This window comes from Ambystoma mexicanum, chromosome 1p (genome assembly GCF_040938575.1).
Source record: "Ambystoma mexicanum isolate Mex_15411 chromosome 1p, UKY_AmexF1_1, whole genome shotgun sequence".
Taxonomy (NCBI): Eukaryota; Metazoa; Chordata; class Amphibia; order Caudata; family Ambystomatidae; genus Ambystoma; species Ambystoma mexicanum.
This window is the reverse complement of record NC_090921.1, coordinates 1,292,781,828-1,292,926,006: the sequence shown is the minus strand read 5'-3', so window position 1 is coordinate 1,292,926,006 and position 144,179 is coordinate 1,292,781,828.

Genomic DNA, 144,179 nt, shown 5'->3' with positions numbered 1-144,179 from the left:
TACTGTACCTGATATGCCCAAATGTACTCCTGCACTGCCTGCTCTGCCTACTGTACCCGATATGCCCAAATGTACCCCTGCACTGCCTGCTCTGCCTACTGTACTAGATATGCCCAAATGTACCCCTGTACAGTCTGCTCTGCCTACTGTACCTGATATGCCCAAATGTACTCGTGCACTGCCTGCTCTGCCTACTGTACCTGATATGCCCAAATGTACTCCTGCACAGCCTGCTCTGCCTATTATACCTGATATGCCCAAATGTATTCCTGCACAACCAAGCTCTTCCTACTGTACCTGATATGCCCAAATGTACTCCTGCACTGCCTGCTCTGCCTACTGTACCTGATATGCCCAAATGTACCCCTGCACAGCCTGTTCTGCCTACTGTACCTGATATGCCCAAATCGACTCCTGCACTGCCTGCTCTCCCTACTGTACCTGATATGCCCAGTATGCCCAAATGTACTCCTGCACAGCCTGCTCTGCCTACTGTACCTGATATGCCCAAATGTATTCCTGCACAGCCTGCTCTGCCTATTGTACCTGATATGCCCAAATGTATTCCTGCACAACCTGCTCTTCCTTCTGTACCTGATATGCCCAAATGTACTCCTGCACTGCCTGCTCTGCCTACTGTACCTGAAATGCCCAAATGTACCCCTGCACAGCCTGTTCTGCCTACTGTACCTGATATGCTCAAATGTACTCCTGCACTGCCTGCTCTGCCTACTGTACCTGATATGCCCAATATGCCCAAATGTACTCCTGCACAGCCTGCTCTGCCTACTGTACCTGATATGCCCAAATGTACCCCTGCACTGCCTGCTCTGCCTACTGTACCAGATATGCTCAAATGTACCCCTGCACAGCCTGCTCTGCCTACTGTACCTGATATGCCCAAATGTACTCCTGCACTGCCTGCTCTGCCTACTGTACCTGATATGCCCAAATGTATTCCTGCACAGCCTGCTCTGCCTACTGTACCTGATGCGCCGAAATGTACCCCTGCACTGCCTGATCTGCCTACTGTACCTGATATGCCCAAATGTACTCCTGCACAGCCTGCTCTGCCTACTGTACCTGATATGGCCAAATGTACTCCTGCACTGCCTACTCTGCCGACTGTACCAGATATGCCCAAATGTACCCCTGCACTGCCTGCTCTGCCTACTGTACCTGATTTGCCCAAATGTACTCCTGCACAGCCTGCTCTGCCTACTGTACCTGATATAGCCAAATGTACTCCTGCACAGCCTGCTCTGCCTACTGTACCTGATATGCCCAAATGTACTCCTGCACAGCCTGCTCTTCCTACTGTACCTGATATGCCCAAATGTACTCCTGCACAGCCTGCTCTGCCTACTGTACCTGATATGCCCAAATGTACTCCTGCACTGCCTGCTCTGCCTACTGTACCTGATATGCCCAAATGTACTCCTGCACTGCCTGCTGTGCCTACTGTACCTGATATGCCCAAATGTACTCCTGCACAGCCTGCTCTTCCTACTGTACCTGATATACCCAAATGTACTCCTGCACAGCCTGCTCTGCCTACTGTACCTGATATGCCCAAATGTACTCCTGCACTGCCTGCTCTGCCTACTGTACCTGATATGCCCAAATGTACTCCTGCACTGCCTGCTCTGCCTACTGTACCTGATATGCCCAAATGTACTCCTGCACAGCCTGCTCTGCCTACTGTACCTGATATGCCCAAATGTACTCCTGCACTGCCTGCTCTGCCTACTGTACCCGATATGCCCAAATGTACCCCTGGTCTGCCTGCTCTGCCTACTGTACCAGATATGCCCAAATGTACCCCTCCACAGCCTTCTCTGCCTACTGTACCTGATATGCCCAAACGTACTCCTGCACTGCCAGCTCTGCCTACTGTACCAGATATGCCCAAATGTACCCCTGCACAGCCTGCTCTGCCTACTGTACCTGATATGCCCAAATGTACTCCTGCACAGCCGGCTCTGCCTACTGTACCTGATATGCCCAAATGTACTCATGCACAGCCTGCTCTGCCTACTCTACCTGATATGTCCAAATGTACCCCTGCACAGCCTGCTCTGCCTACTGTACCTGATATGCCCAAATGTACCCCTGCACTGCCTGCTCTGCCTACTGTACCTGATATGCCCAAATGTACTCCTGCACTGCCTGCTCTGCCTACTGTACCTGCTATGCCCAGATGTACTCCTGCACTGCCCGCTCTGCCTACTGTACCTGATATGCCCAGATGTACTCCTGCACAGCCCGCTCTGCCTACTGTACCCGACGTGCCCAAATGTACTCCTGCTCTGCCCGCTCTGTCGACTGTACCCGATATGCCCAAATGTACCCCTGCACTGCCTACTGTACCCGATATGCCCAAATGTACTCCTGCACTGCCCGCTCTGCCTACTGTACCCGATATGCCCAAATGTACCCCTGCACTGCCTGCTCTGCCTACTGTACCCGATATGCCCAAATGTACTCCTGCACTGCCTGCTTTGCCTACTGTACCCGATATGCCCAAATGTACTCCTGCACTGCCTGCTCTGCCTACTGTACCCGATATGCCCAAATGTACCCCTGCACAGCCTGCTCTGCCTACTGTACCTGATATGCCCAAATGTACTCCTGCACTGCCTGCTTTGCCTACTGTACCTGATATGCCCAAATGTACCCCTGCACAGCCTGCTCTGCTTACTGTACCTGATATGCCCAGATGTACTCCTGCACTGCCTGCTCTGCCTACTGTACCTGATATGCCCAAATGTACCCCTGCACAGCCTGCTCTGCTTACTGTACCTGATATGCCCAGATGTACTCCTGCACTGCCTGCTCTGCCTACTGTACCTGATATGCCCAGATGTACCCCTGCACAGCCTGCTCTGCTTACTGTACCTGATATGCCCAGATGTACTCCTGCACTGCCTGCTCTGCCTACTGTACCTGATATGCCCAAATGTACCCCTGCACAGCCTGCTCTGCCTACTGTACCTGATATGCCCAGATGTACTCCTGCACTGCCTGCTCTGCCTACTGTACCTGATATGCCCAAATGTACTCCTGCACAGCCTGCTCTGCCTACTGTACCTGATATGCCAAAATGTACTCCTGCACTGCCTGCTCTGCCTACTGTACCTGATATGCCCAAATGTACCCCTGCACTACCTGCCCTGCCTACTGTACCTGATATGCCCAGATGTACCCCTGCACTGCCTGCTCTGCCTACTGTACCTGATATGCCCAAATGTACCCCTGCACAGCCTGCTCTGCTTACTGTACCTGATATGCCCAGATGTACTCCTGCACTGCCTGCTCTGCCTACTGTACCTGATATGCCCAAATGTACTCCTGCACTGCCTGCTCTGCCTACTGTGCCTGATATGCCCAAATGTACCCCTGCACAGCCTGCTCTGCCTACTGTACCTGATATGCCCAAATGTACTCCTGCACTGCCTGCTCTGCCTACTGTACCTGATATGCCCAAATGTACCCCTGCACAGCCTGCTCTGCTTACTGTACCTGATATGCCCAGATGTACTCCTGCACTGCCTGCTCTGCCTACTGTACCTGATATGCCCAAATGTACCCCTGCACAGCCTGCTCTGCTTACTGTACCTGATATGCCCAGATGTACTCCTGCACTGCCTGCTCTGCCTACTGTACCTGATATGCCCAAATGTACCCCTGCACAGCCTGCTCTGCTTACTGTACCTGATATGCCCAGATGTACTCCTGCACTGCCTGCTCTGCCTACTGTACCTGATATGCCCAAATGTACCCCTGCACAGCCTGCTCTGCCTACTGTACCTGATATGCCCAGATGTACTCCTGCACTGCCTGCTCTGCCTACTGTACCTGATATGCCCAAATGTACTCCTGCACAGCCTGCTCTGCCTACTGTACCTGATATGCCAAAATGTACTCCTGCACTGCCTGCTCTGCCTACTGTACCTGATATGCCCAAATGTACCCCTGCACTGCCTGCTCTGCCTACTGTACCTGATATGCCCAGATGTACCCCTGCACTGCCTGCTCTGCCTACTGTACCTGATATGCCCAGATGTACACCTGCACTGCCTGCTCTGGCTACTGTACCTGATATGCCCAGATGTATTCCTGCACTGCCTGCTCTGCCTACTGTACCCGATATGCCCAGATGTACACCTGCACTGCCTGCTCTGGCTACTGTACCTGATATGCCCAGATGTATTCCTGCACTGCCTGCTCTGCCTACTGTACCCGATATACCCAGATGTACTCCTGCACTGCCTGCTCTGCCTACTGTACCCGATATGCCCAGATGTACTCCTGCACTGCCTGCTCTGCCTATTGTACCCGAGATGCCCATATGTACCCCTGCACTGCCTGCTCTGCCCAAATGTACCCCTGCACAGCCTGCTCTGCCTACTGTACCTCATATGCCCAAATGTACTCCTGCACTGCCTGCTCTGCCTACTGTACCTGATATGCCCAAATATACCCCTGCACAGCCTGCTCTGCCTACTGTACCTCATATGCCCAAATGTACCCCTGCACTGCCTGCTCTGCCTACTGTACCTGATATGCCCAAATGTACTCCTGCACTGCCTGCTCTGCCTACTGTACCTGATATGCCCAAATGTACTCCTGCACTGCCTGCTCTGCCTACTGTACCTGATATGCCCAAATGTACTCCTTCACTGCCTGCTCTGCCTACTGTACCTGATATGCCCAAATGTACCCCTGCACAGCCTGCTCTGCCTACTGTACCTGATATGCTCAAATGTACCCCTGCACTGCCTTCTCTGCCTACTGTACCTGATATGCCCAAATGTACCCCTGCACAGCCTGCTCTGTCTACTGTACCTGATATGCCCAAATGTACCCCTGCACTGCCTGCTCTGCCTACTGTACCTGATATGCCCACATGTACCCCAGCACAGCCTGCTCTGCCTACTGTACCTGATATGCCCAAATGTACTCCTGCACTGCCTGCTCTGCCTACTGTACCTGATATGCCCAGATGTACTCCTGCACTGCCTGCTCTGCCTACTGTACCTGATATGCCCAGATGTACTCCTGCACAGCCTGCTCTGCCTACTGTACCTGATATGCCAAAATGTACTCCTGCACTGCCTGCTCTGCCTACTGTACCTGATATGCCCAGATGTACCCCTGCACTGCCTGCTCTGCCTACTGTACCTGTTATGCCCAGATGTACCCCTGCACTGCCTGCTCTGCCTACTGTACCTGATATGCCCAGATGTACCCCTGCACTGCCTGCTCTGCCTACTGTACCTGATATGCCCAGATGTACCCCTGCACTGCCTGCTCTGCCTACTGTACCTGATATGCCCAGATGTACCCCTGCACTGCCTGCTCTGCCTACTGTACCTGATATGCCCAGATGTACTCCTGCACTGCCTGCTCTGCCTACTGTACCCGATATGCCCAGATGTACTCCTGCACTGCCTGCTCTGCCTATTGTACCCGAGATGCCCAGATGTACCCCTGCACAGCCTGCTCTGCCTACTGTACCCGATACGCCCAAATGTACCCCTGCACAGCCTGCTCTGCCTACTGTACCCGATATGCCCAAATGTACTCCTGCACTTCCTGCTCTGCCTACTGTACCTGATATGCCCAAATGTACTCCTGCACAGCCTTCTCTGCCTACTGTACCTGATATGCCCAAATGTACTCCTGCACTGCCTTCTCTGCCTACTGTACCTGATATGCCCAAATGTACCCCTGCACAGCCTGCTCTGCCTACTGTACCTGATATGCCCAAATGTACTCCTGCACTGCCTGCTCTGCCTACTGTACCTGATATGCCCAAATGTACCCCTGCACAGCCTGCTCTGCCTACTGTACCTGATATGCCCAAATGTACTCCTGCACTGCCTTCTCTGCCTACTGTACCTGATATGCCCAAATGTACCCCAGCACAGCCTGCTCTGCCTACTGTACCTGATATGCCCACATGTACTCCTGCACAGCCTGCTCTGCTTACTGTACCTGATATGCCCAAATGTGCTCCTGCACTGCCTGCTCTGCCTACTGTACCTGATATGCCCAAATGTACTTCTGCACAGCCTGCTCTGCCTACTGTACCTGGAATGCCCAAATGTACTCCTGCACTGCCTGCTCTGCCTACTGTACCTGATATGCCCAAATGTACCCCTGCACTGCCTGCTCTGCCTACTGTACCCGATATGCCCAGATGTACTCCTGCACTGCCTGCTCTGCCTATTGTACCCGAGATGCACAGATGTACCCCTGCACTGCCTGCTCTGCCTACTGTACCTGATATGCCCAAATGTACCCCTGCACAGCCTGCTCTGCCCACTGTACCTGATATGCCCAAATGTACTCCTGCACTTCCTGCTCTGCCTACTGTACCTGATATGCCCAGATGTACTCCTGCACAGCCTTCTCTGCCTACTGTACCTGATATGCCCAAATGTACTCCTGCACTGCCTGCTCTGCCTACTGTACCTGATATGCCCAAATGTACCCCTGCACAGCCTGCTCTGCCTACTGTACCTGTTATGCCCAAATGTACTCCTGCACTGCCTGCTCTGCCTACTGTACCTGATATGCCCAGATGTACTCCTGCACTGCCTTCTCTGCCTACTGTACCTGATATGCCCAAATGTACCCCAGCACAGCCTGCTCTGCCTACTGTACCTGATATGCCCAGATGTACCCCTGCACTGCCTGCTCTGCCTACTGTACCTGATATGCCCAGATGTACCCCTGCACTGCCTGCTCTGCCTACTGTACCTGATATGCCCAGATGTATTCCTGCACTGCCTGCTCTGCCTACTGTACCCGATATGCCCAGATGTACTCCTGCACTGCCTGCTCTGCCTATTGTACCCGAGATGCCCAGATGTACCCCTGCACTGCCTGCTCTGCCTACTGTACCCGATACGCCCACATGTACCCCTGCACAGCCTGCTCTGCCTACTGTACCCGATATGCCCAAATGTACTCCTGCACTTCCTGCTCTGCCTACTGTACCTGATATGCCCAGATGTACTCCTGCACTGCCTGCTCTGCCTATTGTACCCGAGATGCCCAAATGTACCCCTGCACTGCCTGCTCTGCCTACTGTACCTGATATGCCCAAATGTACCCCTGCACAGCCTGCTCTGCCCACTGTACCTGATATGCCCAAATGTACTCCTGCACTTCCTGCTCTGCCTACTGTACCTGATATGCCCAAATGTACTCCTGCACAGCCTTCTCTGCCTACTGTACCTGATATGCCCAAATGTACTCCTGCACTGCCTGCTCTGCCTACTGTACCTGATATGCCCAAATGTACCCCTGCACAGCCTGCCCTGCCTACTGTACCTGATATGCCCAAATGTACTCCTGCACTGCCTGCTCTGCCTACTGTACCTGATATGCCCAAATGTACCCCTGCACAGCCTGCTCTGCCTACTGTACCTGATATGCCCAAATGTACTCCTGCACTGCCTTCTCTGCCTACTGTACCTGATATGCCCAAATGTACCCCAGCACAGCCTGCTCTGCCTACTGTACCTGATATGCCCACATGTACTCCTGCACAGCCTGCTCTGCTTACTGTACCTGATATGCCCAAATGTACTCCTGCACTGCCTGCTCTGCCTACTGTACCTGATATGCCCAAATGTACTCCTGCACAGCCTGCTCTGCCTACTGTACCTGGTATGCCCAAATGTACTCCTGCACTGCCTCCTCTGCCTACTGTACCTGATATGCCCAAATGTACCCCTGCACTGCCTGCTCTGCCTACTGTACCTGATATGCCCAAATGTACCCCTGCACTGCCTGCTCTGCCTACTGTACCTGATATGCCCAAATGTACTCCTGCACTGCCTGCTCTGCCTACTGTACCTGATATGCCCAAATGTACTCCCGCACTGCCTGCTCTGCCTACTGTACCTGCTATGCCCAAATGTACCTGCTATGCCCTAATGTACTCCTGCACAGCCTGTAGTGCCCTCGGCACCCAAAGGGAGTAGCCCTAGGCCAAGCCCCTCTCTAAAAGCCACACTAGCTGCTCCCCTCAGATGTGCCCTCATCAATGCATGTTCCCTCCTGGCACATGCTCTTGATGTTCATGATCTCATCTTCTGCTGTGACATGGACCTTTTAGTGATTACTGAAACGTGGCTCTCTGGCCCATTCGGCCTAGCCCTCAGCCTTGCCATCCCACCTAGCTACAATGGGGGTCATTCCGAGGTTGGAGGTAAGGGATTACCGGCGCCTGTAAGGGCACCGATGGCGGTAATCCCTTACCTCCGTATTCCGAGTTCCCTTTGCGGGTCCCTCTTTACCTCCTGCTTTTAGCAGGAGTAAATTACAGGACCCGCAAAGTGACCTTGGAGTAAATTACGGCACCGTAATTTACGGTGCCGTAATTACCTCCTTCCCCATTCCCATTGAGCCCTATGGGGGCAGAAATGGGGATGGGGAAGGGCTATGGTGAATGGGGAATTACCGGTCCATCCAACCTTGGAATGGACCGGAAATTACTCCATTCACCATGCCGGTATTCCATGGAGTAAATAGCTCCATGGTTGCCAACCATGGAGCTATTTACTCCATGGTGTAGTCCTAACTCGGAATGAGGGCCAATATCTTTAGACAGGTCCACCTACTCCATAAAGGAGGAGACGTAGCCCTGATTGCCAAAAATCATATTGCCATTGGACAGATGGAAGGTGTTCTCGGCCCCACCTGTGACTACCTCCCCCTCAAAGTCAGAGTCTCCGCCAACTGTGCCATTGCACTCCATATCATCTATAGACCACCAGGCCCAGTGTTAGACTTTAAAGAGACATTATTACATGCCCTCTCAGACAATCTGAAGAAAACCTCCCAATCCATTCTCCTAGTAGACCTGAACCTGGGCCTCAACAACCCTAACGATACCCAGGCAGCCTCCCTCAGCAAAGCACTATCCACAGTAGGTTTCACTCAGGCCATCGAAGTACCCACCCCTAGCAAAAGTCGCCCCCTAGACTGGGTTGCCCACCATAACTGCTCAATCAATGTCACTGATGTCTCTTCCATCCCCTGGTCAGACCACCACTCTATCTTGTTTGAAATCAAGGGCGCTAGGAAGCAACTCAAACAAACCCCCCTGCCTGCAGCTATGGCCAGAAGTACCCAGCAACTAACTAAAGATATGCTCACGCCCAACCTATTAGTGCCGGCTCTCCAGGCCCCCAGCTCTAACGACCCAGAAACTCTGGCTGAAGCATTTACTTCAATCATCTCTCAGGCAGTGGAAGCTATTGCACCTCTTGCCCTGAAAAAGGCCAAATGAACCAAGCACTCTAATGCCTGGTTCTCCAAAGATCTATATGACCTTAGAGCAAAGAAAAGGGCAGCGCTTTCCCACTGGGAAGCAGTCCCCAATGACGTCACCAAATCTACCCTCAAAACCATATCTAAAGAATACAAAACAGCAATCATTACAGCAAAAGCCTCTTCGTTCAACTCAAGAATAGCAAATGCTAAATCTGATACGAAGGACATTTTTGCCATCTTTAGGGAATTGGAACCCCACCACCAACACTTCACAAGGATGAAAAGTGGTGCAACCAAATCCAAACAGCCATGCTGGGCAAACTTACCTTGCTCGAGAACAAAATTCTAGCCCATCAACAAGCCCTTAGTCACCAGATAACCCTGGCACAGACTATGACCAGCAATAACACCCCATCCTTCGAGTTTAAGGACATGAGCGAACAAGAGGTCATCACTCTCCTGAATTCAATTAAACCATCCGCCTGCAAGGGGGATGCCTGCCCAGTTCAACTTATTAAAGATTGCGCCTGCCCCCATGCCCCATTTCTCACTGCATTCATCAATGCATCATTCCAAACAGGCCGCATCCCCACTAGTCTCAAGGAAGCATGGGTATGCCCTCTTCTTAAAAAAAACGACATTAGGCCCAACCGCCCCAGGGAATTATAGACCTATCACGACAGTCCCTTTTCTCCTAAAAAATCTGGACAAAGCAGCTTACCTGCAAATCCAGACGTTTTTGGAAACCAACAAGGTGCTTGGTCTCAGGCAGTCAGGATTCCGCCCAGGGCACGGCACTGAAACTGCTCTCATAGACTTAAAAAATCAAATGGACGACCTGAGAGACGCGGGAAAACTTGAGCTCCTTCTGCTGCTGGATTTATCAGCAGCTTTCGACCTGGTGTATCACAATACACTCTTTCACCACCTCTCCACTGCCGCTAACTTCTCCCCTACAGCCATAGCTTGGATCACCTCGTTTCTACAGGAAAGGGTTATGAAAGTCTTTTCCGACTCAGCCTGTGCACATCCAAGCCTCATCAAATGTGGAGTCCCTCAGGGATCCTGCATTTCCCCCACTCTCTATAACCTGTTAACTGATGTCCAGGGCGTCCAGGCCACTGTTCCAGATCCTGGATGCCTTGGGCATCATGTATACCAACTATGTTGATGACACACAGGTCCTCATTCCCCTTACAGGTGACTACGAAGTCGATAAGGCTACCCTCGAGTCAATCTACTCCACAATTCAAACGTGGATGGCATAAAACTGGTTATGCCTCAATGGGGATAAAACCGAGCTTCTGATAATTGGTTCACCAGCCACACTTAAGAAGTTGTATAAACAGTACAGCTCCTTTACTATTGACCATTTGTCAATCCCAGTACTGCAAACTGTAAAAGCCCTGGGAGTCTACCTCGACTCGGACCTCTCAATGAACTGGCAGGTCAATGCCATTGCCTCGACCTCTGCATATCATTCCAAACTCATCAAAGCTGTAAGAGCTTATCTCTCGAAGCCTAACTATCTTACCATTGCAAGAGCAATAATCGGATCAAGATTAGACTACTGTAATGCCCTCTTCCTAGGGACTTCCAATAAAAACCTCTCCAAACTACAGACAGTCCAGAATAATGCCCTTAGGGCAGCCACTGGCATCTCCAAAAGGCAACACATCTCTGACACAAGAAAACAAGTCCATTGGCTCCCCATCAAAGAGAGGATAGCCTTTAATGCCCTGGCCATAACACACAGATGCTTCCACAACCAGGCACCCCAATAGCTGATGCAAAGGGTTGTTAAGCAAGAACCCACAAGACCCAGCAGAACAGCCTATGCTAACAGGATATCCATTCCTAAAACAAGGAGAGCGCGAGCAGGACGATCCAGCTTTTCAGTTCTTGCAGCAACACACTGGAATGCCCTCCCTCCACAGGCTAGGAACACTGTTTCTCACCTGGCATTCAGGAAACTAATCAAAACCCTGCTGTTCACCTGAGCCCTCCTTCAGCTCACCTGACTGATGCACTCTATAACCACAAGATAGTACATTCCCCTGTGCCAATTTCTCCATTTGTAACTAATGCAAAATTGTTTCTTAAGCTCAATGTAACCAAGAGCTAATGATTTCTGTGTAACTAAGTTAAATATGTGCATATAAGACAATCTTTGCAACAGCGCCTCGATGCCTGCGGGCTGCTCGTGCACTTTACAAATACAAATAAATAAATAAACAGACCCACAATAGGCAGTATAGGTTTGATAGAACCCAACATCAGGCATTCTAGGATTGATACAGACCCACATGAATCTATGTATAATACAGACGCACATCAGGTGGTCTAGGTATAATATAGACCCACATGAGGCAGTCTAGGCATGACACAGAGACGTATTAGGCATTATGGGTATGATACAGACCCACATCAGGCAGTCGAGATATAATCTATTGTCAGGCAGTCTGGGTATGATACCCCATCAGGCAGTCTGGTTATAATACAGAGCCATTACAGGCAGTATATGTTTGATACAAACCTACATCAGGTATTCTAGGTATGATACAGACCAACATACAGAAGTCTGTGTATGACACACATGCATATAAGGCAGTCTAGGTGTGATAGACTGCCCACACCAGGCATTCTAGGTATGAAAGGGACTCAGTAGTCTAGGTTTGATACAGGTCCACATCAGGCATCATTGGTATGATACAGACCCACATTAGGCTGTCCGGGTATGATACATCATAAGGCGCTCATAAGGCAGTCTAGGTGTTATACAGACCCACATCAGGCAGTGTAGGTATGATCCCTCATCAGGAAGTCTGGGTATGACTCACCCCTCCATCAGGCAGTCATGGTATGGTCCCGCATTTAGCAGTATTTGCATATGAATTTTTTCATTACATTTATTGATTGAGCGTGCAATGGGGATCATTACAAGTGAGACGGTCCGGAATCAAGGTGCCAGTAACACTGGCATCTTTTCCAGACCGTCTCACTCCGTGTTTGCCGGTAGGGGCTGTGAACTACCAGCACGCCTGACCTGGTGGTAGTTCAGGCCCCCACTGGCAGATAATTCACTCAACACCGGCACCATTGCTATCAGTGGTTCCCATCCCATGGAGTCCTATATGAATGCATGGGGATGGGAATTTACTGTTCCGCCGCCGCCCATAATATGCCGGTAATACCATGATATCGAGCGGTCGAAACAGTAATCCAAGGTTGCCGGTAGACCGCCGGTACTAGCGGCGGCCTACCGCCAACCTTGTAATGACCCCCAACGTGTTGTGTCCAGAAGCACTAATAAAATACAACTGAGGAGAGGGCGATCCTGTGACAGGTGTCATACAATAGAGGGAAAGCCTATATCTTAAATGTTTTTATTTATTTATTTGCATTTTTAAAGTGTTCACACAGCCCAGGGGCATCGAGGCACTGTTACAAAAATATGTCTTAGTTGCGTATTTATAATACCCAGAGGTTTCCAAGTGCAAATCCGGGGATCAAACCTGTGTTTCTTCATGTCGTCTTGTTTCCAAGGCGAGCACGTTACTGCTGAGCTATCCTCTCGGGAACCTATATGCACCTGACCAGTTAGTTGAGGGCGACGGGAATTCTTCAATGACAGACAGTGGTCAGAGTCGATTGGAAAAGTGCAGATTCCTATTTGACAAGCTGTTAAGAAGATGGTAGTTAGGGTGGGGGAGTAATGTGCGAGTAGGTTGAGGGTTCGCCTTCCAGGCCTAGCAAGTGGAATCTAAGCGTAAACTTGAAGGAGTGGGTGATAGTGGGGTTTTTGACACTGCCGGTAGGGAGTTCCCGTGGCCCTGGGCAAATAGTGAGGATCAAAAGCCGGAGGATGCACAGAGTGGTCGGGGTTCAGATTATTTAAGGAAAAGGCTGCCCTAAGCTATCTGTTCCCTAAAGGAGCGGGTGCGTGCGGTAGAGTAGTGGGAGGTAGTGTTCGCCACATATGGTGGTGCCAGCCCATGCAAGTATTTGAATACCGGCAGTATACATTTCATGAGAGACCAGTTTTTCATGGAGAGCCAGCCAGCTTGGAGGCAGTTCTGTGACAGGGTGGTTTGTAGAGAGGATGGGTGACAAAGGTATTTTGTCAAGAGGGGAGGAGTAGAGGTGGCAGTCAGAAGGAGCCTGGCACAGCAGACAATGTGACTGCGAACCAGCGCTATGAACGTTTTTGTGGCACGATAGGTGAGGAGACAGTAGATTCTCCTTATGTTGAGAAGGTTAATCTTGTCTTCAGTAGAGGTTGCAGTAATAAAGTGGTGGAGGTCTACATCTCTAGCAAAAAGGACCCCAAGTGTGCATGCCTTAGGGGAAGGAGAGAGCGTGTCCCGGAGGGAATGAGATTGGAATGAGCAGGGGAGGGTACATCTGAGGCAGGGAGACAGATAACTTTGGTCTTAGAAGTAGGCAACATACGACAGCAAAGTTCCATTGTGATTGTAATTGGTTCTTTATAAACACACTTAATACCCAGAGGTTTCTAAGGGTGGACCTGGGGATCAAACCTGTGTTGCTCCACATCGTCTTGCTTCCAAGGCGAGTACGTTGCCTCTGAGCTATCCTCCCGAGACAATGATTGGCGGATAGTAGAGAAACAAGCAGTAATGTGAACCGATATGATATGGCATTTATAATGCGCCTATACACAAGTGTTTCAAGGCGTGACAAGGCAAGGGAGGGGGAACAGAGGGAAGACAGACAACGATCCTACTAGGCCAAGTATCATTCAGATCGCGCAAGTGCATGGGAAGGGGAGGGAGCAGATGTGCGCGGGGGAATGGGGAGAGGACAGTGCAGTACAAGAGATAAGAAAATAAATAAATAAACAATAAGTAAAAGTACGGCCAGCCGGTGGCAAGTGCAGGATAAGTGCAGACAACAGGTGTCAAGTGCTGGTAGCGGGACTGTAGGGATACAGAAAACATTCCCCAAGTGCGGGGGTTGCCAGGAAGCCAGTGCAGGATGCGACCGGTGGGGGAGGGGACCTGGGCTCGAGAGATTAGAAGTAAGAGTAGGGAATGAGTAGAAGATGTACATGTAATCTGTGAAGTGGTGACAAGAGAAAACAAAGGAGGAGATGTGTTGACCATGGTAGCAGGTGCAGAGGGTGAAAAGTAAGGAGCTGAGGACGTATTGTTAGGGGACACCAAGTGGCAGGGAGGTGAGGTCAGAGGTGTCTCAGATCCAGGAGATAGAGAAGGTATTATTAGATGTTGGATGACATCTAGTTGAGTGAAGTGTCCTGGATTCCGATGGCCATAACATCTAGATGGAAAGAGGGGCGGTCTCCGTGTGTAAAGCAGCTGACATGGCGAGCAGGATTAGAAGACAGGGGAGTTTAGGATGGTGTGCAGAGGTCAGAAAATGGAAGACATGGGTGAAGGCTATTTCTGTAGAATGAAAACTTGGGAATTCAGACTGGGGAGGGTTGCAGAGGTGGTTAGAGTCCAGGTAGGACCAGATTCCAATAAATACATGTCGTTTAAGGATTTTAGAATGGCAGAGAAGGGGGAAAACAGGCCAATATTGTGCATGGTTACTGTTGTCTGCCGATGGCTTACTTGTGATCAGCAGGACAGAAGCTACCTTGAAGCTGGGTAGAAAGGTGCCAAGACAAAGAGAGGAGTTGAAGAGGGAGGAGTGGATGGAGCGGATGTTCCTTGACCTTCTGTGGGGAGTGCAAGCCAGTGATGGTGTAGGAGGGGGTTGGCTGATCTAAGGATGGGTGCAAATTCAGCAGGAGAAGTTGATAAGAAGGAGCACAGATGGGAAGTACAGTGGATGGGGCAGGGGAAAGAAGGAAGGCCTGGGAGGGAGAGGAGAGTGGTGAGTGTGTCAAATATTTTAGTGATTTTAGATAAGTAGAGAGTAAAGTTGTTCAAGTAGAGAGTAAAGTTGTTCAGCAATGGGGAAGAGGAGTATAATGAGGGCGTGAAGGGGGAAGCATGGGTTGTAGTGTTGAAGAATGTTTGGGTGGATAAGAGTGAAGAGTAGTAATAAGTAAAGTAGGAGGGTTAATGCCTTAGAGGAGGAGAGGAGGGCATGCTCATTTGGAAGGAGAAGAGGGAGTAGGGTCCTTGCGCCACCTGCAAAGGTGACGTTGGATGTTTCTGTCCTGAGGAGGCAGACTTGAGGAATGATCCAGGATGAGAGCGAGGGGTAGAGGAAGTGACATCACAAGATAAATGGTGGTGTTCAGAAGCAGAGCAGAGGGCCAGGTTGGGCTCAGAGAAGACCTGCTGAGAAGAGGAGGTGTGAGGAGAAGTTAGAGAGGGAAGGGGGGCACACTTTAGCAAGGTTGGGGCCAGGCAGTCAGGTTGGAGCTTACATTTTGAGATGGGGAGATGGGAGTGGGAGTGAGTGGGGGAGGGACCACACTAATAAGATGGCGGCTAGAGTGGTGAAAAGAGGAGTGGCCAATTGTGAGATTGGATTCAGAGAAACAGGCAAAGAGGAAGATACGTTTTAGAGAGTTCAGATGGGAATGAGACAGCTGTTTGGGAAGCAGAAGCCACTTGCCCATAAGCACTACTGGGGCTATGGTGGGGTGGGCTCTAGGGGCAGGCATAGGCCAGAGAGAAGGGAGCTGAGATCGCTTGGAGGCGTGTGGATTTGGAGGCCAGTGAAAGGGGTGCGTGAGAGGATTTGGCCAGCAGGGAATTCAAAGGTGAGTGGTAGGAGGTGGGGAAAGTGCAAGAGGGACAGTGGGAGGAGTATTATTGCCCAAAAGGCTGATGGGCAAAAGGCCTCCTCTTTTGGATGTGCGGGTGGAGTGTGCAAAGGTTGCAGGAGCCCGTGTGCAAGGTGGCAGGGGTAGCGGCGCCCTCAGATATGTTTCTCTCACGCCCATGACCACAAGAAGGGCGCTGTGAGAATGAAAGTGGTCATCAGGAAATAATGGTTTTGCTTGCAGGTTTGTCATATCAGAGTCCAATGGAAGTGGGGATAGAGGGGGGAGATGGGATGCCAGAGTGGGAGAGCCCGAGGATTACATGAGATTAGAGTCAACCAGGGGGCGGGTTCAGGGTGTGGTAGACCCGATATGAGATAGGTAGGAGCTGCACAGGGATTGGGGGAAAGGTAGGGGCATAGGGTGAGAGCAGCAGCAGGAGTGGTGGATGCATTATTGACAGAGAAAGAGGGATAGGAGGAGAAAGGGCTTGAAGAGACTGGTTGGGCAACAGGCAGTGAGCAATAGGGCGAAGGGTTGGCATAAACAGCGTGCAGCTACATAATAACTAAGTAGATGCACTATCACTGTACAAAGCAGGCCCCCAGGGGACACACATGTGATATCAGTCTGGGTAGAATACATCCCTCCAGCAGGTAGTCTGGGAATGCTGCTTCCATGACAGGTGCCTTGCCACAGAACCCAAGCACTGCCCAAAATTCACTCGGTGACTAAAGCAGTTCCACCATGCCAGCGGCTGAAAAGGGGACACCTGGTTCGTCCTCATCCCTAAGCCTTTGAGCTACAAACAAAACTAGACGGGGTAGCACCCCATGATATGTGACTTTCAGGTCTTGACCTATACAATCAAATCAAAGGGGCGCCCTTTTCCCACTAAGCAGCGTGGGTCCTGTTCGAGGTCGGCTTGTTGTGCATAAGGACTATTGAGTCCAGGCTTGAATCGTGAAAGAATTTAGAGCTGGATAGATCATAGACAGGTAGATACATTTGCCCAGAGCAATTACTTGTTGTTAATCGCTTTGTGAATGACACATTTATTTCCCTTTTATTAGCACTCTGGCAAGGCTCAGGAAGAGGCTGGCGCCTGTTGGTGGCCGCAGGGAACTCATTGCTCAGTATCACATCATCAAAGCATCGAGAAAGAGACATAGAGGGGGCAGTGCTAACAGTGCCTGCAACAAATGTGGGTGCCAAGAGGATTTATAAAAGAACTCACAAAATGTACCCATTCTCCGAACGGGTTCTGCAGACAGACATGACAACACTCTCATCAATTGTTGAAAATCAATGATCCTTTTGGTTGCTGTTCCAATTCGCTTATCGCTTGATGTGCTTTGCTCTCTGAAGTAAACTGCACTGAGAACGGGCGCGTGTGGCTGGCTGACATACCCCGGAGCAGACATGGGGGGAGGCAGGAGTTGGTGTGCTGCTGCGTTCTGTGCTCTCTCCCCACCTGTCACTTGGCGTGGTGCAATTCGCTGCAGTGCATTGCGGTGCAAATATCTCGGAAACCATTCATCCTAGGGTCTGAAACGTTGCTGAGTTTTGTTCTTTTTGTCGAGACCGGCCCTTCTATTACCACATTGTTGTTGTGCCGATTTCAGGCAACCATCTCATGTGTGAAGGTGCTGAAATCTGGGGAAAAGGGTCGGGTGTCCAAATGTCATGTAGCCAGTAATGTCTGGAGGGTCCTAACAGGTAACTATGCAAAATCTGATGCAGATTGGTGAAACAGTGCAGAGTTGTATAAGGAGCAATTCATTGCCAAGCCACAAACCCACACATGTTCACTTTTAGAAACATAGATATTTGTTTGAGGATGGGGGATAGTTGTAACTAAAGAGATGAGGCCTTTATGAGGAAGTAGCCTAATAGACAAAGAGAAGACTACTATGTGTTGGGCATATGCTAAAGAGATGAATTCTCTTCTTGAAAGAACTAGAAACTACCCTTGGGGGCTTTGCGCTGGCTCTCAGGAGTGTCATGAGCAGTGGTGGGCTGGTCTACAGGGAAGCATGCTCTTGTAGGGACTCTGAACAATGGCCTCCTTTTTATGGTAACTCTGCCTTTTTTTTACTCTTCCGTTGGTGGCCGGCGGCCGAGAGTAGTGGGCCTTTTAGGAGCTCTAATATCTGCAGCCCTGCAAGGAAGGATGTTTTCTTGTGAAGGGTGCTGACTTGCTAAGATAAGTGGTCTGTACTGCAGCTTCCCTGTGAGAGAGGAGTGCCCAGAAAGATGTTTCTGTGAGGTTAGAGAGCATGATTTGATGTTTTATGATATCTAGAGCTTGCAGGGGAAATACATTGCAGTATTAGCACGGAACATAATCCTTTGGCCTAATGCACTGACTAGTAGCATACGATTTGAGAAGTGGTTTGTACTCTGCTAATTTAGTTTATGTAAGTACATGAGAAGACTCCATGCCTAAGGAATACATGAATATGTTGCTTAGCTAGCCCATTGTTGCTAAATGTTACTTTTGAATGTAATGATTAGGGACCCTCTAGACACAATAAAAGCTGTCCATAAGAAATGATCAGTAAAACTAGCTTGTTTATCAAGTAGTGGGCAGACATTTAAAGCGTTCACACACTTGTCACTGAAATATCTGAGCTGGGATGTACAATGTGATAGTGTGTGAGCATGTATTGAAGAATTGTGAGGTTGACCTACACCAGCATCTTGTGGACAAGACAATCACAGACCCTAGAGAGTTTGCAAAGGCTGCAGACAGGTTTGTGAGTACTGAAGTCCAGAAAAATGCTCAGGAGAGCACACTCAAACCGGAAGAGAAATTGGCAGACAATAAAGTAAACAACGGTGGGAAGGACAAAGTTCCAACCCAATCCTATTCGAAGTCAGGTCCCAAAAAGACTGAAGGGAAATCGCAAAACATTAGTCCAGCCGTACACGCCGAAAAGAAGAAAGCAGGCACCCCTAACACTAAGACACCTACATTCTCACCACCCAAAGGTTGTATTGTGTGTAAGGAGCTGTGCCATAGGAAAGCACATCCTGCTTGCAAGGGCTTACCCAAGCAAGCCATAGTGAATGTTGGACTCGTGGAAGAGGCCATCATTAGTGTGTGCGTCCTGGAGGAGGACTGCCCACTAGGCCAAGGACTGGCCGAATGTGGATTGGTTACACTGAGTGGGAACAGTACAGGGTCTCCAGAAGAGATCCCAGTTCCCAATAATTCTCAACTCTATTTAGAACATGTGTATATCAATGGACACAAAACTCCTGTGGTCCGAGACACTGCGGCTAGCCTCACTGCGTTCACCCGGCAGTGGGTACAGCCAGGCCAGTATATTGATGGGCCTGATTGTAGCGTCAGTGGGTTTGACGGAAAGAGTAAGTGCCCCTTGGCGAAAGTAGAGTTCATCTGGTGGGATGAAATGACCCAGCGCTGTGTAGCGGTGAAAGACTCATCCGATGTCTGTTCGGTAATGATCTTCCTTATCCCGAAATAGTAGAAGCGGCTACCCTATCGAGGGCATAAGAGATCCCCAGATTGAATACTTTCAGAGCATTAGGGCCTGGACTGCTTCCAGAGGACTTGGTGGAGGGACCGGCGTGGTCGGTAGCCCCTAGTCCAGTTCCAGAGAATGCTGAGTCGTCTACTCCTGTGGAAGAGGGGCCAGTAGCCATTGAGGACCCTCTTTTGGTAGCAGGGGACTCAGTGACTTCTAGGTTGCCTGGTGCAGTGAAAGACCAAGTGAGCTCAGATCTGAAAGGCCGGCCCAAGCTAGATGAGTTTGCATCCACTTGGGGCCCAGATCAGACTGACTTCTTTAAAGCCCAGAGAGAATATCCCACTCTGGTGGGCCTGCAGAAACAGGTGGAGCAGCAGGCTAAGGGTGTGGCCCCTGGCCTGTTCAAAGTGTACTGGGGGATGGACTCCTGTACAGTGAGCCAAAAAACTCTGAAGGGGAGGGCACCAGAAGGTTGGTGATTCCGCAGTGCCACATAAAGTTCCTTTTGGATTTGGCTCACCAAATTCCTTTAGCAGGTCACTTGGGAGTGACTAAGACATGGGACCGGTTGTCTGCACACTTTTACTGGCTGCAGTTCGGCGTGAAGGTTAAGGAATTCGTCCAGTCGTGCCTGACTTGTCAAGCTTCTGGCAAGGCAGCTGCCACCACAAAGGTCACCTTAATTCCACTACCTGTGGTTGGGCCATATTTCGAGAAAATAGGCATGGTCATTGCGCATCCTTTGGATCCTCAAACCAGATCAGGGAACAGATAAATCTTGGTGGTGGTAGACCACACCACAAGGTACCATGAAGCTGTCCCTCCGGGCAGCATCAAAGCCCGCGTGGTTGCAAAGGCTCTGATTGGGATATTCTCACGTGTTGTATTCCCCAAGGAAGTCGTTTCTGACACGGGATCAAACTTCATATCAGCATATATGAAGGCTATGTGGAAAGAGTGTCGAGCCACCTACTAGTTCTCTACATCTTTCATCCACAAACAAGCGGGCTTGTTGAGTGGTTCAACAAGACCCTGAAAGGCATGATAGTTGGTTTCGAAGAGAACCTGAGGAGAAAATGGGTTATTATCCTGCCATATGTTATGTTATGTCATGTTATGTTACCAAAGCTTATAAAGCACACACTCACCCGAAGGTATCTTGGCACTGGGAAAACAAAGGGCAGCCTAAACAGAGCACTCTAAAAGATAAGGGTCTTCAGGGATTTCCTGAATTGCAGATAGATCATGCCACAATTGAGCCGCTGCCAACGAGAAGGCCCGCTGTAACGCTCACCTGATTCCCGAAGAGGCGCCGGTCTTGACTGGGCGTATACCGTATCTTCAAAGGTGATGTGTAACACACGGCTGGCTCTTTGGGCTGGACCTCTGTGCACTGTATGTCTGACTCGAAGGGTAAGATGTCTGCAGATAGAAAATATGGGATTAATGAACTGGGTTATTGAATGTCTCTCTCTTCTTCCCTTTCTCTTCTCCTGTAGAACCCCAAAGGTTAACGCTCTCACCTTAGGTAAGTGAACGCCGTGCTCTCCATCTGCCTCGGGGCAGGGTGCTGTAACCAGTTTCTTCACTGGATAAGGGGAGCAGGCCTCTTGACTTCAGAGGACTGCTGTCCGTCGTTTACTGCACGAACGGTAAGTTTCGAGTAATTCTAATGTCTTTAAAAGTCTTTAGTAATGATGTCTCTTGTTTTGCAGGGTTCCGGCGATGGCGGATGACGGGCTGAAGTGAGTTGAAGATGGAGCCCGTGTGCTGAATAGAAGCGCCTGGAAGCACGTAAGTAAGCGCTTGTTGCCTGCTTCACGATGCGCTCTAACTGTCTTTTTATTTTGCAGGTACAAGTTCGGAGCGGCTGCAGGGTGCCGGAATACCCACTGGGTTAGATGTGGAAAGGAGTGATGGCACGTGAGTATTAAAGTTCCCCAATGTCTTTAAACGCACCTTGTTTTGTCTTTCAGATGCGGGATGCAGCGCCAAAGGCCTCCGGAGCGTGCGAAGAGTTGGTAAGCTTTTGTCTTTCAGATGCCGGAATGCAGTGCGAAGACCTCCGGAGCGCACGAAGAGTAGGTAAGCCTTTGTCTTTCAGATGCCGGAATGCAGCGCGAGGCGTTGGTGACAGCCGATGGACCAGGTAAGTGAAGCGCTGTCACTGAAGACCGTAATGCTAACCTGTTCTTTCTTGTCTTTATAGGTGTTGCTGAAGACTGGATTCAGGATGATAAGCCTTTTTCCTTAGGCCCAGGATCAGATGCAGAAGACACGATGAGCGTTCTGCTGCAGAGGATGCAGAATAACGCAAAGCAAGATTCATCCATCGGGTGTGGTTTAAATAGCCTCCTGTAGTGCTTAGGTGTCTCCTTCCACAGCCACGCCTAGGTAAGAAAAGAGTTCCTGCTTTCCAGAAGAGTTCCAGTGTTCTGAACCTAGGGAGTGGCTCCTGCCCCACCCAACAGGAAAAGTAGTTCCAAACAGAAGAGGATCAGAGGCTCAACTGGCAGGCAAGTAAGCAGCATGGTCTGCTGCAGGTAAGTCCACCCAAGCATTATGAGCCTGGCGCTTCCAGCGCTGGGACTGGGCATATTTATGAGCCTGGTGCCACTGGCGCCAGGACTGGGTCCAAAAGGTCCCAATTGGGACTGGTTGGCACTCGGAACCTGGATTATGGATCTGCTTCCAAGGGAGTTGGGAAAACCCTGACCTTTTGGAAGCAGAGATCATGACAGTACCCCCCGTCAAGGCCCCTCCCAAACCGGGCTTCTCCGGGGGTTTTGGCTTGTCAGGAAATGTTCGGTGAAATCTTTTGATTAGGCGAGGAGCGTGGACATATTCAGCAGGTTCCCAGGATCTCTCTTGGGGGCCGTAGCCTTTCCAGTCAATTAGGTAAAATAGTTTAGATTTGGAGATCTTGGAGTCCAGAATGCTTTTGACTTCAAACTCGAGTTCTCCATCAACTAGGATGGGTTTTGGAGATTTAGTTAGTCGGGTTTGAGGTTGCACGGGTTTTAATAGAGAGACGTGGAAGACCGGATGTATCTTCATGTGCGGGGGCAAGTCCAACTTGACCGCTACTGGGTTTACTATGGTAGTGATGGAATAGGGACCAAGGTATCTTGGGTTGAATGTGCGTGGCCCTTTTAGAGGTAGATATTTGGTGGATAACCAGACTTGATCCCCTACTTGATATTGAGGGGCTTCCTTCCGATGTTGATCTGCTCCTTTCTTGTATTGTTCTTTAGCCCTTTGAAGGTGAGAAACAGCTTCCTTAAAGGCTTGGGTGATTGTAGAATGCAGGTAGTCTACTGCTGGTGTTTCAAGATCTTGGTGGGGATCCAACTCCGAGGTTCGAGGGTGACTGCCGTATAAAAGAAAAAACGGGGTTTTCCCAGTTCCCGAATGGACAGAGTTATTGTAGGCATATTCGGCTATCCAAAGGATGTCTTTCCAAGTTTTTTCAGTTTGTTGCAGCATGCAGCGTAAATACTGTTCCAGAGTTTGATTGGTCCTCTCGGTTTGTCCGTCGGTCTGAGGGTGGTGACTGGTCGATAGTCTCACATCAATTTAAGCCGACCGACAGCAACTTCGCCAAAAATGAGAAATAAATTGACTACTTCGATCCGAAATTAGAACCGAAGGAAAACCGTGCAGTCGGACGATGTTTTCGAGAAATTCTCGGGCCAGAGTTGCTGCTGTTGGCAAGCCTTTGAGCGGAATGAAACGCGCCATCTTGAAGAATAAGTCCACGATTACTAGAATCGTATTGTATCCGGAGCATGGAGGTAGATCTGTGATGAAGTCCATAGAAAGCGTATGCCAAGGGCGAGGTGGGATGTCAATAGGGCGTAAGAGGCCTTCTGGTCTTTCCTTTTGACTCTTGTTTTGGGCGCATACTCCACAGGACATTATAAAGTCTCTGATATCTTTTTTCCAAGACGGCCACCAGAAGTAGCGCTTGATCTTTTCTGAGGTCTTGGCCATACCGGGATGTCCTTCCATTAAAGAATCGTGATAACAAGAGATTACTTTTTTCTGTAAATCTGTGCTGGGCAGGTATAATCGTTCTTGGAAATACAATAAGTTGTCCTTTACTGCAAAGTCCTTTCCCTGCATATGCCAATTCTGTATGTCTGCTGGAGTTACAAGTTGCCTAGCTTTATCCTTAACTTCCTCTATGGATTGTGTGGCGATTACACCCAGAATTCTTTGTTCGGGAATGATTGGTACAGGTTTAGGGTTGATCAAGTGTTCTTCCACTCCCATCCGAGAAAGGGCATCAGCTTTACCGTTTTTTGTACCAGGTCGATAGGTAATTATGAAGTCAAACTCGGCAAAGAATAATGCCCAACGGAGTCGTCTAGAGGATTGGGCTTTTGCGGTTTTCAAATATTGCAGGTTTCGGTGATCCGTAATCACAGTAACGGTGTGTCGGGCCCCCAGCAGATAATGCCGCCAAGCCTTAAAGGCAGACTTGATAGCCAGAAGTTCCTTGTCAGTAATCGTGTAATTGATTTCAGGAGGCGAGAATTTGCGGGACCAAAATGCCACGGGATGCAACTGATTGGTTACCGGGTCCTTTTGTGATAGAACTGCCCCCATGGCAAGGCTTGAAGCATCAGTTTCCACGATGTAGGGGAGTTTGGGGCGAGGGTGTTTTAAGATTGGTGCAGAGATAAATTTAGTCTTCAAATCCTGGAAAGCTTGTTCCGCCTCGGTAGACCATTCAAAACGTTTGTTTTTCTTTAACAAGGCAGTGATGGGCTGGACTATTCGAGAAAATTCGGGGATAAACCTGCGGTAAAAGTTAGCGAAGCCTAACATGCTTTGCACACCTTTTACGGAGGATGGTGATGGCCATTTGAGAACTGCATCAACCTTCTTTGAATCCATACGCACTCCGCTAGGTGATAATATGAATCCCAAGAATTCAACTTCAGTCACGTTGAAAACACATTTTTCCAATTTAGCGAAAAGTTTGTGTTGACGCAATCTTTCGAGGACCATTTTCACGTGTTTCCGATGTTCAGATTCCGATGAAGAATAAACGAGGATGTCGTCAATGTAAACAACAACACACACATCTATGAGCTCTCTGAGGACATCGTTCATAAAATATTGAAAGGCGGCCGGGGCATTGCAAAGTCCGAAGGGCATGACCTGATATTCAAATAGCCCATATTTTGTGCGGAAGGCCGTCTTCCATTCATCGCCCTCTTTTACTCGTACCAAGTGGTAGGCTCCTCTAAGATCCAGCTTTGTATATATGCATGCTTTTCTGACTTGGTCCAGGAGTTCAGGGATCAAAGGTAACGGATATCTATTCTTGACGGTGATCTGGTTCAGGGAGCGATAATCTATACAAGTTCTAAGGTCTCCTTCCTTTTTTGGAACGAAGAACAAAGCTGAAGAAGCAGGGGACTTGGAAGGACGAATAAACCCATTTGCCAGGTATTGATCCAGGTATTGTCGAAGGTGAAGGTTCTCAGGCTCGGTGAGGGCATAAATTCTACTACAAGGAGGAGTAGATCCAGGTATCAGGTCTATCTGGCAGTCATAAGACCTATGAGGAGGTAGAGAGTTAGCCTGATCCTTCTAGGAAAACATCTTGGTATTCTAGGTATTCGGGAGGTAACTGGGGAGTCTCTGAAGAAATTGCTGCCAGTGCAACACCAGGTGGAGGGTGACAAGTAGAGACACATTCTGGAAACTGGACCGTTCTTGCTCGCCAATCGATCAGAGGATTGTGTTTCTCTAACCAAGGTATTCCTAGAATAATCTGAAACTGAGGAGCCTTGATCACATCGAACACGATCTTCTCATGGTGTCCATCTTGACTTACTAGAGTCACTTCTTGAGTGGTATGCGTTACTGGTCCGGAGGCTATCTCCGTTCCATCTACCGTAGTAATGACGTCCTTTACAGCCTTGGGACAAAGAGTTAGATTCATCCTCAAAACCATTTTATGATCCACATAATTGCCGATGGCACCGCTGTAGACGTAAGCTTCAATTGCATGTAATCTATCCGGATTATCAGGGCTAATGAGGACCATAGGTATCACGAAATGCGAGGTCACGGAACTGGTTTTCACGCTCGGCAAGAGGACCTCTATTCTTGTCGGGCGAGGTTGTTTCCCTGCTCAGAGTTTGTAACTTTGGTAACTGCAGCTCCTACTGCCTTCTTGGCAGGTTTCACCGGACAGTCTCGAAGAAAGTGCCCTGAGTTTCCGCAATAGAGGCATAATTGCAACTGTTTTCTCCTTTCCTGCTCCTTTTGTGTTAGAGGACCTTTCAGGCCCCCTATTTGCATGGGTTCCCCGGAGTCTACTCCTTTGGAAGGAGTTGGCGGATTGGAAAATACTCGAGCATCAAACTTGGAACGATCGGCCTTCCTGTTCTGCAGTCTGTGATCTATTTGAACGACTAAGTCTATATAGTCCGAACAATCTTGTGGGGGATTCACTACTTGGGCTAACACATCTTTGAGCTCTCCACGTAGACCTCTATAAAACAGCGTAATCCTTTTGTCCTCAGGCCATTGAGTTTCCACTATCAGTCTGTTGAAAGACGCAATATAAGCCAAAAGGTCTTGATTACCTTGTCGCAACGAAAGAAGCTCATTGTCCAAGGCCTGCCCCTGTGAATGTCTTGCGAACAGTTTTTCCATACTGAGCTGAAAAGCTTGAAAATCATGGAGGACCGGATCATCTTGATTTACTAGAGGGATCGACCAGTCTGCCGCATTGCCACTAAGGTACGAAAGCACGAAAGCTACTTTAGCTTGATCAGTTGGAAAGGCTGCTGGCCGGCATAAGAAATGCAACCGGCACTGATTGATAAATACTGCAAACCTCTTTGGGTCACAAGAAAATCGTTCGGGCGGAGCCAGAGGTACATTCCCAGGTAGGTTGATCTGCACTGGATTCATAAAGGATGTAGAAGGAAGATTTCCCCCAGATGCGGGTAACGGGGTCTGTCCGGCTTGTGACTGTAGCAATTGTCTAGCGAGATCATCTGTTCGCTCCTTGGAAATAATCAGTTCCCTTCTTAGAGCGTTCGTTTCCTGACGGGCTGCATGCACTTCTGCCCTTAGTTCCCCAAGAAACTGGGCTAGCTGGTCGGTATCCGAGGTTTCCATAGCGCCTGGACGGGAGTTTTGCGGTAGGCTTTGCGTTCTGTAACGCTCACCTGATTCCCGAAGAGGCGCCGGTCTTGACTGGGCGTATACCGTATCTTCAAAGGTGATGTGTAACACACGGCTGGCTCTTTGGGCTGGACCTCTGTGCACTGTTTGTCTGACTCGAAGGGTAAGATGTCTGCAGATAGAAAATATGGGATTAATGAACTGGGTTATTGAATGTCTCTCTCTTCTTCCCTTTCTCTTCTCCTGTAGAACCCCAAAGGTTAACGCTCTCACCTTAGGTAAGTGAACGCCGTCCTCTCCATCTGCCTCGGGGCAGGGTGCTGTAACCAGTTTCTTCAATGGATAAGGGGAGCAGGCCTCTTGACTTCAGAGGACTGCTGTCCGTCGTTTACTGCACGAACGGTAAGTTTCGAGTAATTCTAATGTCTTTAAAAGTCTTTAGTAATGATGTCTCTTGTTTTGCAGGGTTCCGGCGATGGCGGATGACGGGCTGAAGTGAGTTGAAGATGGAGCCCGTGTGCTGAATAGAAGCACCTGGAAGCACGTAAGTAAGCGCTTGTTGCCTGCTTCACGATGCGCTCTAACTGTCTTTTTATTTTGCAGGTACAAGTTCGGAGCGGCTGCAGGGTGCCGGAATACCCACTGGGTTAGATGTGGAAAGGAGTAATGGCACGTGAGTATTAAAGTTCCCCAATGTCTTTAAACGCACCTTGTTTTGTCTTTCAGATGCGGGATGCAGCGCCAAAGGCCTCCGGAGCGTGCGAAGAGTTGGTAAGCTTTTGTCTTTCAGATGCCGGAATGCAGTGCGAAGACCTCCGGAGCGCACGAAGAGTAGGTAAGCCTTTGTCTTTCAGATGCCGGAATGCAGCGCGAGGCGTTGGTGACAGCCGATGGACCAGGTAAGTGAAGCGCTGTCACTGAAGACCGTAATGCTAACCTGTTCTTTCTTGTCTTTATGGGTGTTGCTGAAGACTGGATTCAGGATGGTAAGCCTTTTTCCTTAGGCCCAGGATCAGATGAAGAAGACACAATGAGCGTTCTGCTGCAGAGGATGCAGAATAACACAAAGCAAGATTCATCCATCGGGTGTGGTTTAAATAGCCTCCTGTAGTGCTTAGGTGTCTCCTTCCACAGCCACGCCTAGGTAAGAAAAGAGTTCCTGCTTTCCAGAAGAGTTCCAGTGTTCTGAACCTAGGGAGTGGCTCCTGCCCCACCCAACAGGAAAAGTAGTTCCAAACAGAAGAGGATCAGAGGCTCAACTGGCAGGCAAGTAAGCAGCATGGTCTGCTGCAGGTAAGTCCACCCAAGCATTATGAGCCCGGCGCTTCCAGCGCTGGGACTGGGCATATTTATGAGCCTGGTGCCACTGGCGCCAGGACTGGGTCCAAAAGGTCCCAATTGGGACTGGTTGGCACTCGGAACCTGGGTTATGGATTTGCTTCCAAGGGAGTTGGGAAAACCCTGACCTTTTGGAAGCAGAGATCATGACACCCGCCCACCCACTCATGCGGCGGAAAGAAGGCACACATACCTTCTGCTTACCTATAGGAGATCTAACAGAATGGAGCTGGGTTTAGCCACTTTAAGCTTTTGTTTGGACACTCTCTGCGAGGTCCCCTCTGTCTAGTGAAAGAGAGATGGGAGGGCAACCACTCAGCCACTACGCGAGATGTGGTGGACTGTGTACTTGGCCTTCAGTCTAGAATGGCAAAGTACATGGAACAGTCTACAAAAAAAAGGCCAGTTAGGAGTGGAGGATGCACTGGCACAACCAGAAGGCCACAGTGACAGTCTATTCTTCAGGTCAGTGGGTGTGAATTATGGAGCCTGTCTAACCCAGTGCCCTTCAGGACAAGTGGACTGGGCTTTACTGTTTGCTGGAAAAGGTCAGTGAGGTGAATTATCTCATTGACGTGAAAGGACCTAAACCGATGCACATCGTCTTTCACGTCAACCAGTTAAAACCACATTATAACCCGGGGTGACTTGGTCAAGGCATTAGTGACTGACGGAGAGGCGGAGGAGGAGACCAATACCTCCCAGACCTCCTGCACACTGAAGCCACAGATGCGTCAGTTGAAGGTGTCAACCTTGCAACAGACCTGTCAGAACAGCAACTGACGGACTGTCGCCGTTTACTGGGACAGTTTTCCGGTCTGTTTTCGCTGACTCCAGGTCATGCAGATTGGTGCACCCATGATGTGGACACTGGAGACAGTAAGCCGGTGAAGAGTAGGATTCATCGGGTGTCCGATAAGGTCCGGGACACCATCAAGGAAGATGTTTCCAAAATGTTATCCCTCAGAGTGATAGAGCCATCCCACGGCCCCTGGGCTAGCCCAGTGGTACTGGTCCCAAAAAAGACCAGTGGTGGGAAGATTAAAGTCTGCTTTTGGGTGGACTACAAGGGGTTAAATTATGTCACGAAGACAGATGCTCACCCTATTCCTTGGGCAGATGAGCTAATTGACAAACTCGGTGCTGCCAAGTACATGAGTACCTTTGACATCAAGGCAGTGTACTGGCAGGTCGGCTTGACAGATGGAGCGAGAGAGAGGTCAGCAATCTCAAACCTAGAAGGATATTTTCAGTTCACTGTAATGCCCTTCAGAATGAAGAATGCCCCTGTCACATTTCAGCGGATGTTTGACCAATTTTTGTCTGGTCTAGAAAACATCAGTGTCGCCTATTTAGACGACATTGCTGTGTTCATCCACACCTGGGAGGATCACTTAACCCACCTGAAATAAGTGCTTCAGGTGCTGCAGAGTGCAGGTCTGACTATCAAGGCCACAAAGTGCCAGATAGCACAGGGCAAGGTGGCTTACCTAGGCCACCTGGTCGGTGGAGGTAGAAAACAACCTCTCGAAGCGAAGGTATAGGCTGTGAAGGATTGGGACATCCCCACCATACAGACACAAGTGAGTGCCTTTCTAGTGTAGAGGACTCGGTACATGCCTCTGCAGGAAATCCCGCCTCCCTACCTCCTGTATGCTGGAAGCCAGAGATTGTTCCATGCTTGACACCAGCATTGTGACCATAAGACGTTGAATATTCAAAAGAAGGTACCCTCTGAGAAAACCCTATCATATGTATTCCCGAAGAGCCAACAATCTGAGGGAGGAACTCCCTGAAGGAATATGAAAAGAGCGAAAGAGGAGCTGGTGACGTCACAAGATATGAACGTGACGCCCTGAGAAAACTGGCTGAAGAAAATGCATGGACCTTATAGAAACTGATGACGAATTAAAGAATCGAGTTAACTTTGATATGCGAAAAGAAGATTGCACGTTTGTGACGCACTGCAGAAAATGCAAGCCATTCAATAACTGTACAGATGCTGTAACGCAAGAAAACTGGGGATCATAGAAGCTGGCTATACGTCGTGAATAGACTGCAGACGGAGCCACCATTGTATAGAAGCTTGACATTGGTGCCATAAATTCAATAAGCACGGACCCATTGTGAGAAAATGAAGAGAACTGTGTCACAGCAAGAATTAGCTGAGATCGAGGATACGAATGGCGCAGCTGTTTGGCCTGGTATCAAACATGAAGCAGCCAAGACTGGTTATCTATTCTTGAAGGCAGTGAACGCAAGGAGCTGAATCATCCCTTGGTAAGGTACAAAGAAAGAACACCTAGCGTGACAAGTTTTATTCATTTAAAACATTTAATTGCTGCAAAATGGACCAATTCATGGTATCCTGTCACATGAGCCAAGGATGGAAATAAAGTTGAACTCGGAGTTCTAGAACAACAATAGTGTGTGCTTGCACTCCCTTGCATTCCCAGATACAAGAATGCTCTGCAAGGCCAAGTTCAAAGACAATCTTTATGGCAGTAGGCATGGGGGTGGTGAGAGAAGTTGGGCTAATTGGGTGGGGGCTAAAGTCAAGTCCACCTCCTGGCACCTGGGTCTGAGCTTACGTGTTACTAAGTGAACCGAATGTTCCAGACATGGCACAAGCATGCCAACCAACTGTAGAAGGCCATATAAGGAAGGGCCTTATAGTTTGTGAGCCAGTGATGTGCTGGGCCTCATTACAAGTGTGCCGGCCCAGTAACAACCGTGCCGGTAAACCTACCGGTACCATTGTTACCAGACCGGCACACTATGGGTTTGCTTGCGGAGCAGCTGTACCCGAAAGGGCAGACCCTGCCAGACACAGCAGCCACGGTAAGCAATCTGTAAGGGAAGCACTGGCACGGTTATTAATGATGTTGGTGCATTTGTGTTCCCCATTCCAATTGAGTCCTATGGGACTAAAATGGGAATGGGGATTAACATTTACCGGCGCCTGACTTCCTGGAACGCCAGGGTCGTAATCCCCAAGTGTTTCCGTCAAGCAGGAAGCCGGTAAATATTGCAAGTCCAGCCGCAACCACCGGTAGCACTGGCAGGGTTAGTGCCAGGCTTGTAATGAGGCCCGCTGTGTACTCATAAGTGTTGAAGATGACTTGCACTAGATGTAGGCATGAGTTGTCCATCTAACAGTAGACATCCAATCACAAACCCATCCCTTATAGAAAGTATACTTAGATGTTCCCCTTGAGCCTATTACAACGAGGGTTTTCTCATTTGCCACTTAGTATGATGTCACTTATGACACATTTTTACTATAAAAATTAGATTTTTTTGTAAAATGTACTGATAGATCGTGCAAACGTCCATTGCGGTCCATTGTAACTCCCTGTTTTAGACAATTGATATTAAAACAGTGAACTTTGCCATCTTCCTCAGTTGGTACGATTATTTGGTGTCAGAGTTATTCTACATCCCCATCCATTGTATGCAGGTTATCCAAAGGGCTCTAAGTTCACTCGGTCTCACTGAGTACTACCGGTCGTTCATCAAGGGGTATGGGACCATTGCCATGCCCCTTAAAGATGTAACTTCCAAGAAAATGCCAAAGAAGGTAACGTGGACACCTGCCTGTCAAACCTCCTTTCAGGATTTAAAGGATGGATTGTGCAGGGCCCCAGTTCTGAAAGTGCCAGATTATAGACATGAATTCATTATCCAGACAGACGCTTGTGATTTTGGGATTGGAGCGGTGTTAGCTCAGCTGAACTCTCAAGGGGTAGAGCAACTTGTCGCCTATATTAGCAGGTGATTGACAAAACGGGAAAGGAACTGGGCTGTCATTGAAAATGAAGCTTATGCGGTTCTGTGAGCTGTAAAGAAGTTGAAACCCTACATCTTTGGGTCACACTTTTCGATCCAGACCGACAACTTCTTCGATGGTTAATGGCCATGCAAGGGGAAAACCCTAAGCTTTCGCGTTGGACCATATCCCTATAGTGATTAGGTATGCACATCCAGCACAAGCCAGGCTCCCAGCATGGAAATATAGATGGCCTAAGCCGGCACTTTCACTTTGATGATGAACCAGACCCTCAGTAGGGAGGTGATTCACATGTGGAGGCTTGGGAGCATGTGAGGAATTCGACCATGCGCCCCGATAGCAGCATCGACACTTATTGTACAACGTAGTGGGGAGGCAAAGAAGGGTAACAGTTGCCCCTCCCCCACAGGGCCACACGGTGGGTGTGCGCTCGCCTGGGCTTTTTTGAACTTTTAAAAGAAATTGAATGAACCTCTGGAAAATGTGTGGGGCTAATCTGCAGACATTTTCCCATGCTCACTCCACGAACTACACATAGACCTGTGTACTATGGGTGAACAGTTTACAGGCACTGTCCCCTCTGTCATATTTAGTTGGGATATGACAGCCAAGAGTACATCAAAGCATATCAGAAGGGGGAGGGCAAAACCTTCCTCCTGCCATTGCCAGCCTAATTAACTAACAAAGGCTCCATGGATCGCCCTGCCCTTGTGTTAGCTATGATGTGATGTGGCAGCTTTGCATACTAATCCAACCCATGTGGGGCCTGTCTGTAGGACTAATAAAGGAGACAGGAAAACCCCATCAACCTTTGATATGCATCTGTGTCAACCTGAAGCCAGCTCCCGCCTCTTAGTATCAAGGGCAGTGAGCTGTCATGTCTGGGGCAACTGTTTACAGTCGTCATGCCCACAGGTCGACCCCATTCAGAAGGTATGAGAATGTGGTTTGCAGAAGTCAGAAAGTCTGGTCTCGCCACAGCTCCAAGGGAGACCTGCCGCTTTAATCAGGAACCACAGAAAGCTCCATTAACCAGAGAGACCCTTTGATCCAAAGCAGACAGGAAGATGGGCGGGACTTAGTATTACATGTTTTCACCCATTTACCTTTTCTGTTGCAAAGCACTCTGGTTTTGAGCTCATGCATACAGAAGATTGTTAAGGTAGGCTTAGCGTACACCAAACACTGTGGCCCATTTGGCTTTGAAAGAGGGCTGAGCCCGTCTTTTGAGCAGATCATCTCAAGACTTTGCAAGGAGTAGCAAGAAGAACTCGGCATTGGACCATGGCTGAAGGTACAGTCTGCCTTACATTTCCCGCCAGTGAAGGAAGGCCAGAACATCCAAGAGGGAAGCAAGATACCTCCCCTAAACATCTCCCAGTGAACAGAGGGAAATACTGAATGCAGAAGACCCTCCAGCAGCTCCAGAACCGGTACCCAGCCACCACACAGCATGCTCTACTAGGCTCTGAAGCAAGCTTCCTAGGTGGGAAATGCCACAGAGTCTCGGAACCAAACTAAGGTCAAGACAGATGCATGCAACACTCTCCTCAGCTTTGGCCTGTCTGCCTTAAAGGACGATATGATCCCAGTGAAGAAGCTAGGAGAAGTGCATCGGCAAGCTTTTTCCGATGTCCGCCTTCAAGGACATTTTTTAGCCTGTCGAGTCCCTCAAGATGCAACAGAGTGCACTGCTGACTGTTATTATGCCACAGTCACTCACGCCATCTGAGACGCCTCAACCAGTGCTTCAAAACCGCCGACCAACACTGAGACAACGATTAATGACCCTGAGCCTCCGTGTAGGCCAGCCTGCAGCTGTCTGCATAGCCTCACTCGTCGAACTGCCTGCCAACTGATACCTGCAGCTGTCTCCCACCTTGACCTCTTTCGCAGAAGCTGCAAAGTGCCCTGAAACTGACTCAACCCTGTCGAGCATCAATAACTTCTACAAACACAAGGTACATTGTGGTTCCGTCCCCGAGGTCCTTCTCCAAAGGCCCCTAGTGACATTTTATGACCCATTGCTCCATTTGTGTTGAAACCAACTATCCTTGAACTATTGGAATTAATTACTTTACCGACTACCCTCCTGTCAGTACCCAGAGTGCATCCCTTTTCCTTCTTTGAAACTGTCTGTCCGCTGCATTCCTTTAAATGGTGGGTTGTATTTTGCAGTGTGCTAGAACTGTCGGTTGTGATAGATATTTTTATACAACCTTGACTGGACAGTCCCTTTTATCATTGGGTAATAATTGCATTTTCGATCCATAACCTTTCAGAGATAAGCCTGCCATTCCGTCCACATTACCAAAATTGGATAAGAAGGTTTATAATTGACTTATGTTTCCAATCTGTTTGGGTCCCTTCTGGTGTACTAGAGGTGCAGGGCTGATTGATGGTTTAGAATCTGAAATTCATCCCTGGACCACTGGTTTCCTGGAAGTTTATTCGTCACACAGGTCAGAGCAGTGCAGGTGAGTTCCAAAAAGTTCTGTGCATTGCAGTGTAGCATTATAATTACTACCACTGTCAGAAACCTCAGACTCGAAATGGGCACTGACTTTACACTGGAACCACAGGCCAAAGCCATCGTAAGGAATTACTTCTTCTAGTGCCAAATGATTCATCGCATCATGCCCAAGCACAACTGGCCATAAAACCTACCACACTTAAACATTTCCAATGTTCTTTGTGCTTAATCTATGTATGCCTACTTATGTATTGTCCCCAGTGACTTTTCCATTAACTCCCCTCCACAACCTGGTCAGTATATCAATCAAACTCACCCGATTGTAAGAAGCTTGCAGCACCCCGTTAAATCAGATTTTTCATCTAGTGTATGTTCTTTTGTGATCAAAGGAGAATTGTTCCTCCTGCACATAGATCAATATATAAATTAACTAGCTTCACGCACAGGAGCATGGCAGTGATTACACTAGTACTCTCAAGACTGAACTACGCCAACAACCTCTAACATGGGCTCCTGGAATACCTATGAACAGGCTGCCAGCAGTCCCAATTGCGGCAGCAGATCTTATTCTGAGATTTAAAAGATGAAAACATCACCCTAGCTCGCCAAACACTCCTCTGGCTCACAATCAAACAGAGGATTTGCTTCAAAACTCTATGCTTCACTCACTATGCCATCCATGCCAGTGGTTGCCGAATATATGATATATGATATGATAAGGCATTTATAACACGTCTGTACACAAGTGTTTATAGATGCCACAAGGGATGGAAGACATAGAGAGAACAAGACAAACAATCCTACTAGGCCTTGTGCCATTTGGATCATGCAAGTGCAACAATAGAAGTGCAGGGTGAAGGAGAGGAGGAGGAGCAATGGAGAGGAAGGCGGGGGGTGCGATCAGGGCAGCAAGGCTCTGATCACAAGAAAACTCATCTGCTATCAACCATCACGTGCGCTCTGATCCCGCCACACACCCTAGAAAGACTGCCAAGCTTTAACTGGAAACTCCCTGGAGGATCTTCCTTCTCTTTTTTGTGACCAAACTCTGGAACTCTTTGCCCAAACACATTTGCACAGAAGAAGACCACTTGACCCTCAGGAAACAGCTAGAAACCTGGCCTTTCAACTAACACCAGCATTAGGCCAGCTCCAAAACTGTAACCAACAGAATCCATCTTGCTGTAACCTCGACCTAATTGAAGCATTGCCTCTTACTTTATATAAATATACTGCAAGCCAAAAACCAACTTGCCAGCGTAGGACTAGTGGAGCACAGACTCCATCAGGTGGGGCTGATTGTGGCCTTAATGGAATAATCCCAGCATATTAAATATACCATGAACCCACATACAACTCCTCAGCAAAGGACTATCGGAAAACAGACTAATTTGGGTTGGACTCAATACAACCTAAATGGGAATGAACCAAAGGTACTCAAACATGCAAAGAATGGATGTCATCTAGTCCCAGGCTGATACCCAGCTATTTGCCTCCCAGATGGTCCCAATGCATTTATGCTCCCCTTTACATGTGTCCCTCATTTCTCTACTCCCCCACTAACCGACTCACCATAAAATGTCCTATCCCCTTACACCACACAAACAAATCCCATTTGCCCATGGAAACCTCATGACTATTAGCTGCCACATCAACATTACTGGAGCTGTAACAGAGCTCACTTCCTTAGCTCTACCTCCACACACGTCATCAGCGAAGCCAGACTCCCAGCTCTGTGTTTGAATGCATCTTGTGCTATCTCCTCCGTATAGAATCCGCATCGCCTCAAAGCCCCTGGGCTGCTTGCGCGCTGTATAAATATAAATAAATAAATAAATAAATAGTCACATACCCAAGTGTCTCTGCAAACCCATACAACCTGCGCAGGGCTCAGCATTCGGGCACTTCCATCTTGCATCCATCAACACAACAGCTTTTGCATCTGCCTATCCCTCGATCCCACTCACAAACCTCGCCTTCCTCTTTCTTTACTGGACCATGCACAGCACAGCCACCAAAATGGCTGAAGGGCTCTGTACAGACACTTTATATTGCATTAGCTCAGTCTTTGCTCCTGGAGACAAAACATGCTAGTGTGACCGTGAAACCTCTCAGTATTTGAAGACTTTCAGGCAACTGCTCGTAGTGCTGGGTCTCTTCGAAAGAATATGTGGGTCAGTAACAGAGGCAAATTTAAATAAACATACAAATACACACCAAAGAATAATAAGATATCTATAGGGCCTTTGCCTTGTTATAGAGAGGACAAGCAGTGCAGGCATGATCTTGGATTCTCAGAAATGAGTACTGATGCTATTGCAGGCACCTTTGATGTGGGGTGGGATGGGGTATTTCTATGCATGACAACAATGGCAGTATTCAATCTGGATTGACCCAGATTTGGTGTTAGGTCCGGATTTGGTAAACAATCAAATCTTGGCCTTGTGGGATGTTTTTACCGATGCATCCAAGCCCTACCATAAAACTGTGCAGTACTGGCATGGAAAACATCATGATGGCCAGAACTCCCCAGAGAGTGCACAGGGAAAAGATGAAGAATAGGCTGCCACCCATTTTTGCCTATGTTGTGAGCGCAGGAGGGCACCGCCTAAAACCACCATTGGGCTACACACACAGTAGCCTGAAACCATTGGGAATGGCAATGCTGATTGCCAAAAGCAACCCAGAATTGTGGGGAATTCATTTTCTTAATCACAAAAATGGATGCAGTACCGGTGCTCACCATATCAGAAAGCCGGCGTTTTAAAACCACCAGACCTTTGTGTAAAACTGGACAAATGAACCGAAACCAGGCCAAGGAAAGACTTGCTAAGAGGTGGATACAATGTAAAACTATATTCTGAAATGACTTGAAGGAAGTAATTATTTAATGTATATATAAAAAATAGCTGCATATAAGTTGGATTTGAATGTAGAAAACTGGGAACAAAAACTGACATTTAGCTGAAACCTAGCTTAATGAAACTGAATTCTGCCTGACAAATACCCCCGACAGGAGTTGAAACTGGATCAACAGCTGTGTTCCCAGGCCTGGCTGCATTCTGCTGCCCCACAAAAAGGAGGTCACATGGCCCTGTTGATTGAAAGGGGAGTGGCAGCTGGGGACTACAGAAAGTTGAACAGAGGCCTGTCCTGGACTCAGGCAAATGTTATATTGGGGGGGCCGTAAAGTGGCTTCCTCTCAGGGGAAACTGGGAGGGGCAGTGCCTCTGCAAGCCAGCTGAGCTTGGGGGAAGTGGATAAACCAGTTATTCCACCCTGTGATGTGGGAAGCCACACCCCTTTTTGACCAGGGCATAATTTTAAAAAGATAGATAACTTATAGTGCGGACTGGTCAAAATTATATAAATAATACCTTTATTCTTGTGATTTTCCGGTGCACATTTTAAGAGGTGTTAGGACCCTGTGGTATGTTCCTGGGGATAGTAGCGGAAAAAAGGTTGTTACTCCAAATGTCTGCATGTTAAAAATCTGACACTTTATCATCTGAAACCCATCTCCCTGGTGCACATTTGTGTAAAATCTGGAAAGGTTTAGAGGTCGTTATCTGGATGAAAAGGGGAGAATTCTGTCATTAGTGGACACGACATCGTACAAAGACAGGGATCGGATGGTTTGGTGCTACATATTACAGAAAATATGTAAACTGGACCTATAATATGAGAAAAATGGTACATAGATAAATATGTATTTGGATCAGAAATAGATTTGTGTGCAATTTGACAAGGGGAGGTTCCTCTGACCATAAAACCTACAGCATCACTCTGACACTTAATTTCCTCCCCCAATCAAGGGAGAGAGGAAAGCTGGGCCAATGACAAGTAGAGAGGGGCAGGCTTAGCTAGGCCCAGGCACACACCCATTTTCAAAATACATAAAAAGAGACTGCTGGGACAGGTAGAGACATTCAATTCCATTTGCTGCGGAGCATGCTGACCGACGACTTCACATCCAGAGATCCAGACTTCAAATCCATCAATCTCCAGAACCTGTAGCAGAAATTAACTCCAGGATTTGTAGCAGAGAGGCCTGAATCCACCAGCTGAATCCTCTTCAGCAGGCCTCAAACCAACCAAACTATTCAACAGCCGGGCGAGCTGTTTGAATTTTTGCCAAGAATTTTTGCAAGAACCTGTAGCAGTATCCAGAAAGCAGTGCTGTATCCGGAACCCGAGAAAACCACAAACCAGACCGTTGTGAGCAGATCCAGTGCTTGACAGACCCAGAGAGCAGAGCTGACCCAGATCGCTGTGAAGTGCCGAGACCGGAACCGGAGTCCAGTCCAAAACCTGACCAGATCCGTGGCCAGGCCCATTCCTGCCCAAAATATATTGTGAATACCGCCAGAACTGGGCAGAACCCAATCTCTTAGTTAAAATAATCTAATCCAAACTATTTTAACCTAAGTAGAACTGCCTCCTAGAAATCGTGTCATCTGTCATTTTTAAAGCTGCAAGCTGTCACCTGTCATTTTGAGTTTACTTTAAATCCGAAAAACTACCTTTATTAAATCGTCCGTATCTCTGGAACCATTTGGGCTTAGAATCTAGGCTTTCCAAAGAACCTAGAACCGACTTCCTACTCCCTATACTTCTTCCGTAATCGCGAGACACGCATTCGCGAAATTTACCGCGATTTGCGATTTGGTCCGATTTCTTCATCTGCAGAAATCAGCAGCTTTTTGCTTCTCTTTGCTAAAATTCGTTTGCAATCTGCTAATCATTCATATAGTATTGTTAAAGTGAGCCTGAACTAATATAATGTAGCCATCACCTACCCTGAACCTCTAGAGGGAATTAAAAGCAATTTTAGCACCTTTTCACTTCCTTGCAAACCACATTAATTCGCCTGTGTTTAAAACTCATCCCTGTTTTCCCTAAGCTTGGTGGGAGAACTGAAACTGTGTATTGCATTATAAAGTGTGATTTGTTGGGATTCTTGAAGACTGTGTGCTCTCCTTCCATTACTTGTATTGCATAGGGGGGGAGTGAATTGTCAAAAGAAAAAGTGATCATATTACCTTTTGCTAAAATCATAACAAGTTATTTCTGTACTGCATTTTATTCCATGTTGCGTTTCCTTGAACCATATAAAGCATTCTTTCCCACCTTATTCTTCTGTTCCTATTCATAAGTTACCTCTTGCTGAATACTGCTCATACTCACAAGTGTAATATCCATTTTCAATTTATGTATAGAAGCGTGATATATATATATATTGTTTAAATTTTCAAATAAACATTTTCATTTGCAAAACAAACCTACTTCTTGGCTCAGTGGGGTCAGGGGGATTCTAAGAGGGGGGGTGTTATACAAGGGTTGTCATCCAGAGTACTGGACTGGATATAAAAATACATCAATAAGGGTTTTCCTCAGCATCCCAGACTAGGCATTGACTTAGCTGTAGTGTTGATTGAATATCGCTTAGAAAAGTGGGGGCTCGGAGCCGGGATATTCTGGGTTAGATTTACCCCTTGTGCAGATTAATACAGTGTGCCAACTGACCAGATACACATATCCGGTTAGATCACCACGCTGTTTTACACTGTGAAAGCATCCCTCAAAGGAACGCTCTAAGGAAACGGTCTGTTTTGCAAAATAAAATACAAACTTCTGTAAGTCAGGAAGGAACTCAAATTCCATAATGACGACCTTGGTAGATATGAAAATAGCCAGAGAACACTTATTACATAAGCTATTTGTGAGAGGTGAGTGGACTCATCAGGACCAAACGGTCTGGTTGCAGGCAATCGCGCAACAGGTCACTGAAACAGGGTCAGATACATGGAGAGATCAGGGTCCATTACATGTGGCCCTGAGTGAATTATACATGGCCCCTAAAGCCAAAGATGAACATAACAAGATTGCCAGGATAGCGACATATTTTTTTTTTTTATTGTAACAATTAGTTATTTTACACAACTTTAATTACAAAATTAGAGACAACCTCTTCATCTTATTACTATTTCATCTATCCACAATCATATGAGTTCATCAATCCATTTTTTTTTTGTTTTTGCAGTTCTCTCAAGTGAAAGGCCTGTTTTTAACATTAGTCTTCCTCCAAAATGTTATCAAGAAAATCTACCAGGGCACAAATTAATCTGGCATTGTTTCCAGCTACCAGCGAATACCACAAATGTTCAGTTAGTTGAAAGGTTGATGTTACATGTTGGAGGAAGAATGAGCGCTGGGTCGCTACCTGGTCACATTCAGAGACTAGATGTTTGAGTGATTCTACTTCAATTTTGCAGAACCTACATTTATTATCAGCTATTTCTTTGTAGTGTCTCAGATACATCATCTCTTTGGTTTTATATATGTTAGGCCGAAATCTTAGGAACATGTTGCGATGGTGTCTTGATGGAAATTTTGTTAGGTATTTGGGTAACCTATCTAGGCTGTTGCAAGTCATGCCTAGATTAAGTGATGATGGCAACGCCTCATGCAATTCTCCATTTTTTATCCAATACCAAGATCTCAGTTTTTTTTGGCAATCTGTGGGGTATTGCAGACAGTATCCCAGGAAATATCGATGACTGCCAATGACTTTCTGATTTTCATAGCCCAGATATGTAGCATTCCTGCATAATGTGTGGTGTCCATTTCTTTTAGGATTTCATATGCTGGAGCTACTGTGTTTAAGTTCATTTTGCGTAACAAGGCAATGGACTTCCATAGAATCATGCCGTCTAATGGATCAAGGCCAAGTTTGTGTCTTATTGCCACAATGGGAACAAAAATTGGAAAAGCCAAGACTCCTCTCCAGAATTGGCCTTCTAACACTGCCCAGATACGGTTATCAATATTGAGTCCAGCCTCTGCCCCGTAAGTCAAGGCAGGAATAACTTTTTGACGATAGAAGGTCATGACCGGAATCAGGGTGAATTTGCCAAATTCATTGTGTAAGCGTTTACCCTGAAGAGTAAAAGCTGTCATGCGATGCTTCAGGTCTAAGATCCAGGCTTGTTCTCTGATTGAATTATTTATTTGTATCACTAGATATCGTATGGTTTGCACAGATTCACAGGGTAATTCATAGAATTTCGCAGAAAAGTGTCGCAAGCGGCTGGCGCAGAGTGTCCGCGTGCGATTGTGTGCGCCAGGCACGTGCGCTAAAACCGATTTCCGCGCACAGCGTATTCATGGATTTCATGCTCCCAAACCAGCCGTGGCGCAGAGTATCGCTGCGAGCCTGCAGCAGCGCCAGTAACGCCCCCAAGAACGCCCTCGCGCAAGGAAAAGCCATCAAAATCGCTAAATCATCGCAAAGGGCTGCGCTAACCCTGGACCAGTGTACAGGGCTGCCAAACAAGGAACGCAAAGCGGGCAACCTTCATATCAGGAGTACGCGGGAAGTTTTACACGCGATTAGCCAGGGTACGTGTATTACAGGGGTACGCGGGAAGTTCAACACGCGATTGTCCAGGGAACATGTATTACAGGGGTACGTGTGAAGTCTTACATGCGATTAGCCAGGGCACGTGTAATACAGGGGTACGCGGGAATTATCACACGCGATTTGGCAGGGTACGTGAATTACAGGGGTGCGTGGGAATTATCACACGCCATTTTGCTGGGTACGTGTATTACAGGGGTGCGTGGGAATTATCGCACGCGATTAGGCTGGGTGGGTCCTCACAGGTGTTCCCTGTACACCCTCCACGGCCCCTGCAGGCAGCCCACAAAACAGGGGACTACCCTGCACACCTGCTCATGTCCCCCTGCACCCCCACCCCCCAGCCACCAGGGGCAGCCTCCACCAGGCCCCCACCCATGTCTCCCACCACCCCCACCCCCCAGCAGTGCAGGGGCAGCCTCCACCAGGCCCCCACTCATGTCTCCCACCACCCCCCAGCCACCAGGGGCAGCCTCCACCAGGCCCCCACTCATGCCCAACTCATGTCTCCCACCTCCCCCACCCACCAGCCACCAGGGGCACCCTCCACCAGGCCCCCACCCATGTCTCCCACCACCCCCACCCACCAGCAGTGCAGGGGCAGCCTCCACCAGGCCCCCACTCATGTCTCCCACCACCCCCACCCCCCAGCAGTGCAGGGGCAGCCTCCACCAGGCCCCCACTCATGTCCCCCTGCACCCCCAACCCCCAGCAGTGCAGGGGCAGCCTCCACCAGGCCCCCACCCATGTCTACCACCACCCCCACCCCCCAGCCACCAGGGGCAGCCTCCACCAGGCCCACACCCATGTCTCCCACCACCCCCACCCACCAGCCACCAGGGGCAGCCTCCACCAGGCCCCCACTCATGTCTCCCACCACCCCCACCCCCCAGCCACCAGGGGCACCCTCCACCAGGCCCCCACTCATGTCTCCCACCACCCCCACCCCCCAGCCACCAGGGGTACCCTCCACCAGGCCCCCACTCATGCCCAACTCATGTCTCCCACCACCCCCACCCCCCAGCCACCAGGGGCAGCCTCCACCAGGCCCCCACCCATGTCTCCCACCACCCCCACCCACCAGCCACCAGGGGCACCCTCCACCAGGCCCCCACCCATGTCTGCCACCACCCCCACCCCCCAGCCACCAGGGGCACCCTCCACCAGGCCCCCACCCATGTCTCCCACCACCCCCACCCCCCAGCCACCAGGGGCACCCTCCATCAGTCCCCCACCCATGTCTCCCACCACCCCACCCACCAGCAGTGCAGGGGCAGCCTCCACCAGGCCCCCAATCATGTCTCCCACCACCCCCACCCCCCAGCAGTGCAGGGGCAGCCTCCACCAGGACCCACTCATGTCTCCCACCACCCCCACCCCCCAGCCACCAGGGGCACCCTCCACCAGGCCCCCACTCATGCCCAACTCATGTCTCCCACCACCCCCACCCCCCAGCCACCAGGGGCAGCCTCCACCAGGCCCCCACCCATGTCTCCCACCACCCCCACCCACCAGCAGTGCAGGGGCAGCCTCCACCAGGCCCCCACTCATGTCTCCCACCACCCCCACCCCCCAGCAGTGCAGGGGCAGCCTCCACCAGGCCCCCACTCATGTCCCCCTGCCCCCCACCCCCCAGCAGTGCAGGGGCAGCCTCCACCAGGCCCCCACCCATGTCTACCACCACCCCCACCCCCCAGCCACCAGGGGCAGCCTCCACCAGGCCCACACCCATGTCTCCCACCACCCCCACCAACCAGCCACCAGGGGCAGCCTCCACCAGGCCCCCACTCATGTCTCCCACCACCCCCACCCCCCAGCCACCAGGGGCACCCTCCACCAGGCCCCCACTCATGTCTCCCACCACCCCCACCCCCCAGCCACCAGGGGCACCCTCCACCAGGCCCCCACTCATGCCCAACTCATGTCTCCCACCACCCCCACCCCCCAGCCACCAGGGGCAGCCTCCACCAGGCCCCCACCCATGTCTCCCACCACCCCCACCCACCAGCCACCAGGGGCACCCTCCACCAGGCCCCCACCCATGTCTCCCACCACCCCCACCCCACAGCCACCAGGGGCACCCTCCACCAGGCCCCCACCCATGTCTCCCACCACCCCCACCCCCCAGCCACCAGGGGCACCCTCCACCAGGCCCCCACCCATGTCTCCCACCACCCCCACCCACCAGCAGTGCAGGGGCAGCCTCCACCAGGCCCCCCACTCATGTCTCCCACCACCCCCACCCCCCAGCAGTGCACGGGCAGCCTCCACCAGGCCCCCACTCATGTCTCCCACCACCCCCACCCCCCAGCCACCAGGGGCACCCTCCACCAGGCCCCCACCCATGTCTCCCACCACCCCCACCCCCCAGCCACCAGGGGCACCCTCCACCAGGCCCCCACCCATGTCTCCCACCACCCCCACCCACCAGCAGTGCAGGAGCAGCCTCCACCAGGCCCCCACTCATGTCTCCCACCACCCCCACCCCCCAGCAGTGCAGGGGCAGCCTCCACCAGGCCCCCACCCATGTCTCCCACCACCCCCACCCCCCAGCCACCAGGGGCACCCTCCACCAGGCCCCCACTCATGTCTCCCACCACCCCCCCCAGCAGTGCAGGGGCAGCCTCCACCAGGCCCCCACTCATGTCTCCCACCACCCCACCCCCCAGCCACCAGGGGCACCCTCCACCAGGCCCCCACTCATGCCCAACTCATGTCTCCCACCACCCCCACCCCCCAGCCACCAGGGGCAGCCTCCACCAGGCCCCCACCCATGTCTCCCACCACCCCCACCCACCAGCCACCAGGGGCAGCCTCCACCAGGCCCCCACTCATGTCTCCCACCACCCCCACCCCCCAGCCACCAGGGGCACCCTCCACCAGGCCCCCACTCATGTCTCCCACCACCCCCACCCCCCAGCCACCAGGGGCACCCTCCACCAGGCCCCCACTCATGCCCAACTCATGTCTCCCACCACCCCCACCCCTCAGCCACCAGGGGCAGCCTCCACCAGGCCCCCACCCATGTCTCCCACCACCCCCACCCCCCAGCCACCAGGGGCACCCTCCACCAGGCCCCCACCCATGTCTCCCACCACCCCCACCCACCAGCCACCAGGGGCAGCCTCCACCAGGCCCCCAGCCATGTCTCCCACCACCCCCACCCCCCAGCCACCAGGGGCACCCTCCACAAGGCCCCCACCCATGTCTCCCACCACCCCCACCCACCATCAGTGCAGGGGCAGCCTCCACCAGGCCCCCACTCATGTCTCCCACCACCCCCACCCCCCAGCAGTGCAGGAGCACCCTCCACCAGGCCCCCACCAACCTGGATGACTCCGTGCCATCTTCCCCCGTTGGGCCCTGTAGGGTCCCAGCTGCCCCTTCTGCTGCCGAGGAGTCCAACTCCGACCTCCGCCTCTTGGACCTCCCCTCGCCAGCTGCGGCCTGGGAGGTGGCACCAGACTCCTCACTCCCCGACGAGATCACAACTTGGGAGGGGATCCGGGCCTTGCGTCTCCGGCTGGTGGTGCGACCCCTGCCGCTGTGCTCCACAGCACCTTCTCCGCCCTCTTCATCAGTTGACGCTGCAGACAGGGAGAAAGAAAACACAGGCATCAGGGCACTGTAAAATGGACTCATACACACATGACAGTTATACATGAGTGGCATTGGTAAACCTCACACATGGCATCACAATCCCCAACACACATGTCATTTCAACTTGCACACATGAGCCATACCACAGCCATAATGCAACAGCCAGCACCATCCATTCACATACAACAGCATGGGCAGCCAAAGGTCATCCACACATCACATGCAACATAGGGAGTACACTACACATGCACACACAACACCAAACCTGCATGCATGTGTACACCTCCGCCAACTGTCGCAGTGTCTCGATTGACATCCATGTCACACCTGACAATCATACCTTCACATCCTGTGCCATGCAAGGCCACACACACAAGCACCATCCATGTGTCACACATGAGACCCCTCGCATGTGTCACCCTCACAGCCCTGTACACACCCCCTACTTGGCCACATAAAAATACATGTTCAACCTGCACACTCCTGGCACACCACCACACGCACAGCTTACAATCAGAATGCATGTACACTTACCGCTCGACTCCAGACGAGTCTGCTTCTCAAGGACCTGGATGTGGAGCGCTGGGGATATGCGTTCCAGGACACTCATCTGATCTTCCGACAAGTGGCCCCGCCCGCCCCTTAGCATCTGCTGCCATCATGAGGCGCCGGGCCTTGTTGAGGGTCCTGGACCTGAAGTCCTCCCAGTGCTTCCTGACACGTTCGTAGTCGCGGACTGCCACCTCCTCCGCGTTGATGGCAGTCACGATGTCCATCCAGATCCGAGTCCGTCCTTCCTTGTCGGCGCGCAACCTTCCGAAGAGGGCATCATACTGCCCCAGGACATGCTCCACCAGGACACCAACTTCCCTGGCACTGAAGCTGGTGCCCCTCTGCCTCCTTGGCCGGGGGTTGCCACTGGTGCCAGATGTTGTAGTGCCCGACATGGCAACCCCAGAGGCAGGAGTGGGTGGGCAACTGGGTCCTGGGGCTGGGCTGTGGGGCGACGGAAAAGCAGTCGGGAGCCTTTGGTTCCAGCAGGGGTGGTCACAGCAACAGCACCCCTGGCTGATGTGCAGGCAGCAAATGGCAGGGCACGTGGGCAGCAGGCAGTCAGGCAGCAGCAGATGGCAGGTGGGAGCGTGCTCAGGGCTCTGGGGGGCAGTAATTTGGCCTCCTGGGCAGGAGCGTGATCTTTCGTGTGTGTACGCGTGGACAGCTTGATACGGAGTGATTTTGCACGTGAAAATCCCACACGTCTGCGTGTAAATCGATGAAAGGCCCTTAGCGCGTAAACGCGTCACCAGCGTATGCGCGTCTATGAAGTCACGTGCACGCGTAGGAATAAGTTGCGTGACACGTCCGAGTCTCAAAGCGTGTTATTGGTGGAAATAGCCCTACACGCAGAAGTTACAAAGCGTGTAATTGGTGAAAATGGACCTACACGCAGAAGTGTCAAAGCGTGTAATTGGTGAAAATGGACCTACACGCAGAAGTGTCAAAGCGTGTAATTGGTGAAAATGGACCTACACGCAGAAGTGTCAAAGCGTGTAATTGGTGAAAATGGACCTACACGCAGAAGTGTCAAAGCGTGTAATTGGTGGGAATGGGCCTAGCACGTACACGCCGCGTAAGTGACGCTGTACGTGTGGGCCTGCATATAAGGTACGTGTAGAACACCAATTCCTTGTACGTGCTTTTCGTGGAGAGCGAGTGGGTGAATTCTGTACTTCTTGTCGTTTCACACGCGATTTACTTCACAGCGTTTCCAGTTCGTACTCCCTGTTACCTCTGACAGCTTTTTCTCTTTTTTCTCTTGTACTGGTTTACCTGGGCCTGTTCCCTCAAACAGTGTTCCCTTCTACTGTTGTCCTGTCTCCTCAGACAGCGTACATATCTTCTTTTGGCGGGGGTGTTGCCAACCAAACGCGCTCATTTTTCATGCTCTTTTACCTGGCAGATGGTGAGTCACACACGTATCTAACATCTGTGCTTGCCCCGTGTGTAGCCTACCCCTTCAGAGGTCATTCTAGGCTGCGTGTGACACGCATACGTTCATTCTTGTGTTACTGGGTGCCACAGCGTAGTGCAGGTTTTTCTTTCTGCACACGTGGTCTAGGAGGGGTTGCGTGCACGTCATCTCCCTTTTTTGGGCCTCCTGTGCGTTGCGTGACCCGTCATCTTTCCCCAGGGGTTACATTCAGCCTTGCTAGAGCACTAGGGTACAATTACCATCTGGTACCCAACCCCTTTGACCCCCAATTGCCCAGGACAATAGTCTACAGCCACTCCCATACGCACATTAATATCAGTGCCATGGCTGGGAGGCGAGGATTCCGTAAGGGTGGCAAAGGTGGAAGAGCCACAAGTGGTGGCCGTGGTGGATCCGGTAGGGGACGTGGTTGTAACTTTCAGGGTGAGCCTGTCCCCCCATGTGTGGAGGACCAGTCAAGGGCACCCATAATCCCCCCCCTCCCCCCTTCCGTTGAGGCTGATGTGGCTGACACCATCCATGCTCAGCTTGTTGGACCAGCCCATTGTGGCACCAGACCTGGCTGACTCCATGGCTGACTTCCAGGTCAGCAGGGCTACGACACGTGCGCTGGTGCACGTTGATGCCATCATGCCACGTGGATCTGGGGCAGCAAGGTCATCTGCTGCCCCAAGTAGGCAGGGCGGAGAGGCTGCAGGAGCAGCTGCGGCTCCATCCACCCCAGCTCTCACACACCCAGCCAGGACAGTGTCGGTCCTAGTCCATCCTGCTGACATTCCCCCTGACACCATTACACTTGAGCCAATGCCTGCACCAACTCCCATGCTGAGTGTGCAATCCCACACACCTGATACAGAGCCCACCAGGGCTCCTGCCCCTAGTGTCCAGAGCGGCGCAGGACACTCAGGATCACCACCACCTTCCAAGCAGAAGAGGAAGAGTGCTCGTCCGGCACAGGCTGATGCCCCAGACACGGCTACACAGTCCGGCCCGTCGAGGAAGCCCAGCTTCACGGATGACGAACTGAATGCACTTGTCGAGTATGTGTCCGGACATGATAACGAGATGGTCATTGTTGCAGGATCCAAGACCACACCTGCACAACGCCAGGCACACTGCAGACCGTTGCGGACATCGTAAGTGCCCTTGGAATCGTGAGGCGCACGGCCAATGATTGCTATAAGCGCTGGAATGACCTAAAGCGCAGGGCAAAGAAGAAGCTGGCCTCAAGTCATGCCGCAACTCTAGTGACTGGAGGTGGGTCTCCAGTATTAGACATGGAACTCACTCCACATGAGTCAGTCGCTGGGACCTACGTCACGGAGGAACAGATCCAAGGCGTGGGAGATCTGCCTGATTACGAGGCATTGTCCGGTGAGTGCACATGCATGTGTGTGTCATCCATGTGCATGGTGTGTGTGTGAGGGCATCTGTTTGTGTGCCAGGTGAGAGTGTGTGCGCCTGAGTCGTATGGGTCAGCCATGTGCTTCATGCAATACATCCTGCGCAGCTGCATATGGCCATTGCAGTATCCCTTCTGCCAACAGTAGACATCTAGCCCAACAGCACCCCAGTTGCCCTTGAAGTGTCACCTTGCCACAAAATTGTTGCTTATTTTTCTATGTTCATTCAGACAGATTGTTTGCATTCCACCACTTATACTAGGCATTCCTCAGTCCTCTAGTCACATGTCTGGCATGGCTATGGTAAAGTGGAGTGACTTTGTTACCTGGATATCATATGTTCACACATGTCCCTGTGCAATTGGACCATATTGGACTGGCAGCTCCAGGTGAAAAATCAGACCTGTTTGAATTAGAAAAGCTATTGCATGCGGGAACTGGACTGAATGAATAAGTGCTGCCCTCCTCTCCATCTTCACTCAATAGCAATGGTACATGCCATCTGTGTGATGGCATATGTGTGTCACCTGGCAATCACAGGCCAATGTGTGATGCCACTGCCAGGCAGCATGCAGAAAATGTGTTCTTCTTCCATCTTTGTGTCATCAGTGTGTGCCATTTGCCTGCCCTTCATACGCAGTGAGGGTGCATGCATGAGAGGGTCTTAGTCATGTGGGACATGTGTCAATCAAGTACTGGTTCTCTTGCTTCTCAGCCCTCATTGTGTGCCATGGTGCTAATGGCTGTTTCCATTTCTTTGTTATTATGTCTTTGCAGGGGAAGACGCACCTGATACTGCTGGGGTTGTGGAGATGGTGCAGACCCAGGAGGGGTCCGAGGGCCGACCATCCACCAGTGAGGGACGTGGTGTGCTGGTGGGTGAGAACCCACAAGTGCTGCAGGTCGTGCTCTCAAGGGGTGTCTCTGGCTGCACCTCCCCCGAGCTGTACTCAGCTGTTGATTCGGATGATGAGACCTACGTGCCGTCGCAGGTGAGTGTTCCAGGGAGGGATTCTGTTCTGTCCCACCCACCTGCACCAGGGTCAGTACCCTCAATGGGGATGTCAGTGTTGGCAGCTAGGCCTTTGGTGGTTACGGATGCAGGGTCACACTCCGCGACATCTGATCCTGTTCCTGGGCCAGCAGATCAGAGGGGGAATGCAGTCCTGCAGCCTCAGGCAGTGCCGGCACAGCAAGGCGCAGTCCGCCTTGCCCCAGACAGGTGTGGTGTCCGCCGACGTGGTGGCCGTACGCCACCTGGCAATACCGCATGGGAGCAATCCATTTACGGTATGGCTACCCAACAGGCAGCATCATCCAAGATGATGGCTCAGGCCATGGATAGGGTGGCCACTTCCATTGTCCCCCCTGAAAGGCTGATGGAGCGACTAGAGCAGGCAACCAACTCCATCTGCCAGTCACACAGGGAGGACATGTTGGCGTCCAACAGGGACAGGCGGGCGGCACTGGCGACTCTGCAGGAGGCCATCTCCATAGAGTCCCAGGGCCACAGGGAAGCCCTGAGGCAGGAGCTACATCAACTCAGGACGACTCTTGTTGAGCTTGAGGCTTCAACACACCAAAGGACAGAACAGCAGCTGGAGCGTCTCACCCGTACGCTCTCAGCTGAGATGCAAGCAACGAGGGCGGAGGTCCGGGCATCCCGTGAGTTGTTGCATGGGGACCTTCGCACCCTCATCCTCCAGAACGAGACCTACCACACCCGCATGCTTGCAGCCATGGAGGAACAGAGTAGGGCCTTGCGTGGGCTGCCTCCCATAGTGCAACCACCTCCGGATGCAGCTGCACAGGGTGATAATAGCGACAGCAGTGATACTCCCACAATAGGGTAGCCTTGTGGGCCATGAGCCCATGGAGGTGTTTTTATTTCCCAGGATCCACACAGGTGGGTTTTGGTGTGCACCTTGTCCTCGGACCTCCTGGGTGGCCTCCCCAATCCCCCCGGGCCCATTAATGGCCATTTTTGATTTTTTTATTTTTTTATTTTTATTTTTATTTTTATATTTTTCCCAATTCTTTTGGGACAATTTGTTGGCTTCCGTGGTTCCTGTGGGCATACGCTGCATTGTGGCTGGGCACATGCAGGCTTGTCATGTATTAGGTTCAGATGCCTGGGTTTGAGTCACACACACCCCTCCTGCTTCCCGTTTCCATGGGCTTGCAAAGGGTGTGCCCAAGTGACATTGAAGTACATGGTGACATTGGACTCCCACTACATGTGTGGGTAGTCTAGTCAATACTGTGTATACATTCCTAGTGCATATTGCTGTTGTGTTGTACACTGCATGTTGTATTGATGTGTAACTCATCATCTGTGTCTGCCTCCCAATTTGCAGGTCCCTTCCTCATGTCTACACAAGGCCCTCTAGTCTGGAGATGGGGTCCTTGTTGGCAGCAGTGCACCTACAACTCTACATGGCGCCAACACTGTACAGTTGGAAGTGGTGGGAGTGCAGGCATTTCCAGGTGGTGAGACTACTGATTTATTACATTAGTGAAGCATGTCAATGGTAGTACCTGCTCAAGTTTGTTGTTGGTCCTGCATTACAGTGAGCATTTCAGGTGTAGCAAGTTTCAATTGGGGACACTGTACATCGCGACACTTGTCATGTTGTGGGGATTACTTTGTTTACCTGCACATAGCATGACATGGCACGGTGTGTTGTGTGGCGGTGCTGGGGATGGGTTGGGTGACACGGCACTGTCCTCTTGTTGCATTTAGCAAGTGGGTATTCATTTTAGCTGCTTGAATGTGTTTCTTCACAAAACTGCATTGGTGGTGTGTGTGGGTAGGGATGCACACATTGTAACACTTCCAGGTGAACAATCTCAGGCTGATATGCTTTTCACGGTTGAATCTCCAGACATTCAGGATCAGTGTCAGGTTGAGTCATCATTGATTGTCAGATGGAATGTGCCAGGCCAGTGTGCAGTCCACAGGGGTGTGATTACTATGTGAAGTAATTAGCCACTAGCTGTGTACGGGCTGCCTCCCCCCGTGCCCTTTCCCCTCCCATGCGCAGCGGCTGTGCATGTGGTTGGGGATGTGGGGCCACCACCATGTCCACGGCCAGGCCCCGGCGTGTTGCAACGTTGTGCAGGACACATGCTGCCACTATGATCCTGCACACTACTGGGGGAGCGTATAACAGCTGCCCGCCAGAACGGTCAAGGGAGCGAAAGCGTGACTTTAGCACTCCGAATGTGCGCTCCACTATGCCCTGGGTTGTAATGTGGGCTGTGTTATATCTTACCTCGGGTGGCGTGGTGGGGTTCCGAATTAGCGTCATCATGTGGGGGCTGAGAGGGTAGGCACTGTCCCCTGTGGAGGTGGTGATTGGTATCATTGGTGGGGTTGTGACCTTGCTCAGTATCCAACATGCATGCATGTGCAGTGGCATACATACTCACCAAGCAGCCATGTATCGCCATGCCGCCCAGCTTCTAGGTCCCGGCATAGGGTGGACATTCGGTAAATGAAGCTGTCGTGGGTGGACCCGGGATAGTTGGCATATACTGAGGTGATGATTCCCTTGGCATTACATACTACCTGCACGTTGATGGAATGCCAGTGCTTGCGGTTCCTATAGATGTGCTCAGATGCCCTGGGGGGACGTAGAGCCACATGGGTGCAGTCGATGGCACCTAGCACTTTGGGGAATCGTGCCACACCGTAAAAATCCAGGGCGGCAGCATGCCTTTCTGCAGGTGTTCTGGGCAGGTATATGTGCCTGCGGACTGATGGGCGTGCAGTGATGATGTTCAAGACCTGGTGTAGGCAGCGTGACTGGGTGGCCTGTGACACCCCACCCACTATGGCACTTGTCCGCTGAAATGATCCAGTGGCTAAGAAGTGCAGTACATTGAGGACCTTCTCCAGGGGGCTGAGTGCTTGGGAGCACAGGGTGGGTGATGTGAGGTCATCCTCCCACTCACTCACCAGGTCCAGTATTATGTGTGGTGGAAACCTGTACCTTCCATACACCTGGTCATCAGGCATCCCGAAAAGGCTGGTTCTGGGTGTGAATATTCTGGCCCTGACTATCCTCCTCCTCCTCCTTTGGTAGCCCACTGCCACTGCTGCTAGGAACGGTATGTTCATCCTGGCGTCTGAGCTTGTTATTGTTAAAGTGCGCAAATTCATGCTTTACGCGTGTTCTAGGCGAGCGTGTGACCCGCGCACACCTGGTTCCCAGTCCAATAGCGTGTGAAATTCCCACGCACCACGGGATACAGGTGCGCTGACGTACTTGCGTGTGTAAGTGCCCGCGCACCCCTGAAATACACGTACATAGGCCAATCGCGTGTACGCGCACTTTTGTCCAATTACACGCGATGACACTCTGACGTGCAGTATTTACACGTGTGCTCCGTCATCACGTGCTGAGTGGGGAACACCCGTGCGGGTCACGTCACATACGCGCTTACGCGCTGAGGGACTCTGGACCAATAGAATCGCGTATGCGTGCTGACGCGCTTACGCGCTAAGGGCCTTTCCTCGGATTTCACGCTGACGTGCCGGATTTTCACGTGCCAAATCACTCCGTATCAAGCTGGCCACGCGAAAACACACGGAAGACCACGCTCCTGCCCAGAAGGCCGAGTTACTGCCCCCCAGTGCCCCGAGGAGCCTCCCACGTGCCATCTGCTGCTGCCTGCCTGCCTGCTGCCACCGTGCCCTGCCATTTGGTGCCTGCACATCAGCCATCTGCAGGGGTCCAGTTGCTGTGTCCACCCCTGCTGGAACTGAAGACTCCCGACTGGGATTACATCGCTCCACAGCCCATCCCCAGGACCCAGTTGCCCACCCACACCTGCCTCTGGGGTTGCCATGTCGGGCACTTCCACATCTGGCACCAGTGGCAACCCCAGGCCAGAGGGGCAGAGGGGCACCAGCTTCACTGCCACCGAAGTTGGTGTCCTGGTGGAGCATGTCCTGGGGCAGTATGATGCCCTCTTTGGATCGTCCCGCGCCAGCAAGGAAGGACGGGAGAGGATCTGGGCCGACTGTGCGGTTGCCATCAACGCGGAGGGGGTGGCAACCCGCAACATCCAGAAGATCAAGAAGCGCTGGGAGGACTTGAGGTCCAGGACCCTTGTGAAGGCCCGGCGCCTCGTGGAGGGGGGCCGGGGCCGCATGAGTTCCATCCAGATGAGGGTCCTGGAACGCGTACGCCCAGCGCTCCACGCCCAGATCCTTGAGAGGGAGGCCCGTCTGGAGTTGAGCGGTAAGTGTCCAAGCATTACTGTGTGAGACAGGGCATGTTGCTGTGTGCTGGGTCTATGATACTTGCCTGTATGTGTGCCATAGGCCATGTATGCATGTATGTGTGCAGGGACATCATGGTAATGCATGTGCAACCAGTGATGTGTGACCCACATGGTTGTTGCATGTGTTCAAATGCCGCATGGGGAGCCCTATGCAGATTTTGAACATGAGAGCATGCCAGTCTCTGTGCCTGGACATGGGTGGGGGTGAGGGATGGGTGCTGATGCCAGGTACATATGTGGTAGCCATGTCTGTGTGCCTGACCTGCGTGTCTGTGACTTGTGCATGCCATGGATGCATGACACATGTGTGTGACAATGCACAGATTCAGTGGAGCAGCCAAATGACCCTTGTATCCGCTGTGTTTGTTGTGTTTGGGGCCAGATGGATGTGACTGAGGTGAAGTGTGTGCATGTGATAGGCATGAGCCATGATGCATGTGAGTTACATATCATTGAATGTTTCAAGAGTCCATTGGACATGCATGGAAATGTCCATGGCATGCACCATGCCTGTTACTGTGTGTGTTTTGCCTGGACTGACCCATGTGTTGTGGAGGGACATGATGGAAGTGTACTTTGACAGTGGTGCTCATCTGCTATTGCTTCCTGTCTAGGGGACCATTGTACAGTACCCTGATGCTTGTGTTCTTTGTCTCCCTCTACGCAGCGGCTAGTGAAGAAGAGGGCGGAGACGGCGCTGTGGAGCAAGGCGGCGGGGATGCCCCCACGGCTGCAGCGGAAGGGGTGGGTGAGCCCCCACAGGGGCCTGCTACGGTGGGAGACGGTGAGGAGCCATCCAGGTTGGTGGTTTGCACAGAGGAGGAGGAGGCCGCCACTGGGGCACACATGGGGCCTGGTGGGGGCATCCCTGCTGGTGCAAGTGGTGCAGTCCAGGGCCAGGGGCAGGAGGCAGCACAGGTCACCGTGGAGGGGCCTGTGCATGTCGCTGTGCCTGACCCTGTGAGTGCACCACCATGCACCAGCAGGGATGCCCCGTCCCAGGCCCGTCCGCAGGTAGAGGGGATGTCCATGTCACCTGACTCCCCTCCACCTGCGGACGTGGTAACCCCTGGCCGTGTGGAGAAGGTCCTGATTGGGGTCGCGATGCGCACGGCTGTGATTCGTGATGCCGTGCGTGCTTCCCGGGAGGAGCACGCACGTCATCACGAAGTGCACCGTGCCGACGTGGCCCAATTGGGATCGGCCATGTTCGGCGGTTTCCTGCATGTGTTGGCCAATCTGGCGGCCCTCTCCTCCTCTGTGCAGGCTATACACCAGTCGTTCTCCTTGCCGTCTTCCGGCCCAGATGCTACCAGGGCCCCCTGTGGACCTGCCCCGACCAATGCAGCCAGCTCGGTAGGGATCGCATCCCTGCCACAGTTGGAAGTCGGAGGTCCAGCAGGGGTGGACAACACAGCAACTGGACCCCAGCAGATGGAAGATGTGACAGCATCATCGGGCAGGGCACGTGCACGACGGCGTCGGTGGTTTCCATCAGCCTGGATGCCGTCGTGCTGGCAGAGGCAGTGGCGTCGGAGGCAGCAGCGGGCTCGACGTGGGAGGCATCATGGCTCGGGGCCATCAAGATCAGAGGGGCAGGCATCGGCCGGAGGGCAGGGCAACCCTGGGATGGTGGTGTCTTCCGTGTGTGAGCAGTTGGTCCAGCGGATAGGTGCGGAGCGGCAGCGGGCGGAAGAGGAGCGGCTCGCCATGGTCAGGGCGGAGTTCTCCATGCGTCGGGCGTTGAGGCGGGCTGAGTGCCTCGCGGAAGCTCGCAGGGAGTTTGAGCTGAACATGGGGTTATCCCTGCGAGACCTCGGGGCCAGTCCCGCCTCCAGGACATCGACATGGAGTTCGATGATGCCCTGGCCAGCAACATCACCAAGTGAGCCGCAGGACTTGCCCGCTGCCTTTGTATATAGTTATTTAGTTAGTTAGTGTTAGGTTTCCTTTATTTATTTTTATTATTTTGGACCGCTTGGACAATGGCCACTTTTTTGTATATATTTTTTTCATTAGGTAGTAGTAGGTTTCATTTATGGTGTTGGGCTCATGGACCCTTGAACATTCCTGTATATAGTTTGCTTTTTGAAGAAACATTTTTTTTTATTTGTTATTGTGTTCACCATGAGGAAATGGTTTTTCATTATTTTCCTTCTACATGATATTGCTTTGGACAACATTTGTTTTTGTATTCCTTTGTTTTTTTGATTTTTACTTTTGTTCTCGGACATGGACCATTTATTTTGTTATCCACATTGTTGTATGTTTGATTTGTTTACTTATTTTTCATCTTTAATACATTTTTTATTTTTACTTTCACTTGTGTTATTTTCTCATTGGTTTCATACATGTCATGATATGGGTTTTGACATTCACTTGCACCCATTGTGTATGTGTGTGTGACGGACATGTGTTCATTTACATACTTGCCATTGGGGTTGTATCATGTAATTGCATTCACTATGTGGGTGGATGCAATCCTTGCCTGGGTGTTTGTGCTGGGTATGCTGCCCATTACTGCCATGATTGAGTATCGTCAGGACCTGGGGGCAGGGGGACATGTGTGGGTACCTGGTGGAGGCTGCCCCTGGTGGCTGGGGGGTGGGGGTGCTGGGAGACATGGGTGGGGGCCTGGTGGAGGCTGCCCCTGGTGGCTGGGGGGTGGGGGTGGTGGGAGACATGGGTGGGGGCCTGGTGGAGGCTGCCCCTGCACTGCTGGGGGGTGGGGGTGGTGGGAGACATGGGTGGGGGCCTGGTGGAGGGTGCCCCTGCACTGCTGGGGGGTGGGGGTGGTGGGAGACATGGGTTGGACATGGGTGGGGGCCTGCTGGCAGGTGCCCCACAGTGCTGGGGGGTGGGGGTGGTGGGAGACATGGGTGGGGGCCTGGTAGAGGGTGCCCCTGCACTGCTGGGGGGTGGGGGTGGTGGGAGACATGTGTGGGGGCCTGGTGGAGGGTGCCCCTGGTGGCTGGTGGGTGGGGGTGGTAGGAGTCATGGGTGGGGGCCTGGTGGAGGCTGCCCCTGGTGGCTGGGGGGTGGGGGTGGTGGGAGACATGGGTGGGGGCCTGGTGGAGGGTGCCCCTGCACTGCTGGGGGGTGGGGGTGGTGGGAGACATGTGTGGGGGCCTGGTGGAGGCTGCCCCTGCACTGCTGGTGGGTGGGGGTGGTGGGAGTCATGGGTGGGGGCCTGGTGGAGGGTTCCCCACAGTGCTGGGGGGTGGGGGTGGTGGGTGACATGGGTGGGGGCCTGGTGGAGGCTGCCCATGGTGGCTGGGGGGTGGGGGTGGGGGTAGACATGAGTGGGTGACTGGTGGAGGCTGCCCCTGGTGGCTGGGGGGTGGGGGTGGTGGGAGACATGGGTGGGGGCCTGGTGGAGGCTGCCCCTGGTGGCTGGGGGGTGGGGGTGGTGGGAGACATGGGTGGGGGCCTGGTGGAGGCTGCCCCTGCACTGCTGGGGGGTGGGGGTGGTGGGAGACATGGGTGGGGGCCTGGTGGAGGGTGCCCCTGGTGGCTGGTGGGTGGGGGTGGTAGGAGTCATGGGTGGGGGCCTGGTGGAGGGTGCCCCACAGTGCTGGGGGGTGGGGGTGGTGGGTGACATGGGTGGGGGCCTGGTGGAGGCTGCCCCTGGTGGCTGGGGGGTGGGGGTGGTGGGAGACGTGGGTGGGGGCCTGGTGGGGGCGGCCCCTGCACTGCTGGGGGGTGGGGGTGGTGGGTGACATGGGTGGGGACCTGGTGGAGGGTGCCCCACAGTGCTGGGGGGTGGGGGTGGTGGGTGACATGGGTGGGGGCCTGGTGGAGGGTGCCCCTGCACTGCTGGGGGGTGGGGGTGGTGGGAGACATGTGTGGGGGCCTGGTGGAGGGTGCCCCTGGTGGCTGGTGGGTGGGGGTGGTGGGAGTCATGGGTGGGGGCCTGGTGGAGGGTGCCCCACAGTGCTGGGGGGTGGGGGTGGTGGGAGACATGGGTGGGGGCCTGGTGGAGGGTGCCCCTGCACTGCTGGGGGGTGGGGGTGGTGGGAGACATGGGTTGGACATGGGTGGGGGCCTGCTGGCAGGTGCCCCACAGTGCTGGGGGGTGGGGGTGGTGGGAGACATGGGTGGGGGCCTGGTGGAGGGTGCCCATGGTGGCTGGGGGGTGGGGGTGGGGGTAGACATGAGTGGGTGCCTGGTGGAGGCTGCCCCTGGTGGCTGGGGGGTGGGGGTGGTGGGAGACATGGGTGGGGGCCTGGTGGAGGCTGCCCCTGGTGGCTGGGGGGTGGGGGTGGTGGGAGACATGGGTGGGGGCCTGGTGGAGGCTGCCCCTGCACTGCTGGGGGGTGGGGGTGGTGGGAGACATTGGTGGGGGCCTGGTGGAGGGTGCCCCTGGTGGCTGGTGGGTGGGGGTGGTGGGAGTCATGGGTGGGGGCCTGGTGGAGGGTGCCCCACAGTGCTGGGGGGTGGGGGTGGTGGGTGACATGGGTTGGGGCCTGGTGGAGGCTGCCCCTGGTGGCTGGGGGGTGGGGGTGGTGGGAGTCATGGGTGGGGGCCTGGTGGAGGGTGCCCCTGGTGGCTGGTGGGTGGGGGTGGTGGGAGTCATGGGTGGGGGCCTGGTGGAGGGTGCCCCACAGTGCTGGGGGGTGGGGGTGGTGGGTGACATGGGTGGGGGCCTGGTGGAGGGTGCCCCTGCACTGCTGGGGGGTGGGGGTGGTGGGAGACATGTGTGGGGGCCTGGTGGAGGGTGCCCCTGCACTGCTGGTGGGTGGGGGTGGTGGGAGTCATGGGTGGGGGCCTGGTGGAGGCTGCCCCTGGTGGCTGGGGGGTGGGGGTGGTGGGAGACATGGGTGGGGGCCTGGTGGAGGCTGCCCCTGGTGGCTGGGGGGTGGGGGTGGTGGGAGACATGGGTGGGGGCCTGGTGGAGGCTGCCCCTGCACTGCTGGGGGGTGGGGGTGGTGGGAGACATGGGTGGGGGCCTGGTGGAGGGTGCCCCTGGTGGCTGGTGGGTGGGGGTGGTGGGAGTCATGGGTGGGGGCCTGGTGGAGGGTGCCCCACAGTGCTGGGGGGTGGGGGTGGTGGGTGACATGGGTGGGGGCCTGGTGGAGGCTGCCCCTGGTGGCTGGGGGGTGGGGGTGGTGGGAGTCATGGGTGGGGGCCTGGTGGAGGGTGCCCCTGGTGGCTGGTGGGTGGGGGTGGTGGAAGTCATGGGTGGGGGCCTGGTGGAGGGTGCCCCACAGTGCTGGGGGGTGGGGGTGGTGGGTGACATGGGTGGGGGCCTGGTGGAGGGTGCCCCTGCACTGCTGGGGGGTGGGGGTGGTGGGAGACATGTGTGGGGGCCTGGTGGAGGGTGCCCCTGCACTGCTGGTGGGTGGGGGTGGTGGGTGTCATGGGTGGGGGCCTGGTGGAGGGTGCCCCACAGTGCTGGGGGGTGGGGGTGGTGGGTGATATGGGTGGGGGCCTGGTGGAGGCTGCCCCTGGTGGCTGGTGGGTGGGGGTGGTGGGAGTCATGGGTGGGGGCCTGGTGGAGGGTGCCCCACAGTGCTGGGGGGTGGGGGTGGTGGGTGACATGGGTGGGGGCCTGGTGGAGGCTGCCCCTGGTGGCTGGGGGGTGGGGGTGGTGGGAGACATGAGCAGGTGTGCAGGGTAGTCCCCTGTGGTGTGTGCTGCCTGCAGGGGCCGTGGAGGGTGTACAGGTAATGCCTGGGAGCACACAGCCAAATCGCGTGTGGAACTTCCCGCGCACCCCTGCAATCCACGTACCCGGCCAAATCGCGTGTGGAACTTCCCGCGCACCCCTGCAATCCACGTACCCGGCCAAATCGCGTGTGGAACTTCCCGCGCACCCCTGCAATCCACGTACCCTGACTAATCGCGTGTGGAACTTCACGCGCACCCCTGCAATCCACGTACCCGGCCAAATCGCGTGTGGTACTTCCCGCGCACCCCTGCAATCCACGTAACCTGACTAATCGCGTGTGGAACTTCACGCGCACCCCTGCAATCCACGTACACGGCCAAATCGCGTGTGGAACTTCCCGCGCACCCCTGCAATCCACGTACCCTGACTAATCGCGTGTGGAACTTCCCGCGCACCCCTGAAATCCACGTACCCGGCCAAATCACGTGTGGAACTTCCCGCGCACCCCTGCAATCCACGTACCCTGACTAATCGCGTGTGGAACTTCCCGCGCACCCCTGCAATCCACGTACCCTGACTAATCGCGTGTGGAACTTCCCGCGCACCCCTGAAATCCACGTACCAGGCCAAATCCCGTGTGGAACTTCCCGCGCACCCCTGAAATCAACGTACCCTGACTAATAGCGTGTGGAACTTCCTGCGCACCCCTGCAATCCACGTACCCTGACTAATCGCGTGTGGTACTTCCCGCGCACCCCTGAAATCCACGTACCCGGCCAAATCGCGTGTGGAACTTCCCGCGCACCCCTGAAATCCACGTACCCTGCCTAATCGCGTGTGGAACTTCCCGCGCACCCCTGAAATCCACGTACCCGGCCATATCGCGTGTGGAACTTCCCGCGCACCCCTGAAATCCACGTACCTTGCCTAATCGCGTGTGGAACTTCCCGCGCACCCCTGAAATCAACGTACCCGGCCATATCGCGTGTGGAACTTCCCGCGCACCCCTGAAATCCACGTACCCTGACAAATCGCGTGTGGTACTTCCCGCGCACCCCTGTAATCCACCCGGCCAATTCGCGTGTGAGACTTCCCGCGCACCCCGGTATACACGCACACGTTTTTTTTCTGTCAGCGCGTGTCTGTGTTTGTGGGTACCCCTTTGCACGTCATTTGTCCTGGAGGGCCACAGTATTGGCCATTCATCATGGCTGTATATAGGTGCTATTTGTTGGCGCACCTTTTGGCGCACATTTCTTCCAGGCGCAGAGACGCTACCGCCTGCTTTCTTGTGGCGGTCGTGTTTGTGCCTGTGCGCTGGTTTGAGCGTGCGCTTTTTTGGCCTATTCTATTCCATGAATACGTGTTGTAGGCGAGCGTGTGGGCGTTCCGCGCACTTGTACCCTGTGCTTCCCCCGTGACGCCCACATTTTGGCAAGTTGTTCCCCATTCCGAGTGTTACGCCCCGTGTTACGCCTACTTTTGTTGCGAGCGCCGCGCTATGTGCGATTTTCGCTGTGGCCTGTGCGATTTTCGCTGTAACCTGGCGCACGCCGTTAGATGGCCTGTGCGCCAACGTGCGCCGCGCACTTTCATATCGCACATCCGATGGTCTTCTCGCGCACAGCCTTCCATGAATCGATGTGCGCTGCTTTTCGTGCGATTTTCGCACTTGCACTGCGATTTTCGCTATTCCACTGCGATTCGCACGTTTTTGGCCACTTGCGCCGCGCTAATAATTCCATGAATCGGCTTGTCAATCTTTTCTCCTGATGCGAACCAGCTAAAATTCTCGGCTGATCTTTTATGTGTTGACCCAAAAGACATTATCTTCGATTTTCCGGCATTAATTTCAAGACCATTGGCTTGTAAATACAAAACCAACGCTTGGAGAAGCCGTTGTAGTCCAATTTCCGTTTGATCGAATAATACGATATCATCGGCATATGTTGCATAGCTGATTGGTTGGTTGTTTACTTTCGGTGGAAAGCAGCGAACGTTCACAAAAGCCTCCGGCAAGTCAGCAATATATAACTTAAACAATAACGCTGCCAAAGGGCAGCCCTGCTTCACTCCCAGGGAGGTTGGAATCTCTTTCGTCACAGAGCCTTTGTTATCAGTACGTACTTTTATTGAGGTTCCTGTATGCAGCGCCATGAGTGGATGAAGGATGTTCGCGGGGCATGACCATGATGTTAGTTTCTTCCATAAAATTGTGCGATTAATTTGGTCAAAGGCCTGCCGCATATCTATGAAAGCTACAAAAATGTTCCCCTTGTTTTTCATTATGTCAAGCTTGAGTATATTTACTATGGGAAGGTTAATTTCTGTTCCAACATCTTTTGTAAAGCCTGTTTGTCGCTTATCCATTAGATTGTTAGAGAAGGCCCATTTGGTGAGTTTTTGTTGTAAGCATGTTGCAAAGATTTTGCCTATAATATCCAAGAGGGCAATAGGGCGATAGTTGGCAGGATTATCTCTATTGCCCTTCTTGAATATTGGCACAATAATCGCAGTCCTCCATGAGCTCGGAATCAACTTAGCTACTGAAATTACTCCAAACAGATCCACAATGAAGTTGGCCCAAAGTTCCTTTTTCTCTTTTAAGTGAACGTTTGTTAACCCATCAGGGCCTGCTGCACGGGAGTTCTTCAGTTGTGTTATGATAGCGATGATTTTGGCTCTAGATTCACAAACATCCCATGGGGCCGATGAAAGCTCGGTCTCCAAGGAGCCTTGAGCTGAAGTATTTTCAAAGACCTTCTTAAAATGCTGTTCCCAGGTTAACATAGATATTCCATTAGTTAAACTTAATTCTTGAGTACAATTGTTATTTAAAATCTTCCAAATGTCTCTTGAATTTCGTTGGATAATTAGGCCTAGCATTGTTCCAGCCCGTTCTTGATCTCTAATTATTTGGAAAGATTTTAACCAGTTTCGATATTTCATTTTGCAGTTTTTAATTTCCTTTATTTCTTCAGGAATATTTTTACATTTCTTTTTGATTTGTCTGATGTTTTTATGCATTTGTTTCTTTTGCTGATTTACCTGGGCACTGTATACATATTTTTTCTGAATTTGGAAAGGATTGTATGTTCTTTTTTTTACGGTGCCAAATTGGATTAGCAGAGGTGCGTAATTTACTCTGTCAGAAATGGTTGTTATATCATCATTGAGGCCATCTCTCAACTGACAGATATGATGATCTTTAATTCGCAGCCTGTTCAATCCCTCATTCACCTCCAAAGGACAGCTATACTGTGGTGATATTAGACACCGTTCTAGTAAACAGAGTAACTCCAGTATGCTGAGATCACTTAAAGATGTTTTGATTATGGACAGTCTTTCTACTTTTGACCAGAAAGAAACAGAAATCCAAAAATAATCTAATGTTTTTAGACTTTTATCTCTATGCCAAGTAGAGCTTGGGGGAATATCTCAATGGATATGATCATTGACCATCTCACAGTTTCTTGATTTCATGGCTTCCAACCATTTGTCTCCTCTAGTTGATACTACAGTAGATGAGGTCCTTTTTTTAGATGATTTTTCAAACCATGAGAAGTTGAAATTGCCACATATTATAATTATAGTCTCCAAACTTGATGTTAGACATGGATCGATAATTGCCATCACTGATTTAATGAAACTTGCCGAAGAAATCATAGCTGGATTCCAATATAAGTTAATGATCAATAATTGTGGTGAACGATTGTTCTTCCTCGGGCTTAGCTGCAGTAGTATTCCAAGTACGAAAAGATTTGGCATAAATGTTTGTCTTATCTCCCAGCCATATGCATTGTTGACCATTGTAATTAGACCAGAAAAGGGTCTCCCACGTTGATTCTTTCCTGCTTTATTTAGAACGATGGTATAACCATCTTTTGACGGAGGCTCACAAAGCCACGTCTCTTGAAGGCAGATGATAAAATTGTTTGCTAAAGCCGTGGGAAAGTCATTAAATAGATGGAGAAATCCTCTGGTATTCCAAGAGATGATCCCACAATTCTCTATGCCTATATTTACTGATGGTTATGCTTTTTGGTTTTTCTGTGATACAATTTGTCTTGTGTGTTCATCGGAGTTCTCCCAAGTGGATTTTGTTCCAATTCCACGCTCTCGCGAAGATAGGTGACTTCTTAATTCTTCACGTCGATGATCAATTCTTGATTTTACAGCATCACTTTTTGCAGAGTTATGTATGCTCCGCTCCGATTGTATTTCAAATCCATATGATAATAGTTCATCTCGTGCAGCTAAAAGAGTTTTTTGTACTGCAAATGATCTTATATGTAAGAAGACCTTATTGACGGATTTCTCTGAGATATATTCAACAATTAAGATATCTTCAGTAGTGATGGTACGAAGTGAAGGGATGTTATGGAGTAATTTCATCACGTTTCTTCTGTTTAAGTTGACATCTTTGTCGTCAGAAAACACATTTTCCACTCTGATTTTCCAGGTTTGCTGTTTTGAACCAAGTTGACGTCTATCGCTTGCTTTTGTTTTTATTGGAGTGTGCTTATTCCGCTGAGCAGCAGTCATTTTAGGATTGAAGTTTTGAGGCGATTCAACGCCATTCTTTAAGCTTGAAATCTGCCTTGCATTAACCCGATTGAATTCCAAAGAATTCCTATGAGATACTGAGGGACACGTGGTGACTTGTTTACACCCTTTTGCTACTTCGCCTAATTGTTCTCCACGATGGGGTTCTTTCGGGCCATTAGGCTTTCTTTGACTTACTGACTCACCAGGCACGATCGAAGAAGAGCTGGTAGAATCTAGCGAGTATGTCGAAAGATCACATAGGTCCACTGATTCCTCGTCTGGTACTGTTTGTTCAGGGTCTGAGTCTAGACGGGCCCGCTTATTTGGATTTTGCTTTTGCTTTAAGGGGGGCTTGGCATCATTACGCTGGCTCTGAGACTCTTTTGAGTGCGCAGTAATGGCATTAACTAAAGGACCCCCATTTATTGGGCGTTCAAAGAGCGCAAGCTTTTGGGGAATCACTATGTTTCTGACGAATTGTTTAACATTAGTGGAGCGTTTTTTTGGTAGATTGCTCGCTACCTTTTTTGGAGCCGATCGAACATTTTTTGCAGACAGCATTGGTACCTTTATTTTACCAACTGAAAAGTTTTTAGCTGAGCCTTTAAATATGTCAAACGAATTTGTGCTCATAGAGGCCGGTGGTAAGGTTAAATTTCGACTGCACTAATAACCTCTGGCATCTGTTGGAATTCAGTGCGCACTGTATCGGAGTTGATCAAATCTAGAGTTTGTACGACACTGGTAGAATTCTGAGTATCTTGTATTTGTGCTATTAAGCTATCAACAAGCATCTCACTAGTACTTGTGATTGGACAGGGCGACATGACTGTAGGGTTTATCTGCGTTTTTTGTGTTTGTACCAAAGCTCCTTGACATCTTGCATTTTCCACACTGATTTTAGGGGATCCATCATGGAAAGTAGTCATTGGAGGATGTGCCAAAGCTGGTACAAAATTAGCACTTTTCGATGAAAGGTACATTTGGTTTGTAGTGACTGAACCACTAAGGTGCTCATGAATTTGTTCTGCATTTACCTGGGTATTATGCCTTACCCATTTCATACATTCAAGTGTCGCAGCCATCAAAGTGGAATTATCTACATGGGTGCTTGACAAGAGATCTCCAAGGCGATATTGCCATTGCGAGGACGTCTCCGCCTCTCCGTCCATTCTTTGCAACAGTGCATTATTCAGATGTTCCATCGTGTCCATTTTAGAAATAAGCTGGTTAATTTGCGTGTCCTGATCTTTTATGGCGTCGTTTAAACTCTCATAGAGTTTTACGAAAGGAATGAGAGCCAAAGAGGAGCGGCTAATACATTATTATGAATTTAGATGCCAGCTGCAACTGACAGGTTCGATTTGTTCATTTGTTCCTGTGCAGAATTTGCAGATAAAGAGTTTGTTTCGTGTATTAGTTTAGCTGGAATCCCTCGTTGCTGTAGAGACTCATCTTCCACATCTTCTTCGATCATACGATTTTGGCTCTCAAAATCAGAGGCAAGTGCAACATTGTTATCACTAAAGGTAGGACAGTCAGTTACTGAGCTGCGGTGGGAGGAATTGAGCTCAGAAAATCCAAATTTGGATTGACAGAATATGTTGTTTGAAATACATCCCCTCGGGGCAGTGTTAACAGGATTAATATTTGGCTTCTCGCCAAAGCTCTGTATCAGCTTTTCTTTGATAGAGTTGTAATCAGCCGTTAGCCTCTCAGTTAACCGAGCCTCACGCTCTGCCAGATCAAGACCTTTGGGTGATGTACCTAGAGCTGTTTTTAATTTTTTTCCTGTATTTGTCAAGTTAGGTTCAGGCGCTGTAGCAATTACCGATTGATGTAGCGTTCCCGACCCGTGTGCACCTCCACCGCTGTTTACAGCTGTACTTAGGCGAGGGCGTGACAGATTCGGATTTATTAAACTATGTTTAGAGCTTTCCACATCAGTTTTAGAGAGACCTGACGTGCCTTGCAATGGTATTGTCAAGTGAGAATGGGCGCCCTGGTGCTTAACTGGTACCCTCGCCATAGGTGACAACGCTCCTTCACTTGTTTGTATTCCACCCGGTAAGATGTTTTTAGCTGCTTGCACATTCAGTAAGTTTGGAGGTGGCAAAAATATAAAGTTTGTCTCATTTGAGGTGTTCACGGGCACTTGAATTAGCATAAGCTCAGAGTCTGTTACATCAAAAGGAGACTGAAACGATGAGGTATTTACCTCAATCGTGTTTACCGGCACTGACAAGACCTTTGTCATCATATAAGTAGCGAGGGCCAAGGACCGGATTAGTAAGGTTTCACAGTTACTACATTTTTCAACTAAAGGTGTTTTTTCTAAAACATCCGATCTTTCGTAGGCGTAAGCATATTTGCAGTATGCAGCACAATGTGAGATCTCTTCCAGTTGCATCGTTAGACAAGGCGCACAAGGAGATGCAATTGTTAGTTGCCAGGCTACATCTGGAATCGGTTTGAGCCGGCAACGAGTAAGGAGATTTTCATTAATGATGATGTTTTCTGTTAATGTAAGCAAAGAACTGACAATATATATCGGCGGTTTGTGACACAAAGTTTCAGAACGTATCGTTTGGGGCAACAATGGCATATTTCGTATAGCAGTTCTTACCTCGTTTTCTTCACCCACCACAGAGGTGTGTCGCTCCAGGGTACTCGACAATGACTGTAGGGGAGAGTATGACCGCTCAGAGTCGAGCCTAGTTTTCTGCTTTTGACGTGTTTGCGGGCTCATCATGCAAGTTGATCTCGACGGACAGCACTGACTGGGGCAGGGGTAGGCTGAGAATCTCCTTGGTTCTCTGCGGTATAGGTTGTACACACAATGATATTACTGTTGCTGCAGCTCCTCTAAGGAGATTATTACGATGGAAATATATTTAAAGCCACCATCCGCCAAACAGCCGCACAACAGCTGCTGGGCTTTACTCCTTCGGGCTTAACGCCACGAGGGTGGCCCACGGCTGCTAAAGAGGTCTCGGCGAGGTCATGTGATCCGTCACGTGCTTTCCGAAGACTCCGCCTCCTCCAGGAAGTAGAGTAGAACGCTGAATAGCCAGCAAGAGCTTCTCAGGGCTCGCAGTGCTGGCAAGAACAAGCAAGGTTCCCAGCAATGGATTCCGAAATATAGCAGCACAGTTCGGCACTGAACCATATAAAGCATTCTTTCCCACCTTATTCTTCTGTTCCTATTCATGTTACCTCTTGCTGAATACTGCTCATACTCACAAGTGTAATATCCATTTTCAATTTATGTATAGAAGCGTGATATATATATATATTGTTTAAATTTTCAAATAAACATTTTCATTTGCAAAACAAACCTACTTCTTGGCTCAATGGGGTCAGGGGGATTCTAAGAGGGGGGTGTTATACAAGGGTTGTCATCCAGAGTACTGAACTGGATATAAAAATACATCAATAAGGGTTTTCCTCAGCATCCCAGACTAGGCATTGACTTAGCTGTAGTGTTGATTGAATATCGCTTAGAAAAGTGGGAGCTCGGAGCCGGGATATTCTGGGTTAGATTTACCCCTTGTGCAGATTAATACAGTGTGCCAACTGACCAGATACACATATCCGGTTAGATCACCACGCTGTTTTACACTGTGAAAGCATCCCTCAAAGGAACGCTCTAAGGAAACGGTCTGTTTTGCAAAATAAAATACAAACTTCTGTAAGTAAGGAAGGAACTCAAATTCCAGAATGACGACCTTGGTAGATATGAAAATAGCCAGAGAACACTTCTTACATAAGCTATTTGTGAGAGGTGAGTGGACTCATCAGGACCAAACGGTCTGGTTGCAGGCAATCGCGCAACAGGTCACTGAAACAGGGTCAGATACATGGAGAGATCAGGGTCCATTACATGTGGCCCTGAGTGAATTATACATGGCCCCTAAAGCCAAAGATGAACATAACAAGATTGCCAGGATAGCGACATATTTGTATATATATATGGGAGCCATGCAGGACAAATGTGCTGAAGGCCAAGATCTGGCAAATAGGCAACAGATGGTGTTAGAAAAGGCCCAATCTGACCTGGTCTCTTCTGAGCAGAGGCCGCAGAGGAGCCAGGAGTCAGAAAATGATAGTAGGCAGTATATCATTAAAATAAAAGAGGACATGGATATACTGCAACAGGAAAAGACAGACCAGGATACCAGAATTCTGGCTTTGCAGAAGGAGCACCAAGACAGTTTGGACTCCTTACTGCAGAGCCAGAAAAAGCTGGAGCAACAGATCAATTTCAACAGGGCATGCACAGAGCAGGTAGCCACCCTGCAAATCCAAATAGACAGAGAGAAAGAGGAAAACAATATATTGATTTTGTAAGACCTGGATACCCAGGCAGAGTTTGATGAAGAACGCCAGAAAGCTGGTGCCTTTCAAAGGCAGAGGGACGACCTGGCATCACAAATGCAGGCTCTTGGTCAGGAAAGGGATACCTTAGGCCAGGAAGTCTGCCATTTAAAAAGAAAAATTGAACAAAATCACTTGGCCCTCCAGGGGCTGGGTGACCTCCAAAAAGAGCATCAGGGCTTGCTAGATTACACCAGGAGGGTGGAGGAGGCTCTGGCAAGAAAGGAGCAGGCCAGTAGGGATGGGACTGAGGAGGTAACCCTCCTGCAGCAGAGACTGGCCCAGTACTCCAGGACCAATCAGGAGGCACAGAGAGAAAATGAGGCTCTCTGTCAGCACAATGATAGGCTCCAGCAACAGGTAGCCATGCAAGAGAGACTGATAGAGTCTAGTAAGGCCTTAACTGAGGAACTGAAAGCGCAGGCTCTTGCATTGCAACAGGAGGTAGGGGTGGATAGAGATGAGGTTTGCTGGGAAAGAGAAACTCCTGAGCATAACCTCAGGAGCCCTAGTACCAGAGGCCTTCATCTCTCCCAGTCCCTTGACTCTGCCACCCCCATGTCCCCTCACGCACATGAGCCCAGGGCCATGGGGATGGCAGATTACTATCCAGCTAGAAGTATGGGGCTCATAGGCCAGTACCTCCCAGGAATGGATGGGCGGGCATCCGGGTATAGGCACCCAAGCACAGTGCAATTTAGTGGGGAACCCCAGGAGAGTAGGCCCACTAAGGGCATCCTGAAAACCTCTGCCCAGTTAGGTCAGTGGGGGGATACCCAGCAAATCCTGGTAGCAAGGAGGGATCTGAAGACTCCTCTGAGCGTCACAGGACACAGGAGACCAGGTCCCCACATTCTATCAGCCATTCCCAGGCTTGCACAATCCGGGAAAACCTGGAAGATCAGACGGGCACCTCTGGGAGCAGTGCTTCTGAGTCAGAGGATGAATGGACCAGGGTTACCCGAACCAAAAAGGCCAATAAGGCAAAAAGGGCCTTGCTTAAGGACCCATTGAAACAAATAAAGGCAATCAGGAGTGTCATCACTCCTTATCATAAGAACGCCAAGTATTCCGTTTGGGAACACTTGGAGCTCTATGAGCAAATGATGGAGACTTTCCATTTGAAGGACAGCAGTAGCTGCATCCAGTACGTCAAATGGACATTCTCCCCAGAATACTCCAGTTTCTTTGTGGGGCTGGAGGACCAAAATCATTTAAGATGGTCCACCTATAAGGCGGCCATCTTCAAACATTTTTCTGTTCACAGAAATCCTCAAGAGGCTCGCAAGGCAGCCTACAATTTGCAATGTGGGCAGGATCAGGCCCCACAAGAGTTTGTGCAAGAATTAAAGCGTGCTTTTGCGCAGACCACCAGAAGGGTGCGCACGGATAGCAGAGAATTTATCAATACGTTTTTCCATGCCTTACCCAAATACATAATGACCCAGCTCGGGAGAGATTTTCATGAGAAAAGATCTTTAGACTGGGTCATTGAACAGGCTACCCGGATCTATGAGGTGCAGAAGCCCATAGAAAATAAAAATAATGCACAGAAAAACCCCAAAACCAACAGCACTCCTGCTGCTGCCAAGGTGGCAGAGGTAAAGGTTGCCCCCGTTTTAGATTTGGAGATGGGGGGGCCTAAAAACCTGCCTGCACCAAATAATTCACAGCCCAGAAGGCCCTCGGGCCAGTCACAGACAGGGAGTCGAGGAGGTAGTCCCACAAATGGGGTCCCCCGCTCCCCTGACTATGTAAGTCCCCGCTACAAGGGAAACCGACCCATCCTGGGTTATGTGTGGACTCCTCCAGCCCAAGGTGGGGGGGGATCCAGCCAAGCGCCTAACCCAGGGAACTTCCCTCCCAACTTCCCACAGGAGGGCAGAAATTCTCCAAATCCTGGGCAGAACTTTTTCCCCAGGTATCCACCCAATTTCAAGCCCCAAAATCATCCATCCTTCTTTCCCCAATTCCCTGAGCCCAGACAACCTAACCCAGGAGAGGGGAGGCCAAGGATGGAGGGGTACCAAAATCTTCCCAACCAAGGGTACTACCAGAGAAGGGATAGCTACCCTTCCCAGGATCAGCCCAGGGGAGAAAATAGAGTCCCGTATCAACCTGAGCGGGTTTCACAACTTGAGCACCAAGTCCAAAATATGGCACGGGATCTGGGTCACATACTGAGGGCTCAACAGAACCCTCAGATGAGCATGCCACTGCAGAATGCCCCGAAATCTGGACCTGGTGCTCCAGAACAATGACGGGGGTAGCACCCCGATAACCCACCGGTTCCCAGGGAGGAGGCACAAGGGGAAGGGGGGGTGTAAAGCCTTGGAGGAAGCTTCCTTCCCAACTTGTAAACAGCCCCTGGAAAACCAGGAACCGGAAACAAAATCTCCTGCCCCTGAAAGCCTGCCTCCCAAGGAGCAGAGGGGGGGTAGGAGAAACAAAGGATCCAAACAGGAAGTACAGGTCTTCCAATTTGAGGGAGAGGGATCCTCAGAAGATCCTGGGAAAAGGATCTTCTCATTCAGAGATGGGGGAACTCCTCCCAAGGAAAAATGGGTCCCAAGGGATTCCAATCCAGACTGGGGAGATATGGAGACTGAGCTACCGCCGCCCTCTAATCTCATCCCAGAACCGAAACAATACCGAAATCCCCTGGTTCAAACCCATCCTGGTGACTGCCTCCAAAAAGGGGGGGGCGGCCCAGAACCGGAACCAGGGGAACCCACAATGGCTCTGATCTCCAGTTGCCAACTTTTTCTTTCAGATTCCCAAGACTCTCCACAGAATTCTGCCCAAATCTCTTCTCTCGCCATGTCCAAAACCAGAAAGTTAGCCCACCAGTTGTCCAATAATGTGCATTATCTGTGCCCCCTTGAGGAGAAGGAGGGAAGATATTATGCCCCGGTACAAGTACAGGGGCAGGGTACAGTTTTGGCACTGGTGGACACTGGATCCCAAGCTACCCTTCTGTCCAAAAGGGCCTTTGAGGAACTAAATGCAGGAAGGGGGGAGAATTACCGTATTCCTCTCACCTCTATTCCTGGACAACTCCAGAACTTTGATGGGAAGGAAATTCCTGTCGAGGGGACTGCAGATTTGGACATCAAAATTGGGCGACACAAGGTGAAACACCCGGTCATAGTAGTGACTCCAGAGGGCGCCCCTTGTTTATAGGGAATTAGCTCCTGAGAAGGTTGTCATCCCTAATAGATTGCATAAACAAGGTCCTCTGGACCCAGACTAGCCGACCAATAAAATTAAAACAGAGTGTCAACCATGTTAGTTTAAACGGCACCTGCCACATGGTTGAACAAAAATCTGATCAAGTAGAATTTCACTTCCAGAACAACCAAATTCCAGACGTGACAGTAATAGCAGTAGGACAACAGACTGGTGGTGGGGGGTCCTCTCTATTTCTGAAAATCAACCTTCCTTCCAGTTTAAGGTGGTATTCCACACTGGAAGGAAATACTCTGAAATTCTTTACCAATCCACAATCCCACTCCTATAGTCCAGAAAGAGGTGAAATCAGCTCAGAGCCTGGATGATATTCAGCAAATTGGAGAGCAGTTGTTCATACCTGTTCAGATAAATGATGGGAAGGACTCTGTTCTCGCCCGAGTGTGTAAGAACAACGGTAAGAGCTTCATCAGCAAAGCCATGTTCCGCCAACTCCCAAAAGATCCAGCCATTCCCACATTCAAACTGATGGACAAATGGGAAATGGACCTGGAAGCACCTAATTCCAAACATCTCCTGCCAAGCAGGTGCAGGCTCAAAAATCTCCATTGGCAACAAGAGCATAGTCCATAATTGTTGGGTCGTGCGAGACGTCACTGCTGCCTTTTACTTAGGCAGTGACATTCTCAATCGCTTTGCCATTAGTTTGGACCTAATAAACTTCAAAGCTTGGTCCCGATTAGCGGATAATCCCATGGGCTTTGATGATCCGGAAAAAGCATTTAGGTCAGCTCAATTGCTACCTTATGCAGTTGAAATTCAGATTAAAGAGGAAGTCACCATCCCAGAAAGGACCCGACAATTCTCTCTGGAAGTGAAAGTTAAAAGAGGACGAAAATTGAAAAACCCTGATGCTAATATTCATCTAAATGCTTCTCTCCAACAACAATGGTTAGGGGTAAACCCAACACCATTAGTCAACATAGAACATGACACCATTCCAATAGAGGTGGATAACAGCGACTTAAAGAGTATTACTCTAACCGCAGGCACCATTATTGGAATGGCGGTTGATGACCGACATTTCTTCATTGATTTAGGAAATGAACTGTTAGGACCGATCCCCAAGGGCTGTTTTAACAGTGACAGTGAGGACAATACAACACCAGACAGGATTTTCACCCGGCATGGGGGGAACTTCCTGGTGTACACTTCTTGCCCTTATGGTAAGGAAGATGTGACTTGTGACTTCAGGAGGGATGAGGTGATTTTCCAGGTCCATGAGGGCTGCCTTTCCCACCTGAAGCCTCCAGTCCAAATCAGCACTCTGACCAGGGACTTCTCCACCCAGCTGGAGGAGGCCGCTGAGATAGCCAAACCAGAAGTCTTTCCAGGCTTCAGGCAGATGGTGGAAGAGAGAGTCAACCTAGCTGATGCCTGTGTGACTCTGGAACAGAAGCAAAAGTTGAAACAAGTTTTCTTGGATTTTCAAGATCTCTTTGCGGTAGACTCATATGACTGTGGTCGCACCGACATCCACACCACAACCATTCCCACGGACCCTGGAATGACTCCAGTGTTTGTGAAGCAATATCGTTTGCCTCTCGCATCCATGGAGTCCCTTACTGAAATAATTAAGAACCTTGAGTCCCGGGGAATAATCCGTCCAGTACACAGCACCTTCAATAATCCGGTGCTGGGAATATTGAAGCCAAACGGCCAGTGGAGACCTTGCGCCGACCTTAGGGAGCTCAACAAACGGGTCCATACTTCCCGATGGCCTCTGCCCTACATTGACCAAGGGCTGGCCCAGATTCAGGGGTCACAGGTATTCACAGCAATAGACCTGACCAATGGATACTGGACCGTGCCTGTCAGTAGGGAGGACCAATACAAACTGGCTTTTACCTTTGGGGGCCAGCAGTACACATGGACCCGGACTCCCTTCGGATACCTCAACTCCGGCAATGAATTCAAAATTTTCCTACATAAAGCCATGCCCGACCTGGGTGCGAGGGGTAACCTGGCTTATGTAGATGATGTCCTCATCAAAAGTTCATCTGTGGAAGAACACATAGCGGAGATCCGTTATGTTCTGACGCAGTTGAGGGCCACCGGAGCAAAACATTCCTTTCAGAAAGCACAGTGGTGTAGAACCCGTGTTAATTTCTTGGGGCATGAGATTACTCCTCAGGGTCTCTGTCCCCAAGAAAAGAAAGTGGAAGCACTTCAGAAACTGAAGGATCCCACAACTCTGCGGGAACTAAGGAACCTCCTTGGAGTGACTAATTACAGCAGAAAGTTCATTGAGGGCTATGCAGAGATCACTAGACCCCTGATTCATCTCCTGAAGGGGGGGGTCAAGTGGGAATGGGGTCCAGAACAATCCGAGGCAGTAAGACAACTCAAAAGAAGCCTCTCACGAGCGCCTTGCCTAGCTTACCCTGTCAGAAACAAGGAGTTCTTCCTGGAGACAGGGTTCTCTAATACGTGCTTGACGGCAGTATTATACCAAAAGCATGACAAGGTCAATAAAGTAATCTCCTATGCGAGCAAAACTTTATCCTCTGTGGAGGAAAAATTCAACGATTGTGAGAAGGCACTCCTGGCAACGGTGTGGGCATTGAAGAATTACCGCCCGTTTATCCAGGGGGAACACATCATAGTGGAGACTCCACACCAGCCTCTGCAATACCTCCAAAGGGACAGAATCCGGGTAGGAAATGTGAGTAATTCCCGAATTACTTCCTGGATTCTGTCAATGCAAGGCTTTCCCGTAGAGGTCAGATATGGCCAAAACAAGAAGAGTCCCCTCGCGCAAGGTCTGGCTGACTTGCATGATTGTGCCAGAGAAAACTGTCTCGAGGACGAAAGTCTAAAAATCAAGGACAACATGGAGGCATACCTTAATTCCCCCCACAAAGTCTTTGAAGAAGACAAGTGTGAGGGAATGCCCACTGTCTATGTGGATGGATGCTCTTACCATGTTGACAACAACGGGGAGAAAGAACTGGTGGCCGGCGTAGGGAATGCATGGGTGAAGGAGTTTCCTGAACCCTCCGCTGGGTACAAAATTGGTCCCCGAAGTAGTCAGGTGGCAGAATTGATGGCTGTGCATCAGGCCATCCTCACTGCTGTCCAACATCAACTCCACGAACTGGTCATAATCACAGATTCGGATTATGTACGGAACGGGTTCGTGGAGCACCTGGTTAACTGGAAAACCAGAGGAATGTTATGTGCTAATAACAAACCCTTGAAACATGGGAAGTTAATTCAAAACATTGATGATCTGGTCACATCGAATGGGATGACCATCTACTGGAAAAAGATCAAGGGTCATTCCAAATTAGAGGGACCAGACAAAACTGGAAATGACTTAGCTGATCAGCTGGCTAAAACTGGGGCCATCCAAGGGGATCTAATAGAGATAGAGCCCCTGTTGGGGGAAATCCAGGTCACTGCCATCACTAGGTCCCAGACCAATGCTCACAATGATCTTTCAACTGCACAATGGAGTAAGGAGACCCCTGATGCTGATTTGATTACAGCTCAGAAGGGGGATCCAATAATTGGTAAGTTTTACCAACACATTGAGGACCCTGAGAACTTTCCCCTGACGGATACCGATTACATTGGGAAAGAGGACCTAAGAGTGTTGATGAAATGTCCAAAAAGGTTCCGAATCCAAGACGGTTTGTTGGTAAGGAAATCCCAAGCTGGCCATGATCAGTGGGTGGTCACTACCTCATTCCGAAGCCTGATGTTAAGTCACGCCCATGATGCGGCCACCGCCGGTCATAGGGGGTTTCACACAACACTGGAAATCTTAAGAGAGGTTGCATACTGGCCACACATGGGGCAGGACCTCGACCAATACTTGAAGGGGTGTCTTGTGTGTGCACAATTTCAGCCATCATCCCTCACACACTGTGCGCCTCTCCAAAAGAGGGGGAGGACACTGCCATGGTCAGATTTACAAATCGACTTTATAGGCCCTGTAATTCGCTCATCTAGAGGAAACAAGTACATGTTGACCGTTACATGCTTGTTTACCAAGTGGGTGGAATGTCTCCCAGCCCCAAACTGCAAGGCAGAAACAGCAGCTGCCCTGATGATTAACCACATCTTTTCCCGTTTTGGTCTACCTCAAAGGATTGAGTCAGACAGAGGTAGGCACTTTACCAGTGAAGCAATGACAAAGATGTGGGAGATACTGGGGGTTAAAAGGAAGCTACACATTGCTTACAGGCCAGCTTCTTCTGGAGCAGTGGAGAGATACAACCGAACCATTGTCAGCATATTAAAAAAGTTTGTGGCAGATTCTGGGCCAAGTTGGGATATCCGATTACCTCTGGTCCTAATGGCTATCAGATCTACCCTTCATCTGCAACTAAAATGTCACCATTTGAGTTGATGACTGGACGCAAGATGGTGCTTCCCCAGCATTTGCTCTACAGAACCCAAGAGCAAACGTTGATAAATGCCTCCACGACTCATGAGTATGTGGAGAATTTAAGGAAACACCTTCAGCATGCTTTTGCCTATGCTCAGCGGAATCTAGAAAGTTCAGCCGAGAGCATGAAGACCCACTATGATTTAAAAACTATCCGAAAGGAATATAAGGTGGGTGATCGGGTCTATCTATACAATTTCCAAAGGAACCAGGCCAAACAGCGAAAATTCTTGCCTACATGGAAGGGACCGTTTCAAATTATAGACAAGATCTCCCCTGTTGCCTATAAGATCTGCATCCCCAAAGGCAGTTTGGCAGAGGGGGAAGATAAGTGGGTCCATATAAATCAGCTAAAGTGTTGCCATCCCAGGCACACTCTGCAACAACTGGAGGAGTCCTCTGCAATACCAGAGGGGACTGCTCCAGAGTAATTCAATTCCAACCCTAAAATATCCCACATATAGTCTCTAAAATATTATGATTTGGAAAAAAAATTGTCTTATAATTGTATCTTGTTTTGGTTAAAATAAGAACGCAAATGTTTTGACTATAAAATGTATATGCCACCCCACAATATCAATGGTGGGGAAGAAACGTCTAGGAATGTGTATTGCCGCTTTGCTTTATCATCCTAGGAGAGATGAAACCATGGAGACTGACCAAGGAGGACGACCGGGGAACGGGAGCAGAGACCCGAGGGGTACCGCCCAATCCTCCCATCACGACCAGCAAGGAGAACTGATTGATCGACTGGAGGGAGTAAAAGATGCTGAACTGTGCCATCTATGGAATTGGAAGAAGAGGAGGCGAACATCCCAGATCTTGCGAGTTCCATCAGTGAAAGGACAGAATGGCCATCGCAAGAGGGGGGGCTTGTGGGATGTTTTTACCCATGCATCCAAGCCCTACCATTAAACTGTGCAGTACTGGCATGGAAAACATCATGATGGCCAGAACTCCCCAGAGAGTGCACAGGGAAAACATGAAGAATAGGCTACCACCCATTTTTGCCTATGTTGTGAGCGCAGGAGGGCACCGCCTAAAACCACCATTGGGCTACACTCACCTGATTCCCGTAGAGGCGCCGGTCTTGACTGGGCGTATACCGTATCTTCAAAGGTGATGTGTAACACACGGCTGGCTCTTTGGGCTGGACCTCTGTGCACTGTATGTCTGGCTCGAAGGGTAAGATGTCTTAGGTAAGTGAACGCCGTGCTCTCCATCTGCCTCGAGGCAGGGTGCTGTAACCAGTTTCTTCACTGGATAAGGGGAGCAGGCCTCTTGACTTCAGAGGACTGCTGTCCGTCGTTTACTGCACGAACGGTAAGTTTCGAGTAATTCTAATGTCTTTAAAGTCTTTAGTAATGATGTCTCTTGTTTTGCAGGGTTCCGGCGATGGCGGATGGCGGGCTGAAGTGAGTTTAAGATGGAGCCCGTGTGATGAATAGAAGCGCCTGGAAGCACATAAGTAAGCGCTTGTTGCCTGCTTCACGATGCGCTCTAACTGTCTTTTTATTTTTCAGGTACAAGTTCGGGGCGGCTGCGGGGTGCCGGAATACCCACTGGGTTAGATGTGGAAAGGAGTAATGGCACGTGAGTATTAAAGTTCCCCAATGTCTTTAAACGCACCTTGTTTTGTCTTTCAGATGCGGGATGCAGCGCCGAAGGCCTCCGGAGTGTGCGAAGAGTTGGTAAGCTTTTGTCTTTCAGATGCCGGAATGCAGTGTGAAGACTTCCGGAGCGCACGAAGAGTAGGTAAGCCTTTGTCTTTCAGATGCCGGAATGCAGCGCGAGGCGTTGGTGACAGCCGATGGACCAGGTAAGTGAAGAGCTGTCACTGAAGACCGTAATGCTAACCTGTTCTTTCTTGTCTTTATAGGTGTTGCTGAAGACTGGATTCAGAATGGTAAGCCTTTTTCCTTAGGCCCAGGATCAGATGCAGAAGACACGATGAGCGTTCTGCTGCTGAGGATGCAGAATAACGCAAAGCTAGATTCATCCATCGGGTGTGGTTTAAATAACCTCCTGTAGTGCTTAGGTGTCTCCTTCCACAGCCACGCCTAGGTAAGAAAAGAGTTCCTGCTTTCCAGAAGAGTTCCAGTGTTCTGAATCTAGGGAGTGGCTCCTGCCCCACCCAACAGGAAAAGTAGTTCCAAACAGAAGAGGATCAGAGACTCAACTGGCAGGCAAGTAAGCAGCATGGTCTGCTGCAGGTAAGTCCACCCAAGCATTATGAGCCCGGCGCTTCCAGCGCTGGGACTGGGCATATTTATGAGCCTGGTGCCACTGGCGCCAGGACTGGGTCCAAAAGGTCCCAATTGGGACTGGTTGGCACTCGGAACCTGGGTTATGGATCTGCTTCCAAGGGAGTTGGGAAAACCCTGACCTTTTGGAAGCAGAGATCATGACAGTACCCCCCCCTCAAGGCCCCTCCCAAACCGGGCTTCTCCGGGGGTTTTGGCTTGTCAGGAAATGTTCGGTGAAATCTTTTGATTAGGCGAGGAGCGTGGACATATTCAGCAGGTTCCCAGGATCTCTCTTGGGGGCCGTAGCCTTTCCAGTCAATTAGGTAGAATAGTTTAGATTTGGAGATCTTGGAGTCCAGAATGCTTTTGACTTCAAACTCGAGTTCTCCATCAACTAGGATAGGTTTTGGAGATTTGGTTAGTCGGGTTTGAGGTTGCACGGGTTTTAATAGAGAGACGTGGAAGACCGGATGTATCTTCATGTGCGGGGGCAAGTCCAACTTGACCGCTACTGGGTTTACTATGGTAGTGATGGAATAGGGACCAAGGTATCTTGGGTTGAATGTGCGTGGCCCTTTTAGAGGTAGATATTTGGTGGATAACCAGACTTGATCCCCTACTTGATATTGAGGGGCTTCCTTCCGATGTTGATCTGCTCCTTTCTTGTATTGTTCTTTAGCCCTTTGAAGGTGAGAAACAGCTTCCTTAAAGGCTTGGGTGATTGTAGAATACAGGTAGTCTACTGCTGGTGTTTCAAGATCTTGGAGGGGATCCAACTCCGAGGTTCGAGGGTGACTGCCGTACAAAAGAAAAAACGGGGTTTTCCCAGTTCCCGAATGGACAGAGTTATTGTAGGCATATTCGGCTATCCAAAGGATGTCTTTCCAAGTTTTTTCAGTTTGTTGCAGCATGCAGCGTAAATACTGTTCCAGAGTTTGATTGGTCCTCTCGGTTTGTCCGTCGGTCTGAGGGTGGTGACTGGTCGATAGTCTCACATCAATTTGAGCCGACCGACAGCAACTTCGCCAAAAATGAGAAATAAATTGACTACCTCGATCCGAAATTAGAACCGAAGGAAAACCGTGCAGTCGGACGATGTTTTCGAGAAATTCTCGGGCCAGAGTTGCTGCTGTTGGCAAGCCTTTGAGCGGAATGAAATGCGCCATCTTGGAGAATAAGTCCACGATTACTAGAATCGTATTGTATCCGGAGCATGGAGGTAGATCGGTGATGAAGTCCATAGAAAGCGTATGCCAAGGGCGAGGTGGAATGTCAATAGGGCGTAAGAGGCCTGCTGGTCTTTCCTTTTGACTCTTGTTTTGGGCGCATACTCCACAGGACATTATAAAGTCTCTGATATCTTTTTTCCAAGACGGCCACCAGAAGTAGCGCTTGATCTTTTCTGAGGTCTTGGCCATACCGGGATGTCCTTCCATTAAAGAATCGTGATAACAAGAGATTACTTTTTTCTGTAAATCTGTGCTGGGTAGGTATAATCGTTCTTGGAAATACAATACGTTGTCCTTTACTGCAAAGTCCTTTCCCTGCAGATGCCAATTCTGTATGTCTGCTGGAGTTACAAGTTGCCTGGCTTTATCCTTAACTTCCTCTATGGATTCTGTGGCGATTACACCCAGAATTCTTTGTTCGGGAATGATTGGTACAGGTTTAGGGTTGATCAAGTGTTCTTCCACTCCCATCCGAGAAAGGGCATCAGCTTTACCATTTTTTGTACCAGGTCGATAGGTAATTATGAAGTCAAACTTGGCAAAGAATAATGCCCAACGGAGTTGTCTAGAGGATTGGGCTTTTGCGGTTTTCAAATATTGCAGGTTTCGGTGATCCGTAATCACAGTAACGGTGTGTCGGGCCCCCAGCAGATAATGCCGCCAAGCCTTAAAGGCAGACTTGATAGCCAGAAGTTCCTTGTCAGTAATCGTGTAATTGATTTCAGGAGGCGAGAATTTGCGGGACCAAAATGCCACGGGATGCAACTGATTGGTTACCGGGTCCTTTTGTGATAGAACTGCCCCCATGGCAAGGCTTGAAGCATCAGTTTCCACGATGTAGGGGAGTTCGGGGCGAGGGTGTTTTAAGATTGGTGCAGAGATAAACTTAGTCTTCAAATCCTGGAAAGCTTGTTCCGCCTCGGTAGACCATTCAAAACGTTTGTTTTTCTTTAACAAGGCAGTGATGGGCTGGACTATTCGAGAGAATTCGGGGATAAACCTGCGGTAAAAGTTAGCGAAGCCTAACATGCTTTGCACACCTTTTACGGAGGATGGTGATGGCCATTTGAGAACTGCATGGACCTTCTTTGAATCCATACGCACTCCGCCAGGTGATAATATGAATCCCAAGAATTCAACTTCAGTCACGTTGAAAACACATTTTTCCAACTTAGCGAAAAGTTTGTGTTGACGCAATCTTTCGAGGACCATTTTCACGTGTTTCCGATGTTCAGATTCCGATGAAGAATAAACGAGGATGTCGTCAATGTAAACAACAACACACACATCTATGAGCTCTCTGAGGACATCGTTCATAAAATATTGAAAGGCGGCCGGGGCATTACAAAGTCCGAAGGGCATGACCTGATATTCAAATAGCCCATACTTGGTGCGGAAGGCCGTCTTCCATTCATCGCCCTCTTTTACTCGTACCAAGTGGTAAGCTCCTCTAAGATCCAGCTTTGTATAGATGCATGCTTTTCTGACTTGGTCCAGGAGTTCAGGGATCAAAGGTAACGGATATCTATTCTTAACGGTGATCTGGCTCAGGGAGCGATAATCTATACAAGTTCTAAGGTCTCCTTCCTTTTTTGGAACGAAGAACAAAGCTGAAGAAGCAGGGGACTTGGAAGGACGAATAAACCCATTTGCCAGGTATTGATCCAGGTATTGTCGAAGGTGAAGGTTCTCAGGCTCGGTGAGGGCATAAATTCTACTACAAGGAGGAGTAGATCCAGGTATCTGGTCGATCTGGCAGTCATAAAACCTATGAGGAGGTAGAGAGTTAGCCTGATCCTTCCGGAAAACATCTTGGTATTCTAGGTATTCGGGAGGTAACTGGGGAGTCTCTGAAGAAATTGCTGACAGTGCAACACCAGGTGGAGGGTGACAAGTAGAGACACATTCTGGAAACTGGACCGTTCTTGCTCGCCAATCGATCAGAGGATTGTGTTTCTCTAACCAAGGTATTCCTAGAATAATCTGAAACTGAGGGGCCTTGATCACATCGAACACGATCTTCTCATGGTGTCCATCTTGACTTACTAGCGTCACTTCTTGAGTGGTATGCGTTACTGGCCCGGAGGCTATCTCCGTACCATCCACCGTAGTAATGACGTCCTTTACAGCCTTGGGACAAAGAGTTAGATTCATCCTCAAAACCATTTCATGATCCACATAATTGCCGATGGCACCGCTGTCGACGTAAGCTTCAATTGCATGTAATCGATCCGGATTATCAGGGCTAATAAGGACCATAGGTATCACGAAATGCGAGGTCACAGAACTGGTTTTCACGCTTGGCAAGAGGACCTCTATTCTTGTCGGGCGAGGTCGTTTCCCTGCTCAGAGTTTGTAACTTTGGTAACTGCAGCTCCTACTGCCTTCTTGGCAGGTTTCACCGGACAGTCTCGAAGAAAGTGCCCTGAGTTTCTGCAATAGAGGCATAATTGCAACTGTTTTCTCCTTTCCCGCTCCTTTTGTGTTAGAGGACCTTTCAGACCCCCTATTTGCATGGGTTCCCCGGAGTCTACTCCTTTGGAAGGAGTTGGCGGTTTGGAAAATACTCGAGCATCAAACTTGGAACGATCGGCCTTCCTGTTCTGCAGTCTGTGATCTATTTGAATTACTAAGTCTATATAGTCCGAACAATCTTGTGGGGGATTCACTACTTGGGCTAACACATCTTTGAGCTCTCCGCGTAGACTTCTATAAAACAGCGTAATCCTTTTGTCCTCAGGCCAGTGAGTTTCCACTATCAGTCTGTTGAAAGACGCAATATAAGCCAAAAGGTCTTGATTAACTTGTCGCAACGAAAGAAGCTCATTGTCCAAGGCCTGCCCATGTGAATGTCTTGCGAACAGTTTTTCCATACTGAGCTGAAAAGCTTGAAAATCATGGAGGACCGGATCATCTTGATTTACTAGAGGGATCGACCAGTCTGCCGCATTGCCACTAAGGTACGAAAGCACGAAAGCTACTTTAGCTTGATCAGTTGGAAAGGCTGCTGGCCGGCATAAGACATGCAACCGGCACTGATTGATAAATACTGCAAACCTCTTTGGGTCACCAGAAAATCGTTCGGGCGGAGCCAGAGGTACATTCCCAGGTAGGTTGATCTGCACTGGATTCATAGAGGATGTAGAAGGAAGATTTCCCCCAGATGCGGGTAACGGGATCTGTCCGGCTTGTGACTGTAGCAATTGTCTAGCGAGATCATCTGTTCGCTCCTTGGAAATAATCAGTTCCCTTCTTAGAGCGTTCGTTTCCTGACGGGCGGCATTCACTTCTGCCCTTAGTTCCCCAAGTAACTGGGCTAGCTGGTCGGTATCAGAGGTTTCCATAGCGCCTGGACGGGAGTTTTGTGGTAGGCTTTGCGTTCTGTAACGCTCACCTGATTCCCGTAGAGGCGCCGGTCTTGACTGGGCGTATACCGTATCTTCAAAGGTGATGTGTAACACACGGCTGGCTCTTTGGGCTGGACCTCTGTGCACTGTATGTCTGGCTCGAAGGGTAAGATGTCTTAGGTAAGTGAACGCCGTGCTCTCCATCTGCCTCTAGGCAGGGTGCTGTAACCAGTTTCTTCACTGGATAAGGGGAGCAGGCCTCTTGACTTCAGAGGACTGCTGTCCGTCGTTTACTGCACGAACGGTAAGTTTCGAGTAATTCTAATGTCTTTAAAGTCTTTAGTAATGATGTCTCTTGTTTTGCAGGGTTCCGGCGATGGCGGAGGGCTGAAGTGAGTTGAAGATGGAGCCCGTGTGATGAATAGAAGCGCCTGGAAGCACGTAAGTAAGCGCTTGTTGCCTGCTTCACGATGCGCTCTAACTGTCTTTTTATTTTGCAGGTAAAAGTTCGGGGCGGCTGCAGGGTGCCGGAATACCCACTGGGTTAGATGTGGAAAGGAGTAATGGCACGTGAGTATTAAAGTTTCCCAATGTCTTTAAATGCACCTTGTTTTGTCTTTCAGATGCGGGATGCAGCGCCGAAGGCCTCCGGAGCGTGCGAAGAGTTGGTAAGCTTTTGACTTTCAGATGCCGGAATGCAGTGTGAAGACTTCCGGAGCGCACAAAGAGTAGGTAAGCCTTTGTCTTTCAGATGCCGGAATGCAGCGCGAGGCGTTGGTGACAGCCGATGGACCAGGTAAGTGAAGAGCTGTCACTGAAGACCGTAATGCTAACCTGTTCTTTCTTGTCTTTATAGGTGTTGCTGAAGACTGGATTCAGAATGGTAAGCCTTTTTCCTTAGGCCCAGGATCAGATGCAGAAGACACGATGAGCGTTCTGCTGCTGAGGATGCAGAATAACGCAAAGCAAGATTCATCCATCGGGTGTGGTTTAAATAGCCTCCTGTAGTGCTTAGGTGTCTCCTTCCACAGCCACGCCTAGGTAAGAAAAGAGTTCCTGCTTTCCAGAAGAGTTCCAGTGTTCTGAATCTAGGGAGTGGCTCCTGCCCCACCCAACAGGAAAAGTAGTTCCAAACAGAAGAGGATCAGAGACTCAACTGGCAGGCAAGTAAGCAGCATGGTCTGCTGCAGGTAAGTCCACCCAAGCATTATGAGCCCGGCGCTTCCAGCGCTGGGGTTGGGCATATTTATGAGCCTGGTGCCACTGGCGCCAGGACTGGGTCCAAAAGGTCCCAATTGGGACTGGCTGGCACTCGGAACCTGGGTTATGGATCTGCTTCCAAGGGAGTTGGGAAAACCCTGACCTTTTGGAAGCAGAGATCATGACATACACACACAGTAGCCTGAAACCATTGGCAATGGCAATGCTGATTGCCAAAAGCAACCCAGAATTGTGGGGAATTCATTTTCTTAATCACAAAAATGGATGCAGTACCAGTGCTCACCATATCAGAAAGCCGGCGTTTTAAAACCACCAGACTTTTGTGTAAAACTGAACAAATGAACCGAAACCAGGCCAAGGAAAGACTTGCTAAGAGGTTGATACAATGTAAAACTATATTCTGAAATGACTTGAAGGAAGTAATTATTTAATGTATATATAACAAATAGCTGCATGTAAGTTGGATTTGAATATAGAAAATTGGGAACAAAAAGTGACATTTAGCTGAAACCTGGCTTAATGAAACTGAATTCTGCCTGACAACTACCCCCGACAGGAGTTGAAACTGGATCAACAGCTGTGTTCCCAGGCCTGGCTGCATTCTGCTGCCCCACAAAAAGGAGGTCACATGGCCCTGTTGATTGAAAGGGGAGTGGCAGCTGGGGACTACAGAAAGTTGAACAAAGGCCTGTCCTGGACTCAGGCAAATGTTTTATTGGGGGGGCCGTAAAGTGGCTTCCTCTTAGGAGAAACTGGGAGGGGCTGTGCCTCTGCAAGCCGGCTGAGCTTGGGGGAAGCGGATAAACCAGTTATTCCACCCAGTGATGTGGGAAGCCACACCCCTTTTTGACCAGGGCATAATTTTAAAAAGATAGATAACTCATAGTGCGGACTGGTCAAAATTATATAAATAATACCTTTATTCTTGTGATTTTTCGGTGCACATTTTAAGAGCTGTTAGGACTGTGGTATGTTCCTGGGGATAGTAGCGGAAAAAAGGTTGTTACTCCAAATGTCTGCATGTTAAAAATCTGACACTTTATCATCTGAAACCCATCTCCCTGGTGCACATTTGTGTAAAATCTGGAAAGGTTTAGAGGTCGTTATCTGGATGAAAAGGGGAGAATTCTGTCATCAGTGGACACGACATCGTACAAAGACAGGGATCGGATGGTTTGGTGCTACAGAAAATATGTAAACTGGACCTATAATATGAGAAAAATGGTTCATAGATAAATATGTATTTGGATCAGAAATAGATTTGTGTGCAATTTGACAAGGGGAGGTTCCTCTGACCATAAAACCTACAGCATCACTCTGACACTCCATTTCCTCCCCCAATCAAGGGAGAGAGGAAAGCTGGGCCAATGACAAGTAGAGAGGGGCAGGTTTAGCTAGGCCCAGGCACACACCCATTTTCAAAACACATAAAAAGAGACTGCTGGGATAGGTAGAGACATTCAATTCCATTTGCTGCAGAGCATGCTGACCGACGACTTCACATCCAGAGATCCAGACTTCAAATCCATCAATCTCCAGAACCTGTAGCAGAAATTAACTCCAGAATTTGTAGCAGAGAGGCCTGAATCCACCAGCTGAATCCTCTTCAGCAGGCCTCAAAACCAATCAAACTATTCAACAGCCGGGCGAGCTGTTTGAATTTTTGGCAAGAATTTTTGCAAGAACCTGTAGCAGTATCCAGAAAGCAGTGCTGTATCCAGAACCCGAGAGAACCACAAACCAGACCGTTGTGAGCAGATCCAGTGCTTGACAGACCCAGAGAGCAGAGCTGACCCAGATCGCTGTGAAGTGCCGAGACCGGAACCGGAGTCCAGTCCAAAACCTGACCAGATCCGTGGCGAGGCCCATTCCTGCCCAAAATATATTGTGGGTACCGCCAGAACTGGGCAGAACCCAATCTCTTAGTTAAAATAATCTAATCCAAACTATTTTAACCTAAGTAGAACTGCCTCCTAGAAATCGTGTCATCTGTCATTTTTAAAGCTGCAAGCTGTCACCTGTCATTTTGAGTTTACTTTAAATCCGAAAAACTACCTTTTTTAAATCGTCCGTATCTCTGGAACCGTTTGGGCTTAGAATCTAGGCTTTCCAAAGAACCTAGAACCGACTTCCTACTCCCTATACTTCTTCCGTTATCGCGAGACACGCATTCGCGAAATTTACCGCGATTTGCGATTTGGCCCGATTTCTTCATCTGTAGAAATCAGCAGCTTTTTGCTTCTCTTTGCTAAAATTAGTTTGCAATCTGCTAATCATTCATAGAGTATTGTTAAAGTGAGCCTTAACTAATATAAAGTAGCCATCACCTACCCTGAACCTCTAGGGGGAATTAAAAGCAATTTTAGCACCTTTTCACTTCCTTGCAAACCACATTAATTCGCCTGTGTTTAAAACTCATCTCTGTTTTCCCTAAGCTTGCTGAGAGAACTGGAACTGTGTATTGCATTATAAAGTGTGATTTGTTGGGATTCTTGAAGACTGTGTGCTCTCCTTCCATTTCTTGTATTGCATAGGGGGGAGTGAATTGTCAAAAGAAAAAGTGATCCTATTACCTTTTGCTAAAATCATAACAAGTTATTTCTGTACTGCATTTTATTCCATCTTGCGTTTCCTTGAACCATATAAAGCATTCTTTCCCACCTTATTCTTCTGTTCCTATTCATAAGTTACCTCTTGCTGAATACTGCTCATACTCACAAGTGTAATATCCATTTTCAATTTATATATAGAAGCATGATATATATATATATATATTGTTTAAATGTTCAAATAAACATTTTCATTTGCAAAACAAACCTACTTCTTGGCTCAGTGGGGTCAGGGGGATTCTAAGAGGGGGGTGTTATACAAGGGTTGTCATCCAGAGTACTGAACTGGATATAAAAATACATCAATAAGGGTTTTCCTCAGCATCCCAGACTAGGCATTGACTTATCTGTAGTGTTGATTGAATATCGCTTACAGCCTCCAGTGGCAAATTCCTGGTTATGGGCACCTGTGACCAAAAGTAGAAGCCCTGCTCCGGAATCCCCTGCATACAGGGAGAATCTGTGCAGTTCCCCAAAATGTAAGGTGGGCTGGGACCAATTATGGGACAGGAACCCCTTAGATGCCAAGACCAAGCACCTGGTCTCTTCTTAGCTTACACATCGATGCAGGACCTGAAACCTGTGACCCTACACCTACAGTAGTCCTCGTAGGTTGCATCAGGAGAGCGCCTGACCCCCACCCAAGGAGAAGTATCTCTCCGAGCTCATTCTGCTGCTTTGCATTCACAGGTCTGGCATGTTGGACATTTTCTGCTTGTCCGGAAAAACACACTGTTCAACTGTCATTGTTTTCTCAGGGATTGGCTCTTAATCATGTCACCGTTACTCAAACACATCATCATCATCTTTTTTCTGTGGTCAGCCTTTGCAAATTTAGGCAGAGTTTACCTAGGCTAGGGTCTCTCTAAGCATACTTTAAAAGTTAGGCCCAGGGCTTGTCCATTTAGTAATGTCCATTTAGAATTACTAGAATCTGCCATCCCACTTCCATTAATAGGCAGCACATGCGAATGCTCCTTCACCATAATCCAATTAAGCAATATGCCCGGGCGGCGGGGGCATTACTGAGTCAGTTAATACCCTGGGGCCCATAGTTATAGGGCTGAGCGAAGCATTTTTTTCTGCCCTGAAACGCTTCAGCGTTTCTGGACAGAAAAAGAAATGGCCAAGACAATGGCCGCCGGGAAAGGGAAAACTGAGTCCATTTTCAATTTCCATGGCGGCCATCGGGAGCAGACGCGCTGGGAACAGAAGTGTTCCCAGCACGTCCGCTCCCATAAAAAATAACAGAAGAAGGAGAGTGGGGTTGGGAGGGCGGAAGGGAGGGAGGAAAAGGAAAAAAAACGTACCTGGGTCCCCAGCAGGGGACGAAGGAAGCCTCCAGCCGTGTAGAGGCTCGGGCGGGGATGGCTCAGAGTCTCCACACGGCTGGAGGCTGCCATCACCCCCCACCAGGGACAAAGCAGGCAGAAGGTAAGTGGGGTTTGGAGGGCGGAGGGAGGACAAACAAAACAAAAAAAACATACCTGAATCCCCGGCGACGGACGAAAGCGGTCTCCAGCCGTGTGGAGGCTCGGAACCCGGATGGCCCCGCTTCCAGCCTCCTCATTGGCTGAGGGGCTGCCACATCTCCGCCGGGGTCAGAGTTGTGGTATCCGAGAGATTCCCGGCCGGGTAATGCCCCAGCCAGGGCCAATCAGAATGGTGCTGATTCTCCCTCGCTGGGTACTAATAATCAGGATTGTACTCAGGCACCCAGTCAAACTCCCCTCATCTTCCCCTTTCCATAAAGTACTTTGAACCATCCTTGAACATCCCCTTTCTGCACTAATGCCACACACATTCAAACTATCACAAACTCCATTTCTTCCTTTCAGCCCCTGTGGATGTTACACATCTCTCTTTTGTATAACATCTGCTCCCTCGTCACCCTCAGTCTACTTCTCTTCCCTTTTCTACTCCTCAACAGACTACTGTTGGGTGTGCCACGGACTGGGGCCCAATTCTCCCCGCTTCAGGCAAGTCTCTACACTGTAAGACCACTATGCTGGTTTGTGACATAGTATAAAAGCTCAGTAACATAACATCACATCACAGACACAAGATTCAATTCTAATAACACCGCTCAGCAGAGCAATTTTAAAGGTATTTGGGGGCCCATGGCCCAGTGAAATATGGGACCTTCCTAAACCAAAGAAATGAAGGAATGCAAGAATATCTCTTTGACAGGCCCCTTCACCCTGGTCACAAACCATTGCCTCAGTGATCAAGATAAGTTTGACAACTCTCTTTAAGTCCCTTAACCCCCGGTCATCCGTCTTGGAATAAGGATAATAAACAGGTAGCCTTCCAAGGGCAACAACAGCAGTGCTCAAAGATGGCACTTGTTTTCTAGCATAGGCACGAGACCCTTTTTAAACAAAAGTAAATCTGAGGGAGGTATGAGGGCTGTAAAACAAATGTCCGACACAGATCAGCAGCCGCATAGAAAAGGCATAGATACAGAACTCAGGTTAAACAGCAAGAGAAAGGTACATACATCAGAGCAGGTGCTACGAGTTGTGTGAGTTCAGAAGCCACCTGGAAGGTACATGTTCCAAAGAGTGGATACAGAACACATATTCGGGGGCGGGGGGGGGGGCGGCATGCTGAAGATGCAAGGGATCCAGGGCAAATACAGGGCAGGGATTGGAAGCTACGAGGAACGTGCATAGAGACCTGTCATAGATTCCTGTCACAGATTAGCATCTGTACAGAATGTACACCTGCTTGGGCATGGATGCAGGAGACGCAAGAAAGGTTCACATACAATGGCATCAATAGACAGAGCTCGCAAGTGTCCAGGTTCCATGTGTGAGACAGCCACCGAGGCCTGTATTTTTCTTGGAAATGTGTGATTTGTAGTCCTAAATTTAAATTGGAAAAGACAAAACTACAAGTGCCAGAATTCCAAGAATAAAACGGGACTGGATGGCTTTCGGGTGCCTGCAACTGAGAAACGTCAGAGCTCTGTCAATAGATGATACAGATCAGAGGTTATCAGGGAGATGCAGGTATCCGAACAGAGACTGAGATTAGAAATGGGACATGGTTTCCAAGTGATGTTGTATGAGTGAGCCAAGAATCACATGGTTTTGTGTGTTCAATGGATGAATGGTCACTGGTATTTTATATGAAGCAAGACTCTAGACATTTAAATGACGGATAAGGCTTTTTGAAGAGAAATCTCTCTTAGTTGCTATAACAATTTTGAAAAATGTAGGCACTGGACACGTTGATACATTAGGTGCTGTGAGATTAAATGAGTTGCCCAGTGTAACACAATTTGATTAAGAGTGAAGCTGGGATTTGAACCCAGTCATCAATTTTGCCACGTAAACACAATGGGCCTCATTACGAGGTTGGAGGCAGCCATGGCGCTATTAGTGCCATGGCTGCCTCCAAACTCGTTCCGGCTCCGCCCTGGTGAATGGAGCAATTACCGGCACATTCCAAGGTTGGCGGAACCGGTAATTCCCCATTCCCCACGGCCCTTCCCCATTCCCATTTGCGCCCCCATAGGGCTCAATCGGAATGGGGAAGGCGCTAATAACGGTACCGCAAATTGTGGTACCGTTATTAGCTCCAGAGTCCCTTTGCGGGTCCCGTCCCTAACGTCTGGAAAAACCAGGCGTTAAGGGAGGACCCGCAAAGGGAACTCGTAGTAAGCCGGTAAGGGATTACCGGCACCGGTGCCCTTACCGGTACCGGTAATCCCTTACTACCCACTTCGTAATGAGGCCCAATGTTTCTCGGTTCTGGCTGTACAGCGAGGTACACTTATGGTTAACGCTTCACTTTCCAGAACTAAAATATAACACTGTTTTGTCGACTGACTTGGAAAGTTCACCAATCACATGATAAAATAACATGACAAACAAACACAAGAAATCCATGTGGAAATATGTTCTGCAAAAAAGCATCATGATTGTGGCTTTGTTTCCTCTGTCATAAATTGAAGTCTACAAGTGCAACGTTCCTAATTGATATCAGCCCAAACAATCGCATGTGGCTTTACTACTGCATTGCAAAGATTTAAGTATGCACAACAAAAGAAGCAATGCCTAGTAGCCTACTTCTAGTCATTGGCTAACACCGACTCGCAGATTGTTATTTATGATGTGAAGAACAACATTTGAAATTGTAGAAAAAAGGAAAACCTTTTCGTGTCAATTAAGAAGACCTGAAAATATGTTAACTAGAGGACTGTGCAATTTGGCTGTCTCTCTGCCTCTTTAGGACCCCTTCCACTCAAATGGCCTACATCACGAAAAAGTGCAGCCACTAGGCTATAGAATGTCAACATAATGTGAGAAGGCCCCAGAAGATAGCACAGTGCTATATAGTCTGATGCAACGACCTGTCCTGGGTCACAAGGTTGTTCTCTGACAATGCCAGGATAGGAGATTTGACACTTTAGTTCCACCATCTCCAATCTGGCAACCGAACCACATCCTTCGACTAACATATTATGATCTGCATTGGAAGTAGTAATTATATTGCCTTGCTGAACCCGGCTGGCCAGCTTTTAAAACCCTTCTTTGGAGGTCCGCGCTCAAGACATCTTACAATAGCCATGTTGTCTTTTATAACTGGCGCTTTCAGGTGCAGGATCGTTTGCTTGAAGCAAAGTTTATATGCTCACGTTTCTCAACCCCAGCGCAGTACTTAATGTGTAAGAAAATAAGTGACAGGGCCCAAATATTATCGAGCACGCGTGTGATACTGCAAGCTGGCAGTACCCCACCACTGCGGTGGCGGGCAGTTCCCAATCACTGCTGCCACCACCCACAGCTGCTCCAAACAGCGTCGACGCATTTAGGGTTCCACTACAGCTTGCATCTGCTCATTGCGGTTAATGGGTGCTCTGGCTATCATTACTTCATAATCAATCTGAGCCTGAGACAATAAGTGCCGGGGCTCAGAAATAAGTGCCAGGGCTGAGCCCCAGCAAACACCCCCACAAATTAAGCATTGCCCCAATGAGATGAAAGGTTGAGCTGCCCTTCCTGGCCTTTGGCACCTTGGTCTGACATTTGAGAGCAATGGTCTGCAACAAGTACACTGGGATATCCTCTTAACCACCATGGCACTCAAATGTATGAATATGTATTTCAAATGAATGTATTGCATACAATCAATATATCTGGCAAAGGAAGGTGAAAATGCTACACAAGTTGTGCTACAGTAAATGCACAACCTGTATACACTAGGGCAAACGATACACTAGGGCAAACGCTGTATGCCCCCTAAGTGCCAAGGACGAGTATGCGCATCCTTGTTGCATAGACTTGCATAATAGCCTGGCACTTAAGGATCAATTGATCCTATAGGAAGTTAGTTGTCAATACCAGCCAAGCTGCAGCATCACAGCGCCAGCAGCGCACTGTGCAATATGCAGACACCGAGTTTATTGTGGTATGAATTTGACAATGCTCGGATGCAAGAAAGGATATTTTACAGCACAAGATTTCATTTCTTGTTGCGGTCTGCAGCTCTTTTATTCGTCGGCATGTTTTCTCTTTTGCATTCTTTAGGTAAAGCAAATGAAACACTTTTAGTAAGGAGGTTTGAGCATTGCACCAGGTAGCTTTAGAGTGATCTTGAGTACATTTGACAGCCCCAAAGCCAGAGTAGGTCTTACACGTCCTGGTGTTTAGTCTTTGCACTCTGCGGCTTGTAGTTTTGCTTTCCTAAATTTAAATGCTGGACTATATATGTTTAATTTATACTTTTTGTATCTTTTTTATTAGGGGTGGTACTTTTTTATCTGTGATGTGAAATATCTGTTGCTGATTTTCTTTTTCTGTATTCATTGTTGATCTTGGTATTGATCGATTTAATTTCTTTTGTAAAGGTTTGAATTAACCAAATACAATAAAAAAAGAAAAAAAATGCCGGACTATAATTTCCAGAATTCATAATAATACAGGGCGGGAAGCCCTATTTACTTATGGAAAGTTCAGCAATCAGAAAAGCGCAGTCTTTTGTTTAGCTGTTTAAGTGACTACAGATGCAAACATCTAGATTATGATTAAGCACATATTTAAACATAATAATAATACATTCTGCTGTAAGAGGGGACTATCCCTGGGAGTGCTTGAATGCATGCAGGCTGCCTGCAAAATCTCTCTTGCCTGGAGCCTGCTCAGTGAGATGAAAGGGCCGACCTCTGCTTCCCAAAGCTAAAAGGAGAGGATCAAGAAGCTGCCCTTTTCCCCCTCTCTTTCCAGTGGAATGTCAGTTTCAGGATGTTGGCCACATTGCATCCATTTCGCTGTTTGTGAAATGCTATAAACTGGACGGCGAAAATCATGGCACGTGATTTTATATTTTGTAAAAACGTATCCAGACTATTTGCTTTAGGCAGTCAGGTGGGGGCCCCTCCCTGGGTGGATGGCCAGGGCATGTGCAGTACCCACCCATTAATGCGCCTCTCTAAGTCACAGAAGAAGGGGTAGGGGAGGGGAGCTGGCATCCGCCTCCTGCAGATATCTGTGTGTAACCTGCATATATATAATGTAATGAAGGATTATAGAATGAGGTGGGATCATGGGACAATGATCTGCCCCCAAGTTATTTCCTCAGGTGAAGCCAGTGCAATACGTTTGGGAAGTGTTAATATCCCAAGCCATCAGGGCCCCTCCCAAGGTCTATAAGGCGAGTAGTACAAATGCAGATATGCAACTAAGTGAATTATTTTAGGCTACTGCTCAAGTCAGAATGCTTAATGCAAGGTCTTTACCAGTGATTATTGTCTGAATTATGTGCACTCTGATTGGCTTAGTGAAGGTCTATAATGGTATCCATGGGCTCATAGCCATTTATACTGCACTTGTGTCCACTGTAGTGGCCTTTTGGTGGGGAGGCTTGTCTCAGTGAATATATAATATTGTCACCGAACCTGGGTTTCCAGATGTTTTTTTTTTTGTTTTATAATTTTATTAGGTGAATTTATAAACGGGTAATATCAATATATGGTAAAACACATTTTAACATGCATACTCTCTTGGAGCATTATAACCATAAAATTTGTTAAGACAAATTAATAAAAATAAATTTGATACGATTATTTGACTGAATAGATACTGAGACAAACAGCGAGAGACAAACGAAACAAGACAGCAGACAGTAGGAAAGGAAAGGAAGAGGGCATCAGTGATCAACAATTGATTATGCTTCATCAGGATTGTTAAGCTAATGAACAAACACATTCCAATTTTTGTAAATTTTGTGTAAACAGTCAATAGAGAATGCATGACATTTTTCAATCCGATGAGTGGAGCAAATAGAATTCCACCAGATATTATAAGATAGGTTAGATGTATTCTTCCAGTTGTAAGTCATGTTATGAAAAGCAATACGGATGAATCAATTAAATAATGCAGGAGATTCAATTTGTCATATAATCGGGTTAATAATAGAACCAATCATAAGATTAGAGAGCGACAAATGTTCTGTGAAATGAAAATTAATTTGCAGACATGACCAGATCTTTGTCCAAAAAGCATAAACATATTTACAATTAAAAATGAAATGAAGAAAATCTGCATTTGGTTCATGACAAGACTAGCAATTGTTGTGTAAGGGATGTAAGGAAAGCACGGTGTAGAATGAATAAATGGGTTTGGGTAAGTTTGGCAGCTATAGATGTAGAATGACACATTTTCCAAATTTGGGCCCACAAATCTGAGGTAGGTTGAAAGTTCCAGTGACTTTCCCATTGCCTTATAATAATAGAGTTTAATAGACTGGGAGAAGGGGGATCATTTAGGAACACATATAATTTGGCAGCCCTAATAAAGGATTGCTGGTTTAAAAAGTCAGAAGTGGGATAGGGGGTTTTTGGGTCAGCGAGGACAGAGATTTAGTTATTGTTTTGAGGAGGGATGTGTGAAAGGGGAGATCAGATTCTGGGATATTGTAGTGTGTACAAATCTCTGCAAAGGGGATTTCTACGGAAATGTTGGAGCAATTGTTTGATATGTTTGTTGCCTGATGAATACCATCTATATATGGTAGTAGGGTTAAATTTGGTGTAGCTGTTTTTATTGAACAAGAGGAAGATGTTATCCATGCTTGTTTCATAGAAAGAATTGGTAGGAAGTTTATTCCAAATGGATTTTAAAAAGTGCAGTGAAGGAAATGAAGTAACATTAGGCCATGAGGATGCAATTAAGAAGTGGGAGAGGGAAAGCGGGTAAATAATACTCCTTCTATACTGATCCATAAAGGAGCACTTTCAAGATGGGTTATATAGTATTTAAAATTATTTAATTGTTTTAGGGGAAGGCTTTATGGTACAATTGAAAGTTGGGAAATTTAACTCCACCTAAAAGATTCGGAAGTCTTAGTTTGTTGATGGCAATTCACAGTGTTTTATGGTTCCATAAGAATTTAAGAAGTAGGGAGTCAGGCTTTTTGTACAATTTAGTATGAATTGCTGTGGGCATCATAGATAAAGAGTAGAAGATAATGGGGCAGATCATCATTTTTATGGTATCAAGATGACCCCACCAAGATAAGAAGAGAGGTACCACCCTGAAATCATTTGTATTACTTTTCCTATTATAAGGTTGGTGTTGAGGGTAATAGTGGTGTGAATAGCTTTAGCAATATGAAGCCCTAACTATTTAATATCTGAGGGTTGCCAGGACATACCAAATAATGGGGTATTGGTTGGATTAGAAGCGTTAGTGAGAGGCCTAACCTGAGATTTGTCAAATGGTAATTTGCAGCCTGAGACAATGGAGAAATTATTAATGGTAGATATTAAATGTTGGATGGAGGAGGCAGGATTCGAAAGATAAAGTAGGATATCATCCGCATAAGCAGATCATTGTATTTCTATTTTATTAATGGAGATACCTTTGCTATTGGTGTTTGTTCTAATGCTTTGTAGAAGGAGTTCTAGTGCAAGGTTAAATAATAAGGGTGAGAGGGGACAGCCTTGACGAGTGCCTCTTCTTACTTGGAAAAAAGAGGAGAGAGAATTGTTAATGAGAATTCAAGTGGTAGGAGATGAGTATAAGACTCTGATCAGATTAATAAAGTAAGGAGAGACGCTTTGCCATTTTAAGGAATGGAACATAAAGATCCAAGATCGACAGTCAAAGGCTTTCTCTGCATCAAGGGCCAACAGGGCAAAGAGGTTGACAGAATTCTGTAAGTGAGACTGGATATTAAGTAAGAGCCTACTACTAGATAAAACATAACCATCTTTCATGAAACCAGATTGGTCAGAGTGTATAAATTTAGGAAGATATTTTTCTAAATGTTTTGGCAGAATTTTAGCAAATATCTAAGAGTTGGAGGTGATAAGAGAGATGGGTTTGTAGTTTTTAACTAATGAGGGATCTTTATCGGGTTTGGGGAATAGTACAAGACACGCCTCACTAAAGGAACCAGGGCTTTTACCAATTTCAACAAAGTATTAATATAATTGTAAAGGTTTTGATGCAATGGAATCAATAAATGTTTTATAGATATCTACGGTATAACCTTCGGGACCTGGGGATTTATTGGGTATGAGATCCAATATGGCTTGCTTAATTTATGTCAAGGATTTAGGTGTGTTAAGGAGGGAAAGGTCGATGGGATCTAAAGAATTTCTTTTTATTTTTTTCAAAGAAAGTATGCATTTCAGAAATCTTAATAGAGGTATCAGAGGAATAAAGGTTGGAGTAAGAGTCCAGAAAGGCTCCATTTATATCCTTTTGACTGGTTAATCTATTACCACCGGGAGAGATGATATGGGTGATGAGTGATGTTTCTTTTTTCTTTTTTAAATAGGATGCTAACATGTTTCTGGCTTTGTTGTATCCGCTGTATAATTTAGATCTAGATCGAAGTATAGAATTAGCAGCTATATTGGTGCATAGTTTGTTAAATTCAATGTGTTTTAATCATGAGAGCTTTTGCAATATCGAGATCAGGGTTAGCAGAGTACAACCGTTCAAGATCTTTAATTGAGGTTAATAGTGTGTTATAAGTGGATTCTGATTGTCATTTTTTAATGGCATAGAAATGAATAATAAACCCAGGGAGGGTGGCTTTGATAGCGTCCAGTTATTATGCATGGAGGTGTGTTCTGGATGATTGTTGAGAAAGAACTCTTCAGTTTTGTCGATGAAGATTTGTCTTCAAGGAGAAATGAGTTAAATCTCCATCTTGGAGAGCTTTTAGGTATAGGTATCCATTCTAGGGTAGTACAGACAGGTGCATGATTATAAATGGTTATGGGGCCGACCTCGGAATTAATAATAGTGGGGGTTATTGAAGGGTTAACAAAAATATAATCCAGCCTAGATAAGGATTTGTGTGGTGAGGAGGGGATTAGAAAGTATAATCTTTTGTATCTGGGTGGCAAAAGCACCAAGAGTCAATTAAATTGAGATATTGTAGTAAGGTGAGGAAACTACTGCAGTATTTGGAATTGACAACATTTGAGGTAGATTTGCGATTGAGGGTAAAGTCAAAAACCTAATTCACATCCCCACATAATCGAAGTCTATCTGGACTCTTCTGAGCAAGCTTTAGATTAAAATTGGACCAGAAAGGGGGGTTAGGGGCGTTGGGACCATAGACATTTATTATAGTTACTGACAAATCTTTAATAATTTCTTCTATAAGGATCTTTTTCTTCATTGACTAATGTGAATTTTAGGTGTTTATTGATCAATATAGAGACATCGCCTTTTTTGTCTAGAGCATTGGAGAAGAGTGTATGGCTGACCCAAGAGGCTCTGATTATGAGGTTTTCGCTATCAGAGAACAGATGAGTCTCTTGGAGACAAGCAATATCTGCTTTAATTTTGGTAAATTGGGTAATTGCATTGTTGTGTTTAATGGGGTGATTCAACCCTTTGGCATTGCAAGTAACAAACTTAATAGACATTTGCAATAAAAAGGTTGATAATGACTAAAGCAAAGAATGCATGAAATATTAATACATTAACGTAATCCAATATATGTAATTTTAAGAGATGTAATAAACCAGTGGAGAAATAATTTCCATAAGCAGTGTTATCACCAGTATACAAGGGGAGGAACAGAAGGGTGGGACCATGACATGAAAGGAAAAGACAAATAAGAGTAAGTAAGATGAGTATTAGTGTTGATATAAGCATAAGTAATGGCAAAAGAGATGAGGTGAGATTATTTAGATTATTTCGAACTGAAGTAAGAAAGAGTATCATGGGGGATACCAGAGTATAGGGACAGACCGAGAACAAGCGAAGAGGAGCAGAAAACAGGAGATGAGAATATAGTCAAAATGTATAAGAGCATGAACTGATAGAGTAACAAATGGATCAATTATGTAATAATATTGTAGTTAAACATGGGGTTAATTGTACATCTGATAGAGTAATGACATACAATAAAAGTATAAAGTCGATCAAGTTTGTAGAGTTGAAAGGGTAGATCTGTGGATTTAATGGGAGATCTCGATTTATCTCTCTGATAAGTAGAAAAATATGGATAATCAAAAGGAATTGAAGAAACAGATCTGCTATGTTTAGGGGTGAACTTGATGTGTTGATTCTTTGGCTTTCTGAAAGCAGGTGTTTGAAGTTGTGGGTCCGGCTTAGAAGGACTGAATGAGGAGTCTTGGGAGTTTGTATCTATCGGCATAGCTTGAAGGGATTGAAGCAAATTGAAGAGATTGTTTGGTTCTGTTAATTCTTTGGTAGCTCCATCCAGAATGGTAATTATCATCTTTGCAGGATCCAGTAGTCCATATCTGATCTCAAGGGACTTCAAAAGAGGTCTCATATCACGGAGTGTGTTTCCCCTTGGATGGAGTGATCTTGGAGAAGTCTGAAGAGATGATGATTTGTTGCCCTGAAAAAGAATGTGGGAATTCTTTCTGGCAGCATGGAGAGTTTGGTGTGCTTGTTCGTGTCTTAGGAAGCAAGCAATGAAGGGTTTGGGTGTAGTGTTGTTGTTAGAGAAGTGAGGCCTTATCCGATGAGCACGTTGCGGTCCCAAAGGAGGTGAACAAGTGATACCTAAGGCTAAGGGGATCCATTTGGTAAGGAAATTGATGGGGTTGTCTCCTTCCATTTTCTCAGGGATCACATAGAAGCGTAGGTTGTCTCTACGATTTCTATCTTCTAATTCAGTGACTTCACCTTCCAGTTGTGCAAGTCTTTGTTGCATGCTCTCAAGGCCTTCCACCCTATCCTCCACAATAGAAACTCTTTCTTCTGCTGCATCTAGTCTGGTAGAGAATATTTTAATGTCATTTTTGAAGCCTTTAAGTTCTTCTTGTGTGCAGGAGTTATGGGAGTCGAAATGGAGGAACGAATGTTGCTGAGTTCCTCTAAAAAACAATTCCATGCAGGAATTAAATGGTGAATTATCTGATATAGGCACAGATTTGGTAATATCAGTCATGTTTGTAAATAAAGGTAGCTGTTGTGTGTCAGAAGCTGAAAGAAGTTAGATAGAAATTCGAATAAAATACAAGATGCAATATTCAATTCAGCCACCGGGTGCCAGTAATGAGTAGGCCTCACTGCGCAGTTGCAGCTGGGAAGTAGAGTGATTGACAGGCCGGATGACGTGATGGAAGCTCCTGCATGTGAGGAAAAAGGAAAAGGGTCCCTACAGTGGACGCACACGGCTAGCTGGTTTGAACAAGCTGTAGTAATGGTAGGAACCGGAACGTTTATCACAGTGTGGTGGCTCAAGGGAGACTAAGGGTCTGCAATAGTAAAATTCATCATATTTAAATAGGGATCCACCCTTGAGGCAGAGCGCAACTCTCGCCTTCACGGAGGGCACACCGAGGTTGAGCTGGGTGTCGGCAAACCTACTCCTTTAAACCTCCCGGCGGGTACAGCAGCTGGTTCCAGGGAGAAACTGAGCTGGCGGACGTCTGAGGATGCACGAGTAATACGCCGTCTCACTATGAAGTCAACAGGCACCACGGTAAGAATGTGCACTGCGGTTAAACCGCAAAAATGCTTTAAAATTAATACCCTGCTGTTGAGTACACTATGAGATTGGGCATCATCACAAGTCTGGCGGTAAACGTGCCGGTAAAACCGGCAGGTTGCCTATGGACTTGCAAAGTTTACCGGCAGCTGGCTTGCCGGAAACACTGGGGCATAACAGCTCAGTTGGTCCGGCATGTCAGGCGCCGGTAAAATGTTAATCCCCAATCCCATAGAGTGCCATATGACTCTATGGGAGTGGGGAAGACAGAAGCACTGGCACCGTTAGGTGCATCCATGTAACTCTGCGGGCGGGTGCCGTTCTGCCCGCTAGCTCTGACCCTGGCGGGTGGGATGGCACCCGCCTGCAGAGTCGTACTCTGCCGATCCAGTAACAATGGTGCCAGTAGGCTTACCGGCACCGTTTTTATCAGACCAGCACAGTCAGAATGAGGCCCATATGTTTAAAGGTTGAAATAGTAAATGTTAAAAGTTCATCTTGAAAGTATAATCTCTCTGCTCACGGAGCTCTGCAATTATGCTGCCATCTCTGTTGCCGCTTAGCTACGCCCGTGGGTTTCCAGATCTTGGCCTGAGGTAGAAAGAAGTAGTGGGTTGACAGGCAGTTGGGGAAACGTGTGAACTGTAAGCACAAAATAGGAAAGAGTAGGGAAAGATAAGAAGGTGTGGTGTGGAAAGGTTTGTACATTGATGGATGCATTTAGGCATACATTTCTAGTTTGATTAGGAGGAAGTGCGGAGTAGTAGAGTAATACTAAAATGCCAATACTTTTAAGGGTGTGCTCTAAGTGGCAGATCTGGTGCTACCATTTAAGTATTGTCAGAGGCCGTCCAGTTGCATGGTTGATGGGCTTGAGATGTGTTTAATTAGTACAATGTACATTGCAGCCTGGGATTGGATGCCCTTAAGCGTCACCAATCCACCCAACCAGGGATAGACCCAGGGATTGCTGAGGTTTATGCAATCTATGCATCCAGGTCTGAGATGACTACGTGAGGAAAGGGCATGCAGAAGGCAGTGGTATTTGTGGCAGATTGAGAGAACATGTGATACAAGAAGTATGGCTTTCGGAGGGGATTGGATATCCCCTCTATAGAGGCTAGGGTTTTAGCTACAGGAGAAACTAGAAATCCCTCTCTGAGAATGAGTTAAGCTAACAGTATCAGGATGGGACAAATATAAAGTGTCAAGTTTCTCTCTGTTAAGGGGATTCTGGCATCCCCCACGTTGTCTAAATTCAAGACAGTAACAGGGGTGTAGCGCCCCCAGCAACTTCTTTAATAAAACACAGTCACGTGGATAATTCAAATACATATACAAAACCGAAATCACAAACCATCATATTAGGAAGTAGTTTTAACCTAGATCTTAACGACCCATTGGACACCAAGGCCTTATCCCAGGCTAACACCATATCAGCACTTGGCTTCACGCATAGAATCCTGAATCCCACCGATGCGAAAGGTTGCATCCTCGACTGGCTTGCAGACACCAACTGCACTGCCACTATCACATCTAACTCGCCTTGCCCCTGCACCGAACATCACTTAATCACCTTCAACATCAATACCATGATCAGCTCTGCCCACCTGCCCAATAGAGCACCAGAGACTCCTTCGAGAAATAATAAGAACATCACAGCTATCAACTTACTTCCACTGTTGCAACCCATCCTGGCGACACCTACAGCCGACGCTGCCGACCCCACCTTTTTGTCTAAAGTATACAATGACACAATCCTGGCTGCTATCAACAAAATAGCTCGACTCGCGTTACGCAAAACGAAACAACCGGCCCACCTTAATGTCTGGTTTACCTCTGAGTTAAAAGTTCTTAGAACAACTAAAAGAAAAGCAGAATCACTCTGGAAAAAATCTCCCACATCTACTAACAGAAATATCTTTGACAATGCCTCCAAGAATTATAAACTACAAGTACTTCTCACCAAAGGCAAATTATAAAATGATAGAATATCCAAAGCCAGCTCCAACACCAAGGAACTATTCTTGATCCTAAGAGAGTTAAAAACCCCTATTCACCCCCAGAAAGCTGTAATAAAGACGCAAACTGGTGTGAGAACATTCAAAATGCCCACCAAAATAAAATCAGTCATCTCCAATCCACAATCGAAGCAAAAAAGAACAGTCTAGACATGCTGCACAAATCTCCCCCTCCAGTGGCCACAGCTAGCCTCCCCATAAAGCTCCTCCAATTTGAATTCACAGAAGTCCTGAAGATCATTGTTAGCCTAAAACTGTCAAGATGCCAAGGTGACCCATGTCCACCCACTGTCACCAAACACTGCGCACCCCAACTCGTGCCATTCATCACTAATCTTATCAATGCCTCCTTCAAAACCAACTGCGTCCCTCTGACCTAAAAAAAGCCTGGGTCCTACGTCTATTTAAAGAAAACACCTTGGATCCCAACACTCTAACTAACTACCGCCCAATAACAACGGTCCTGTTTCTATAAAAAATCCTTGATCATGTATCTGCAAATTCAGAATTACCTGGAAACGAAAAATATCCTGAGGTTACCTCAATCTGGTTTCCGGCCACGACTCAGGACAGAAACAGCACTACTGGACGTAAAAATCTAGTATGGACAATATTAGAGACAATGGAAAAGTAGTTGTGCTTCTTCTCCTAGACCTCTCTGCCGCTTTTGAACCACAACATCCTGCGCGAACACCTACTTCAGCAGCAAACTTCTCCTCGAACGCCACTCTGTGGATAAAATCCTTCCTCAGTGACAGAACCATGAAACTCTTCTCCCCGAAAGCCAAAGCATCCCCCACCCCAGTCACGTGTGGAGTGCCACAAGGCTCCTGTGTGGCCCCCACATTGTATAACTTATTCCCAAAACCACTCTTTGACCGCTTTGACGACCTGGGTGTCAGCTACACCGACTACGCAGATGACACCCAGGTCCTCATACTTTCACTCTTCAACTTGATCTCCTCCTGTCCGTCCCTCTCCCCTTCCGCCTCCTCACCTGTTATGTCGAAATCCAGTTCTTCCCCGAACCTCTTCTTCCACAGCGCCTGCTTTTTTTTGTTTGAGTGATGGTATGGTCTACCTCGGAAGGAAGCCACCCTGACCCTTGAATAAGCGGTCTAGGGGGCCCCTCTTCTGAAGCAAACTAGTCCAGGGGAAAAAGCCGGATGGCATAAAAAACCCCTGTTAGGTTGTGACCCACAGATCTTCAGCAGATGAATCAAGATGGTAAAATCCAGCGAGCGTGAGTAAGATCCGGAGTGAAGGGAACACTATGTCAGGCTGAATAGTGGCAAGCGGTGTAGCAAGGGGAAAAGTACTGGGAAGCAGTTCCAGTGATGGGGAAAAAGCGAGGAAGGTAACTGCTCAAATAAGGAGAGAGAGTAAGGACTGGAGAGAGGAATAGGCAGGACCCAGGGAGGACGGATAAACAGCTAGGGCTGGGCAGGGTAAAGATGCTAAATAGAAGGGCAGGCAGGGGAGCCAGGACAAGAGAAAACAGCAGCGTGTCAACCTGAAAGCCTAACGCGCGAAGGTTGCAACGCGTAAGCTTCCGGGTTGAGACTAGGAAAAAAGGGCTTCCGACGTCAACTAACGTCAGAAGACTGGACCGCAGCACACGGTGCGTGAGAGCATGGTGGCTCAGGTCAATGGCGGCTCAAACGCCATCGGGGCCAGAGACGCCAGCTTCCGCGGCGTGTGACACATACCTATCTCCGGGGATCACAACACTGACACAGCCACCCTCAATGCCGTATAGCGCACTATACAAGATTGGATGGCGCAGCACGAGCTTTGCTTAAATGACGATAAGACTGAGCTGCTTTTCACTGGTGCTCAACACAAAATTGCCAAACTAAATCCCTTCTTCAAGTCGTTCATCATAGATGGACACACCATTAAAGTCACCAATGAGGTAAACATGCTTGGCTTCTACCTAGACTCCTCGCTCAACTTCAACAAAGAAGTAAATGCGACCACCTCAGCTACCTCATACACATGCAAACTCTTCAGTGCCTGTAGAAAATTCCTCTCACCAGACAGTTGTCTTACACTAGCGAGGCCTTTAGTCCTTACGCGCCTTGATTACTGTAAAGCACTTTATGCAGGAACAAAGAGCCAGAACATTAGGAAGTTACAGGTCCTACAAAACAATGCTCTCAGAGCGGAGCTCAACATCCCCAGATCTGCACACATCTCAGCCATTAGACACCAACATAACTGGCTCCCAGTACAGGAACGCATCATGTTCAAATCACTTACCCTAACACGCAAATGTCTCCATCAGAGGGCCCCAGCCTACTTGTCCAGCAATTTCACACTGACACAATGCTTAAGAACCACCCGAGCTATCTATTAGCACAGCCTAACCATTCCCAGGTTCAAGCTCCAAAACGCAGGTGGCAGCAGCTTCCCCGCGTTTGCCAGCAGACTATGGAACACATTGACTCTCCCACTCAGAGCTCAAGATTCCTTCTTGATCTTCGGGAAACAACTTAAAACACATCTCTTCTCCCAAAGCCTAAGCAACCAAGCTTCCCCTCCCACCTAGCTCGTCACCACCTCCCACCTTCGTCTGTATGTTACCTTGTTAAGCCAACTACTTGTAAACCCATTCTCCTCGCTCTTTCTGTACTGTATTTGTTTCGCAACAACTGTAACACCTACACTCTGTAAGAAAGCGCACAGATGCCTTTGGGCGTGGCGCGCTATATAAGTTTCAAAATAAAATAAATATAACCTGTAACTTCTTGGGGTGTGGCGAGCTCTGTGTCAGTTCTGTGCTATGGGACCATCGGAGACTTTTTTTTCATGTAATGAACATTGTTTTCCCTTGCAAATCGGTGTAGTGGTTATTTGGCCTTTGGATACTTTTTATCGTTCGGGTTTTGGGTCTGTTTCTTCTTCAGAAGATGACCTGCACAGTGGCAAGCAGATCTATTCCCTTCAGGATTCTGAGGGGATCCAGAATCAGGACCTTTCCTCAGCTTTAGCCATAGCAGTGGGGCGGTCCTGTCCAGTTCTCCATGATCTCCAAGAACTCTCTTCCCCTAAGTGCCACATACTCTATCATGTTCCCCTACAGTGACCCTGGTCTGTGCTTCTCTCTCTCACCTGACTCCTGACCGGCTGCTTGTATTGTTCCTGGTTTGCCTGCCTCTGCTAATTCATGGTCATATGCTTCCCCCGCCTTCCTCCCTGGCTTCTTCTCCTTCTGCTTGTTCACTACCCGGCCTTTCATTATTTTCTTTTTCTCTTCTGACTGACCTTGCTCATATACATATTTGTATGGGGCCATCACATTAGTTATTTTGTCTTATTAATTCTTTTTTCCCATTCTGCTGAGGGTTTATGGCTCCAAGAGCTTATAAAAAGCCTGGCGGCCATCTTGACATCAGTTGGAAGTCCTGCTTCTGAGCAGGCTCCATGTTGCTCTGCTGTTTATGTGTGGAGGTGGGGGCAGACGGGCTGGGGCAGTGAATTAGAACATTCTTGGGTAGAGCCAAGTTAGAGCCAAGCCTGGTGGTCTGGCTTGGCTCTGAAAGCCAAGAACAAGTTGAGCTGGCACTAGATGCATACTTGGCCGCCTATATCTCTGATGTGAGCATATCTCTTGAGCTTTGTGGGTAGAAGCAGGGGGCAGTCTCCTAGGTGTCCATTTGTTCCTATTGGTTGGTGGGTGTAATGTTGCTCCCCATTTTCCTTTGTTGGGATTATTTGCCTATATTTACATTGTAAAAGTGGCTGGCCTGCTGCTTATCTGTAGGGTGGGCGTCATGTTACGACATCCACTGAAGCAAAGCCTATTGGCATGAACAGGTATGGATGAAAAATATCTATGAGCGCACATCCGTCTTAGAGATGTGTCACTGGTCCTTCCTCTTGTATATTCTGGCTTTGTGATCTGCTGCAAGGTACGTGTTCTCTGTGTTATTGAGTTTCATTTTTAGTTTGGACTATTAGCGCCACCTATAAGCCAGAACTATTGCATAGGGTACAGATAGGTAGAAATGGCATATGAGGAGGGACACAAAGCTTGTAGGTGTTGTTTGGTTGTTTGCCTACCCGTTTACTGCCCATGGCCATGCTAAACCCAATGGCCATTCCATCCAGTGTCTGCCTCTCTCCGCCCGAAACACCTCCTCATTGGAACTCTTTGAGCTCACTTTTTTCAAGCCTTACCATCAAACTTCTGCCAGTGTTTTTTCAAAGCAGTCTTCTGAGAGTTATTACAGCTATAAACCCCACTGATGTACTAAAAATGCCTTAACCAGGTCTTCCTTCAGCCACTCGATTTATAAGCACTATTTTATTTATTGCATTTGCATGCGTGTCCTTCACTGAAGTCCTGTTAAAAACAAGCATTGGCAAAGCCAACAAGTTTGGCTTGTGTACGAATACTAAGCAATTTGCCAGGCACTGCTATTAGATGCCCAGGTACTCACACAATTTATTACCTGCTCTGCTACCATCAATGGCCACTTAATACCACAATGGCAGTGCCTCGCAAGTGCCTTTTCCAAGCCTACACAAAACCCTAACCGTTGGCATTGCCATTGCTTGTTTTTAAAGTATGTACTTGTTTTGTTTTCAATGCTACCACTTGTAATGACATGAACTTTATCTCTGGGGGTCCTTTTTCACCAAGCAGTGTGGAAAATGGGGGCCACAAAAGCAAGGCATTTTGCATTCATGCTTCCATTTTCCACTCTGCCTTATGCTCATGCTGGCACGCGGTGGAGGAGGGGTACAGAGCAGACTTTACTTCTCTGCTGTGCTTTATTCCTCCATCTTGTGTGAATGCTTAGTTTTACCCCTGAATGATATTTTCATGCAGTTGTAAAACTAATGGATTCCTATGGAAACCACCTCGCATTAGCACCTGCTAATGAGCAGGTGGATTGCATAGGAATCCATTAGTAAACGCTTCATGCAAACTTTAATTTGCAGGCAGTGTTTACTTTTTGCAAAACAGACATTAAAGGGAAGAGAAGAAGTGTTTTTGCCTTGTTTCCTCTTCAGTTTGTACTCTGCCTTGCAAAAGTTGAACATTGTCTGGATAAGACCCAACAGCCCTTAAGTGCAAATGTTGGTGGTCCCTTCTATGTCCATCCATCCCCAATTTTTTTTTCGTGGCTTTTTTTGCCGAATTTGTTTTGCCGAAAAAGTGCATTGCATTTTTTATTTTTTTATTTGGGGGATCCCTCAAAACACCCTCCCTTATTATTTATTCCCTCTACCTCACCCTACCCCTTGTATGCCCTTAAACCCCTCCAGATTTTTTGATGTTTTTTTTCAGCAAAATATTTTAGACAAAAAGTGCAATGAAAAAAAAGGGCGATGGATGAATGTCGTACCCTTGTACACAATCTGTTTTTTTTTTTCAAAATTACCTCCTCTGCATTTTATTCATTGCATGAAGTTCATGGCGGCATTTTGGGCTGTGCATACTGGCTTTGTTAATGCCCCGGAATAGAGATTGTGAATTTGAACAACTCTATATGAATGCTATATAAGCGACACATTGCTGCTAATTTTCTAAGCCACAGAGTGTGAAAGTAAGGTGTAAAAGCTAGGCGTTAGCCATTTGCACCTTACTTTTAGACTCTTAGGCATTTTAGAGCAAGAGAAGGAACACAAAGCGAATTAAAATGCCCTCCTTCCATTCCTCCTCCAACATCAAACTGCGCAGCAGCTCGTATTCCCAGTCTCCGAAGCGTGAACAAAGCTGCAAAAGACAGATGTAAAGGTTTTATTCTTGTCTTACCACCCGTGCTCACACTCTGGGGCATTTTTGGGCTTTTTGAAGCAGGGGCTGGGGCGGAACAGGAGGTTGATATCCACCTCCCCTGTGCCCTCTGCCTCCAGAAACCCTTTGGTGCCACACCAGCATGGCATTTTCATGCTGGTGTAAAACCAATAGATTTGGACGGACCCCACCTGCTGTTACACCAGCAAAAAACAGGCAGATCCCATGGGAATCCAGGGTAAATGCCGTCTGCAAAGCTACATCTGAAGGTGGCGTTTAGATTGTTTAAAAAATGGAGCATAACATGAAAAAGTAAAGGTGATTTCGCCTGTTTGCACTCTTTTCTTTGACACTCCTTTTGTAAAAGTGGACAATTGGCGCTGGGGACGCAGCAACACATATGGGCTAACATTGGCGGTTCCCTGTGTGGAATTAACACTTTTTTATAAAATGTTTACCATTGTAATTCAGTATGGGTGACTATGAAATGTTGCCTTGGCATTTATGTGTTATAGTTTTCTCTATTAACATTTAAGAGAGTGTTGTTTTTTTCTTCAGGTATAACCTATCCCAGATCCGAAGTCTGCTTCCATTATGGAAGCCTAAGCACAACACTGGACACCGGAAGAGAGAGTCCCCTTCCCTTTCCCAGCTACAGCCTTGCCACATTTGATTGGCTGATTTCTTTACCACTTTTTTGCCACAAAACTACAGATGTTAAGCTTGGGTTTGATATATAAAGAAGAGGGGTGGAAGGGGGAAAGGGCAGGGGGTCTCCCCCTGCTGTTTGCAGTAAAGAAAAGTGGTAAAGAGCACCTGGAGACTGCCCCTGGATGGTAGCGGTGCACAGTGTAAATCAAAATAATATAGCATAAAATAGGCACAAAATATTCATAGATGGGAAGTGGGGTGCTTTTTTATTGAGTAGAAGGGCACCCCTGATGATTCTCCCTGGGAGAGCTGAAGAGTTTGACAGGTTGGAAATGTTTTTGTTCCGGTGATAGAGAGATTTTTTGGGAGGGTGGGGGGATGAATTTGCCATCTGTGGTAGTAATGATATGATAGGTTATTTATAACACGCTTAATACCCAGAGGTGCAGACCCGGGGATCGAACCTGTGCTGCTCCAGTGTCGTCTTGCTTTCAAGGAGAGCACATTGCCGCTGAGCTATCCCCCCGGGACATGCTAATGATAAGACCAATACACAGTGGGGGCTCGCCCATAGGGGACACAAGGGCCACCCATTTTTAGGACCGTCTAGGGCGCCCTGAAGAAACCCAGAGAAGCAACCAAAACATTGATTTGTATTATGGAGCGAGTGATTTTAACTCGCTCCATAATAATGTAGATTTAGTATTTGCATTTGCAAAGAATCTAAATACATTTTAACTCTTTGCCAATGCAAAGACTGGTGTTGTCCCTTGTGCCCTACACAGCACCTTACATGGGTGAAGGCCGGCAAATAAAACGCCCACGCTTTTAATCATGTAAAGCTTTGTGAAGGAGACCGCGGGTGAAGTCATGGCCTTCAAGATGCCTCGCGAGCACCAGAAAATCCAGAACAGGAGACATCCTGAAGGGCTCTTCACTCCTCCCTCTTCACTGTCTGTCTAAGGCTGGGGCGGTGTCAGAATTCTGTGTGATACAGGAATAGGAAGGAGGAGGTGTGAATGGCGCCCCCTGACCCTCTTCCACCAACGTGATGATGTTGGAAGAAGACGGTGAAAGCCCCAGAGAAGATTACAGCCAAGGCCCTGCTTTGCTAAGTTTTTAAAATAAAAATAAATGTTGTGTATGTGTGTGGAGAGAGATATTGCATTTTTAAAGTGTGTGCGTGTGAGTGAAAGGGTGTATTCGCATGAATGAGGTGTTCTGGTGAGTGCTGTGCGTGTGATTGAGAAAGGGGCTGTATGGGTATGTGACTGTTTGTGTGCATGTTGTAAATGTGTTTATGAATGTGTGTGTCTGTGTGAGTAAGTGTTTTGGTGAATGCTGTCTAAATGATTGAAAGAAGCAGTATAAGTGCGTGACTGTGTGAATGCTGTGAATGCTGTGAATGTGTTTTGAGTGCCTGATTCTGAGCTCTGTAAATTAAGAAAAGTGTCACTCTGTGATGGAAAGATACTTTTCTTATTTTATACGGAGCTTGCAAGTGTGCATCGGTTTAAGTGTTCTGGTGTGTGTCATGGGTATGATAGAGAGAGGGGCTGTGTGTACGCGTGGCTGTTTGTGTGAAGGCTTTGAATGGGTTTATGCAGGGCTTTAGGTGGGGTAAGAAATCGAGGGGGGGGCTCATTTGGGGGCGTTGCTTGTGGGAGGGGCGTGGCCTAAAGAGTGCGCAAATCGTAGGGTATACACACAAATATATATAAATGTTATATATTTGTGTGCGTACCTTATTATGGTTTGTGTACTATGCAAGCCATCTTTTCTAACCATAGAAATATGTAACATATTGTACGTTTATACGTTTATAAAAGATGGCTTGCAAAGTACACAAACCATAGTAAGATACGCACACAAATATATAACATTTATATATATTTGTGTGTATACCCTACGGTTTGCTTAGTTTTCAGGCCATCTTTTTTAAACATTTCGGGTTTGTAAAAGATGGCTTGAAATGTGTACTTTCCAAGCCATCCTTTATAAACCTCGAAATATGTGGAGGAATCCCCAGGTTCGCCGAGGGTTAAAGACGCCTCGGCGACCTGGGGAAACAAAGGGACATTAACTGCCTCTGGTGACCTCTCGCGCGAGGGGTCACCAGACGCAGTTACTATGTCTGACGGAAGTGGCAGCCAGTCACAGCGTTGCTGTGGCTGGCTGCCACTTCTGTCAGCTTTCCTGACTTCATTGCAGGCGCATCTCGGCCGCGACGGGATAATGCATCCCGCCAATGTGGCGGTAGGACGGGGGCCCCGGCAGATCCCCAGCTCAATCCCACTTTTTGGAGACTGCCGGGGCCCGGCCCCGGCAGGCCCCGGCCCACTTTAAGCACTGGGTTTATGAATGTCTGTGCCTGTGTGAGTAAGTGTTCTGGTGGGTGCCAAGTGAATGATTGAAAGAAGCTATATGAGTGGGTGACTGCTTGTGTGCATGTATATATGAATAGGTGCATCTTCCTGAGTAAGTGATCCGGTGGGTGCAGTGTGAATGATTCATTCACACATCAACCAGCAGAACACTGCACTCACGCAGATACACACATTCATATATACATGCACACAAGCAGTCACACCTCCATACAGCCTCCCTCAATCATACACACAGCACTCAACAGAACACTTCACTCACGCAGATACACACATTCATATGTGCATGTACACAGGCAGTCACACATCCAGACAGCCTCCCTCAATCATACACACAGCACTCAACAGAACACTTCATTCACACAGATACACACATTCATATATGCATGCACAGAAGCAGTCACACCTCCATACAGTCTCCCTCAATCATACACACAGCACTCAACAGAACACTTCACTCACACAGATACACACATTCATATTTACATGCACACAAGCAGTCACACATCCAGACAGCCTCCCTCAATCATACACACAGCACTCAACAGACCACTTCATTCACACAGATACACTCATTCACATATACATGCACAGAAACAGTCACACCTCCATACAGCCTCTCTCAATCATACACACAGCACTCAACAGAACACTTCATTCACACAGATACACTCATTCATATATACATGCACAGAAGCAGTCACACCTCCATACAGCCTCCCTCAATCATACACACAGCACTCAACAGAACACTTCATTCACACAGATACACTCATTCATATATACATGCACAGAAGCAGTCACACCTCCATACAGCCTCCCTCAATCATACACACAGCACTCAACAGAACACTTAATTCACACAGATACACTCATTCATATATACATGCACAGAAGCAGTCACACCTCCATACAGCCTCCCTCAATCATACACACAGCACTCAACAGAACACTTCATTCACACAGATACACACATTCATATGTGCATGTACACAGGCAGTCACGCCTCCATACAGCCTCCCTCAATCATACACACAGCACTCAACAGAACACTTCATTCACACAGATACACACATTCATATACACATGCACACAAGCAGTCACACCTCCATACAGCCTCCCTCAATCATACACACAGCACTCAACAGAACACTTCATTCACACAGATACACTCATTCATATACACATGCACAGAAGCAGTCACACCTCCATACAGCCTCCCTCAATCATGCACACAGCACTCAACAGAACACGTCACTCACACAGATACACACATTCATATATACATGCACACAAGCAGTCACACATCCAGACAGCCTCCCTCAATCATACACACAGCACTCAACAGAACACTTCACTCACACAGATACACACATTCATATATACATGCACACAAGCAGTCACACATCCAGACAGCCTCCCTCAATCATACACACAGCACTCAACAGAACACTTCACTCACACAGATACACACATTCATATATACATGCACACAAGCAGTCACACATCCAGACAGCCTCCCTCAATCATACACACAGCACTCAACAGAACACTTCACTCACACAGATACACACATTCATATATACATGCACACAAGCAGTCACACATCCATACAGCCTCCCTCAATCATACACACAGCACTCAACAGAACACTTCATTCACACAGATACACACATTCATATGTGCATGTACACAAGCAGTCACGCCTCCATACAGCCTCCCTCAATCATACACACAGCACTCAACAGAACACTTCATTCACACAGATACACACATTCATATACACATGCACACAAGCAGTCACACCTCCATACAGCCTCCCTCAATCATACACACAGCACTCAACAGAACACTTCATTCACACAGATACACTCATTCATATATACATGCACAGAAGCAGTCACACCTCCATACAGCCTCCCTCAATCATGCACACAGCACTCAACAGAACACTTCACTCACACAGATACACACATTCATATATACATGCACACAAGCAGTCACACATCCAGACAGCCTCCCTCAATCATACACACAGCACTCAACAGAACACTTCACTCACACAGATACACACATTCATATATACATGCACACAAGCAGTCACACATCCATACAGCGTCTTTGAATCACTGAAAGATTGAGAGAAGCTATATAGGGATGTGACTGCTTGTGTGCATGTACATATAAATATGTGCATCTGCCCGAGTATGAGCTCAGGTGGGTGCTGTGTGAATGATTCATTCATTCATTCATTCAGTGACTGAGAGAAGCTGTATAGGGGCATGTCTGTGTGCATGTATATAATATATGAATGTGTGTATGCGTGCATATGAAGTGTCCTGGTGGGTGCCTTGTGTATAACAGAGAAAGAGGCTATATGGGTGCATGACTACATGTGTGCATGTGTCTAAATGAATGTGTGTATCTGCCTGAGTGAAGTGTTCGGCTGAGCGCTGTGTGAATGAATCATTCACACAGTAACCAGCACAACACTTCCTCAGGCAGACGCACATATTCATAATTACATGCACACACGCAGTCACACACCCCCATACAGCTTCTCTAAATCACCCAAAGATTTAGAGAAGCTGTATGGGGGCAATTGGCTTATGTGCATGTGTGTATCTGCATGAGTGAAGTGTTCTGGGGAGTGCTGTGTGTATGATTGAGAGAGGCTGGATGGGTGCCTGACTGCTTGTGTGCCTGTGTCTCTATGAATGTGTGTATCTTCATGCATCTTCAAGTGCTCTGCTGGGTGCCGTGTGTATGGATCATTCACACAGCACCCACCAGAACATGCACTCAGGCAGGTGCAGATATGCATCTATACATTCACACAAACAGCCACTGCCCACAGAGTTTGAGAGAACCTGTATGGGGGCTTGACTGCTAGTCTGCATGTGTATATGAATAGTGTGTATCTGCGTGAGTGAAGTGTTATGGTGGGTGTCATGTGTATGATTGAGAGATGCTCTATGAGTGCGTGACTGCTTGTGTCCATGTGCATGTGTCTAGAAATGTGTGTCTGTGGGTGTGTGTCTGTGGGTGTGTGTCTGTGGGTGTGTGTCTGTGGGTGTGTGTGTGTGTCTGTGTCTGTGTGTCTGTGGGTGTGTGTCTGTGGGTGTGTGTCTGTGTGTGTGTGTGTGTGTGTGTGTGTGGGTGTGTGTCTGTGTGTCTGTGGGTGTGTGTCTGTGGGTGTGTGTCTGTGTGTCTGTGGGTGTGGGTCTGTGGGTGTGTGCGGGGGTGGGCTTGGGTTTGAAGGAGGCATTGGAGCAGGGCAATACCAAGGTGAGAAAACATGTTCCTGCTGACTGCGTGCACTACATCTAGCCAGCAAGAACATGTTTTCTTACCTTGGTATGGCCCTGAAACAATGCCCCTCCAAGCCCACGCACACGCATATACCCATGCACATAAGCAGTCACGCACCCATACAGCTTTCTCAATCATTCACACGACACCCACCAGAACACTTTAATCACGCGGAATACACGCATTCACATATCTGCGCGAGTGACGTGTTCTGGTGGGTGTCGTGTGAATGATTGAGAGAGGCTGCATGGGAGCGTGAATGCTTGTGTCCATGTGTATATGAATGTGTGACTCCTCTGCGGTGTTGAAATAAAGATGGCAGCTACAGCCAAACTCAGATGGGCTGCAATGTGATGAGAACTTGTATTTGTATTTTATTGTTTATATAGCGCTTTACTCCAACGCGCTTTACAGTTTAACAACAAGAAAACAGCAAACATGGAACATAGAAGCAATAATAATATACATCAATCAAACCAGAATGAGCGTGTTCCATTAGGAAAGGGCTGGGGAAACAATCCTTGATACCGGAGCGTCTCATCTCCCCAGGGATTTTACTCTTCTCGAAGCAAAACTATTTTTTCTTTCCAACAAAGCAGGGCCCTTTCCATGTTCGACCGTAATTTAGTTTGATCACATTCTCAAAGGCACTGCAGAAAGTTGGATCATTCCTCTTGGATGTTGAACATTTAGCTGAGAGATTTCGAACAGGGTTTCCCACCTTGGACCCCAGAACTGGCTGTACTTGCTTGTATGTAGAGCCAAAGCCTTTCCCTCCCCTATGACTGTGAACAGCCATGACACATCCCTTACCTCTGGGGATTTAATCTTATCACATATTGGGCCTCATTACACGGTAGGCGGTAAGGGTTTACCGGTACTGGTATTTTACCGGTACCGGTAAATCCTTACCGCCTTACTACGAGGTCCAAAACCAACCCGCAAAGGGACCAGTGGAGCTAATTACGGTACCGCAATTTGCGGTGCCGTAATTAGCGCCTTCCCCATTCCCATAGAGCCCTATGGGGCAAAAATGGGAATGGGGAAGGGCAATGGTGGAAGGGGGAATTACCGCCCCACCAACCTTGGAATGGGGCGGTAATTCTCCTTTCCACCAAGGCGGTGCCGGTATTTTACCGGCATGAACCATGGCGCTAATAGCGCCATGGTTCACCGCCTTCCGTGTAATGAGGCCCATTGACTGAGTAGTGGACTGCCCTCCTTTATATGATAGAGCTGTTACCTATGTGCAGCTGTAGAACCTTGACCTTCCTCATGCAGTCTTCATCATCATCCACACCCCTACATCTGTTGCCTGTTTATAGGGCAGTCCTAAATTTGGCACTATTCCCCCATATGTCCAGGGGGTGAGTATATCTGAGGTCGCTCAGGATCAGGGCCCAGAGGCGTAGCCAGGATTGTCTAGGAAATGGGGCATGAATCTAATGTGGTTGGGCCCACCACACTGACAAAAATATCTGTAAATGTCCACACAGTGCTGCTGAGGGGGCATTTACAGACTTTGGGTGGGCCTGGCCCGCTCAGGCCCTACTCTGTCCACGCCACTGATAGTACCGTTCTTTGCAATAAATAAATCATACGCTATTCCTTTGGACGTAAGCCTGGACAGTACGATGGCGATATCTGAGATCCTCAGAACCTTTATGGGTGGTCCCGTCTGGGTTTGGAATGGCCTGGAAGGAGGCTTTTGGTCAGGTTCTGTGGATTCCACTTCTTAAACCATGCTCTAGAAGAACACGTGACACAATCTTACGCCCTCAAGGGTTTTTATCGGTGCCAGTGTGGGGAATGGGCGCGATGAGTATTGGTACAAAGGTGTTATCTACAAATGTACAAATGAAAATCGTTTTCCTATCCCTAAAAAGTCTAAGCAAAAGACATAAGGATGGGATGAACTATGATGCATCAGAGGTATTCTTGAAACACTTGTGTATAGGCGTGTTACAAATGCCATATCATATCATATCATTCTATTTATTGGGGATTCTGGTCTGCTTAGGGGGCTCCACCATCTTCCCTTTCATCGGGACCAGGATCCATTCAAAGACTTGATTGTCTTGGTAGGTACAGAGATACATTCTGGCAGGTACAAGAACAGATGTTCCTGTCTCTAAAGAGTCCAAGCAAAATGGGTGAGGTAGTCATAACCTATAATGCAACTGGGGTATCCTACATCGTAAGGACACACATATAGCACTCGGGATGCCCCTTGATTCTCAAGCACTATCTCAGGAATAAAAAGACAACCAAGCTCCTTGACTCCAGAATATGGACTAAGAGAGACAAAGGGGCATCCTCAGCGAGTGCCCAGTTGCTGTTACTGTTTGTCATTCCCATCTCCCGGGAGGATAGCTCAGCGGCAACGTGCTTGCCTTGGAAACAAGACCACACGGAGCAACACAGGTTCGATCCCCGGGTCCGCACTTAGAAACCTCTGGGTATTAAGCGCTTTATAAATAACCAATCATATCATATCAATGCTGGCCTACAGGGGCCTGGGAGGCAGACTCTTCTGGTTGGCAAGGTGATCTCTATGCCTTGGGATCGGCCAGAACTCTAAAGTGCTTGTCTGCACTTGAATGTGATGAGCAAAGCAAAGCAATGTGAAGTGCAGTGGAGAAGGTCAATACTGGACAGCAACAATGCTAATGGTGAAAATGGCTGCATGACGCAATGCTGGTTCTCAAATAGCTACTTCTGCTTGGTGTGTGGGTGTGTGATAGGCTCAAGGTGTTCTCAAGCACTCCCTTGAAGCATAGAGGTTTGTCTGGAATTGGAAATGCCTATCAATTGAATCTTAGTCCCAAGTTAATAACCGTGGGGCTGGAAGGCAGTGCCAAAGGACGGTAGTGGACAAAGGCTAATGCGTAAGAGTGAGGGGCGTAGAAGGAAGGAAAAGGTTGAGCAAGGGAGGTGGTCCAAACCCCCCATGCCAGTACCCCTATTAATGCTTGGGCAATCCCCAACCTGCCTGTTTGTTTTCAATTGAACCAAGTATATACATTTAGCTCTGGTGGCAAGGGGGGGTTGAGGGGGTGCCTCAGCAGCTTAGACACAGAGTAGGCAATGCAGTTCCCTGTCAGACCCTATATAAAGAGAAGGCTTGCACGGCACCTTAGCCTTGCAATCCTCAGCTGTGGGACCTGATTAGTTCCTGGCAGTGCCTCACTTGGTTGCTGCAGCAGTGCTGTTGTATCATGTATCATGAAAGGAGTGTCTGGAGGGGGGAGGTCTGAAAGGGACTCGGGGGCTTAGCTGGCTGGTGTCTGCCAGTTAACCAGTCAAAGCTGCTCTCTCCTGGAATGCACTCCCTACTGCCCTTAGAGTGGAACCGCCATATTCTAGATTTAGACGTAATTTACTGAACTGGCTTCGCACCAAGGACATCTAGAAATTGCTTTTCATCAAGGACATCTATAAATCGATCACCCTCTCTAATCGCTTGTACTCCTGACCTTAAGATACCCTGCGTGATCCCATGAGTACTACACCATTGACCACATTTCTGCAAGGTACCTGTACCATTCTACCTACATTATGCCCACCTATTGTATGCACTGTAATTTTGTTTATGATATTCTGTACTCATCATTTATGTTGTAACTAAGCTTCAAATATTCTTGTAACTATTGTGCCCAGCTACCCGAGGGTTTGGTGCGCATTATCAAATAAACAAAACAAACAAACAAACCAGGTGTGGCTTCCATGAAGGTGCGCATATTGAAGACTTCTTCCTGGCCATGGTTGTGTCTTGGGCGGATATTTTAGGGATCTCGCTAAGTGGGGTAAATTCACATCTCCCTGAAACGGGGCACAGGTTGGGTGGGGAGGGGGTTGTTTGGCACCAGGATGTTTCAGAAGAGAGCACATGTCACTTCTTCTTTGCAGAACGATTCATGCCACATTTCAAGTGATTCGGCAAGGGGTCAACCGCGTTTTCTATGCAAGGCTTCACGGCAGATGTCTAAATTATGGTCACACTCATCGTCATGGATTGACTCTGCAGTGCAGTACACAGCCGTGTGCTGTACCCAGATCTGCGAAGGGAGTGCTTCATCTGTTTAATGATCTCACAGGCCACGTACACTGCACACAGGCGGCCATTCTGCGCCGGCTGCACTTTCGCGTGCAGAGTTGTGGCTCGGGGGGCAGGCCTCAACTTAGATTCTTGTTTTCAAAGAAGCATTGAGTGCTTGGTGAAAGGCTGCCTAATCCTTGTACAATGGGCTGTCTTCCAGTTGGAGAGCTGCCGCCCAGACTTAAGCATCCAAGCTCAGAGGAGTGATTACAAATGGAACCTTGACAGGATCACTACAGGTCATATTTGGGTTGGAAAGATGCAGCGCAAAACTGCGCCGGAAACGCTAAGAAATGCTCTGAATTCCAATGGAAACCTTCTGCCATTTCTCTCTTTTCCGCTCCAAAGCGACTAGCATTGCAGGGGTAGAAATAACGACTCGTTTTTTAACACCTACGTCAGCTTAGCTCATAGACCTGCCTGCTCTCTCCTTCCCACTGAGTCGTTTGCAGCCTCTGCTCTCTGGCTGAAGCAAGCAGTGATCTTAGCTTGGAGGGGTGGTGAGGTATTCCTGGCCTTGCAGTCTGTCGGGACTCAGGCCTGAAGGAGCTCCTTCCATGGCATTTTCAATGTCTAGCTGTGAGGCCCTATCCCACAGACCCTCGGCACCGCAGGGCATGCTGGGGCGCCAGGCTCACAAGCCAGAGCGGTGGCAGGTCTGCAAGCCCACACAGCACTGCAGCACACCCACCATGTGTTCCTCTTTCCTTGCCTTCGGAAGCCTCTTTCTTCTTGCATTCACGTACCCGCAGCTCTCCCAGGTATTCCTTCCTGCACCTGTGCCAGGTGCGATTATTCTACCCTGCCTTCTGCACCGGAGGATTATTTGGCAATGCTGGCTGCTGGGCAGACCTCGAAAACTCCATTAGCACCAATTCCCATGGTAACAGCCCCCCTCGACCCCACACCAGGCCAGAACCACGACCCTTGCAGGGCCTGGACCGGGAGCAACGTCTGGCTCGCGGCAGGTCAGGGTTGGGTAGGAGGGAGGGGATGGGGTGGCCTTTATTCTAGTACTAGAACTCCTTTGCCTCACAAAGTGCTCAGCAGCTCCTGCTTCCCTTGGGCAACACTACAGAGAAACACCCTTACATGCTGGTGCAGCTGCATGCAAGGGCTGGGGGGGGGTGGGGGGAGGGGGAGGGTGATGTGGCTGTATGCTGCCTGGGTGCAGGTGAATCATTAAGTCCTACATGCTCAGAAGATCCCACCTAATATTGACATATTTCATAAATGCCCATTCAGAAGTGCTTAGAAAATGTTCTGCGTTTCCCCCTAATCTACACTGTTCCTGAATATTAAACCTTTCCATGGGGTCCTGTACTGCAGAAAAGGGACATAGAATGCACTAGTTGATGCAGAATTGGGAAGAGACTGGACACAGGCACACCCTACTGCACTGGCACTTACCCTCTGCTATTATGAGGACCTGGTTCTTCATCTGGGCCTTTGGTGGATAGTCTCCTTCGTGAGCTGTTTGAGCTCCATACATACATTGGTGACATTCAAAGATCAGGTCTTGGCAAATGCTATTTTCAGACTTAAACCCATGTTAATGGCGGCACCTGAACTCCCTTTCATCCGAATGACCGTGTTCAAATCAGTAGAGGCAGCTTCTTTCTATGTATTCTGTTCCAAGTGCCATGACGCTATGACGCTATGGGAGGATATCGCGCATAGCGCAAAGTGCCCTTGATGGAGGACCATCACGGTCACAAGCTCTAGACTCCTGCATGGAATATATGCTAAATGCTAGTTAAACAAGGACGTGCCAAGCTTTTATGGAAATAAATAAACAAACTGGACTTTGGAAGACAAACAAAATACTCTGGCAGAAATGTTGATATTTTCAGGCACCGAAAAGCCATCGACTTTACACTATCTCTTAAGCCTCTCCATGCTAACTCAGACCTCGGCCTAGGTCTACCGATGCCCTGCCTAACTCAGTGATTCATTTCTTAATAGTTACAGCATACACATTCACTGGAATGGAGCCGCACATTTGTATGTGTATGAACAAATGTTTAGAATAAAAACCCCTGTCTGCCACGTCTTTATGAGGGTAATAGCCTGCCTGCTGCCTGCTGATGGGAGTACTGAGACTGGAGGGTTTCCCAGGCTTGCCTCCTATCCATGATCCCACAGTGGGAGCGACGCATTCCCAAAATGTGTATGTGCCACCTAATGGTGCGCCGGTGTGGGTTATGGCAATGGCATGCGGGTGCGGGAGCTTCCGCCACCTGATGCCTGCGGGCTACGGTGCATTATAAGAAGATAAATAAATAAAAATAAATAGATCGAAATCTCAACCACTTCGGCAATTCGAGTGGTAAATGCGCCGCACAATTAACAGAGTCGCTGGAATGGATGGGGCCCTTTGCTCACTGCATATCCTGTTAGTTTGCAGGATGGGGCCCTTTGCTCACTGCATATCCTGTTAGTTTGCAGGATGGGGCCCTTTGCTCACTGCATATCCTCTTAGCTTCTAGGATGGGGCCCTTTGCTCACTGCATATCCTGTTAGCTTGCAGGATGGGGCCCTTTGCTCACTGCATATCCTGTTAGCTTGCAGGAGTTGCTTGCACCTTGAAAAAGACTGAGAAAACATTTAGTTATAATACAATACATCAACTGACAATGGTGAAATACTGTTTTGCCATGACTTTATGTGGGACCTGAAAAAAAACGGTGTCAATGCGGGCAGCAGGGAAGGGAACGAACACCGCCCGGACTCTGTCGATTGAGTGATGCCCAGGTGTGTGCCCCATCCACGAGCACCAACCTATGTGCCTCAATGCCCACGAGCATCCCCATGGCGCCCGTGTGTGTTGTGGGCAGGACATGCAGGTGCAGGTGCTTTGACTCCTGGTGGCGGACTAGCAGATACCTAGAGACGACAGCAAGCATAGACAGCATCTTGCAAGGCTATAGCAGCCGTGTATCGGAGATACATTGGGGCAACATTCGTGGCGCGAAGTTTGGTGCGATGCCCATGTCAGCTGATCAGCATGACTCTTATGTACTTTGAAGTTCTGTAGGTTGAAGGGTGAAGACCGGAAAGAGCATATTATGGGCGCCGGAGCTTTGATAGTCTGAGGTGCAAATGGGTCAAAGGGAGCACAGGATTCTTTGGCAGCAAGGTAATGGATGCCATTTGTAATGGGGTGGTAGGGGGAATGAGTTTAGAGAGGAAGGGGCGATAGGGTGAAGAAGTGGGAAAAGATATGAGAGGTGGTGGGCAAGCCCTGATTTGGTGACCTTAGATGGGTGTAGTGGGCACAGTCATCAGCAGGAAGAGATGTCGACATGCAGTGGGGATGAAAGGATGAGCGTTTCCAGCAGGGCCTGGAGGGGTCAGGATAGTTTGTGGGACTGGGAGCCAAGAGATGAGGTTGGCGCAGTGGTTAGCTTGAGTGGATGAGAGCAGTTGGGGAAGTGAAGAGAGCAATAAGATTCCTTGGCAAGACGTGAGGGACAGCAGAACTTTCTCCAGTCACATGCATGGTAGCGCGTGGTGGTGCTTAGATGTTGGATCGAAGCTTTGATCTATTTTAGGGGCAGGAAGTAGTGAACGACAAGAGCAAAGTAGTCATGTTCAACTGGAGAAACCAGTGCCCACATAAATTCCAAGAAGTCTTCTCGGTGGGGTTGGTGGGGCAAGAGCTTGAAGGATAAGACCCGACTTCACTCAGATATGGAGTAAGAGCAATATGTTTGAAATTGTATTTTGGTGGTGGGGAGGTAGGAGCAAGGGAGTGCAGCAGTTGACAAAAAGGTGCATGAGGAAGAGGTCAGGCTGAGAGGGATGAATGGAGGGGGCAGCAGCGTTGAAAGGAGGAGAGGAAAACAGGTTCAAGAGAATGACTGATTGTGGATTGGAAGGCCACAGAGGGCAATGAGGAAGTGGAAGGAAAGGTTTGAGTCGAGTTAATGACTACGTGTTGTGGGATGTTTTTACCCATGCATCCGAGCCCTAACAAAAAAAAAAACCTGTGCATTACTGGCATTGAAAACATCATGATGGCCAGAGCTTCCCAGAAAATGCCCAGGGAAATGCATGAAGAATAGGCTGCCACCCATTTTTGCCGATGTTATGGGCACAAAAGGGCACTGCCTAAAACCACCATTGGACTACCCACCCAGTAGCCTGAAACCATTGGGAATGGCAATGCTGATTGCCAAAAGCAACCTAGAACTGTGGGGAATTCATTTTCTTAAATCCCAAAAATGGTTGCATTACCAGTACTCACCACTATCAGAAAGCCGGTGTTTTAAAACCACCAGACTTTTGTGTAAAACTGAATAAATGAGCCCAAAGCAGGCCAAAGAAAGACTTACTGAGAGGTGGATACAATGTAAATTTATATTCTGAAGTGACTTGAAGGTTTATAACAAGACTGGCTGAGCTCTGCAGGTCTGCAGCGGCTTAAACTGAAACTGGATTTAAAATTACCAAAAATCGAAATGTGTAAATAAACTGAGGGACAGACTTGTGACTGCCACATAGTTTGTCACTGTTAAAATGTCATAGTTTTGAACTTAGAATCAGCATTCTAGCTGCATATGTAAAAATGGTTAGTTTTATTTGAATGCAGAAAACTGGGTAACTAAAAGTAACATTCGCTGGGGCCTGGCTTAAGGAACTGGATTCTGCCTGACAACTTCCCCCCAATTGGAGTGAAACTGGATCCACAGCAGTTCTCAGGCCTGGCTGCATTCTGAGGGGAGGTTACCCCTCTCTGATTGAATTACCAAGGGACTGCTAGAGACTAAACAAAGGACCCAGGCAGAGGGTTTATTGGGGGGAGGCCATAAATGGCTTCCTCTTGAACAATGGGCCTTCCAGGGCCCAGGCAGATGGTTTATTGGGGGAATCGTAAAATAGCTTCCTCTTGGCAGAAGCTGGGAGGGGCAGGGTCTCTGAGCTTGGCAGAAACTGGATAAACTGGTTTCTCCACCATGTGACCTGGGAAGACACACCCCTGTTGGCCAGAATATGATTTTAAGAAAGATGTATAACTCATGGTGCGGACTTGTCAAAATTATTTAAATGATACCATAATTCTTGTGATTTTTCTGTGCACGTTTTAAGACGCGTTGGGAATTTGTGTGATGTTCTGGGGCAAAACCCTGCTATTTATGTATACTACAGACTCTGTGTTTAAGCTAGAGACATGGGAATTTACTGGAGTATGTATGGACAGGCCGTGTATATGTGTATAATTTTTAATGAAAAACCAATATTGCAAAACCAGTTAAAAAATGCAAAATGTTGCCGTTTATGAATGCAAGCTCTTAGAAACATCAGAGTTTGAACAGAGTATACATCATGTGATACGTGATGTGTGCATGTCATTTCAAACCACTGTGTATCTATGAAATATGTCTTTAGGTCAAATATAGATTTGTGGGCAAACTGAGCAGGGGAGGATCCTCTGACCCATAAAACCTACAGCATCACCATGACACACATTTCCTTCCCCCAATCAAAGCAGTGCGGAAAGCTTGACCAATGGGCAGTTGAGAGAGGGGATGGCTAGTGATGCTGCACACACACCCACTTTCAAAAGACATAAAAAGAGCCACTGGAAGCTAGAGAGGACGTTCAAATCCAGTTGCTGCAGCGCGCTCTGCCGGACCATAAAACATCCAGAAGATACCAGATTCAACACTTAGACTTTAAAACTCCAAAGAACTTGATTCAGAACTCAAAGCAAGGGCCTAAAACCACAAACTGAGAACTCTTCTCAGTAGGCCTCAGCATCCAGCAAACCTAACAGCGGTAGCAGCATCCAGGAGCCGTGCAGATCAGCGCTGGGTCCAGAGAAAGCTGTGCAGAAAGATCCAGAAGCAGTGCTGTACCCAGAGAAAGCAGCGCAGTATCCAGAACCAGAGGCCAGAGATCCAGAGTGACCCAGACCGCTGTTAGCAGAACCAGAGAGCTGACCCAGATCACTGTGAAGTGCCGAGACCAGAACCGGAGTCCAGTCCAAAACCTGACCAGATCCGTGGGGAGGCCTATTTCAAAATATATTGTGAGTACCTAGCAGAACTGTGCAGAACCAATCTCTTAGTTAAAATAATATAATTCAATCTATTTTAAATCTAACCAGAACTGCCTCCTAACTGTCACCTGTCATTTGCAAAGCTGTCACCTGTCATTTTCTAGCTGCAAGCTGTAACCTGAAGCTTTGAACTTTTAAAATTTCAAATCCGAAAAACTACCTTTATTTAATCGTCCGTATCTCTGGAACCGTTTGTGCTAGGAACTTGGTTTAACTTTCCTCTGAAAGCTTAGAATCACAGCTTTTCAAACAGCTTAGACTTGCTACTCCTTATACTTTTGCCGTAATCACGATTCTCGCACTCGCAAATTTTGCCGCGATTTGCGATTTGGCCCGATTTCTTTACTTGTAAAAAGATAGCTGCTTTTGCCTGAACTGCTAAATTTCGTTTGCCTCTTAAGAACCATCCCTGAATCATTGCTAGAGTGAGCCTGAACTCATAATAACTAGATACCACTCACCCTGAACCTCCTGAAGGGAATTAAAAGCATTTTCAGCATATTTCTCACTGCATTGTCATCATATTCAAAGCCTTTTGCCTGTGTTTCAAACTTCTGTAGTCTAAGCTTGCTGGGGTGAACTGAATTACATTTGATTACATTTCTAAGAACTGTGTGCTCTCCTCTTCATTTCCTTACATTGCATAAGGGGGGGGGGAGTGGATTGCCAGAGAAAAGTGATTACATTGTTTTGTTGAAATCATATTGAGTATTTTCTGTATTGCATTTTCATTCAACATTGCATCCATCTGAAACTAGATAAAGCATTCTCTACAACCTTATTCTTCTGTTCCTATTCAAAGCATGCTAGCTCATCCTTTATACTACTTCTGAGTAACACAATCAGTTTGTTAGTAGAACAATACCCATTGTTGTTAACTGCTCATGTTCTGAAGTGTGATATTAATTATTAATTTATCATAAAAGTGTGATATATATATTGTTTAATTTTTCTCAAATAAACCATTTAAACTTGCAAAACAGAACTACTTCTTGGCTCAGTGCAGTCAAGGGGGTTCCAAGAGAGGGGTGTTATATAGGGGTAGTCATCCAGAACTCATGAACTGGACATAAAGATATATCAATAAGGGTTTCCATTCAGTATCCCAGACTAGGCATTGACTTAGCTGTAGTGCTGGATTGAATCCTCTTACAAATTGGGGGCTCGAGCCGGACGTTTGGGTTAGATCTATCACTTGTGCAGATTAATACAGTGTGCCAGCTGACCAGATACACATAACCGGTCGGATCACCACGCTGTGTTATGCTGTAAAGCACTCCTCAAAGGAACGCTCTAAGGAAAAGGTCTGTTTTGCAAAAATAAAATACAAACTTCTGTAAGTCAGGAAGGAACTCAAATTCCAGAATGACGACCTTGGTAGATATGAAAATAGCCAGAGAGCACTTCTTACATAAGCTATTTGTGAGAGGTGAGTGGTCTCATCAGGACCAGACGGTCTGGTTGCAGGCAATCGCACCCCAGATCACTGAAACAGGGTCAGATAAATGGAGAGACCAGGGTCCCTTACATGTGGCCCTGAGTGAACTATATATGTCCCCTAAGGCCAAGGATGAGCACAACAAGATTGCCAGGGTAGCGGCATATTTATTTTTACATATGGGAGCCATGCAGGACAAATGTGCTGAAGGCCAAGATCTGGCGAGTAGGCAACTGCTGGCATTACAGAAGGCCCAATCTGATCTGGACTCTTCTGAGCAGAGGCTGCAGAGGAGCCAGGAGTCAGAAAATTATAGTAGGCAGTATATCATTAAAATAAAAGAGGACATGGATATACTGCAACAGGAAAAGGCTGACCAGGATACCAGAATTCTGGCCTTGCAGAAGGAACGCCAAGACAGTTTGGACTCCCTACTGCAGAGCCAGAAAAAGCTGGAGCAACAGATCAATTTCAATAGGGCATGCACAGAGCAGGTAGCCACCCTGCAAATCCAACTAGACAGAGAGAAAGAGGAGAGCAATAAACTGATCCTGAAAGACCTGGATACCCAGGCAGAGTTTGATCAGGAGCGCCAGAAAGCTGGTGCCTTCCAAAGGCAAAGGGACGACCTGACAGTACAGATGCAGACTCTTAGTCAGGAAAGGGACACCTTAGGCCAGGAAGTCTGCCACTTAAAAAGAAAAATGGAAGAAAATCACCTGGCCCACCAGGAACTGGGCGACCTCCAAAAAGAACACCAGGACTTGCTAGAACACACCAGGAGGGTGGAGGAGGCTCTGGCAAGACAGGAGCAGGCAAGTAGGGATGGGACTCAGGAGGTAACCCTCCTGCAGCAAAGACTGGCCCAGTGCTCCAGGACCAATCAGGAAACGCAGAGAGAGAATGAGGCTCTCTGCCAGCACAATGATAGGCTCCAACAACAGGTAGCGATGCAGGAGAGACTGATAGAGTCTAGTAAGGCCTTAACTGAGGAACTGAAGGCGCAGGCTCTTGCATTGCAACAGGGAGCAGGGGCGGATAGAGACCAGGTTCGCTGGGAAAGGGAAACTCCTGAGCATAACCTCAGGAGCCCTAGTACCAGAGGCCTTTATCTCTCTCAGTCCCTGGACTCTGCCACCCCCATGTCCCCTGGCGCACATGAGCACCGGGCCACAGGGATGGCAGATTACTATCCAGCCAAAAGCATGGGGCTCATAGGCCAGTACCAGCCAGGTATGGAGGGGCGGGCATCTGGGTATGGGCACCCAAGCACAGTGCAATTTAGTGGGGAACCCCAGGAGAGTAGGCCCATTAAGGGCATCCTGAAAACCTCTGCCCAGTTAGTGCAGTGGGGGGGTACCCATCAAATCCTGGCAGCAAGGAGGGATCTGAAGACTCCTCTGAGTGGTACAGGACACAGGAGACCAGGTCCCCACATTCTGCCAGCCACTCCCAGGCTCGCAGAATCCGGGAAAACCTGAACTATCAAACAGGAAACTCTGGGAGCAGTGCCTCTGAGTCAGAGGATGAATGGACCAGGGTTACCCGAACCAAAAAGGCCAATAAGGCAAAAAGGGCCTTGCTTAAGGACCCATTGAAGCAAATAAAGGCAATAAGGAGTGTCATCACGCCTTATCACAAGAACGCCAAGTATTCTGTTTGGGAACACTTGGAGCTTTACGAGCAAATGATGGAGACTTTCCATTTGAAGGACAGCCAAAGCTGTATTCAATATGTAAAGTGGACCTTCTCACCAGAATACTCCAGTTTCTTTGCGGGGCTGGAGGACCAAAATCATTCAAGGTGGTCCATCTATAGGGCGGCCATATTAAAACATTTTTCTGTTCACAGAAATCCCCAAGAGGCTCGCAAGGCAGCCTACAATTTGCAATGTGGGGAGGATCAGGCCCCACAAGAATTCGTGCAAGAACTGAAACGTGCCTTTGCGCAGACCACCAGAAGGGTGCGCACAGACAGCAGAGAATTTGTCAATACATTTTTCCATGCCTTGCCCAAATACATCATGACCCAGCTCGTGAGAGATTTTCATGAGAAAAGATCTTTAGACTGGGTCATTGAACAGGCTACCCGGATCTATGAGGTGCAGAAGCCCATAGAAAATAAAAATAATGCGCCCAAAAACCCCAAAACCAACAGCACCCCTGCTGCTGCCAAGGTGACAGAGGTAAAGGTTGCCCCCGTTTTAGACTTGGAGATGGGGGGGCCTAAAAACCAACCTGCACCTAATAATCCTAAACCCCGAAATCCCTCGGGCCAGTCACAGACAGGGAGTCGAGGAGGTAGTCCCACAAATGGGGTCCCCCGCACCCCTGACTATGTAAGTCCTGAAACTGACCAATCCTGGGTTATGTGTGGACTCCTCCAGCCCAAGGGGGGGATCCAGCCAAGCACCTGACCCGGGGAACTTCCCTCCTAACTTCCCCCAGGAGGGCAGAAATTCTCCAAATCCTGGGCAGAACTTTTTCCCCAGGTATCCGCCCAATTTCCAGCCCCAAAATCATCCATCCTTCTTTCCCCAATTCCCTGAGCCCAGACAACCTAATCCGGGAGAGGGGAGGCCAAGGGTGGAGAGGTACCAAAATCTTCCCAACCAGGGGTACTACCAGAGAAGGGATAGCTACCCTTCCCGGGATCAGCCCAGGGGAGAAAATAGAGCCCCGTATCAGCCTGAGCGGGATTCACAACTTGAGCGCCAGGTCCAAAATATGGCACAAGATCTGGGTCACATACTCAACAGAACCCTCAGATGAGCATGCCACCACAGAATGCCCCAAACGGGACCTGTTGCTCCAGAACAATGACGGGGGCAGCACCCCGATAACCCACTGGTTCCCAGGGAGGAGGCACAAGGGGAAGGAGGGTGTAAAGCCTTGGAGGAAGCTTCCTTCCCAACTTGTAAACAGCCCCTGGAAAACCAGGAACCGGAAACAAAATCTCCTACCCCTGAAAGCCTGCCTCCCAAGGAGCAGAGGGGGGGTAGGAGAAACAAAGGACCCAAACAGACCCACTTTGTGGAGGAGGTACAGGTCTTCCAATTTGAGGGAGAGGGATCCTCAGAAGATCCTGGGAAAAGGATCTTCTCCTTCAGAGATGGGGGAACTCCTCCCAAAGAAAAATGGGTCCGAAGGGATGTCAATTCAGACTGGGGAGATATGGAGACTGAGCTACTCATCCCAGAACCCACAATACCGAAATCCCCTGGTTCAAACCCATCCTGGTGACTGCCACCAAGAAGGGGGGGGCGGCCCAGAACCGGAACCAGGGGAACCCACAATGGCTCTGATCTCCAGTTGCCAACTTTTTCTTTCAGATTCCCAAGAATCCCCACAGAATTCTGCCCAAATCTCTTCGCTAGTAATGTCCAAAACCAGAAAGTTAGCCCTCTAGTTGTCCAAAAATGTGCATTATCTGTGCCCCCTTGAGGAGAAGGAGGGAAGATACTATGCCCCGGTACAAGTACAGGGGCAGGGTACAATTTTGGCACTGGTGGACACTGGATCCCAAGCTACCCTTCTGTCCAAAAGGGCCTTTGAGGAACTAAATGCAGGAAGGGGGGAGAATTACCGAATTCCTCTCACCTCTCTTCCTGGACAACTGCAGAACTTTGACAGGAAGGAAATTCCCGTTGAGGGGACTGCAGACTTGGACATTAAAATTGGGCGACGCAAGGTGAGACACCCAGTCATAGTAGTGACTCCAGAGGGCACCCCTTGTTTACTAGGGAATGACCTCCTGAGAAGGTTGTCACCCCTAATAGATTGTGTAAACAAGGTCCTCTGGACCCAGACTAGCCGACCGATAAAATTAAAACAGAGTCTCAACCATGTTAGTTTAAACGGCACCTGCCACATGGTTGAACAAAAATCTGACCAAGTACAATTTCACTTCCAGAACAACCAAATTCCAGACGTGACAGTAATAGCAGTAGGACAACAGAATGGTGATGGGGGGTCCTCTCTATTTCTGAAACTCAACCTTCCTTCCAGTTTAAAGTGGTATTCCACACTGGAAGGAAACACCCTGAAATTCTTTACTAATCCACAATCAGAAACTCCCACTCCTATAGTCCAGAAAGATGTGAAATCAGCTCAGAGCCTGGCTGATATTCAGCAAATTGGAGAGCAGTTGTTCATCCCTGTTCAGTTAAATGATGGGAAGGACTCTGTTCTCGCTCGAGTGTGCGTGAACAACGGTAAGAGCTTCATCAGCGAAGCCATGTTCCGCCAACTCCCAAAAGATCCAGCCATTCCCACATTCAAACTGATAGACAAATGGGAAATGGACCTGGAAGCACCTAATTCCAAACAGCTCCTGCCAAGCATGTGTATGCTCAAAATCTCCATTGGCAACAAGAGCATAGTCCATAATTGTTGGGTCCTGCGAGACGTCACTGCCGCCTTTTACTTAGGCAGTGACATTCTCAATCGCTTTGCCATTAGTTTGGACCTAATAAACTTCAAAGCTTGGTACCGATTAGCGGATAATCCCATGGGCTTTGATGATCCAGAAAAAGCATTTAGGTCAGCTCAATTGCTACCTTATGCAGTTGAAATTCAGATTAAAGAGGAAGTCACTATCACAGAAAGGACCCGACAATTCTCCCTGGAAGTGAAAGTTAAAAGAGGACAACATTTGAAAAACCCTGATGCTTACATACATCTAAATGCTTCTCTCCAACAGCAAGGGTTAGGGGTAAACCCAACACCATTAGTCAACATAGAACATGACGCCATTCTAATAGAGGTGGATAACAGCGACTTAAAGAGTATTACTCTAGCCGCAGGCACCATTATTGGAATGGCGGTTGATGACCGACATTTTTCCATTGATTTAGGAAATGAACTGTTAGGACCAATCCCCAAGGACTGTTTTGACAGTGACAGTGATGACAATACAACACCAGACAGGATTTTTACCCGGCATGGGGGGAACTTCCTGGTGTACACTTTCTGCCCTTATGGTAAGGAGGATGTGACTTGTGACTTCAGGAGGGATGAGGTGATTTTCCAGGTCCATGAGGGCTGCCTTTCCCACCTGAAGCCTCCAGTCCAAATCAGCACTCTGACCAGGGACTTCTCCACCCAGCTGGAGGAGGCCGCTGAAATAGCCAAACCAGAAGTCTTTCCAGGCTTCAGGCAGATGGTGGAAGAGAGAGTCAACCTAGCTGATGCCTGTGCGACTCTGGAACAAAAGCAAAAGTTGAAACAAGTTTTCTTGGATTTCCAAGATCTCTTTGCAGTAGACTCATATGACTGTGGTCGCACCGACATCCACACAACAACAATCCCCACGGACCCTGGCATGACTCCAGTGTTTGTGAAGCAATATCGTTTGCCTCTCGCATCCATGGAGTCCATTACTGAAATAATTAAGAACCTTGAGTCCCGGGGAATAATTCGTCCAATACACAGCACCTTCAATAATCCGGTGCTGGGAATACTGAAGCCAAACGGCCAGTGGAGACTCTGCGCCGACCTCAGGGAGCTCAACAAACGGGTCCATACTTCCCGATGGCCTCTGCCCTACATTGACCAAGGGCTGGCCCAGACCCAGGGGTCACAGGTATTCACTGCAATAGACCTGACCAATGGATACTGGACTGTGCCTGTCAGTAGGGAGGACCAATACAAGCTGGCTTTTACCTTTGGGGGCCAGCAGTACAGATGGACCCGGACTCCCTTCAGATACCTCAACTCCGGCAATTAATTCAACATTTTCCTACACAAGGCCATGCCCGGCCTGGGTGCAAGGGGTAACCTGGCTTATGTAGATGATGTCCTCATCAAACGTTCATCTGTGGAGGAACACATAGCGGAGATCCGTTATGTTCTGACCCAGTTGAGGGCCGCTGGAGCAAAACTTTCCTTTCAGAAAGCACAGTGGTGTAGAACCCGTGTTAATTTCTTGGGGCATGAGATTACTCCTCAGGGTCTCTGTCCCCAGGAAAAGAAAGTGGAAGCACTTCAGAAACTGAAAGACCCCACAACTCTGCGGGAAGTAAGGAGCCTCCTTGGACTGACTAATTACAGCATGAAGTTCATTGAGGGCTACGCAGAGATCACCAGACCCCTGATTCATCTCCTGAAGGGGGGGGCAAGTGGGAATGGGGTCCAGAACAGGCTGAGGCAGTAAGACAGCTCAAAAGAAGCCTCTCACAAGCGCCCTGCCTAGCTTACCTTGTCAGAAACAAGGAGTTCTTCCTGGAGACAGGGTTCTCTAATGCGTGCTTGACGGCAGTATTATGCCAAAAGCATGACAAGGTCAATAAAGTAATCTCCTATGCGAGCAAAACTTTATCCTCTGTGGAAGAAAAATTCAACGATTGTGAGAAGGCACTCCTGGCAACGGTGTGGGCATTGAAGAATTACCGCCCGTTTATCCAGGAGGAACACATCATCGTGGAGACTCCACACGAGCCTCTTCAATATCTCCAAAGTGACAGAATCCGGGCCGGAAATGTAAGTAATTCCCGAATTACTTCCTGGATTCTGTCAATGCAAGGCTTTCCTGTAGAGGTCAGATATGGCCAAAACAAGAAGAGTCCCCTCTCGCAAGGTCTGGCTGACTTGCATGATTGTGCCAGAGAAAACTGTCTCGAGGACGAAAGTCTAAAAATCAAGGACAACATGGAGGCATACCTTAATTCCCCACACAAAGTCTTTGAAGAGGACAAGTGTGAGGGAATGCCCACTGTCTATGTGGATGGATGCTCTTACCATGTTGACAACAACGGGGAGAAAGAACTGGTGGCCGGCGTAGGGAATGCATGGGTGAAGGAGTTTCCTGAACCCTCCGCTAGGTACAAAATTGGTCCCCGAAGTAGTCAGGTGGCAGAATTGATGGCTGTGCATCAGGCCATCCTCACTGCTGTCCAACATCAACTCCACGAACTGGTCATAATCACAGATTCGGATTATGTACGGAACGGGTTCGTGGAGCACCTGGTTAATTGGAAAACCAGAGGCATGTTATGTGCTAATAACAAACCCCTGAAACATGGGAAGTTAATCCAAAACATTGATGGTCTGGTCACATCGAATGGGATGACCATCTATTGGAAAAAGATCAAGGGTCATTCCAAAGTAGAGGGACCAGACAAAACTGGAAATGACTTAGCTGATCAGCTGGCCAAAACTGGGGCCATCCAAGGGGATCTAATTGAGATTGAGTCCCTGTTGGGGGAAATCCAGGTCACTGCTATCACTAGGTCCCAGACAAATGCTCACAATGATCTTTCAATTGCACAATGGAGTAAGGAGACCCCTGATGCTGATTTGATTACCGCTCAGAAGGGGGATCCAATAATTGGTAAATTTTATCAACACATTGAGGACCCTGAGAACTTTCCCCTGACGGATACCGATTACAGTGGGAAAGAGGACCTAAGAGTGTTGATGAAATGTCCAAAAATGTTCCGGATCCAAGACGGTTTGTTGGTAAGGAAATCCCAAGCTGGCCATGATCAGTGGGTGGTTCCTACCTCCTTCCGAAGCCTGATGTTAAGTCACGCCCATGATGCGGCTACCGCCGGTCATAGGTGGTTTCACACAACACTTGAGATCTTAAGAGAGGTTGCCTACTAGCCACACATGGGCCAGGACCTCAACCAATATTTGAAGGGTTGTCTTGTGTGTGCACAATTTCAGCCAACATCCCTCACACACCGGGCGCCTCTCCAAAAGAGGGGAATGACACTCCCATGGTCAGATTTACAAATCGACTTTGTAGGCCCCGTGATTCGCTCTGCTAGGGGGAATAAGTACATGTTGACTGTGACATGCTTGTTTACCAAGTGGGTGGAATGTCTCCCAGCCCCAAACTGCAAGGCAGAAACGGCAGCTGCCTTGATGATTAACCACATCTTTTCCCGTTTTGGTCTACCTCAAAGGATTGAGTCAGACAGAGGTAGCCACTTCACCAGTGAAGTGATGCAAAGATGTGGGAGATACTGGGGGTCAAAAGGAAGTTGCATATTGCTTACCGGCCAGCTTCTTCTGGGGCAGTAGAGAGATATAACCGAACCATTGTGAGCATATTAAAGAAGTTTGTGGCAGATTCTGGGCCAAGTTGGGATATCCGATTACCTCTGGTCCTAATGGCCATCAGATCTACCCCTTCATCTGCAACCAAAATGTCACCATTTGAGTTGATGACTGGACGCAAGATGGTGCTTCCGCAGAATTTGCTCTACAGGACCCAAGAGCAGACACTAATAAATGCCTCCACAACTCACGAGTATGTGGAGAATTTAAGGAAACACCTTCAACATGCTTTTGCTTATGCTCAGCGGAATCTAGAAAGATCAGCTGATAGCATGAAGACCCACTATGACCTGAAAACTTCCAGGAAGGAATATCAGGTGGGGGGCCGGGTCTATTTATACAATTTCCAAAGGAACCAGGCCAAACAGCGAAAATGTTTGCCTACATGGAAGGGACCCTTTGAGATTATAGACAAGATCTCCCCTGTGGCCTACAAGATCCGCATTCCCAAAGGCGGTTTGGCAGAGGGGGAAGACAAGTGGGTCCACATAAACCAGTTGAAGTGTTGCCATCCCAGGCACACTTTGCAGCAACTGGAGGAGTCCTCTGCAATCCCAGAGGGTACCACTCCAGAGTAATTCAATTCCAACCCTAAAAGATCCTACATATAGCCTATCAATTTCTGTGTTTCTCAAGTTTATGTGTTCCTGTCTCTTCATTTAAAAAAATGTGCATGTTCATATCTGTTGAGTTCTAAAATATATATGCCACCCCACTATATCAATGGTGGGGGAGAAATGTCCATGGATAGGTATTGCCGCTTTTCCTTTGTCGTCCTAGGAGAAAGAAAACCTGGAGACTGGCCAAGGAGGCCGAGGGGCCCGGGTACCGCCCAATCTTCCCATCAGGACCGGCGAGGAGAACCGATCGATCCGACCGGATGGAGAAAAAGATGCTGAACTGTGCCATCTATTTGAAGAAGATGAGGAGAACATCCCAGATCTTGCGAGTTCCATCAGTGAAACAGAATGGCCATCGCAAGAGGGGGGCTTGTGGGATGTTTTTACCCATGCATCCGAGCCCTACCAAAAAAAAAAACCTGTGCATTACTGGCATTGAAAACATCATGATGGCCAGAGCTTCCCAGAAAATGCCCAGGGAAATGCATGAAGAATAGGCTGCCACCCATTTTTGCCGATGTTATGGGCACAGAAGGGCACTGCCTAAAACCACCATTGGACTACCCACACAGTAGCCTGAAACCATTGGGAATGGCAATGCTGATTGCCAAAAGCAACCTAGAACTGTGGGGAATTCATTTTCTTAAAATCCAAAAATGGTTGCATTACCAGTACTCACAAACTGAATAAATGAACCCAAAGCAGGCCAAAGAAAGACTTACTGAGAGGTGGATACAATGTAAAGTTATATTCCAAAGTAACTTGAAGGTTTATAACAAGACTGGCTGAGCTCTGCAGGTCTGCAGCGGCTTAAACTGAAACTGGATTTAAAATTACCAAAAATCGAAATGTGTAAATAAACTGAGGGACAGACTTGTGACTGCCACATAGTTTGTCAATGTTAAAATGTCATAGTTTTGAACTTAGAATCAGCATTCTAGCTGCATATGTAAAAATTGTTAGTTTTATTTGAATGCAGAAAACTGGGTACCTAAAAGTGACATTAGCTGGGGCCTGGCTTAAGGAACTGGATTCTGCCTGACAACTCCCCCCCAATTGGAGTGAAACTGGATCCACAGCAGTTCTCAGGCCTGGCTGCATTCTGAGGGGAGGTTACCCCTCTCTGATTGAATTACCAAGGGACTGCTAGAGACTAAACAAAGGACCCAGGCAGAGGGTTTATTGGGGGGAGGCCATAAATGGCTTCCTCTTGAACAATGGGCCTTCCAGGGCCCAGGCAGATGGTTTATTGGGGGAATCGTAAAATAGCTTCCTCTTGGCAGAAGCTGGGAGGGGCAGGGTCTCTGAGCTTGGCAGAAACTGGATAAACTGGTTTCTCCACCATGTGACCTGGGAAGACACTCCCCTGTTGGCCAGAATATGATTTTAAGAAAGATGTATAACTCATGGTGCGGACTTGTCAAAATTATTTAAATGATACCATAATTCTTGTGATTTTTCTGTGCACGTTTTAAGACGCGTTGGGAATTTGTGTGATGTTCTGGGGCAAAACCCTGCTATTTATGTATACTACAGACTCTGTGTTTAAGCTAGACACATGGGAATTTACTGGAGTATGTATGGACAGGCCATGTATATGTGTATAATTTTTAATGAAAAACCAATATTGCAAAACCAGTTAAAAAATGCAAAATGTTGCCGTTTCTGAATGCAAGCTCTTAGAAACATCAGAGTTTGAACAGAGTATACATCATGTGATACGTGATGGGTGCATGTCATTTCAAACCACTGTGTATCTATGAAATATGTCTTTAGGTCAAATATAGATTTGTGGGCAAACTGACCAGGGGAGGATCCTCTGACCCATAAAACCTACAGCATCACCATGACACACATTTCCTTCCCCCAATCAAAGCAGTGCGGAAAGCTTGACCAATGGGCAGTTGAATGAGGGGCTGGCTAGTGATGCTGCACACACACCCACTTTCAAAAGACATAAAAAGAGCCACTGGAAGCTAGAGAGGACATTCAAATCCAGTTGCTGCAACGCGCTCTGCCGGGCCATACAACATCCAGAAGATACCAGATTCAACACTTAGAGTTTAAAACTCCAAAGAACTTGATTCAGAACTCAAAGCAAGGGCCTAAACCCACAAACTGAGAACTCTTCTCAGTAGGCCTCAGCATCCAGCAAACCTAACAGCGGTAGCAGCATCCAGGAGCCGTGCAGATCAGCGCTGGGTCCAGAGAAAGCTGTGCAGAAAGATCCAGAAGCAGTGCTGTACCCAGAGAAAGCAGCGCAGTATCCAGAACCAGAGGCCAGAGATCCAGAGTGACCCAGACCGCTGTTAGCAGAACCAGAGAGCTGACCCAGATCACTGTGAAGTGCCGAGACCAGAACCGGAGTCCAGTCCAAAACCTGACCAGATCCGTGGGGAGGCCTATTTCAAAATATATTGTGAGTACCTAGCAGAACTGTGCAGAACCAATCTCTTAGTTAAAATAATATAATTCAATCTATTTTAAATCTAACCAGAACTGCCTCCTAACTGTCACCTGTCATTTGCAAAGCTGTCACCTGTCATTTTCTAGCTGCAAGCTGTAACCTGTCGCTTTGAACTTTTAAAATTTCAAATCCGAAAAACTACCTTTATTTAATCGTCCGTATCTCTGGAACCGTTTGTGCTAGGAACTTGGTTTAACTTTCCTCTGAAAGCTTAGAATCTCAGCTTTTCAACAAGCTTAGAACCGACTTGCTCCTTATACTTTTGCCGTAATCACGATTCTCGCACTCGCGAATTTTGCCGCGATTTGCGATTTGGCCCGATTTCTTTACTTGTAAAAAGATAGCTGCTTTTGCCTGAACTGCTAAATTTCGTTTGCCTCTTAAGAACCATCCCTGAATCATTGCTAGAGTGAGCCTGAACTCATATTAACTAGATACCACTCACCCTGAACCTCCTGAAGGGATTTAAAAGCATTTTCAGCATATTTCTCACTGCATTGTCATCATATTCAAAGCCTTTTGCCTGTGTTTCAAACTTCTGTAGTCTAAGCTTGCTGGGGTGAACTGAATTACATTTGATTGCATTTCTAAGAACTGTGTGCTCTCCTCTTCATTTCCTTACATTGCATAAGGGGGGGGAGTGGATTGCCAGAGAAAAGTGATTACATTGTTTTGTTGAAATCATATTGAGTATTTTCTGTATTGCATTTTCATTCAACATTGCATCCATCTGAAACTAGATAAAGCATTCTCTACCACCTTATTCTTCTGTTCCTATTCCCAAGCGTGCTAGCTCATCCTTTATACTACTTCTGAGTAACGCAATCAGTTTGTTAGTAGAACAATACCCATTGTTGTTAACTGCTCATGTTCTGAAGTGTGATATTAATTATTAATTTATCATAAAAGTGTGATATATATATATTGTTTAATTTTTCTCAAATAAACCGTTTAAACTTGCAAAACAGAACTACTTCTTGGCTCAGTGGGGTCAAGGGGGTTCCAAGAGAGGGGTGTTATATAGGGGTAGTCATCCAGAACTCATGAACTGGACATAAAGATATATCAATAAGGGTTTCCATTCAGTATCCCAGACTAGGCATTGACTTAGCTGTAGTGCTGGATTGAATCCTCTTACAGTGTGTGGGGTAGATTTGGAAGGGTGACGTCCCCCTTGACTATGACTAGGGCCCTGGTGGCTACGGATTCCAGGAGAAGGTCCAGATCAGGAAAGAGAATTTAGAGCTCAAGGGAGGCAATAGATGAAGATGATGGTATGAGGCACTGGGTGCAGAAGTTACATTGCAATATGTTGAAAAGACGATGGGGGTAAGTTACAGGATTTAATGGGGGCAGGCTTGGTGGCCGTACTAAGCTCTCCTGGCTGCACAAGATGATTGTGGCAGGTAGTGCAGGACTGAAGATGATGCTGTGTGTGAGGAACTCATGTGGCAACAGGTATGACAGACACAAGTGATCACAGTTCAAGGGTGTTCATTGAACAATGAATGTTGTGTGCAGGTTGGAAAAATGCCTATTCTAAACCTAAATCTAAGATGGCAGCCAGCGTCGACTATCAAATGAAAATAAGGCAGTCCTAGTGGTGTTGTGTCAAAATAAAAGGGCCTCTACTAAGAAACCTTTTGCCAAACCTCACAACGAATGCAACACAAGGGTGTGGGATAGTTTTCAAGAAAAGAAAGAAGTGTTCTCAAATAATATGTCCGTATGCGGTTGCCTTGATCTCCCTTCTCCACGTTTTGCTCAAGTGCTAAGGTGGTATACTGGAGGACAGTACGGTTTTGGGCTTCTTCAGCATGAGATGACAGTTCTAATGGCAGCTTTCAGGAACGTCAATGGCCAAGTCTCGTTTCACTTGAAAGTCTCTTGCCTTTGAGGGCCTGGCGTGTTTAGCTAACAAAAACAAAAGTTCCTTTAACCAAATGAAAGTTTGTTAGGGTGATAATGATTCACCCCTGGGTCCCCCTCTTCTGGGCGCTGACCCGTCTCAATTGCATTCCACAGTTCACGTAGGGTGATGGTCTCACCCCTGGGTCCCCCCTCTTCTGGGCGCTGACCTTTCTCAATTGTATTCCAGTGTTCATGTAGGGTGATGGCTTGGTCGGGCTCGTACCTCTCTTGACTTTCCGTACTTGTGTTATCACTTCACCCCTCCCTTAAGCATCCCTTGTTCAGGTCCACTCTTGGCAACTTCACATTGTCATGACGCGTGCTCCATGGAAGCTATGGAGCCGATGGAAGGGCTGATTCCGTTCCTCCACCAGCGGTCTAGTCTCCCACGCACTTCATGTTACCGTCATGACGCATATATATAGGCGTCACACGCGGTAATCGATGCGTTGCAACCTTGCTTTCCTCGCCAGGTTTGTACGCTAGTGCTCCTCTCTGACTCCCCTTGTTAATTCCCGCTTGTGTTCTCTTCTCAAGTCCTCAGTGATTGCCCGCCCTGTTCCTAGCCTTGATCTCTCATGGTGCTTCCTCCACTCCTCTATTCCTCCCGCTTTGTAGTCCTTGTTCCTTCTTCCGCTCTAGTACTTTTCCCTAACTTGTTGTACATACATCTATGATTGTATGCTCCTTCCCACCGCAGCCTTCTGCAGACCTCTTCCTCATTCCTCGGCTACGGTCTCCATCCAAACACCGCTATGTACGCTAGCTCGACTCCAGCAGTGTCTTCTGGGAATTGAAGTCCTCTCATCTACTTCAACGGAAAGCCTTCAGTCTTGATATTCGTAGTGCTACAACATCCAAGCATACCAGGGTTTTTCAGCCACGCTTTTCCCTGGAATTGGGGGCGGACTCCCTGAGGGTCCCTTCTGCCTTGCTGTTTGACAGCGGGCAGGGTGGCTTCCAGTGGAGCTCGTCCCAAACTCAACAAGAAAGGACTGGACCTCTGGAGAGAAAGGCGAGCCATAGACACAGACAGTTCCTCAGAAGAACACAGTACAGGTGAGGAGGAGGAGGAGGGAACCAAGGAGGGTATTTGTCAAGCAACTAATACTTCATCGTATGACACACATTCACAATTGCTTGCGGGATTCACCTCGCTTTCTTTCACACTGCTTGAAGATCAAAGTTTTTCGATTGTACAGGGATTTTGCTTGTCCCTCTGCATGACCACTTTGACCTATTTTGCTGGCCCTCTTTTGGCCTTGTGGTATCTGTAGTTTCAAATGCAAAACAAAGGGGTATCAGCCAGAGTCTTTCACATGAGCACCCACGTGGTGACAGAATACTCTGCAGCTGGTCTTGAAGGTTTGATTTGTGTCTTATAGTTTCACGACTGTGTCTCCCTCGGTCAGACTCAGAACCTTCTTGAAGCTCCTCAAGGTTCTCCCTCAGTCGGGCTCAGACCCCTTTCTAGGTTCACAAAGGCCTCCCTCTTCCGTGACGGACCCTGTTTGCAAAAGTCACAATTTTAACAAAAAAGGTTGTGGGACTTCAAGCCCCAGAATACAATTAGCTCCCACTTCCTTTTCTCCCCAACATGGCACTATGTCATTGGGAGCCAAAAGGGGATGTTTGTATCAGGTCAGGGTCTCTCCCTCTGCCCCTCAGAAACCTGGGTTCGCCTGCCTGGACCAGGGGAGGAGTTTAACTGTTGGTACCTCCAGGAAACCCCAGCTGCCACTGGTCTTGCCTTCTGGAGGGATGGTTTCCTCCTCCACACTGCATTCTCCTCTCTGGTTGCAGGGCCAGTGTTTGGGCTGTTTTCTCCTTCTCCCAGGTCTGTCCAGGTCTGTCCAGGTCTGTCCAGGTCTGTCCAGGTCTGTCCAGGTCTGTCCAGGTCTGCAGTCCCTTTCAGCATCCCCAACTCACTCACAATGCTGCTCCTGGCTGCTGCTTTTATACTTCCAGCTAGAGTTAATTGGAATCATGTGTGAATAGTTGGCCCTCCCTGCCTGACTCTGCCTGACCTCATTATCGTGACAACATGGAGAATGCCCATTGGATTTGATTGCCTATGGATTCCTATGGGTAATCCTCATGACTCCCATCTGCCTATTCCTTGTCCCAGTCCTTGTGTATTTCAATGGGTGAATGGAATTATGGGAGTTGTTGTATTGTGGAGAGGCCAAATTCTTTTGGGTTTTAGAGTTAATTTGGATTTCCCCTGTTGTTTTCTGCATGTTTTCCGTAAGGGAAAGTGCAGGGGGGTGGGGGGGATTTTGGTGACAACATCCCATAAAGACTGCTGGGCTATCGGGTAGTGGTGCATTGGAAAAATTGGAATACTGCGTCTCGCCTAGAGTATTCCCATTATAATGACCCTGGACTCCCCTACCCGGGTGATCCTCCCGCGCTGGTCCACCCCCTGGGTCTGGCTCCAAAGGCGATGGCCGTGCCCTGGCCACCCGAATAGAAGCTTCTCGGGGTCCAAATGAGGGAACACCCCTAGGTTTCTCACATGTGTCATGAATGTAATCCTGGTTTCTGTAAAGCCAATACAGATGATGTAGGGTAGTGAAAGTGATCAGAAAGGAGAGTTACCAGCAGAGAGATGTACTTTTCAAGGTGCAAGAGGTTGAGGCTAGTGAGGACAAGCAGAAGTGGCAGGTGGAAGGGCTGCGCCCTGGGAGAGAAGAGAGGGGTAAATAAAGATGGAGCAGGTGTGCTTCCGGTAAGCAGTGTACCTTACACGCATGCAGGAAGTTGGGGAAGGAAAGAGCAGCGAAGGAAACATGGATGGGAGATGATGAAGCGCCAGATGAAGGGAAGGGAGAGAGGGTGATTAGGAGAAGGGGGAGGAGGAGTTTGCACTTTGTATTAGGTGCTATGTAAATGGTATAGAGGTTGGATGGAGTTTATCAAGTCTGCTATAACATTGTATGGGCAGCAGACCATTCAAAATGAATGAGGCCCCCAGCAACCAGAAATATACCAAGAAGGCTGGTAGCAACCAAAATATCCCAATACCCCAATAATGTGGATAGTGACCAAGAAATACACAATAGGGCTGGTGGCAATTAACAAAATGAAATATTGAGGCCATTAGAGGCCAAAGACAATTGCACAATATGGCCCGTAGCAATAAAAAAAAAGGTAGTGTCTACAAACAAGGCCGAAGGATGAAGAGCACAGATTCGGCACCATTTACAAAGACAAGAGGGTCTGTTTAAATTGTGCAGAATATATGTTATTTGACCTTACCTTTCATCCTGGCAAATAGTAGAAATTCTGCACTATTTAGCATTCGGCCCATCGTCCTTGAAAATAGTGTAAATTCTGCTGTATTTGCCCTTCGTCCTGGCAAATAGTACAAATTCTGCATTATTTACCCTTTGTCCCATCGTCCTTGCAAATAGTGCAAATATTAGAAATTCTGCACTATTTAGCCTTTGGCCCTTCATCCTTGCTAATAGTGTAAATGATTCACTATTTACCCTTCATCCTGCCAAAAAGTACATTTTGCACTATTTATCCATCTTCTTGGCAAAAAGAAGAACGTCTGCACTATTTGCCCTTCATGCCATCGTCCCTGCAAGTAGTGGACGCCTGCACTATTTACTCTTCGCACCATTGCCCTTGCAAATAGTAGAAATTCTGCACTATTTACCCTTCATCCTTGTGAATAGACCTTACCTTAAAATATATATGTGGCTGTAGTGACCAGCAAAAATACATATAATGGCCTCTACGAACCAACTAAATGATATAATAGTTGCAACTAAGCAGCACCGTTAGTGGGGCAGTCGCGGTAAAAAGCGACAGTATTTGTGACAGAGAATAACAGGCTGAGATCAGAATTGAAGCAGCGACCGTCGGAGTACCTGACTAATGGAAGCTTCAGTCAGCCATCTTTTAGGGGGGCTAAGGGGACAGGGCCATGCAAGACAGGCAAACATGTGAATGGCTTTACCTAACTGCCCTGGTAGCCTGAGAGCTTGACACACTTGTCACAAGGTTTCTGGGAGATTCAACAGCGTGTGAGGGGTCATGTCTCAGACAGAATAAGAGCTGGTGCTGAAGGACCTGGGGGTTCTGGTGTGAACCTGCGCCAAGATGGTCTTGGTGATAGGAAGGAAATGGACGGTGTGGCGCATGCTCCTGCTGCTTCTATCAGTCTTCTGGGTCCCGGCCACATTATTGGCCAGGACCTAATGATGGCTATAGGCTGCCCGGCCTGGGGAATTCCTGGGCTCTTCCGCGCCAAGATCCCTGTGGGAGCCAAAATGAAGTATGAGGTGCTTCTAGCATATGCTATGATGATAGGGCTTGGCCACAATAGAACTGATGGGTCACCCTAGCAGGCGGCCAGGAACCTTCCTCTAGGATTTATGCTTTCGCTCCCAAGACCTTCCACAGTGCCCTTGGTGACCAGATTCTCTGAAGGGATCTTCTTGAAAAAAAAAGACAACAATTACTAACTTGGTTAAAAAGTTTATTAACATACAAAAAAGAAACATAAGTCCCCCAATCGAGTAAATGTAGAGATTTCAAGACAATGCTGTAGACCCAATGCTTGGGTGGATTTCTGGATCCAATTGAGTGGCAGTTGCATGCAAAATAAGCCCTTAATTCTTCTCTAAAATGAAAGGTACCTTTAAAGTCTTTCAAGAAAGGAGTTGTCTTCCTTCATGTTAGGATCAGAACGAAGTACCAAGCACGGTGCTGGCAAGTCCCCCAGGGAACCAGCTGTAGGCGGTAGGCACATTGCAAAGCCATTGTAAGAAGCTATCAAGCATCTAACCTGCGAGCACTTCATAAAGGTTCACGACTCCCCGCAGAGAATGCTCCCTTGGCTGCACCTGCATGGACACGCCCCATCCCACTCAGTAATACTATTCCATTACACATGCTCATCCCCCATGTAAAGAAACCTCTGCCATCAGAAGTCACAAATTCCTTGCAAGGCTTTCTTCTGCACACACTGCTATGAGAACCACAAGGATTCAACTCACATAGTGACCATGATTGTCAAGGGCTGTAGACAGGCAGTTCCATCCACATACGTGGTGGCCACTCCTTAACACCGAAAAGGTATAGGGAAGGCCCGTGCAGAATTACGGGCAGGGTAGCCCAAGCAAAGGTACTATAACACAAAAAACGGACTAGACCAACCGACCAATTGCAAGTGCAGCACATTCTCCATCCAGAAAGAAGGGAACAGGTCAAGGCTACATGTGCAATGGTCCTTTGTGCTGGACCAAAAAGTGTCTAAAGGGAGCCAGAGAGATTGTCCAACTATCCCTACCTATAAGCCGCTCTCGTTAGGTTGCGCTGATGTGCCGCTTATCTAAAAGTGGATAGCAGAAGAATAGGACCAGCACTGTACAATATACTTAGGTTGGTTTATAGAAAATGTGAAACGATAGCTAATAATTCTAGATCACTTCATTCACCCAACAAAAACAGACAACTCCTTCTCACATTAAAGAGGGATCTGGCCCAACGGCACCAGACCACTTGAGGCAAAACCTATTTTTATTAGCCAGTGGGCTGTGTGTGTGTGTCTATCATACCCCAATCAGTATAGCTTGAAATCTAATGGAGACCTCTAATCAGATCGATGGTGGACTAATCAGGAGTTTTCCACCCTATTGAGCAGATTCC